The sequence below is a fragment of the Leptosomus discolor genome, chromosome 4 (assembly GCF_034619465.1).
Source record: "Leptosomus discolor isolate bLepDis1 chromosome 4, bLepDis1.hap2, whole genome shotgun sequence".
Taxonomy (NCBI): Eukaryota; Metazoa; Chordata; class Aves; order Leptosomiformes; family Leptosomidae; genus Leptosomus; species Leptosomus discolor.
The window spans coordinates 12225350-12368608 of NC_141394.1; the positions used below are offsets into that span (position 1 = coordinate 12225350).

At 43.1% G+C, this 143259-nt stretch overlaps 2 protein-coding genes across 3 annotated transcripts; one reads left to right on the forward strand and one right to left on the reverse strand.

Moving 5' to 3' along the window:
• The first annotated feature begins 19735 nt into the window (after window positions 1-19735).
• Window positions 19736-80273, forward strand: BMP2K (BMP2 inducible kinase). 2 transcript variants are annotated; one of them, XM_086463752.1, is made up of 16 exons: window positions 19736-19901; window positions 44012-44130; window positions 45475-45580; window positions 47253-47395; window positions 47690-47811; window positions 48836-48917; window positions 49555-49687; window positions 52163-52266; window positions 54392-54471; window positions 56129-56289; window positions 57628-57853; window positions 58781-58919; window positions 59646-59833; window positions 61850-62007; window positions 68046-68159; window positions 78838-80273. In XM_086463752.1, exons 1-16 carry the CDS (start codon window positions 19736-19738, stop codon window positions 80271-80273), a joined length of 3477 nt encoding a protein of 1158 aa, XP_086319878.1. The 2 variants fall into 2 exon arrangements, with proteins under 2 accessions (XP_086319878.1, XP_086319879.1); XM_086463753.1 differs by having other exon boundaries at window positions 57628-57809; window positions 58824-58919.
• Window positions 80274-85881: 5608 nt separating this feature from the next.
• On the reverse strand, window positions 85882-93238 carry PAQR3 (progestin and adipoQ receptor family member 3). The gene is made up of 7 exons (XM_086464153.1): window positions 93054-93238; window positions 92811-92973; window positions 91655-91810; window positions 90731-90928; window positions 89189-89279; window positions 88725-88873; window positions 85882-88263 (listed from the first exon to the last, which is right to left on the reverse strand). The coding sequence occupies exons 1-6, from the start codon at window positions 93236-93238 to the stop codon at window positions 88731-88733; spliced, it is 936 nt and encodes a 311-aa protein (XP_086320279.1). The 3' UTR covers window positions 85882-88263; window positions 88725-88730.
• Between the last annotated feature and the right edge of the window lie 50021 nt (window positions 93239-143259).

The following is a 143259-nucleotide window of genomic DNA, read 5'->3' on the forward strand; positions in this document are numbered from 1 at the left end:
TACTTATACTGTGCGCCTTGCAGTTCTGAGATAAGACAATAGACATGCTGAGAATTAAAAAAAGAGTAAGAAAAAAGATCATGTGCTTTAGACCTTAGTTTTCAGACTAAGCACATGTATATGAGTTGATGTGTATTTACTGAAGTGAGTAAATGTCTACTGTTCTTGGCTTTTGGGGAGGGGAGGAGCGGATGCTTTTCCCCTGAGGAACTGTCTGTGGCTTTTTGCATTTTTCAGTCTTATTTACCATATAAAAATAACTAAGCTGCACATTTTTCATTTTGACATGCGAAGGCAAAAATACGTTACATTAGTAGGCCAAGATGGTAATACGCTTCTATTGTCCGGGTTCATTTTAAGTTCAGGTTAAAGAAATTCCTTTGCACTGTGCTGGGTGGGTTGAAAAGCTATATTACGGACTTATCTCTGTTCCCATAACAGTGTCAGCGAAGGCTGAGAGTAATTTTGGCCACGTCTAGACAGTGGCGTAAGACATAGTGTTGGCATGTGCCATGACAACCTTCCATTTGAAAACAAGGTCACTGAGTGCTTCTGGCATTGCTACAGATAATTATCTATCTCAAAGTTGGTAGCAATATCAACAGACAAAACTTTTTTAGATGAAGTGTATTCAATATGAAGATGTAATTTAACAAGTTATTTGCTTTACTTAGTATCTTTTCCAGGGGAAAAAAAATCAAAAATTGTTTTCTCTTACTCTGCAATGTGACTAGAATGTAATTTCCATGGCAGTCGGGCAAATGAGTGATATCACAGACAAGAGAAAATAGACTGTGTTTTCTTTAAGAAATATTTGGCATACAAAACAGGAAAAGCTCTGTTTGAAAATCTGGCAGCTCACCTTAAGGCATCTTAAAACACACGAGCAAGCACATCAGCAACTTCCTGCTGCTGGCAGTGCTGTTGAAGTGTACCCTAACAGTATGGAGAGATAATGCAAAGCCCATCTGGAAAGCATGCAACAGCCTCTTCAGAAAGCACTTTGCCTTGGAACAAATCACATCCTATTGCTCTGAAAGAGCAGAGGACTATGAGAGCAAATTGTCTTCAGAGATTCTGTTCCTGTAGCAAGAGATGGGAGATCATTTCCTCTGACTAGAAACACATGACACTTCTTTAGATTTGCAGATTTCGTGGTGCAGTAAATTGATGTGTAAAATTTTTATTTTTTTTTTTAGCGTAGGCAGCTGGATCACAGACTTGTTAGTCTCATGTCACTGCAGGTTTTCTGCAGAAGCAGGGAGAGTGCCTGGGTCTTCTCACTGTGGGACCCATGTGTGGTCTGCTACACCAGGCACTTCTCTACCTTAAATTTCTTGTGTACTGCAAAGTAGGGTGAATACATAAGTCTTGTTTCTGCAGCCTGTATCTTTCACAGAGTAGAAGTCTAGTGATCATGAGCCTGAAGAGAGTAGAGCCTGAAAAAAGCTTGCAAATAACAATTTTTTTCCCAATGCGGTTCTGTCAGAAAACTTGTGATCAAGGGAGGAACTGAAAGCAGCACTCACTGCAGGGACAGAAATGCTGTGACATCTGAAAGATCCTTTTAGGAACAGTTACCGCATCGTAGATGTGCAGAGCAGCACTCCCTACATTTGACAGCTACTCTGCATTTCCAGCCCCACCAAAAGACTATTTTTTTTTTTTAACTTCATCATCAGAATAAAAGGTTATAGGCACGACTCCTGCTTCTTTGGTGCTTCTCGTTGAGACCAAATTCTGAGTTACTTTCAGGGAAGCAAGGAGTAATGAAGTGCTGAGCCTCAGTCAAGCTTCCTTTTTGAGGTCTGTAGTGCTGCTGCAGTTCTGCAAGACAGTGTTAATGCTGATTTGAACCTCATGGGATAATCGTAATTGGCCTGGGGAGTCATCAACTGATGGCACATAAAAAAGGCAGGGTGCTCGACCAACCCCTGTTAACAGATGAAATCTTTGTAGGATCCGTCTTAGCACTGCTGTGGAATCTGATTCCGTGGCAAATCATTGTCCAAGCCCTGTGGCTTAGGCTTCTAAGGTGCATCTCAATTTGCTTTTGCTGCTGCCACCTACAACATGAATCTCTCAGGAGAGAGGAATTATGAGGGGTTAAAGGGGAACTGCAGATTAGGACCAGGGAAGCAAAAGGGTGAAGGAGTGGAAGTGGAAGGCAAAGCATAAAATCTGAGAGTACTAAGGGAGGAGAGTAACATGCACAGAACTGAAGAGGAGGATGAAGAGAAGTGTTGGATGAAGTATTATACCGTTCAAGAAGGTACAGCTGAGAAAAAGCAATGGAGCAGGAGGGAGTGATAATAGATGGGTTTTTCTCCTTGGAATGCTTCTGTGATGAGTTACCATAAATATTCTCTTAAGGGAGACTGGAAGGGAACAGGAGGAAGTGGTTTCCCTAGGAAGATGGGAGGTTCGCCTCGCTGTCCCCTTTATGCACTTCTGACTTCTCATCTCTTCCCCACTCTCCACTGTAAGCGTCCTAATTATTACCAAACTGATTGCCCTACCCACGAGAGATTTCACCCCTCCTCCTTAATGCTACGAGGCATTTTCCCCTGCTAGGCAAAACCATCCTGTCTGTGCTTGTAATTGTGTCTGTGTTGTTATGGACAAGGGTCTTTTCATCCCAAGATACGGAGAGCTATTTTGGCCAAGCACACTGAATGAAGCATTTATTGCTTTCCCTCTAATGCAGTTGCCTTTTACAGGACACTCCATTTTTAAAAAGCTGAGATTAAATAGCCCAGGAAATGTTGGACCAAAATATTACAGAAGAGATCGCTTGTTACAGCATATAGAATATTCCATGATGCTATCCCACTAGGGACACTGATGCTTGCTGAGTGTGAGGTGGATGAGCTTCAAGAGACATACACATTAAAGCACACCACTTAAAATAAATTGCATTAAGATGAAAATGCGGCATGGAAGGAATCCAGTTCTGGAAAGGACTTCAGAGTGCACAGAATGGTTTGGTTCATCTCTTTGGGAATAAACAACTTCTATGTGTGCTTTTTTTTTTTAAGCCTTTGAAATCAGGTTATTTTGGGAAGTACCTATTTAGAGAGGTCTGTGTAGGCTAAGTAAACTCACTTCTTAATTTGTAATAACTTCACTGGGACTCGATCTTGTGGCCTTGTGGAGGAAGGCAGAATACATGCCTTCCTCGTGGTAAGTTTCTAAAGAAACAGGGGCACCAGAAATTAGCGGGGCAACATAACTTGCTGGAAGTTGCAGATTAACCTGGAGAGATTTGGTCTTCTGTCTCCTCCTGGCTTGCATTGTGTCCAGTTGGAGAAACTCATCTGTATAAGGAGTGACTCAGTTAGGGGCTCTGTCCCTTTTTATGTGCCCTGCTGAAAGCTTGCTGCATTTCAGAGCTTTAGGGTCTTCCAGAGGCAACCGCACCAGCGTGCTTTTGGGCACAGTGGGCGGCCGAAGGCTCACATGGAGTTCGTTTGAAACCTGCTACTGCTGTACAGTCAACTTATTTAAGAAAATTGTGGTACGTGAAAATCAACATACTTCAAGAATGTATCTCAGGGTGTGTTTTGAAACGTGGTTGCTCCCTCTTTGCCCAACCTGTGTCTAGGGAATCGTGTTCAGGCTTGCATCAGCATGCAGAGCGTCTCAGAACTACAGCTACAGTGTTGCTTTCCCAGATGGAGTTCACTGACAAGTCAAGCAGAAAGATGTGCCTCTAGTCAGAACTGGAAGCAGGATTTGTATCTTAATGTCAAATTTGGAAATTACCAGGTAGATATACTGATGCTGCAAACATAATAGCTGTATTCTATAGCTTCATGCTGGTCTATGGTGCTGTGTGGATTTAATTAGCTTCAGTAGAGATAGGTGAGAAATGCCTGTGAAACCCATGCCAGTTGTGTTTGGAGGTCTGCAGTAACTGTGTGCCATCACTGGGATGGAAGAGACCCACTGCAGGAAAGGTACTCAGGCTTTATCTCTGGATATCTTAATGCAGTTCTCCCAGGAGGTCAACAGGATTTGTCACCTGTGTCAAAAAGCAGAAGCAACCCTAAAGCAGATCTAGGCCTCAGGCTCACATAGCAGCATGCTTTGGCTAGGAGATGGCTTCTCTGCCTTTGTCACTTCCAGCACCCTCAAATGCATAGGGACTGCTCCTCCCCATCTTCCCCCGACTGCTGGTTTCCTGAAAGTACTGCAAAGCCAGACAGCAGCTATTGCCCCTCAGAGTGCAGCATGAGCACACTTCCCCCTTGTTTCCTTATTTTATCCCACTTTTTTAGCATGAGTAACTGGGACTGAATTCTTAGAAGAACTGAGATGAAGTTGTGGAACTACTAGTTCTGATAACCCTATGATCTTCTTCAATTTCAACTTCAGGGCTGCTGTCTTCACACATTGATTTACAGAATGACCAAGGAGCTACGTGCTTTCCCAGTACAAGAAATTATGCTCCTTGTTCAAAAGAGTTCACCAAACAAGGGCAAAGGCACGATGGAAGTGGGAGGAGAGGGAAAACTAAACAGACTATGTTGGACAAGTTGATGGCAAACTGGATTCTGCCCCTAAGACAGATTCGAATATGGAAAGGGTACAGTTCTTACAGATGGAGTATTTCATTCCCCTTGATTTGTTCAAGGAACTCCTCCTATTTGAATGACTTAGAGCTAACGTAGTGTTTGTGGAAACTTCAGTATTTTGTATTTCCTATATTTGGGGAATGAGAAGAGAAAGGGCATCTAATTTTTTTAACCTAAATGTTTCTTTTATGGATTCTGATACTCTTGTTGCCAGTTACATTATGGGGAAAAACTGGTTTTGAAGATACCAAGAATCCTTAAGTCTGCAAGTAGTAGTGAGTCTCCATATGTATAGTGTCTGTATAAAATTAATTTCTGCAAATTGAAAGCATGACCTTACATAAACACAAACTTCACAGTAGTGTAAAAGGCAAAAAAAGCCTTATCTTTTAAACGGGAAAACAAAGGAAGAAAATCTTTGCCAACTTTATCTGGCTTTGTCCCACTGGTAGGCACTAACAAAGGTTTACTTTTCTGTTTGGAAGAGATGCTTGCTGGGGAATGAAGAAAACACTGTGCTGTGGGAAGGATAAACCAAGACAGCTGTTTAAATTGCTTACTGTAGTATTAAGCTGTTCTTTGTACTTTTGTTTTATTGTTTGTGCATTTTTTTCTGTAGTTGCCTAACATTGACTGGTGTATAAGGATACAAAGCAAATGGCTGGAATTGTATTTGTGAACATGGCTTAATTCTCCACTTGATCAGGCAGCGAAGGAAGAGAAGTTTGAGATGCACTGCCTGGTTTAATCACTGTAAGCTTGGCTGGGCAAAGGGAGCTTTGCTTGTTACCAGTATAGGGATCACTGAAACAAAAAACAGTGTAACACAAGTGAGCTTGTGCATTGATACTTGCCGAGACATCAGTCTTTATTGTTCAAAGTATAAATGGTTCACAGGAGGTCAAGTAGTAACTTCGGTCTTAAAATAATGCTGCACATTTGCCTGCCTTATGCAGACGTGAAACTTTCTTTTAACTTTCTATCAATTAAAACCAGACACTTAGGGTATTGTTGAGCTAAATGATAGAATAAAGGTCATTGAGCTTCAGGGTAAGGATGACTTAAGCTCAACCTCTCCTGAAAAACAACGACAAAAAAATCAATTCATTAGACATATTTACTCCAGGAATTACGATAGTCAACAGTGAAATTCCCACTGGGTCCTGCAGCAATAATACAATAATATATGCTACCTGCGGAGGGAAAGCCTAAGAAATGATAATGCCAAGTTGAGTCTGCCACCTTAAGCCTGTTCTCTTGTGCATTGATGTGTCTTTAATAATGTGACATACTGTTTCTCGTCTAGAATATATTGGGAAATTTATTCTGCACTCTTAGATATGCTGTGTGTTCTGTACTTCAAAGAACATCACACCATTCTTTATCTACTTCATCAATGACAGGCGAGCTTGTAGCCTACTTTTAATGATATCGCACATTCATTTTTCCAGAGATAAAGCATGTTTGGGGAAGAACTGTAGAGCGCAGCTCAGCAGAAGATTCATGCTCTCATCAGATTAAGGTACTGTGGTGGTTGTTTATCAGGCCAGTACTCTTTGTAGCGTGATTTTTTACCTTCTCATAGGCTTTAGCTGTCAGATGCTAATATAAAGACTATTTTCTGCTAACTTTCTCTGTTAGATGCTGAGTCCTCTTTTGTCCCAGGGACGCAGGAAGGGTGGGATGACCAGAGGCCATCTGTCTCACTGGAATGGACGGGTGTTGTAAGTGCTCTGGCCCTCGGGTTGGGGAGGGCCTTGACCATAGCATTTTGTTTCTCAGTCATCACTGTGGTTCTGTTTCTTTGGTGCTTTCCAGAATGCTCCGGCTTAGCATTTATGTATCGGAGTATTGCAATACCTGCAGATGTATGTGACCATTAGAGCTGATGAGACACATGGGAGGATAAGCTGCACCCCAGAAGGGGTACAAGCTGATGCTGAAGGATACACTTGCTCTCCTTTCTGTGCTTAAATGATGCTGGTGAATACAAACACCAGTCTGGTGCTGTGGTAAGAGCCTATGTTGAAACTTGTGGGCAAATGCTTCTTTCTGTGCTTTTGCAGAAAACACCTCAACCTCTCTCGGTCTTCTGTTACTGCTTAGCAGCATTAGTGTTTCTGAACAGCAAACACATTTATGGGTTTGTTTGTCTCCAAGTTATGCAACTTACCTCATTGCAGATAAGCAATGATCTCATTTGATAATAGAATGTAGCTTTGAACCTCAGATGTAGTTGCTGAGAGAAAGAAAACCTGTGCTGCAGTTAACTGTCCTCAATTGTTCTAGGTCATGTGGGTTTTAGGTGTATGCTGGTATTGACTTCTGTCCTAAACATGTACACATGTTCACCGTGGATAGAGAAATGTTGAAGGTGATGACTTGTATCGTGTTCTTCTCTTTCTCAAAAAGATGAGTTCATGTCATTGCACAAATGGCAAGTTACCTCTCCAGACCTAACTTTATGTTATACAGGAGTTACATAGTACTAAAAGAAAGATACTTTTTTCTTCTTCTCTGGAAAAGAAGGCAACTTGCAAATCTCTGTATCAACATCTAAAATGTGCAAAACATCCCACTTTATTCTTTTAGACTTCATGAATGGGTTCTGTAGGAGTAAAGGCCTGGATCCCATTTTTGTAGACTACTCAGAAGGCACATCATGAAGCTGTGACTTGGGCCGCACAGTTGTTAAAAAAAGTGCGTCATAATGTGCTTTTCTGGTAGACACAAGTACCTTCAGTAGCAAGCCTATGCTAACACAACCTAGGCTGTGTGTTCTTCCATGTCCTAAAGCATAGTGCTCACAAATGGAAACAGGAGTCATCTTCTCATCACCAGCTAAGGTTGACAGAAGCCCAACTAGAGATTTCCATACCTTATCTAAGGAATAATATATTTCCAGCTTAATATAGATCAGTAAAAGGGAACTTTAGCAATGTCCCACACGCTACATTGGAGTGTCTAGTGCTACTCCTTGTCCACACAATTAATTGAAGAAGTGAAGATGACCATAGCAATAATGATTCCCTATGCTGGTGCCTGCACTTGCAAGCCATGTGATTGCACGTGTTCCCTGCAAAAAGACCATTACAGCTGGACCATGTTAGCAGATGCAAAAAGAATCATAATTAAGGCAGAAAAGTTGTTCATATCTGTCCCGGTTTGACAATATCTTAGTGCTGTACAGTTGTCCATTTTAATAAAGGAGGTGTCAAAGGCACAGGTGGGAAAAAAAGCTCAACTGTCCTTTGCACTTTAGCAAGGTCTCCCTTATGACATTTAACTACTAAACTTGTCCCAGCTTCTGAGTGCTCAGAGAGCTGAGCATTTTCTCGAGCTGTTCGGTAGATCTAGACCACAACAGGCAGCATTAACAGAGACTGTAGCCATAAGCTTCTCGCAGCGCACATAGTAAACAAGCCCAGATTTGGTCACGTGCAAGGCTGGTGTTGCCTTCTTTTGTGAAGTTACTTCACCATAGATACCTTAAGCATAGATGCAACTGTCAGTGAACACCTCTTGGAGAAAAGCAGAAGCATATGTAGGAAGGTTCTGCTTTCCTAGGTCACGGCTTGTGTTTTTCACTTGCAGATAACCCAGAACTGTTAATGGAAAAGTGTCTGGCTTCATAAGGACGGTGGGGCTTGAAAATGCTCTTGGAAATGACACTTTGAGTCAATGAGTCCAAACTAAATGAAGCATGACTGTGACATTTTTTATCATTTCTCCAACTGTATCTAGTATAAGAAAACTAAGAAAACAATAACACTGTTTCCCTCAATGGAAGATAAATCCCCCCAACATCCTTTTAAAGAAACGGACCATTTTTTGGAAACAAGTTTACATCTTAGTCCTGTTTAAAAATTCTAGCACACACAGTTCTGCAGATAGATGAGCTGTTTAGGTAATTATTAATATTGTTGTATGAAGCATAATTCAGTAACTGACACTGATTTATCTAGATTTTGAAAGTGAACTGCACCAGATGCTAAAATGGAGAAAGTAAACAATATACATGAAATAATGAAGACTCTTTTCCCATTACCTGGAAGGAAGCACTAAAGTTAATAGTGCTCATTAATGATGGAATAACTTATCAAGCTGCTTGAGGTAATTGTGACTCTTTTTGTTATCAAAATCGATGTTTCCTTTGCACATACCTAAGCTTTTAATCTCCATAACCTTAGTGGCAAAGAGTTCTACACGTTAGTCCAGTATTACAGACATATAATCTTAGTTGTACGTATATTTATGTATATCTGCTGTTGTATATTTCTATCTTTTTTCCAGAAGCAGTTTAAACTGTTTGCTTTTGGGTTTAATTGCCTACCTCATTTTTGGAATACAAATACAGAGCATGCTAAATAAATATTCTTCTATTATTTGTTGTTTTATGTATCAATACCAGGGTCTTAGCCTTATCAACATTGCCCAGTCCAATCTTCACTAACTTTCCTCACATAGTCTTTTCCTGGAGTTTCTTATAGTAATGCTAACAGATACTAGCTACGGACATAGTTGCCTCAGATTTGGACGTGACACTTTGGCGACAAATTTTCCAGACATTTCAATTCACGTAGGGCAGGGTAGCAACAAATAAACATGAATGCTGTGCTAATCTTTGCGTGTACACACTGCTCACAGGGAACAGGGGGAAAAGATCTCTTTGATCGTAGCTGAAGCACTTGAGCAAGAGTTTGAATAAAGACTTTGCCTTGGCTGATTTAATTAAATCAGTTGAGAAACTGCTTGAGCAGTGGGCATGCTGCAGTGATTTAATTAAGTTCACATCTAAACCAGTGCTGCTACACTAGAGACAATGTGAGCCCCCGGAAGTCAGTCACTATAAGCAGTAGCAAATGTTTGCACCATCAGCTAATGTGTAGCACATATTTATCATTGCTGGATGTTACTATCAAACCTGGACTCAGCACAGTGCATAGCTGGGCTGTCCCTAAAATCAGAATGAAAGACCCAGTAGAGGTCAAGAGTTTCCCCTTGCTCCCACAGGATAAACAGCTGTGCCAAGCCTCGAGCCTTTTTCTCCTAATAGGCCCTCTGGGTTGATGCTTCTCTGACAGTGCAAGCGCATAGGAGGAGGACAGGTGACACTGAATCAGATCCATTTTTCTGTGCACCAGCTCCCCATTCATGTTGATGATAAGAGTCATAGCCCAAGGGAAGATACTTTTGCCGTCGGGATTACTAAACTCCCAACATGGGGAAGATACAGCATTGCCTTGATGTCCTAGCTGGAGCATGAAATTACAGATGATAATTGTGACTAACATCCTGGGCTAGCTGGCATCTTGTCTGATCCCACATTTTCGTGGACCATCAGAAGTTCACAGCCTTTTAACTGTGGACAAAACGAACTAGAGATGATGCAGTATCTTCAGGAGGCAGGAGGTCTGGAATAGAGATATCACAGAAACAGCCATAATGCTAAGCAGCTTTGGACAATTGTGCCTGTAAGTTCTAGGGGACAAAAATGTGTAGAATTGAAATGCTAAAAAACCACACCTGGTGTGTTTGAAGGTCTAGAGGTGAGTAGGAATCGCTCATGCACGATGAATCACTTGCTCCCTGAGAGCCAGGCTGTGGTGGTTGAAGTCTAAAGTGCTCAGGCTTTTTTCTTTCTGTTCTTGTCAGCAATAACCATGTTTACGTGGGCAGTGCCCAGTTTTTGTTCATGGCTCATTGGGTTGCTTTTACTCATCTCTTCTCAAGGACACTGCAAGTCTTAATTCATCACCCTTTGTAAAGACTAAAAGCGTTACTATTGTTGGGTGACACTCCAATTAAACAATAATGACTAGGTGTAGGCATTTCCTAGAGACTAATAAAAGGGTGGAAGGAAGTGATGGGCCAAGATCCTGCAGAGAAGTTGTTATTGCAGTTGTGAGCTGAGAAAAAACAAGCGAAAAACTGCAGAAAGGATTTCTTTAACAGATTACACAATTTTATTGGCATTGGAAAGCCAATGCATGCTCTGAAAGGAATGTATGTCCTGAAAGCTTGTCAGATTGTTTCAATCATCTTTCAACTTCCTAGCCAGCTTAAAAAGTGAACTTGAGAAAGCATTTTATGCTTTTGCTGGGTTTAGCTCACAGTCCCTCCTCCCAAAAATATCCTGTCACAAATCTGCATTTATGGGCCTATGTTGGTATTTCTGCCACACGAGTCCATTTTCCTTCTACTGTTTAAGCTAGCTTTCACGTGTTTTGAAAGCTAACCTGCATTAGTTAATGACTTTTCAATAAAACTTGGAATAATTTCCTCATTAAAGTCAACAGTACAGCACTTTGAAGGCGTGTTCCAACCGAGCATAGAGGACCATGAGAGTAAATGAAAGCAGCTGGCACATCGCAGACTGGAACCATTGATTCCGAAGTTCTGTGACATCTTTGTTACATGTCACACAAAACTGGATTGAGTTAGCGTTTCCTTGGCCTGAATGCATATGTAGAAATACAGAGTTGAGAAAAACCTACTCAACTCTCTGTTACCATGCACTAAGGAATATCTTGTGTATCTACAACTCAACTTTAATCTTTTCTGAATGGATACTTGTCGATTTACCCTTTAAAAAAAAAATGCAAATGAAACATTGAAAAGTTTAAAGCTTCTACAATCTTTTTGATAGGGGTACTGGGTTTAATGAGCTTTCTTCTATTGCTTCCTTACCCTAATTGTAGCAGAGGTTTTCCCACTGTCTAGTTTAAATATTCTCTCCTGTAAATTGAGACAAAATATTCTTGTCTTCCTAGTAGTAAATATTGAGAAACATTGGTCAAGGACTTGTAATTAATAACCTTTACATTGCAGAAAATTAACTCACTATTTTCTTCTCTGCTCTTCTCCTGAAGAGTATCAGTTGTTGAACATTTCTTCAGAGGACACCTTTTCTAAACTTCTTGTATTTGCTGCATTTCTCTGAACCAAGTGATGTCAAATAACTTGTCTTAATGTGGGATACCCAAAATGGGTTGTGGTACTTCAGATGAAGCCTCAGCAGGTTAATTATCTTCTTGTCCTACAGATGTAATTTCTTCCAGTATGTGCTTGGTTGAATTTTGCCTTTGTTTCTCTGCTGCAGATTTCTGTGAGCTGCCGTAACCCTCAGACCCTTTTTGACAGACCTGCTCCTTTGTCAGATACTTCTAATTTTGTACTTAAGATTTTTTTTCCCTCTTGCCTCTTAGCTATTGGATTTGTATTTGTTGAATCCTATCACACTATTTTCAGACCATTTCTCCATTTCTAAAGATCCCTCTGATTCTGGATTCTCCTCTTCAAGTTACTTTCAGCTCCTCTCAGGTATTGCGTCATCAAACCAATTTGGAAGTGTACATTCTTGTGCCACCCAGGCTATCCAGCAATCTTGAATAAAATGCATTCCAGCGGAGACTAGTGCAGTACCCCAGTTCACAAACAGGCAATGGTAGCCCTAATGTCAGTTCTTCCACCTATTTGTGTAAGCCTTTAAAATGTTTCCATCTCAGATTTTTAGATCGTTTCCTTACTAAGATGCCCATCTTTCCACTGCATCAGAAAATTTTGTCGCTAAGTCTGTCGTGTATCTTTCAGAATCCATCGGGTGTCCTGCACTCCTCTATTCCTTGACTTACTATCCCAAGGTCACATCTGTAAGTACCCTAATACTTAATGAAGTTTTCTGAAGTCACTCACCTGTGCTTTGCCACCACTACTCCTTTCTTTACATGGTTAACTTAATTGTTTTGTGATCACTTTCACTCAATACACTTCATTCCTCTAGATTTACAACTACTTTCAACATATTATCCAAAACCAGATCCAACACAGTTCTTCCCCTAATAATCTTCTCTGTGTTCCAGAACAGAAAGTTATCCCCATCTCATGCCAAAGACTTCTCTATCCTATTTAACATGCACTTAGGCTGCAGAGCATGAAATGACAGTCACTAGGACATGCAGTAGCTCTCTGTCTTTTTGCAGAGTGGAACAATACACAGTCTATTTCAGGAAAGGCTATTGCGAAATTAAGAACAATTACTACAACATTTCTGTACCTACTTAGATCTGGCATCAATTTGCAGCAATTCTCTTTTCTCCATCTTTCCTGCCACTTCTGTTGTGGCATGGAACTTCAACTATGCTAGAGGCAGCTAAAATTCTGCCCTTTCTGTAGCCTGGATGCAAATGCTGTTGGCTAAACAACTTGCACAGGCTTAACAATTTTTCTAACCAAAGCAAACTAAAACCAGAGTTCATACCTCCACAGTATTGAAATGCACTTTCAGCTAACAGCTCCCAAGTGGAAGTACACTGTTGGCAAAATTAAACAATTTATGAGCCGCATAACTGCATATATGTGGGCTTTTAAAGGTATGGGTCAGCCAGCAATGATATCTGTAGCCATTGTAGTTAAACCTTATCGGTGTTTCAATGTGCATTGCACAAAGACCATTCAGTTGTGATCGAAAAGACATTCTTCCCAGGCTTGCGGTTTCAAGGATTTTTTCCCTTCGAGTTTATAAGACTATATAAAGAACTAAGTATTTTTAGCATAAGGACTGATGATCAGAGTTATTTTTGCAGTTTTCTAAGACTCAAAAAATACATGGGGGGAAAAAGGTCCATTGCTCATTTTATACAAGAACTTTAACAGTAAAACTTATCTTGGTAAATAGGGTAAAAAGAAAAAGATTTGAAATAAAATTATTTCTTGAACCTCAATGGCTGTGGCTTTTCCATGACTTTTTACCGCTACAAGTAACTTTGGGGCATACCAATGCCTCTGGGGGCTTTTGGTGGCACTTGGATATATATTTTTTTTGTGCTATAAAATAATGTATTTACACCTCGAAGGTACTTAACAGGAGGATGCCATATTCTCATTTGTATGCTGCTGAGATGAAGATACCGTTCAGACTTGCCATTTGCGCTTGACCTTCACCTCTTGTCCCGCTGTTTAGCTCAACAGCAGATGTAGGAGGAGAGCAGTATTAGTGTCAGAATTTCAGCATTTTAGTTTTCTTGTAGCAAGTTTAGCTTTCAGGGAGGGGAATGTTGTGCCACCACCCTGACCTCTGTGGAGTGTCAGCAGGCGCTTTATAAACCGTGTAGTGTGGTGCTGAGAAAGGCCACATGTTTTAGTCACATGCATAACCTTTTGCAAGGAAGAAAGTCACTTTCTAACACTTAATCATTAAATAAGTTAGGATGGTGGCCTTGCTTCAAAAGGCTGCACAGAGCAAGCTTCATTCCTGTAACAGAAACTTCTTAGATACCTTTAGGACTGCAAAAGTTAGTTGTTAAAGCAAGGGTGAAATCGGGTTTTGATTATAAGAGAGAATGAAACCACCTAGACTGCTGGTGAGCTGGGACTAACCAGAATCCCAGACAACAGGAGGCAGGGAAGAGTTCAACTTGCAGAGGTCAAACAGGGTCTAAGAAGGCTCTTAGAGCGGGCAGGAACATGTTACCCTATCAAACGAAGCAAGAGTCCTGGCCATTAGGACACACACAGGAGACTGTTCTTCTCCAGAAAGGAAACAGATTGTTTTTAAATGTCAAGCAATTTACTGGGTCAAGATGCAAACAGTTCTGAGCCCGCTAAAGTCTCTTTCCTGTTCCTTCCTCTAGGATTTCTACCTAGGACTCTCACAAACACATCTGCCTTTAGGTTTTCCCCACTTTCCACTGCTATTTTGAGCTGGCCAAGAGTTGTCGCATCAACAAGCGCTTCATACTTTGTCTGGTCCCAACGTCGCCTGTAGTACAAATGGCTGAATCTCGCCTTGCAGTAAAAGACTCTTGACCTCAGTGTCAATGAGAGTTGCGCTGGGTGTTACCAACGCTGATGTCAGCTATTTGTACCTTCAATATTTTCACCAGCTCGCTGCTCAGTTTGTTTCCATTTTAATGTCAGAAATCAGTGACTTAGTTGTTTTCCACAGCTCCTTTTGTTTCTCTTCTGATTAGAATAGCTGATAGAAACAGAAATGGATGAAAACACGTCTCTGTTCACAGGGTCAGTGCAAAGCCTCTACCACTGCTCAGATCTTCAAAACTGGAGGAAACATCAGAGAAGGCACTTGCTTTCTAGCTGATTTTTCCCATCCCTCTGCACAAAGTGATTTTAGTCTTTTGGGTTTTGGGTTTCTTTTCCCCAAGTCAACATATTTTCCATGCCAAGGTGTTTCACAACATACCCAAATCTTTCTGCTATTTTGTATATATAATTAAGCAAACAAAAAAAGCCTTTCATTACTACTGCTGCCTTTGAGATAGAGAGTGGGGGTATGACTCGATGCTATAAAAAAGCAAAAGCAAAACCAAACCAGTGATCTCCTGGGGTTTTCTTAGCTTTTAGCTCATCATAAACATTTTGTCTGGTTTTAGTAACCATGTCTAAAACAGACTCCATCAGGGTCAGCAGTATAAAACTAAGACACAGCATTTCCTAAGATAGGAAGATTGTATAGCTACTTCTCTATGTAAAATGATGTTTCTCACGGCTCCCAGGGGACCAGAAGGAAAACAAACATGCAACAATGAGGTGATAAGAGGGGGGAAAAGAATTAATAGTGTTTATTGGGAAAACCTTCTCTCTGGCAGGGCTTTGTTCATGCTGACTGAATTATTGCAAAATAGAAAATAACCCTCACATACTCGAACAAGGACAAACAAATTTTCCTGCAGTAATTGCTGAACGCTTGAGAATCTGTATTACAAAGACACAGATCTGTGTGTTTTAAATGAAGGTGAAGAATAATAAAGTGACACTTCAAAAAAAAAAAAGTTTTAATACGTAAAAAATGTGTTTCTAGAAAATCAGAATCTTTTGTCTTTCATGTTTAGCACTTCACTTGGGTAACTGGGTTGAAAAGAGCTTGTCCAGAAACAGAAAAAGACATTTCCAAAACAACGCTCACGTGAAGAAAGTTTTCTATTTTGCCTTAATAACTACCTTTGGTAAGGGATATCTAACATTTTTGCAGGAAGCTGTTTTATTCTCAAAGGATTGATTTAAAACCAGTTTATGTTTTGTACAGAGGAAGGAGTTATGAATAGGGAGAGATGTAAGGAGAGAAACGCTTAAGAAACAGTAATAAACGCATTTGTACTATTCAGGAGTTTAAAGAGGATTAAATCATCATGTTTCAAGCTCCAAGCACAGGCGAAAAGTCTGATGTTTCATTTTCACATAGTGTTCTCACCTAGAGCTTTCCTCCGTAAATCCTCTTTATGTATTTTACAATGGAGTAAATAATGACTATGTTAATTTTATAGATGGGAAAATTCTTCATATATGGAGGTGAAGCAGTATACTTAAAGCTACCTTATCCTGATTTTATAGATGGGGAAACTTCTTCGTACACTGAGGTGAAGCAGCATGCTCAAGGCTGTCTAGCAGTCAAGAGTCAGGAGGGGGATCCAGATTTCAAGCACTCTGAAATAAAGTCATGGATCCGTTATCTGACACAAGCTATGACTCTTGCTGTCTTGACACTGAGAATATAGTTACTGGTGTATGGAAAAAAAAAACTCCAGAGGTTTGCTTTTGTGAAATTAACTGTAAAAGAAGTTTCAAGATGCACATTATGTGCTGAATAAAGACAGTAAGTGGAATCATTTAGATGCCATTATAGACCTGCCATTGCACAATTATTAAAAAAGGAGGAATGTATCAGCATTTTAGTCCCCAGGCAATAAAAAAGGGAAGAAGCAAGATGTACCACTATTGTGATGGAGACATACACAGCATGTGATCGGGACTTTTTGTTTTCTCTCCTGTATTCATGCAATGAAAGTTCACTGTTGACTCCACAGTCATGAAAAGCAGAAGCTGAGCTTTATTGCTTTAGTTTTTTGATAATGAAAGCTGAATGTCTCCTATGATTTCATGATTCATTGAGTTGAAAGTTTAAGACAAAAACATTATATGGGAACTGCGCCCCCCCCCCCCAAAAAAAAAAACAAAACTGATATCCCAGCTTCAGTGCAGCCCCCGCGTTAAGAACCCCCACCTTGTCCAGCTTTGTGGTTGACCACTCCTCATTACAGGATTTGTACTGCTGATTTTCTGTTGTTTGCCACTGGATTTTTATTCAGACCACCTTCTGCTTCACATCAACCAGAAAATCTGTGCTTGTGGGTACTTTCAAGGTTTCAAAATTTGTTTTCTGGGGTTTTTTTCTTTTTGTTTTGAAGTTGTGCAAAGCCTTTCTGATCTGTTTGTCACACTGTCAAGCATGTGTTCCATTAAGTAAGTTGGTTTTACTGCACTCATTCCAGATGCGGAAGACTGAACCATCCCTGCTCTGCCTGAACCGATGGTGAGGTTTCATTTCAGTAAGGGAGAGCAAAGTTTACTTTGGGTTTCATACCCTGAGTGAAAGAAGTCTCACAATTCTTCCTCTCTGGAAATTAATCTATCTTCTAGAAATGTCAAATGTCGTTCTGCTCAAGTGAGGAATTAAATCAGTCAGCGGGCCTTACTCACACGTTCAAAATTATCACTCATTTACCTGCTTGCAGGATTGAGCCCGTATTTTTTACGAGATCTGTCAAAATTGTCTCTATTATTCAACTTCATTGGCCTATACTTAATGAAAGGGAATCCTTAACACAACATCTCCTCACAATGCGCTGGCATCTTACCATTTAGGTGCCAAGTTTGGGCTGTGGAACCTCGTGAGGTAGCTGTGGCGTGGCTCTTTGAAATTACTCACCAGAGCCTAGCCAGTTCTGCAGCCATCTGCGTGTTTGTGACCACCACTCGGTGTGCAATGCTGACAGGCTGATTTGCTGGCGATGCCTAGTAGTTGACCTTTATGTCCTCCAGTATGTCAAGACAGAGATTAGTAGCGTTAATCCCAGTATAACAAGAGTGCTCACCTTGTCCAGCCTATAAATAACTCCAGCAATAACTCAATCTCTTACTTTAAAAACAATAAAAATACAGGGTGGGGGTAGGGGCCCCCAAATAAATAAAAACTAACCAGCTAACCTAAAAGCCAATCCTACCCTCTTGCAGTGACTTTTAAAAATACATTATTTTTACTGAGGACAAGCAAAATTGTGTTATTCAATGGCACTAGGGTTACGTGCTTTTAACCTAGCTGCGTTATTTCTCAAAGACATAATTAAAAGCATATATTTAAGGAGTGCAGGCACCTATCACCGTAAGAATGCCCTCATTAACGAAATGCTGCTGATCATGCCATTCCTGTCACAGCACTCTGTTCCTTTCATCTACAGTCAAAATAACTCACTTCTAAGGGAAACTGTGAATTGGTCTCCACATGCTGATGAAAAATTGATCTCCCGTTACTGAAAGGAGAGCAATGACTACAGAAAGGGGACTACTAACGCAAATAGCTGTCTCAGTGCTTCCAATGTATGACAAGTGGTTCCTTCAACAGAGGAATATTGTTATTTTTTTACTGACTGAGAGTAGGCCAGTATGACCAAGTCAAAACTAATTTGAGTATTGAAACGTTATCCCAAAGATTTAAGCTTCTGACTTCTCCAGAGGTTTTACTGAACCACTGGCTGCAACCAATATCCATCCAAAACCTAGGTGTTCGGTGTGGAAGGCTGTGTTGTAAAACTCTCACCATAGATGCTAAAACAGGTTAACTCATTCATGTGAGAGATGGACAGGAGATTCCTTATCAATTCTGGTTTTACTGCATGATTTAATTCAGTAAGAGAAATAAAAATGTATAAATACCTCATTTGTATTTGCACAGCGGGGACTACCCAAGAACAGGCCTGGAATGAAGTTACCTTTTCAATGACTCTAATCTCTCGCCATTTTTGGATGATTAGAATCACTGTTTCAGTGCAAACCCCGGTTGTCATTGGAATTTTGGAGTCTGAAATTTGGTTTCAATCTGATTGTGAATTTGAATTGGAAATTTAAGAGAAATTATTTGGAAGTGTAGGGTGTTTCCCAAGTGGTGTTTTTAAGGAACTGTGACAAGTATTGCCTTAATAACCACGTTTGCCACCTAGCAGCACGGTGCTAACAACATACCTTACAGCTGCTGGCTCCCTGGCTGCTGTGGCTCTGTGTCTTTCCTGTCAGGCTGACAAACTGAAGCAAGGGGCTGCGGGACACAGGGCTTCTTGTGGTTCAGAAACCAATTTTAAAATACACTTCTTATTGTCCTGAAAATTTCACATGTGAAATGAACTTTGTGTTGGAAAATTCCCAGAGTTGCTTTGTCAATGTCTGTAGGGAAGATGTCTATGGATGGTACACTTCACGTCAGGAAATTTACAGCTGGTGTTTTCCTGTCCAGATCCATCCTTTTAATGCTTCTTTTCAGTCAGTTGCCTCCTCACCTCTGCTAAGCCCACGCTTGGAGACCCACCACCGGGAACTCACACTTGGCCTCAATGCTCTTCACAGCGATTTCCCCTACTGGAAGCACCCGACAGATCCCAGAGGGCCTACAGCCAACCGCAGCGCCATTTTTACGCCCGCGGTGCTTCGCAGCGCCATCCCAGGGGTCCGTCCCGCTGAGGCCCCGCCTGCCCCCCGCGCGCTTCCCGCGCCGGGCCCTAACGGCCGCCACGCGCGCAGGGGCGCGAGGGAGGGCGCGAGGCGGAGCGGGGGGCGGGGCAGGGGGTCGCGGTGTGAGTGCTCTATGCTGCGCCTCGCTCCCGCCCGCTCCCGCTCCACGTGCTCGCCCGAGGCTGACAACCTCACTTCCGGCCAGGCGGCGGGCGGGCGTGTAACGCGTGTGTCTCGGGGTGGGCTAGGGCCGCGCATGCGCCGTGGCGCCGCACACGGGCGAGGCGGCTTCTGCCGTGTTCGCCGCCCGCCTCCCCCGTCCCGGCCGCCGCCGGGCAGTGGCGGGGCTGTGCCCGCCCCCTTCCTCGCTCTTCCTACTCCTCGTAGCGGAGCGGGCGTCGCTGCGAGCGCGGGGAGGCGGCGGTGGCGGGCGAACGGGTGAGGAGAAGCGGGGCGGGGGCCGCGGCCGGCATGCGAACCGGGGCAGCCCGCTCCGGCAGCGGTTGAGGAACGGCCGCTCCTCGCCTCAGGCTCGCCCGCCCGCCCGGCCGTTTCTTCCTCGGCCTCCCTGCGCCGCGCGGGGTCGGGCAGCCCTCTGCGGCCGGCGCCCTTCCCGCGGGCCCGGCGGGGCCCCGCTCGCCATGAAGAAGTTTTCTCGGATGCCCAAGTCCGAGGGGAGCGGCGGCGGCGGCGGAACGACGTGTGTCGGCTCCGGCGGTGGGGGCGGCGGGGGCAGCGGCGTCGCCCTGGGCAAGGTGTTCGCCGTCGGACGCTACCAGGTCATCCCCGAGGAGCTGCTGGCAGAAGGTAACGGCGGGGTGGGGGGTGAGGGACGGCGACACGGCGCACCCCGGGCCGTGCGCGGTGCCCGTGGGACGGGGAGTGTGCGGCGGAGGCCGAGCGCGGCCGCGGGGCGAGGCGGGGGCCCCTGCCCCGCTTCTCGCCGGGACGGGCTCCCCCCGCCGCCCCTGGCTCGCTGTCTCTGGCCCTGGAGAGCTGCTTACCCGCTGTAAGCCGGTTAAGGGGGTTTGGGGTATTTTTTTGTTGTTCGTTTCGGCGTCTGGCTGGTGCCTGGGGCTCGTTAGATGGCTGAGGGTTTCCTCGCGTGTTGTCGTGAGTGCAGCGATCTGAGATGCCGCTGCCGGTGGGGCTGACGATTCACTGGGGCGGGAGGCGGTGTGGCCGGCAACCGGCGCCTCCGAATAAGGCGGTTTAATCCTGGAGTAGGCTTTGCCAACTAATCTGAAAAAAAAACCCCAACCCCCCAAAAAATAAAACCATGATCTTCCTTGCTGGAATGCAGTAGATTTCTGGCAGGGTCGTGAGTGAAGTTGCAGTGCTGGCAACTTCTGCAGTCGGCAACTGCTGTCCGCCCCTTGTTGCAGGGTGCTTGACTTCGAATTCTTGTCAATAACTTGAACTTTATGACGTTGGACCTTCGTTGGGTTTTAAAGCAGAGTTGTGTGAATTCAGATAGCCATAGAATTGGCTAGACTTTGTTAGTTGTACGACGTTGATAGACGCTGGTATGGGCCATCTTCTAAAGCAGCCATATGTGGGGTTTACTCTGGGGGGGCGAGCAATGCAGTGCTGATCTCTCGTAGTTGGTGGCAGCCGATGTTGTAATGTATAAAGTATAATTCACTTCCTAGGTCACCAAGCACAGGGCTGGTCTTGTGTGCTTCATAGTTACTGAGTTTTGCAGCACTATAACATACTGCTATGGATGTTGTGAGTAAAATAGTTTATCTTTGTCATTTTTATGTCTGTGTATTGCTTAGACTAGTTTATGCATAAATGTGCGAGTAAACTTTCATTGCTTCTGTGCTTTTCTTGGTGAAGATTTAAGATGCAGTTTTAACAAGTACATGCAGATAATATTACTATGTAAAATAGAACCTATAGGTGGTACTTAAATTTTCATTGCTGTCCGTGAAGAGTTTTAGTAGAATAGCGGAGTTGGTACTTAACATTTAGAACACAATATTTTTTCTTTGGCTTATGAAAATGAGGAGAGGGCTTAGCTAATTGTATACCTGGTTGCCTAAAATATGAGTGGTCCTTGCTGAGAGCTCCTTCAAAGTCATTGTAGTCTGACAGGAGGTAGTTTCTCTGCAGGGCTGGTTGCAGGATAGAAAGTTCTTAAAAACGTTCTGGAAATAGGTTCCTGAACAAATTGAGGAGATTACACAAAAACCACGTATGTAGTGGAAAGGAGAAAAATTGTGTGGTACTTTGTTGGGTTTGAGAAAAATTGCATGGTGTGATGTTCAGTTGAGCATAATATTAAAAGATTTCTCATAATGTGTTCTTATCTGAGACTCACTATAGATCGCTATTTCGTTTTTCTTCTTTCTGTACTTTGCAGAAACAAATTCCTAGCCTTTAAGGGTGTAGGGGCAGGGGGAGTACGAATTTTAACAGGTGAGTGTTGCACAAATTTGCTTTTTTTACTCTTGAGTCTGAAAGACAAAGTTTTCCACAGCTTGCATGTGTTCTCTTCAATATGGATGCCTAGGACTAGAACTGGTAAGAGTCAGGGCAGTGTAAATCTGCTGCATCTTGGGGAAAAGTCTTCAAAGCTGACACAGGAGCTCATCAGGAGGGAGGACCCGAAAAGGCTTAGAGGAGGAGAAAATTACAGGTGGCATACAGCAGGGATGTGTGGGAGCTGGGGAGCGGTACTGTTGGAGCTCCTCTGAGTGTCGGGAGGCAGCTGGGCTACTGCGTGTGGGGGGAGCAGATGTGTGCCTCATGGGGACTGGGGGAGAGGTCGCTGGGACGAAGTGCTCACGTGGCGCTCCGGTACTCTGGACTGACCATAGGAGTTGATGAATGAAAAAGCTCCTTTTCATCTAGGAATTACTTCTTGACAGTCAAGTTTTCCCTTGACTTAGTAGTATTAATTGTTGTTATTGATGTTATATTAGTCATATTGCAATCTGTTAATAATCCTTAACGCTTTATAAATCTTTTGCTTAATAATCCTCCTTCTTGGGGGACAGGAGGAACAAACATACTTATTTTTTTTCCTAGTCCTTTTGCATAAGGCATTTTTTTCCTTTCATTTTCTGAAGCCCAGTTTTACTGTGAATGTCTTAGGCTTGTCAGGTAGTTCCTGTTATTCAGTGCTGATGAAATATCATGTACAAGTTATATGAGGAGGCTCATATCAGAGATTTAGGTTGTGTCACAAAGTGTTAACAGGGTGAACATAACAAGCCTATTTCAGAATGTACACATGATACTCTGTTAGCAGTGGTGTGGTATGTATAGGCTTTTTTACTAGCTGTTAAAATTAAGTTTTCTATGTCTGTCAGATGGGAAGTGTTTAACCCAGTCCCCCTTTCAAATTCTGCATCTGAGCTGTCTTAGGAAGCTAGCTCTTAGGTTTGCAAAGGACTTTGGCTCCCAGTAACTGCGGTGAGTGGCAGTAACAATGCCAAAAGGCTCGAGCTGTAACTACCTTGTGAGGCTGCAGTAATGACACTTGGGTAGACTTCCTGGGTTGATACAGATGTTGCTCTCAAAATGCTTTTCTCTGGTCTCTGACCGTATTGGTTTATTTTTTAAAGGCAGAACTATGTAGTGTTATAATCTAGTTCGTTTGCATAAGTGTGTATAATGCTATCTAAAGCAACTGTGTCCTTTTTTAGTACAGTAGGTATGAAGGTTAAAGTGCTGTAGTTATTGGGCTGTTCGATGGTTTCTTTTGTTTTAAATACACCTCTCGTCTGGTGACTTGTTAGATTTTTGTAACCCTGTGGCCAGTATTTTGTTGGATAGAGTTACTAGTTTTTAAGGTTTACTTCTCGGAGATGGGGGGAAAATCAATTGATTTGGGTTCATGTTTGATGTAGAAAATGAGTTCCTACCCATTTTGAAGGGATGGTAGATGTCAGTGGAATAAATGACTGATAGAGGCAGGGTGAAGACCTTCTCTTTCTATCTTTTTTTTTAACAAGAGTATGTGCAATGCAGCTGAAGTTTGCAAAATTGAATCTGACAAAAATACGGAGAATTCTCTGTTCAAAGTCGCAGATGATGTGTGGGGAACTGTAGTTATGGTGACTCCAATATCGAAAAGAACTTTATAGCTGAGTAATTGCAGCTAACTGGACTGACGAAGTATAAAGCTTCCTTTTAAATTGCTCTCAAATGTCAATACAAAACAGGTAATGTTGTAAAGAGTGAAAAGGAAAGTAAAACTTAGCAACTTCCCAAGACTTTTTGTTTTATATAAGGAGGAGGTAGACAGTTGTGGCTTGGCATGGGGATAATACTACTTCATTGTTGTCTTGGACTTAAACAGGAAGGAGTTATTGAACTGTAAGAGATGCAGTAAAAGTAATTTTTCTGCAGACTACAAAGGTAGGCATTGGAAGATGCTCAGTTGTCTTAATGCCTTGGTTGTTTGGCAGGACTTGGGGGTGTTTAAACTGAGTAAATAGTTCTCAAGGTTTGAAGTTGCCTTTGTACCATGAGCAGACTAAAGTGAGCATGCTAATGCTGCGTGTTGTGTTGAGATTTAGTATGTGGGTATGTTTTTTAATAAGTGTTGGTAAAGCAAGCAAAGACGGTGACAGTTACGGATCTTTTAAAAAGAAAAAAAAAAGACTCTGCATAAGTGCAGTGGACTCTCAGGCTTCACTCTTGAACCTGATTGGATTGGTTTGGAAGCTGATTTGTGAGCATGGAAATGCGATCATCATACAGCTTTCGTTGTTTCCTATGCAAATTGGTTAATGGAATCATGGGACATATGCTGTTGCATATTGATAAAACAAAATAGTACTGTGAAGTGTTTTGGTGTTTGTTTGGGTTTTTTTCCCCCCATGTGGTACAGCTAATAAACTATCATCCAGTGTCCTGCATGTCTTTCTCTGGTGTATAAAGTACCGCGGTTTCAAGGAGTTTTTCAGGCTGGTTGTTATCTCATTGCCCAGGACCATTAGTACCATATCTGGATGCTTCCTGATTTCTTAATGAGACTGTATTTAGTCCAGCAGGGAAATGGGGTAACTCCATGTCAGGCAGTAGTCCCCTGTTCTTTGTTCCCATCCTGACCCCCCCCCTCACCTCTTTTCAAGGGAACAGCCTATAGAGACACTAAACACTTGTCCTGTTGGAAGCCCTGCACCAAAGAGGCAGAAATCTGTACCTCTCCTTGTTTATCAAGCTAGAAATGCTTGAAAAAAATGAGCCAGGACTTGGTCCCCCTAGTATAAATAAGGGCATGGTGGAACATAAAGCTTAGACTATCTGGAGTTTATACTTTTTCGAGAAGGTAGGAGGGTTGGAGCTTGCCTGTTCTGATGGTATCCTCCTATACTTCACGATGAAAGCATTGTCTGGCTAGCAGGTAGTTGTAAACTTCCATACTGGGCCGGTGCTACTCTACTTGGAGTTATCTTCAGCAAAGAACCTTGAAGTAAAAGTAGTGTCCTAGAAACAAGCATGAGGGTTTTCGTTTAGTTTTGGTTTTTTTGGTTTGTTACGGGTTTTTTGTTACATACTGGGAGTGCTAATCTGGCTGTGAGTGAGCTTTACTGAACTGCATTTCACAGGATTATCCAATAATTACTGTTTGCCTGTGATACAGATGTTAATTAACCCTAGTTACAGATGAGGGATCTCCTCGTGTGCTGTGAAAGTAGCACAACAGAGTGATGATCTTGCCCCTGAAAACCTCGTTTTTTTGTGAAGGACTAGGCTGACTGTGTTTGGAGGAAGTAAAACTCTCCCTTAATTAATTCAGCACAGTCTTTACCATTTTAACCCTCCCACCAGCCAATGCATTGCTTACGAAAGTGGAGGTGAGATTCTAGTGACTTAGGTGGAGGAAAGTGGGTAATACCCTGTGCAACTTGCTCCTGGAAGTACCCAAACTGGATGTAAGGTAGGTAGTGTCGCTGTGTTTAGAAAAGGCAATAGGCACCTTTCTATCTTTTCTGGGTCTTGAAACTTTGGCTGGGAGGGGTTGAACATGACACATGACTGCTTTCGTGCTGTACCTTTCTCTGTTTCCTGTGCCTTAGTATTTATGGAATTTTTGTTGAGGTTGGTTGTGTGGTTTGGTTTTTTTTGTTTTGTTTTGTGTTTGGTTTTTTTTTTTTTTTTGTTCTGGATGATAAAATAATGGGTTTGAAGCTGTGTGGTGTTGACCCTCCTGGTGCTGTATCTTAGGAAGCTGTTGTTTTACTAAGTGACCTTGAATCTAGGACTAGAGGCCCAGGGGAAAAAGACACTCAGTAGTGATTGCTTTTAAGTTACTTAGTTAATGTTTGTATAACAGAGAACGTTTGTGTCACTTATTTAATAGAATGGTTAAAACTCAGTTTTCTGTGAAAAGGTACCCCTCAATATGGGGTGAAAACCTTAAACCTTCCCTTTATAAAATTGGAAATTAATTTTCATTTCTTTTATAATTAATCTCACACTGCAACCTGGCAAACTAGTGAAGGAATGAGCTTCTTGCAGGCTCTACTGTCCTACTTAAATTGAGTCTTTGCAACTACTTGTTGACGTTTATGATTCAGTTGGTCCTTTATTTTGATACTGTTCCAATTGAGGCCTAAGAAGACTAGCATCTTAGTGGAGAAGAATCCAAGTCCTGTTTTGTGAATTTGGGTGCTATGTGTTTGTAGAATGCCATGCTGTTAAAGTTTTAGCCCAAGTGTCTTTTCCTGGAGGCTTTTGTTAAATTAGTTGTCCAAGGGAAGAAGTGGAGTCTTAAAATTTAATCAACAAAGCTGTGGTAAAGCTTGAATTGCTTCTTGTCCAGAAAGCAGGTGTAGTAAGCTTTCCAAAATTACTAATAGTCCTAAAATTAGAATAGTCATGGAAGTTTTGTTGTGGGTGTTTGTTTTTTTGACATTATGGGTCTTAGCAGTAGCAGTTCAATTAGTAATCCAAATAGACGACGAACTTTCTGATGTGCGTAAGGTTGTTCTTGCCCCTTTAGGATGCTTTGTTAAGCCCCATTTCAATTAACCTTTCGTACTCTGATTTTTAGGTCTTCAGAGTAAGTGATCTTGGGGATTTGCAACTCCAGCAGCTGCTGTAAATTCTTAAGTGTGCTGCTGTAAAGCATATGCTGCTTTGTCTCCCGTGAAGATGTGGCTGATTTGTTGTGCTTTTTTCTGAAGAGGCAAATAGAGAGAAATGCCACTGTAATGACTGTTAACTTCAGTGCTTCAAAGTGTTTAAATGTGGTATGGACTGACTTCGTAACCCTGAGATTCTGACTGTACAGTGGGAGAGGTTATTTTTGTGGCAGGTGTTACAAATATAGTTGGTGCAGGGTCACTTCTGTCATGACCATGTAGCATGGCAGTCTCCCTGCTGACATGTTCATTATGTATTTTCCTTAGTAGTTTAGTGGTTATGTAGTGTGTGCATTCACAGTAGCTACTGTTTTATTTTCAGTTGGAACCTGGCTCGGTTGTTCAGGTGGATTATGAGCTGGAAGGTTGTCTGGAAAGGTAACTTGTGGAATTTGAGTTGGGGTTGGTTGTGTTGATTTTTTTCAGACTGTAACATTACTGAATCTGTGTTCACACGTGACTGTAAAGGTCAAGCCTGTTATTCTGTCTCAAACAGTTGTGCTAATATTTGAGTAGCAGAAATAGTTTGTTCGAGTTCGAGATAAAGGGGGGAAAAAAGCAGCACGAGTGCTTGAAAATTTCCGATTGTCATTTTGGCAAAGAGTATTGTGTGATGGATGTGAAGCTCTTCTGCAGTCCCAGTGATAGGCATGGCAGCCTTAATTCAGGTGTAGCTTCAGAGTGGCAGGTGGTGAGATGCTGCACCAAGTTTCTGTCTCTGGGTGATGAAAGATAGGCAACCTATGCTGCAGCACTTTTCAAGCCGAATGAAGGCAGCTAACACCTTGAAACAAGAGCATGGTTTTGCCCAGTACAGGATGTAGCTGTATTCTGTGTAATGAAAAAGAAAACAAACCAAGAAGCAGTTTGGGTATTTGTATGTCATCCTAGTCTTAAATCAGTATGCATAAAAATAACTTTTTATGTAACGTAGTGCAAAAAATGGTAAGTTCAGTTTTGTTGGGTAACTAACATATTGGGTGAACTTTGGTGGTACTTCGGGAGAACAGCCTTTCTCATTGTACTCTCCAGTGCTGTCATGTGCCTCTTCTACATTGATGGAGAAGTTAACAGGTTAGGAAACATTTGTAGGCTGACAAAGGGATCTGTTGTACAGCAAAGACCAAGTTCAGCTGTTATGGACAGGAGGTCTAATGCTCTTGGATTGTCAAGTTATTAGTCTTTGCATCCCCTAAGGACGCTTCTTTCTGCATTGCAATGCACACAAACAGGTAATATTATGCCTCTGTTAACTGCACATAGTTTTTCTGTTCTTTTCAGGAGCGTTATCAACTTAACTTTTGTGTGTCCAGAAGTAGTTCAATACTGAGCAAGGACTTGGAATCTACTGATTCTGAGCTGAGTTTTTGGGATAGTGGCCAGGATGATTATATAGGAAAAACAAGTTGATTTGCAGCAGAGTCCTGTTAATATGGTACACAAACCCAAGCCTTCTTTCCTTTGCCAAATTTTGACGAAAGGCAGATGTAACAAATGTACATGCCATCTACTTTTCTTCTTGCAGATGTGTTTTGGTAAAGTCTGCTAATGTTATAGCAGTCATAAAAGGGAGTGTACATGTGCAGGTGTTCTTACTGTGAAACTCCTGGACACCCTCAAAGGGTAAGGCAGTGTGCGATAATAGAGGATATATTAGATTTGACTGTGAAAGGCTTTTCTTTTAGAAAGTCCTTAAAGCCAGGCCAGGCTTTAAAAGAAACTGCAGGATTTTATTTTGGGGGTGTGTGTTTTGGTGATTCAGCTGAAAGTTGGGAGCTTTTCTCTTTTTTTATTAGATCTCAGTATTTTGCATGTCAAAATAGAAAGGAAGACCTTTGTTATCTAATAATTCATTTTCAGTCAGATGTTAACTAGAAACCAGTGATTCTGGGAAGAGTGTGTTTATTTCTCTGGGCTTTTGTTAGCATACTATCAGAGCTGTCAGTCATTAACTAGTATGTTACCCATATGGAAGTATTTGTGCAGTTCTGTGCATGTAGAACTGAAGTTAATGCCAGAGATGGGGCTCAGTCTCTATGGAGAGCAGCATAATTATAAGCTTACATCCCTTTCACATCTGGGAAGAATGAACGTGATTTAATATATACACGTTAACTGTGTGAACTTGAACATCTTTCTAGCTGTAGGTGTTTGTTTTAGCTGTAAATGTGTGCACATGTGCTGTCTGAATGGCTCTCTCCTTGCTAAATAGATTTCACCTCTGGTTCAGAGGAAGAGTGTTTGAGGTAATTGGGTTGTGTCTCTGGCACTGTTTTTGTTTACAGTGTTCTTAAGTCTTCATTCTCGAAACTGTTTAGTTTCTTAACCTTGGGCTGTATTTCACTTGTTGTGGCTATTTTTTGCCTCCATAAGTAGGTTACCAGAGTCAGAGGAGTTGCTCTTGGTAAGCAGAGCTGTGTTAACTGACACTATGAATGCTCTGTGCCTGCCAAAATGCGGAGTGTAAGCGAGTCAGATAACAGGTGGTTCTAGTAAACAAATTTGATTTTGTGTTGGGGGACTAACCAGGAACGCAGACCTGATCAGTTGCCTGATGGTAACTTGATGGCTTGGGATGCTGTCCTTTTCCTAAGAAATTGTTAAATTTGCAGGGATCTGTTTTGGAATGGAAGTTTTTCCTGTGTATTTTTATAGGTTTACCTAAAAGCTGTTAATACACTGGATGAACAGCTCCTTCCTGAAACGTTGGAAATAATTGCCTGTTTCTATTACCTTCAACTGAAAGCAGTGGTACACAAATGCAGGTCACATCATCTCTAGTCTGTCGTTCTGCTGCAGTAGAGATGGCTTGTCCTGTATTTTTCCTCTCCTGCTTAAGAAGTTAGGCAGTGAATGTGAAACCCGTTCTCTTGAAAGGCTAGGTTTTATTTTTTTTTCTTAATCCTTGTCTAGCTGCCAACAAGGAAGGAAGATGAATTCATCTTCTCCTGCTTCACTGGTTGTCTTGGGAATGGATTTCAGTCTCTTGAATGTTTGTCTGCTGGTTGAGAAGGTAGGAATCTTTCCCTTCCTCTCCTCTGATTCATGTGTTCCTTGCTCACGCTTGTCTAGGTTAGTTACTTTTTACTAGTAGCAGTGAGTTGTCTTGGATAAGGGTGGGGTCAGTTGTGAAACTGGGTCTCTGAACAGAAGTAGAGTGGAGGAAAATGCACATGAAAGTACAGGTTAATAACTGGAAATAAAAAACTTGCTCGATCCTAGGGGTCTTATTTTAATTAAGTGGGGAATATTTCTTTTGGTTTGGGTGGCAAAAGACATGCTGCTTTGTTCTTGAGCAACTTGAATGCAGGTGTTACAAAACACTAAGTCTGTGTTGTGGAACTGAAACCTGGTTAACTTGCAGTGTTCTCCCTGTAAAGGTATGATAGTCTTTCCTTTGCCTTGATTCTTGTTACATCTACCTTCTGATGCAAGTGGTAAAAATACTGAAGAAATGATTATGTAGATTCATGTGAGATTGAACACATCTTAGGATTTTTTTGTCTTGCTCTTCAAGGGATGTCAAAGCTGGTATTGATCTGAAGAACATCACATCCCCTTAGGGAAAGTCATTATTCTGCAGATGGAGAAACAAAGGAAGATTAAGGGTTTTGCCCCAAGTCATAAAACAAGTCTGTACAAGAGCTGTGGGTAGAGTTTGGAACATCCCAGCTCTGTGATGGTTTCTTCCTTGTCAATTCTGTAATACGCTACGCCTTGATAGCCATATGCAAAACGATGAAAGGAATTCTGATATTCCAGCACTTGAGGAGATTTTATTTGGAGTAATGTATACATTTGGCTTCCTTCCAAACTTGCACATTATTTTAATGGATGAATTTGTTCCTGTGGTGCCTTGAAATCTAAATGCACAGGTCTCCAAGAGGTATGTACTAATATACAGCAACGGTCTAGTTCTTGGTTTAATTTCTGTTCTGTTCTACTGAATCATTTTAGTTCTCATTTTTAAAAATTTGTTACTTGGACTGTGAGTTCTATATGTGCATCTTGTGTTACAGTAGCGGTTCTAATGAGTTGTTATTGCAGCATTTTGCCACTCTTCTTATAAAACAAAAAATAGTTTTAAAAGCCAGTGATTAATATGATGTTATGTTATTTTGCAATTCCTGTAGGTTGAGAAACAGAATGTGCTCTTCTTTAGAGAAATTGTTTCTAAACAATTTTTTCTTTTTTTTTTTGATTAATTGCTAAATTATGTGAAACTATAAGAAAGTGATGTTTCTTTGGAAAGACAAGCTATGGAGGAACAAAACTTGGAGCTAATCTTCGTCTAACTGCTAAATGTGCGTGGGCTTGTTTTGTGCTGTTCAAGAACTGTGACAGAGCCAAGTGCTCTTGTGGATTGCAGCGGTGTAAACACAGGAGAGGTTGATTCCTCTTAGTACAGTGGTTTTGAACTTGATGTCTCTGATACAGAGCAGATAGATGATGAAAGAATGTCAGGCACTTGGTTACTCTGCTGACACACCTGACTTGAATATAGTATGTCTTCTATCAGACAAGAATAGGAAGTGTGAATGAGATTGTGTCAGAGTTAGACATAGGATCACTTCAGTTTTGTGCATGACGTGCAGGAAAACAAATTTATTGAAAAAAAGTGAAGTAATTCCATCCTTCAAGCCCTGCTGTCTTTCCATAGAGCTCAGTAGTACGGTGTGTGTCTGTGGAGTTGAGACTTTCACCTTGAGTTCAGTTTAGATGGGTTACCACTTACGTAGATCACTTGGCCTTACTTAATTGTAAAAAACCTTACTGGTCCCCTGCTGTTCATATGACTGATAGCTCTTGTATCTGCTCCTTCGGTATGCTTGGAGTTTAAACATACGTGAGTATTTGCAGACAGCTAAAGGCGAGGAGGTGAGATAAGAAAATCCTTATACCGATCACTTCAAGTATTCGTATCAGATATTCTTAACAACTAATTCCAGACAGTTAATCCCATTTTCATCATGTTCATGTATGCAAAATAGTCAGTGAGTTCACTGGTGATTACACTGGCATGCGAGGGAGGCTATGTAGACTCTTTCTAGCAGTGAAGAGACAGGCATTGCATCTTGCTAATTTAGTGAGTGTATGATGTCTTAGAAAAATAGTAAACCAGAGAATCTTCCTATGACATCTGCCTTAGTTTGAAATGCTTCTAGCATTAGGAATTGCTTGGTTTGTCTCTGCTTGGCCTGCTGACTCTTTTGTTTCTGTTGGCAGCAGAAGGTGGCACTTCTCCAAGACTCGGTAGAACTAGGCATTTTGCTGAAGCGGGGCACCTTATGCTTTGCCTGGTTTCTGTACCATGGTAGCTTTGTGGTATTCAGTGGGCAAGTTATTAATGTGTGAGGTTATAGATCCATTCTCTGCCTTTCTCTGATTTGGTTTCATATGCTTGCATATTTAAATCACAATTAAACAGTGATTTCAAGGAAGGTGGAAGACAAACTGCAGGGCAAGTAAGAGTTAGTGAAAGAAAAGGTGTGTGTGATGTGGTGTTTTTTTTAATTGGGTGGTAAGAATTCAGTATGACAATGGAGTTTAGTTCCAAAAAAGTTGGGTCGTTGCATATTAGGTATATAATGTATCTGTACTCACTGCTTTAACCATTCTGTAACTCTGTTTTATTTCAATACTTGTTTCTTATATTGGAGTTAAAATTAAGTTGTTTTAAAAAATACTGTAGTGTGCATTAAAAATGCCTAGCAAATTGTGTTTGATATCAGTCTATAAAATGAATTGACTTTGTGGATTCTATTGATCTTGACCTCAGTGTTGTACAATGAGTAACTTCATTTTTGAGTCTCGTCTGTATTCACAGATAATGTCACGGTCTTGCTTTTCAAACTCTGTTTTCAGTTCAGAGTAAACTACAGGTGGAGTTGGATTCAGTGATCAAACTATGTCAGGAGAGATGGGGAAAAAAACCTTTCCACATATTGAGGAAAGATCTGCTGTTCCAAGGCTTTTTTGGGTGTATTTTTTTTCTTAACTGTGCTAGCAAATGCTTGTTATAGGTGTCTTATCAATGTCGTGGACAAGTTGAGAAACCTTCTCTTGAAAAGTTGGGCAGGAAGCACATCCTGCCTAGAGGCATCACCTTGGTTACATCTTGAGTAACACGGTGTGTTGAGTGTACTAAAGTTGGAGACACTAGAGGTTTAATGCACAATGAAATGGAATTAACTGTTCTGGCCTAGATTATGCAGCATAATCCCTTATGTAAATGTTTAGTCAACAGTCTTGACCTTGACAAAAAAAAATACAGTGTTCAGGTTGGTTGGTGGGGTTCTGTTGTGTGAGTTTCTATTTGTTCTTGAATCTCATTGTTTGGAAAAGGAAGCATTGGTGATGTGAAGTTCTGGCTCTTAGAGAAAAATCTCACCTGCTCCTGCAAACAGCTGTCACTCTTGACAAGTGTTTCTTGGCTTCGGAAATGGGAGTTGTGTTTCTTGAACTTCTGTTTTGTGGTGTTGGTTGTGTGTGGTTTTGTTGGGGTTTTTTGTTTGTTTGTTTGTTTTTTAATTCCAGAAGTGGTTTCTGCCAGCTAGGGAAATTCTTTAGAATACCAAGGTAGGGCTGCAATTATGAGTATTGTAATGCAGTGTGGATGGGAACCCCAACAGCAATACTCGATGGAACTTTGTAGGCCTGCACAAAGGAAATGTGCTTTAAAAGTGCTGAACTACTCTGTAAAGAGAAAGCGTGTGTGTTTTAAGTATCCTGAGGTGCCCAAGAAGTGCATTTGCAAAGGAAGAAAGAATTTGAAGAAAATAAATGGATTGGTTGCATTACTGTACATCTCAAAAGTGTAAATCACTTGAAGATCCCTGCATTGTTGGAAGATAGTGTTGTTCCTAGGCTGGAAGATGGTTCCATGAGCACTGAACTAGAAGATGTGGAACGGAATACTGCTTTGCTTTTGTTACTGATGTGCCTGTAAACAAATTGTTGTGCTACCTTTGTACACTAAACTGCACAAGGGAACTCTGACAACTCTGCACTGTGCTGAGGTGTTTCCTGGTCCCCACCAGTGCTGGGAGCAGACTGGTTTAGTCTCTTCAAACGTAAATACCCGTACTGTTTCTATGAGAAGAAAGCGCTTGTTCTTTTTGTTAGAAAAAAATACGGTACCCTTGCCTCAGTGTTACATTTAACTTCTGTTTTTCAGTAACTTAAGTAGCAAGTGTCTACATGACAGCATAGCCCTAGAACTTCAAGAGCTGACCTTGAATGAAGCCCAGTAAATTGTGACTTGTTTCTCAAACTTGGTGTAATTGCCTGCTTTCAGGTTCTGTTAGTATAAATGATGGAGCTGTTTAATTCTCTCCAGTAATTTCTGTTACAACGTGATTTCAGAATCTGGGAGTGAGAAGACATCAATTAATTGAACTGCTGGTGGTGTAGTTATGTGTTCTCTTCCTTATTGAGAGATGGTAAATATTAATTGACTTGAATACAAATATCTGTTAAATAGAGTTGTAGAGGTAAATGTGTTAGATTTGTTTTCAGTGACTAGCAAGAGGAGGGGATAACATATGAAAGTAGTACAGTGTGATGTAATTCTCAGGTGGCTTGATTTGGAAATGACACAGAGAGGTTTCTCATGTTTCTTCTAACAAGAGTATGGGGGAAAGAAGGGGTCAGTTTTACTGTAAGAAATATAATGTTTTGTCTTGGGTGTGTAAGATGTATTACTTAGAAGGCATATGAAATACTTGCCATTTTTTAGAGCATGCATTAAATCAGCTATTAGTCAATGTGATATCATCTTCCTTAAACTTGTCAGAATATTGCAGGAATTACAAGAGCATCTATTTTAGTAGCTGTGTTCAAGTAGTTTGCAAATTTATCTGCATTAGGAAATTGGGGTGGTTTTTTTGTTTGTCTAGAAGCAAAAGAGCTGAGGCACACAGTCAGAAGATGGCACAGAAGCAGTGTTGTCATTATAGTAGTCAGCTGTGTGTAGCAAGTCACCTGCATACTCTGAGGAGCATGTAAGGGTAAGTGGCACAGTTGTCTGCAATGCAGGTTCCTGAGCTTTGTTCCTTTTGCTGTTGGCTAGGTGAAACCTTGAGCATCTTAATCGGCCAGCTGTCAGACAAATCTTGCTTAAATCTAAAACTACAATGTCAGCACTTAGATTGGGACGTTGTCAGTTAGTTGACAATCCAGCATGGTGCTGTAGGGCTCTAGCTGACTAGAGCAGGTTTGCTCTGTGCAGAAGAATGATGTTCTGAAGTCTGTATCACCTCATTAGATGGTAATTTTTTACAATGCGCTTAATACTGGGTTGACAGAATAGATGTCTGTAGAAAGCCTTGCGTGCATGAGAGGACTTGATCCAAGGTTTTCTCTGGGTTATTCTTACAAAGAAGTCACACTGCCAAGTGCAGCAAGAAAAATGAAGTCTTTTGGACTCTGTGGAGGCTTGCCTATTTAAAGGCCAATTAAGAGTATCTTTGTTTGTTGCTCTCGCGCAATCGCACACACACGCTTGCCTTACTCTTGTTTTTGTTAAAATATTTTTTCCTTGAGAGAAGGGGATGTTACCTGATGGAAGAGAGGAGGGTGGAGGCTTTACAGAGGACAGGGTTTTCAGAATTTTAGAGAATGTCACCCAGATGGCTGAAGTGTCTATCCACTGACTATTCCAGGCTTACTGGCTGGTCCTGACAGGCCAGGGGGGATTGACAGCATTATCAGAGGTAATGGCTAAAAATCCTGTTAAGGCTTTTTGATGAATAGTGACTTCATCGCTGTGAGGAAAAAATGTTGAGGTCAGTGCCATAGGGGATACTTCTTGGGGTTTAAAAGAAGAATAAGATGCCAGTTTGAGACTGATAATTCTCATGTTCCTCTGTATGCCACCCCCTTGTCAGTCACCTATTGCCTGTCTTGATGTGAAGGGTTTTCCTGTGATTTCTGAGCAGTTCCTTGTAGCATGTTATGTAGCACTTAAATTTGCATAGAGGTAATTTTTTTTGTACTGTAGCAAGCTTTTGGGATCTTATGTGTTAAGAGAAAGTATAGTTGTGTTGAAGTCTTTAAGAATGTGAACTTGGCTGAGGTTAAAGCTTTACTACTTCATGATAAAAATACTATTACCTGTTCGTGTCACTGGCATCTGTGGGTTTTGTTATGACTGCACACTGTATCAGTTGGTCTAATTATTTTTAAATGGCTGAAAAAAATGAAGTGATTTGGCATTTGTATGCTCTCCTTTGCAACATCACTGCTTCTGTCTTTCCTGGTAAGAATGCCAGATTTTATTTTTTTTTCCAGTTTGGCACTTGGGCATGTCTGAGGCGTAGGTGCTTCTAAATAAGAAAACTTTTCACAAAAGTCTATAGCATCACTTAATTAATCTTTGCCAGAGCACTGTGGTAACTTGAAGTGTCTTGGATACCCTAAGTAGTGTTGCATGCTTATGTCAAAGCTTTTGCAAAGTTGGACTGCAGTTGGTGCTAGGAGAGCTACAAGGTGAGAGTGCCTGCTCATCAGCAGGCTGACAGTCCAGTTATCAGAGAGAGGTATGTGTAGCAGACCTGCTTTATATGGGCTGCACTGCTGTGTCCTGCTGGAATGCAATTCCCAGCTGCTGTTTTCACAGTGCTGCCTTAAGAGCGGATGCTGATTTGAAGGAAGCGGTGTGTCTTGTCTAAACTAGCCCTGATACTCAGATCGTTATACAGTGGGAATTCGTGTGGGCAGTGGGAAAAGGAGGAGCGGTATGTCCCTTGGAATGCATTGTGTGCAAACTTAAAATAAAGCGGAGAAATACTGAACTCCGAAATGCATGAGTGTAGAAATGGGTTATTTTAAAAGTAGGGAGCTGTTTCTGCTCTTGGCTGTGGGAATGCTGAGCTCTTGAGCCTGCAGGCAGCATCTCTCAACTGCTCTTCCGAATGGAGCTGTCTCTCGAAGCCTTGTGTTTGTGACTGAGACTTGTGGAATATGCTTTACCAAAAATATATACACACGTGTGTACACACACAAGGCTATATAAATATATAAAAATGTAAATGTTATATATATTGTTGGTGTCACGTAACACTGCCTCTATTCAGCAGGAAGGCCACTTGGCAGTGCTTTCTGGCCAGTGAGTTTGCAGCAGTGTTACAGCTTCGGTTGGCAGCTGCCCAACCAGAGTGCTGGGACAGCTGATGTGCCACACCTTCCCGGGAGCTGGTACGCTCTGGCTGAGCTCGGGGCTAGCAGCGACTGGTGCGGTGAAGCAGCAGTGTAGGAGCGACTAGAGCGGTGGCAGCACGCTGGGATGATAACTGGATAACCTTCAACCCACGTTGTGAAAGCCTAGCATACGACGTGAGGTATATACTAGCTGTTGCAGGAATGCTTGTCCCATTGCTGGGAAACTGATACCTTTATTAATGGGATGTCCCATCGTCATCTCATGCAGAGGTGCTTCAGGAATGGAAAGGCAGAATTGTGGTCAGCAGCTTCCTTCCCCTGTGGAGGTTTTGATGAAAACTGAGTGCTTGAGCAAAATTCTTTCATAAGGCTTGGAAACTGCATTATCAGTTTCTGTTAATATGTTCTTTCTCCACAATCACACGTTGTTTGGAGTCTGATTAAAATTTTTCAAATATTTGAGTTCTGTGCATTTTTAAAGGTTTCACTGTCACAAATAGCTATAAATTTTGTTAACTTGAAGAACTAAATAGTGTTCTCTACATAAATCAAGTATTTCTCATGAGTGCTTTTGGTCTGTCACTCCCGTAAATGTGCCTACAGTACAAGGGCTGTACTGACTAACAGTCCTGCCTCTGTGGAAGGACTTCTTTTGTTGTGGGAAGGAGGAAGTTGCTGATAATTTGAAGAAGTGCCCTGTAACTATCCTAATGGGGTGCCAATCAATGTATGGAGTTATAGGCATTGTAGCAGCACACCGAGAGAGAGGAAATGGAGCAGCAGGATGGAAGAGGGGGCTGTGTAGCATGATAGCAGTCTGTCAGGATCACAGAAGTATGCTGAGCACCAAGAGTGCACTGTTTTTCTTACATACTGTGTGAAGCTGTGATCAAAACTGAGCTGCAGGAGTTAGCTCTTGACATGGGTTCATCTGCAACTGTGGCAGAAAGGAGTTTACTTAAAATTCGTGGTAAAACAGCACATTGGTGCGGTGCTTAACACTGAAAAAGAGCCTTTCCCAGTGCTCTATACAGAAGTGCATGTGGGTATTAAGAGCTGTTTTTTCTTGAGGTCATGCTTTTCTTGTGCAGAAGGACTACTTCATTCCCGATTTTCTTGACAGGTGTCCAGTTCTTTTGAACACTGGCTTCTTTGGTGTCTTGGCACCTCATAAAGTTATAGAGGTCAGATTTGTTTGTTGTGTGGTTTGGTTTTTTCTTTTTTTTTTTTTTTTTCCCCTGGCAAAGAGCATGTGCTGGAAACATTTAATGAGGCCTTACTGCTGTCCTTCATTATGGGCTTGCAAGGTGTTTTTTATTTCTTCATATTGCTTGGAGCCTATTTACAGGACATTCGTGCTACTATTCTGAGAGGGACTGGTCTTAAGTCTGTGTTTTGAATGGATTCGTAGTCCATAAAATGGTTCAGTCTTGTTCATTGGGCTTGGAAACAGTAGTGCTCAGAAGGCTATGCAATTTCAGGAGGGATGTAACTTCTGAGGGAGGGTGTCTCTGGCTCCAGGTCAGCCTGAACTTTGGAAGATAATTGAGACATCTGGATGACTTCAGGCTCCAGAATTAACAGACGTGGACAAAGTGATCCAGGCATCAAGGAATGCAGAGCAAGATTGCAGTGAAACTGTTGCTAAAGGCAGCAGTTTATTCAGGGCGCACATAAATACACCGAAATTATTGTATGTTAGATTATCTGAAATGCAAAAAAGCCAGATCTGATATTTTTAACAATATTGCTGTGTGGCTGGATAGTGGTCTTGTTGCAAAGGGAGGAAAAAAAGGTTAGCAGCATATGTGTGGGTAGATGGGTCACTGGAAAATAATTTGTACCTCAACTTGGTTATCCAGCTTTGCAGAGGGACACGAGGCCATCTTGCTGGCCAAAGTCAGGTGAAGCTGAGAGCCCAACTTGCAAATTGGCTTCAAGTTTGAAGTAAGCTATCCTTTAGGTTACTCAGCTTTATTAGGAACAACTTCACCTAATGACTGTAAAGCCTGTTCTGGAACTCTGCCCTAATGGAGACAGTCATGTTGGCCTTGCAACCCCTTTTAGGGCTGACAACTCTTAAGAGTTTGTGTTTTCGAAAACTGCCTTTTTTTTTTTTTTTTTTTTTTAACTTGAGATAATATTTAGTTGTTGAGGAAGTTACTAAGTAGCTAACTGTCCAGATTGTGTAGGTGCATAAGAACAAGTAGGGTCTGTTGCTTTCCAGATCTATTTCTTCATTCATTTCAGGTTTCTGAAATGTACAGGAAAACTGGATGTAAATACTGTATCTGAAAATAGACTTTAATGTAATGATTAGCTTTATGAAAATTGAGTATTTATTTGGGTCTAAATGGAAATGGATGTTAAAACTCTACCACCTCTCCATAACAGCCGGGTTTTAATGCATTTGTAGGGAAGCTTTTATACCTTGCTGGTGTTGAGAGTGACTGTAGTAGCTACTGTTCCTGGTTGAGCATTTACAGGTGTGGGTAGCGGTTGTTGCATATATATATAGTTAATACAGATAAAATCCTTCCATTCATAAAGTTCTGTTCTGTTTGTCTGAGCTTAGAGTGTAGTTGAGTAGTTTACCAGTTGGAGGAACAACATTTGGTGCTTCTATATGTTTTAATGGTATATTGAAAAAAAATCTTACTGTCTGTATATCTAACTTTGTTCAGGGTATCTTTGTGGTATTCTTCTAGACTGTCTTGACGGAACAGTTGTCAGCAGTCTGAAAGATGCTAAAGGTACAGAACTGAAAACACCCTATTAGCTTACTCAGGTAAGCAAAGGTACCTGGGTAAGGCAATAGCCTGTTTTCAGTTCTGACAGCTACTCTCTTTCCTGGTTGGAGTTTCAGAAATGTAACATGGTAAAGCATAAATAGAAGGTTGAGGCCCATGAAACTTTACAAGGTTGTCCTTAAATATGCGTAGGAAAATCTGTGAATTTCAACTTTCTGAGCTTTGTACTGAGTTTATCTGTCAAAGCTTCAGAGTTTTAATTCTGCAATGCATCTACTGACTTATGTAACCATCAATGTTAGAGAAAGGCTTTTTAACAAGTATTTCAAGGAAAAGTGACTTGTGGTATGTGACTGTCCGGTGTAACTTTTGAGTATTTAAGTCTTGGATGAGTTTGGTGGGAATACAAGACTATAAGAGATTCAGCTCCTACAAGTCTTCTGTGGTTGAAACCCAGATGGCGAGTCAGCTCCACATGGCCACTCTGTCACTTGCCCTCAGTAGGGTGGAGGAGAGAATGGAAAGGGTGAAAGTGAGAACTCGTGGGTTGAGATAAAGACAGTTTAACAGCTGAAGCAGAAGCCGTGCATGCCAGCAAAGCAGGGGGTTCCTTCATTGCTTCCCATTGGCAGGCAGGTGTTCAGCCCCAGGAAAGCAGGGCTCTGTCATGCATCACGGTGACTTGGGAAGACAAACGCTGTCGCTCGAAGTGTCCCCCACTTCCTCCTCCTTCCCCCAGCTTTATATGCTGAGTATGACATCATATATGGTCTGGGACATCCCTTGGGTCAGTTGGGGTCTGCTGTCCCAGCTTTGTGTACTTGTCCAACGCTGGCAGGGGGTGTGAGGAGCAGTAAAGGCCTTGACTGCCTAAGTCCTGCTAAGTAGTAATTAACCCATCCCAGATTGTCAGTGCTGTTTACGGCACAAATCCAAAACATAGCCCCGTACAACTACTATTAATCTGTTCAACTCTGTCCCTACCAAAGCCAGTACAAAGTCTCAAATCTGGGAAAGGAAATAGAGATAATTTGATTCTAACAATACAGCACACAATGAAAAGGACATGTGTATTTTCAGGGGAAAATAGTGGCCTTCGGGTCTTCGTGGCAAGGTCTGAGAGTAATAGAGATGAGTTGTGGTTGTGAGGCCCCCAGATGTGGTGCCTCATTGATTCACACTTAGCAGCAAGGCTGTGGGGTGTTGTTGAAAAGTTCGTGTGGGCCAGTACAGGCAGGCTAAATGCAGTGCTATTCTCGTTGTGCATAATGATACTTCTTTGTGCTTTTGCTTTGTCTATGAGTCTCTTTGGAACTGCAGTTAGTCCTGTATTTGGGTCTTGACTGTGGACTGTGTTACTGGCCCTGTGGTTTCCTTAGTTGCTTTTTCTGTGGCCTCTCAACTTAGGTTTGAGTTGTTCTTGAGAAAATAGGATGAGGAGGTATTTGTGGGATGCTGTGGGGGTATTGTGACTTGACTATATCAGGAATTTAAGAAGGCAACCAGAATTGTCATCATGGGTCGTAAAGAACGGAAGTGTGTAGAAGAGGTGATGACTTTACGTTGGGAACTTTCTTGTCATCTTCTTATGTGCCGTAGCCTATGACAGTTATGTTTTAAGCTTTTTTGGATGTATTATGGAAAACAGTATATTTTCTGTCTTCAGTGATATCTGATAATAGTAATTTTTTTTTCAGCTTCTGTAAATGGTTGTGAAATGCCAGCTCCTATGCTGATGGACACGTGGAAGTGTAGTTCTGTTCAGTCTACAATCTCGAGTCTGGGCAAAACAACTACTCATTATCTGTGGTTGTGTTTCTGCATAGGACAAGGCCATGTACGTACTTACCTTCTTCCCTCCAGATAGAGGGCAATGTTTAGTGAGAGTTTTCATGAGTGTTTACAGCACTGATTATTGCTTGCTTTGGTCCTTTCAGTGAGAAGTTTAACATCAGAAATTACTAGAAAAGGTTTAAAGTTTAATGGTTCAGGGTTTTGCTGGATGAAGATTTCCAGAACATTGATGACTATTAATTTTCCTGTAGATATTAATATACTTACTCAAGTTTTGTTCAGAGTTATGCTCTCGTCTTTCTGATGAAAGGGTATTTATAGCGGTGATATTTACTAATGGAAAACCATACAAGGTCACATACCTACTTCTTGACAAAATGGGGAATAGGTCTTCTTTTATGGCCACTTCACGGTTCGAGTATTGGTTCATATTGCCACCTAATGGCAAGAAGAGCAGTTGTCTGAGTTAAGCTTTTTTTTTTTTCCCCACTACTTTCTACTGATTGTTTTTATCCAGTCATGTCTGCTCTGGTTACATAAAAACGATTGTCAATCCGCCATTCTGTTCTTGTCCTCCTGCCAGTCGGAGAGAATTTTAAGGCTGTAAAACTGGTTAAAAATACAAGAAGTAATTTTTGTCTTCTAATTATTAGACTTTAGTCCCTTACCTGAGTACTGCTTTGTATTTTTGGTGCTTAAAAAAAGAGGCTTCTCTTTGAGAGGATAGTACAAAAAGTCTTCCACTAACAAAGGTCTGCCCATGTTTCTTACCATAATCCCCCAGGCTGGTGTTAGTGGAGCCCTATAGGATAGTTCCAGCCCCAGATGGAGTTTGGCATTAGAACCTTAGTAACATGAGGCTTACAGGCTGGATCACTGAACTGAGGCCAATTGTATGAGCTTCAACAAGTCCAAGTGCCGGGTCCTGCACTTGGGTCACAACAGCCCCATGCAACGCTACAGGCTTGGGGAAGTGTGGCTGGAAAGCTGCCTGGCAGAAAAGGACCTGGGGGTGCTGGTCGACAGCTGGCTGAGCATGAGCCGGCAGCATGCCCAGGTGGCCCAGAAGGCCAACAACATCCTGGCCTGTATCAGCAACAGTGTGGCCAGCAGGAGCAGGGGAGCGGTTGTGCCCCTGTACTCAGCACTGGTGAGACCTCACCTTGAGTACTGTGTGCAGTTTTGGGTGCCACAGTATAGGAAAGACGTTGAGGTCCTGGAGCAGGTCCAGAGAACAGCAACGAAGCTGGTGAGGGATCTAGAAAACATGTCTTATGAGGAGTGCCTGAGGGAACTGGGATTGTTTAGCCAAGAGAAGAGGAGGCCGAGAGGGGACCTTATGGCTCTCTACAACTACCTAAAAGGAAGTTGGTAGTGAGGCTGGTGTTGGTCTCTTCTCCCAAGTAACTAATGACAGGACAAGAGGTAATGGCCTCAAGCTGCGCCACAGGAAATTTAGATTGGATAGTAGGAAAAATTTCTTTACTGAAAGAGAGGTTAGGCATTGAAACAGCCTGCCCAGGGAGGTGGTCGAGTCACCATCCCTGGAGGTGTTCAAAAGACGTATAGATGTGGTGCTTAGGGACATGGTTTAGTGGTGGTCTTGGCAGTGTTAGGATGATGGTTGGACTTGATGATCTTAAAGGTCTTTTCCAACCAAAATGATTCTATGATTCTTTGAGAGGGTATCCTGTTAATGTTTTGTGAAGGCCCTACATAAACAAGTTAAGTATAATAATTTTGCAGAATTTAGGCTGTTGTATTAAAATTGGCAGTAGTTCTGTTTTGATAGCGTAGCATCTCGTTTGGCTAAATGTGCAATTAAGCTAAAAAATAATAGATACTTAATCTTCAAGAAAATTTTGTAATAAAACTTAGCTTCTATTGTAAATTACATGCATATTTGCTCAAGCACAAGAGACTTGGCTCAAATGAAGTACGTTATACTTAATAAAGGCTGCTTGCAGATCATATCAGGAAACATGAAATGCATGTATTTCAATTGGCTGGCTGATTATCAGGGTAGTTAATCATTTTAATTTACATATTTGTCCTGATTGTATACCTGAGGTTTTGCACTAGTTGAAACTTCCCATGGTGGTAGTTGGCTTACCATCAGACAGCAGTCAATTAAGGAACGTATGGGTTTACGTGAGCTCTTCTGTGAGGCAGATTCCCTAAAACTGTGGGAAAGCTGAGTGTGTGAACCTCGAGGTGATGCTAACGTCATCTGCTTGAGGCCTGGAGCCGGTAGTTAAGACTAGCAGAAGACAGTTAAACAGGAGAGTGTTGTTTTTCCCTTTGGTTTGCCTGAGCATTTGGAAGTACTTTCTGTGTAGGCTGTGTCACTTGGCTTCTGTGTGTCAGTCTTGTCTGTGTGATGCTTCTCTGCCAGTGAAGAGAAAAAGAAAAACCTCATACTGGGAAGCTGGGGGATGGGCTAGAGTATGTGGCTCGCTCTTGGACTAAGAATGCTTCTGCTGGGGCTAGTTGTGGGAAAATGTTTAATTCTTAACTGCATATTTAGTATGGGTTTTAATAAAAACATTGCTGCAGAGCTGATTGCTTGTACCATCTGTGATTTCAGGGAGGTTCTACCAGTCTTTAGGCTATGCTGAAAAGTTGCATGACTACTTTAGTATCTCTCAAGACTCTCTTTTCTTAGTATTTTAATTTTTATATTTTAAAGTGTAGGTTTAGGGAATTAACGTTAACCTTTATCAAGTATGGAGTGATTTAGAAGTTGTGAAGACCTGTAGAATACCTTCACTTTGTTCGGGTTTCTGGGTGACTGTGCAAGTCCTTCAGGGTTGATAACTGAATACATAGTTTGCACTAGGCTTTGTAAATTTATTTGAATGTGAAAATGCTTTTCAAATATTTTCATTCAATGTTGTAACAAAATAGTAAGATCCTTACGTTTTTGTCAAGAATACTTTATGTGAAATGGATTGAGCTAGCAAATCTTTATAACTTGTTAACTGTTTGTTACTCCTTGCTCAATGACTGACATAGACTGACTTACTCATTTTGTGGCAAGTAGCGGTGTTGGCTAGAGGAGTAACAGGAACTTGAGTAGCTTTATTTGTTTGTAACTTTTTTCCAGGTGGCTTCTCAACGGTGTTTCTGGTACGTACCCATGGTGGAATACGTTGTGCACTGAAACGAATGTATGTTAATAATGTGCCGGATCTCAACATATGCAAGAGAGAAATTACAATTATGGTAAGAAGCCCATTATTTGTAACTGATGAATGTATTAATATGTAATATATGTACACCAAAAGCCTCTTCAATGTTTTGTTGATCTAAACCACCTTTTCTTTTGACCTTGCGGTCCTGATTTTGCACTGTTAGTTTCAGAAACTAATGCTGAGTTTAGGGTTGGTGCATGATTAACTTCTAAAGCAATTATAAAAAATTTATTTGATACATGGTCGATTTGGTCAGTACATCTGGTTCCCAAGCAAAAGTGATTTCTTCCAGTTCTGCAGTGGTAACTTAAATTCTCAAGGCCTCTGTGGCCACAGCTGTGCTAGCTGAATGATGCTGCCAGTGGCTTCCATGAGTATTGTCCTCTTGAGTAGGTGTAAGCACGTTTTTGAAGTTGCAGCCAGTGTTGGGGTAGCTGATAGGTGTGTAGCCAAAATCCCCCACATCACCAGAGTTTCTGTTGGTTTTCAGCACATGGCTAGCAAATAAGGAGAAACTAGAAGGTTTAGTCAGGCACGCTTGGGTTTATGATTACTGGACAGGTAAAAAAAAAAAAAAAAAAGAAATTTAAGGGGGAGAAAAAAGTCTGTGGCTCATTGGGCAAGAGAAAATCTGTTGTATTGCCTTCCAGCAGACACGATGAATACAATTTATCTCTATCTCCATACACTTCCAGTTTCCATGTGTTCTGATCATAGCAGCACCTATTTAATAATCTGATGTAAGAGGTACTTTTATGTTAACCTTAAGTTACATAAAACTTAACAGGCAGAAACTCTGTAGTACAGATGACAACACTTGTATAGTCAGATGTGAAATAAGCATTGCTTAATTACGCGTTTAAAATGGCTCTTAAGTTGTTTTTCATTGGGGACACCTTCAGTTGCTTGTGTGTAATAACTTTGTAAAACTTGGTGATAGGTCAGGGTACAACAGCTGTGGCTTTTTTCGAGCTACCTTTTTTAATAACAGAGAGACTTTTTCAGTTTAGCTTAGGATGGACATGAGTACCGTATTTCTTCCGCATCTCCTAAATATCAAGGCTGTAGCTATGACTACTTCACAACATTGTTTTAGAAAGCAGCCATATGGATGTGTTTGCACTCTTCAACAAGAAGTGTGTAAAAGTTCTTTTCTGAGTAGTAACTGTGTTGTGTTTGATACATAGCAGTCACTCTGACGTTGCTGGTAGCAATCAGCTTATGTTCTGTGTTTGCGGTACTTTCTCAAGAGTAGTGGATGTGGGTCAGGGGCTAACTTAACTTGACATCATAAATGGTTGTCTGAAAACATGTACTGTCTTTTACTTGTTTAAATTCTTCTATGCTGAAGCGTAATGTCCATTTTCTTTTTCAGAAAGAGTTATCTGGGCACAAGAATATTGTGAGCTATTTAGATTGCGCTGTTAACTCTATAAGTGATAATGTTTGGGAGGTGCTCATTCTCATGGAGTACTGTCGAGGTAAGAATCAACTCGTAGGTTTTCAGAGTAAGTGCAGGGAATATGTTAGTATTGATCACCTGGGATTTTTACTTGGAATTGTTCCCATAATATGAAAGGTTAACATACAATCTATCTCACAGCTGGAATCCCATTAGCACTTTTTGCTTTTCTGTTTGCATTGTTACTTAAGCATGTGGCTTTGTAATGAAGTATGATTAGAAAATTATTTGGTAAGTATCGAGGGAAATAGTTCTGTTCTGCTGTTTATGCTAATTGACGTGTAGCTAGAACACTATTCACAGGAAAGTTTGGCAAGCTTTTCACTGCTTTTTGCCCTCTGCTATTTTTGTTTCAGATAGCAATAATCAAGATGCTTTACTTTTGTCTGGCAGGTGACTTGTTATAAATGAGCATAGCATAGTTAGTGTTGATAATGCTGGCCAAAAAAAAAATTAGTCCCATGGTCCTGCTCTATAATGTAACTTTGTTTCAAACAGTATGTAAAACCAGATAGTTACTGAATTATTTTTTCCCCCCACCTCACATATGCAGTGGAATAAACTTGCTATTGTGTTTAACTTCTCAGGTTTATCTAAAATTCAGGGTAACTGGGAACTGCCCTCATAGTACAAGATGGTAGTTAACCCAAATAGGTGATGATATTTAAAACAAATGCTACAAGTACAAAGTGAGTATTTCTATAGACTAGAAAGAAAACCCACCCCATTGCCTGTAATGCTGGAAGAATACTTTCAGATGAGCTTTGCGGTGGTTCTATTTGCAGTGGAAGCAGTGAACGTTACAGCTTGTGCAATCTGTACCGTAAGGAGTCGAAGACAGTCTTGATGTACATTTTGGGGAAGGGAGTAGGGAGATAAATTTAAAACTAATGGCCATGATTTAGGCCTTCTACCCTGCCTGCGTGTGTGAACTTCTGTACCCTTGTGGGAGCTCACTTCTGACTCCCAGTTGGTAGCACTCTTCCCTTGATTATAGTGGTAGATAGCTATGTGGATGTCAGATGACTTGACAGCGTTAGGCTTTTCTTCTTCAAGGCATCCTTGTTTTGACAGAATGCTTGCTAAGGTCCTGCAGATACTGCGTCTTCCTTCATCTCTTAGTGTTAAGTGAGCGTGGTGCTAGAAAGAGCCCGGTATTATCTGATAAAATTACTTTAAGAAACAGGGAAATAATGATTCCCAATCTTAGAAAGAAACCTATGAGGAGGTTAAGCGAGGTCTCTCTCAAAGGATGGATTTGGGACTCTCCCCTCTGCCCCCCCATCTTTTTTTTTTTCCCGTTTTTCTTCCAGAAAGACAGAAAGAGAAGGTGTCTAGAATATGAATTAAACTGAACTTAGTTGGCTGGCAGGGTTTTGGCTATGAACCTAAAAGCAAGAGATACTTTTGAGGCAACATCTCAGTGTGATGGATGCTTCTTTGAGTTTATGACAATTTGTCTCAAATGGGTTTCAGTTACAGGAACTTCTTTTTTCATTCGAGACAGTAATTTTTTTATCTAGGATAATACAAGAGTGTGCATTTGGAAAACCAGGTTTGTTTTATTTAAATACAGTGACTGTGGAAAACTTTCTTGCATCATATTTGTGGACTGTGTGCCTATAAATAAGTCTACTTCTGTACATAATGGGAAATGCTAAAAAACAGTAATTACTTTGTTGTTTCTTTAGCTGGGCAAGTTGTCAATCAGATGAATCAGCGTCTGCAGACAGGCTTTACTGAGTCAGAAGTAATGAGAATATTTTGTGATACTTGCGAAGCCGTTGCCCGGTTGCATCAGTGCAAAACACCTATAGTTCACCGGGATCTGAAGGTATGAACTTAAGAAAATGGAACATCTTGGATAAAATCAATGATCTACTTAAAAAGGATTGAGAATATAGAAGGCATTTCACTAAGGCTGATTTCTAGTTAGGGAAGAACTTGCTTTTGGTGCAGCTGTAAACAGAGACACTAAACAATAATACATGTCTTACTACTAATGCCAAGTGTATCGATTTATTTTTGTGAAAACTTTCCTGTTGGTGAGAATTCGTTGTAACAGTTAACTTGGAAATTAATGCCGTTATTTTCGTCTAATGTTTCTGTGTGTCAATTTCGTTTCAAGGTGGAGAATATATTGTTAAACGATAGTGGGAACTATGTTCTCTGTGATTTCGGCAGCGCCACTAACAAATATCTTAATCCTCAAAAAGATGGTGTTAATGTGGTTGAAGAAGAGATTAAAAAGTAAGTTCACTTTTCAGTGGCCTGTCATAAGCAATGATTGTGCTGGTAGGAAACTCCGTGGCTTATTGCGCAGTGTGCATATGTAGTATTAATGTGTTGAACTTCATGGTTGAATTTGAACTAATGTTGACATAAATACAGTAAAACAGTGGAACTATTTGGTAACATAGATTTCTTCTACTTACTCACAGACTGTTTTTGCAAAACTGAGACTTCCAAGGAAAAAACTGTTGGAAAAAAGTGTGCTGTTTTGAGATTAAATGGTTCAAAAATATGTGTCTGGCTACTAGCCATTTTAGGAGCCTGATATTTTAAATTTATGCAATTTTAATATAGCTAGTGGTATGAGAGAAAAAGAGTTGATGTAAATAAGCATTGGAATGGATTTACACAGTCTTATTTATAGAGTAAGGTCCGTGTTCATTCTCCTAAGACTGACCAGAAAAATACACTAGCTTTTATTACAGGAGTGCCCTTGAAAACGTGTATTAGCTCCATTTTGCCCCTTTGGGTTAACTGCTCCAGAGGAATAAGTACAGGCTACTTGTTTTCAAGTTATAAAGTGATACAGTTTGGGTTTTTTCCAGCTCTGAAAAATACTTTGACTACCACTTGAGTAATTATTTTGAGATGTTAGCTTTTTGAAGTCGGTGTTCTGTATGTTTCAATGTGTAGTAGGGAATACTCTTGTGTGACTCCTATATTACACCTTTCAAATGAGTGGCTATTGCAGTAGTTAAGCAACATGACTCTTGCAAAAGTACTTGTGCTGTGGAAATAATGTTAAAAGCAAATGTTAACTGACTTAATCTTTATTCTTGTGTGTGATAATTTTATATTGCTACTCCAAATAGTCTCCGTGATGCTGCAAATGCAGTAAATGACTTGCATTGCATAAGGCAATTCTACGCGCATATCTGAAACTTGGGTGTGAATGGTGTGTGCCTGGCAGATGCAGGAAAACACGCTTTCAGTTCCGAGGCACGCTTTTCACCTGTGTTCTCTTTTAATTATATACTTCTAGGTATACAACACTATCGTACAGAGCTCCCGAAATGATCAATCTTTATGGAGGAAAACCAATTACTACCAAGGCAGATATCTGGGTAAGCAAATAATCAGTTACTATGAAATATGGAACTAAGAGGTGTGCGTGGGAAGTGAAAAGCATTGTTGACTAACTGAAAAACTGACTCCTGGAAAGTGACGTATATCATGCAGCTATACCATGTAGAATGTAGCAGAGGTATCTTTGGTAGTTATGGCTTCTGTAAATGAATGCCATGTGTTATGATCTTTGAGTTAAGGGGGACATGATGTAGGATTTTTTTCCTTTTTGTTGGCTCAAGTTGCTGCTTGATAGTCACCAGTGACTTCTCATGGAAACCTGTTGGCAGCATGATAGGGAAAGGTGTTTTTATTAGGTGATGTGCAGTGAAGTAAGTAAAGGTAAATTCAGCAGGAACACTGGTGGTATCTCTGGGTGATGTGACAATGTGAACGCAGCTCTTGGTTTGCTCTAGTTTTGGTAGTTTGTTGTCTAACATAGGAGTCCATGGGAAAGAAGGCCTTTTTGGAGCTGCTTTATGTGTCAGCTTGTCACATCAACAGTGTTTTATAATGCAGCTTGTACGTTTGTAAGCATCAGCTGTAGCTAGGATGCGATTTGTTTCTTGTTGGTGCTGCTTTACTGGGTAAAAGGCTTCTTTTCGTCCCTTTACAGTGACTATTTGTTTTTTACAGGCACTTGGCTGCTTGCTGTATAAAATTTGTTTCTTTTCACTTCCTTTTGGAGAAAGTCAAGTTGCTATTTGCGATGGAAGCTTTACCATTCCAGACAATTCCCGATACTCTCATAGTATACACTGTTTGATAAGTAAGTATCTGGGTAGCGTGGCCAGTTTTTTGCCTCGTAAATCAGTTAAAACACGGAAGATCTCGCGGATGTCGGCAGGTGACTTGGATGGGTGGCGCAGACTGGCTGAGTTGAGTGAACAGTGGGAGTTGTTCCTGGCTACCATCTGTCTTGCAACTCCTGCTCTTGCCCTTGAAAGGAGGCTTGCTTATCTGTTTGCTCAGCAGAGGGCTGTGCCACAGGGTGCAGAACTGAGGTGCCATCCTAGAGAGGAATCTCAGAAACCTAAAGGAAACCTCTTGGAAATGGTGCTAAAAGTGAGCCTGGTGAATGAAGTACGAACAAGTCTTCCTCTGGGACAGCTGATGTTAAAATTGGCTACTGTATTCTGGGCATTCAGTGGATGAGTTGATAACTTCATAGTTGAGACAGAATAAAACAGTGCAAAGACCTGCCAGATTAAATTATACTGCTCAAGTCAGAAGAGCTTTGTTGAAGTTAGAAGGGCTTTTTGGTTTCTTTGGGAGGCATGGATGATTTTTTTTTTTCCTTAGGTGGCCATAAACCACAAAGGGTTAGTTTATTCATAGTTCCTTTTTGCTCTTAAGTGTGTGTTTTCTGTGGAGTGTCAGACTGGTAATAGTATTTGAAGTGCGAGTTCATAACAAAAAAAAAACTGATAAAGTTTGTACCACACAAAGTGTCAGAAACAAACTCTAGCAAAAGTTTGAAAGTCGAAAGAGGGAGAATGAAGGAGAATTTTGGACAAGAAGCAGCTCTGAGGCTAGCGATTAGTCTGTTATCCAAGTGCAGAGATACAGGATCTTATTTACAGTAATAATGAGTGTTTTCAGTTGTCTTTGTTTTCAGCTTCGAGCAGGTTAACTTGAAAGAGTGTAACTGACAGAATATGGAAAATTCAGGAAGTTTGAATAGGAGCTTGTATGATTGATTTCTAAATTAAGAATGTGTTGTCCAAATAGTTTATGCTTTCATATAATAGGAAATAGCAAATCCAAACAGTGTCTTTTGAGCACACATTCATAACTGAGAAATAGCAGTTAGCATGGTAAACACTTAGCCTCTGCAAATACTTAATTGCCAAAATGAGATGAATTTTCAAGTGATTAAATACTTATCTCTGGGTTAGAGTGCTACTTTTAGAAGAGCATAGGTTTTAATCCTGTCGTCTTGTAAGTATGAGTGCTTGTTTATTAAGATTCAATGAACTGCTGTGCCAAGATGAGCGTTAGTGGCATGGGATATATGTGGGTGGGGAATAGTCTCATAATACAAGCTTCCCTTCTTTCCGTTTTGAATGGAAGCTGAAAAAAAAGCTGCACTTGGTCATAAAAGTTATGTCAGGGACTTCTCTGCTCTTTTACAAGGCAGGGGATGGGGAGCAAGAAGCTGAATGTACTTCACCTCATAGATCTAATATGTCAGAATCAAGTGGCAGGAGTCATTTCACGATCAGTGTTCTGTTTCCGTTGAATGGTACTGTCACTGCAAGTTTAAATCCACTTTATTTTGTAAAACCCACTAAAAATAAAGCTTGCTGTGAACTATATTTGCTGTGAAATGATGGCTTTAAGTAAAATTGTAAGATCTGTCTCTAGATATGATATTAGGGCTTTGGATATGATCCTAAGGTTTAGTAAAAAAGTTCCTTCAGTACTTCTTACAAAATCTTATGTAAGGATAGCTGTACTACTGAACAGTTTTAGAAATGTAGCTCAGTTTTCTTATCAAAACTGAGAACTTAAATGTTCATTTTCTTTGTAGCTGAACATATTTTTAGAGGCTTAGCTCGTTTAGAAAGTATCCTTCACTGTTTAGGTTCTCGGTAATTTAGGCAGGATTTGCTGACTATGTACTCTGTATCGTTTTGTTAACAACATCAATAACTTATTTGCTTGAAAACCCCTAAACCTTCTGATTTCGGAAGCTAATGTTGGAGAGGGACAGCAGAAATTCTGTGACTGGTCAGGAAAAAGTCCTTTTATCCATGGAACTATTTTTTTTTTTAATTCAATATACAAAAGCATGCATACTCTACTAAACCTGCAGGACAAAAGATGTAGAACCTTAGCTGATGCAGTTAGATATATCTGTGTATCTTCTGTTAGCTACATTAAATTTTGTAGTAGCACTAGAAAATACTAGTACTATGAGTTGGTTTTATGTTGTTTCTCTTTGAAGTTATTAATTACTACTTGAGTTTAGCTATGCTTTCAAGTACTGAGTGTCCAAATATCAAACAGTATATGTCTTCTCCAATTGTGTTTGACCCTAGAAACTGTATGACTTGACAAAAAGTATTTAAAAAAACCCAAACAAAACAAAACAGACAAAGAGCAACATAATGATTAAAATGACTCTTTGTGGGGTAAGCTCATTTGGTGGAACTGCTGAATTTCTTCTTGCTGGTAGCATGCTGTCTCAACAGGCTTTTTGATATCCACTAGTCATAGTTTGGTCTTACAATTTTTGCAGGATATATGCTTGAACCAGATCAAGAGCAGAGACCTGATATCTTTCAAGTATCTTTCTTTGCCTTTAAACTTGCCAAAAAGGATAATCCAGTGTCTAATATTAATGTAAGTAGTCTTTAATTTTTTCTGTATTTTCGGTATATTTTGTAGGTAGCATTGAGAAAATTCTCTCAAGTCAGCCGAGAGAGATTATTTCAGTTTATTCATAAACTTTGTTCCTAAATTTAAAACATAGAGCAGAGTAAATGTCAAGCTGCTATTGTGTACAGACAGTATTAGCTCTCAAAACAAAATATTTTGAGGGCATAGCTTCTTGAGTTATATTGATACTGCACCAATACTTGACTTAAAACTTTAACCTTTACTTGTCTCTTGAGTCAAAAACAATTAATATGAAATATACTACAGAACTTAAACTTCTTGAGAATAGAAGGTTTAGTGTTGTAACAGTAGTGTCAAGAGCATTTATGTTTTTTCTTGGTAAACCCTTTTTCTTAATCATCCTTAGCCATTATGTTAATCCATTGGAGGGGCTACAGTGAACTGGAAGGCAACAGAGTAGTGCCTCGGTTAGTCTGCATTCCTAACCTTACTTTCCGTGTGAGTTCGAACTTTGAAAGTCTGAACTTTCTATCAAAGATCACATCATTCGCAGCTGCATTGGATGCACCTCATGACTGTGCGATGGAATTTGAGTGCACATGGATGATGTTCAGTATTATAAAGTGATTCTCAAGATAGGCATCAGGAAAAATCCATCTCAAAAGGGATTTTGGAACAGATGACAGTTGTAATAAACTCTGCCTTCAGAGGCAGATGAGTGAACTTACTCAGAACCTTCTAAATTCCTTTATCAATGGTCCTTGTAGAAGAAGGTGCTCAGTAAGTGTGAGTGGCGCTATTTGGAAACTTAGGTTAGAAAAATCAGAAAACCTTGAAGTGCTTACTGTTTGTAGGTAAAGGCTAAATTTGAAGTGGTTTGAATGGTTTGGCATTAACCGTACTTTCCCTTGAGTATTTTATCCTGAAATATGAACAAATCTTGACATAACTTAATTTGGGAATTTACTACGTTACTCATCAGAGGAATAGTATCACCTCACTCAGGTGACTTGAATAGGTCTGTTTCTTGGATCTTTTTCTCCTGCAGATAGGAGTTGCCTGCTTATGTGGCCCTTTGGCCTGTAGCAGACATAGAAAAGTAAAAGTGCCTGGAGTATTTCTACGAAGCGAAGCTGTTTGGGGGGTGTGTATGTGTGTGTTTTCCACTGGAGTGTTAAAACAGTGGTAGGAGCAGCAGTCCATGCTCTGTCTTCTGTTGCTGTTGATTTCCTCTGGTAGTGCTTGCCCCTCTAGCTTTCACAGCTGCCTTAAAAGAGAAGCAGCACAGAAATGCGCATATGCACATGAACCCTCCCCCTCGAACTTTTGTGAGAATATAAGAATGACTGTTATAGGTCAGAAGAGGGCTTGGATGAGTGTGGTGTATTGTGTTTGACAGCAGCTTATTATTTTTTCAGGGGAAAGTCAGAAGTATGCCTGTCTGTCTCTTTCCTAGACCCTTGGCTAATTCCAGAACTGATGGTAGTCTACAGAAGCAGTATTTGATATTAACTCTGTCTCTACTGTTTGTGACCAGATTGAGATTTGTGTCTTTTTACGTAAGGGGTTAGTGCATGTGTAATTAGAGGTAATCTTCCTCCTCCCTCCCACAAAATTGCCATTTTCCATGGTAAAACGTGGTTTAGATGCAATGAATTCATTTAGGAACTTGACTGAGATGGCGATAAGTTAAAGGACCGTAGAAGCTTAGATGCTGTGCGGTTTTCTGGAATTTGTGTTGCAGTGGAAGAGCTGAGTGTGCTAAAAAAACCTACTGTTTTATCCAAAGCTTAGGCTTAGTTCTTAAACTTAAGGCTAAAATGATTTTGTGCAGTTACAGGAAAACATTTGGAGGAAATGTTTTCCTTCATTGTTGATAGTGAGTAAATTGAAGTAGTTGACAAAACAGTCAGATCAGTAATGTTTTGTTATACTTTTGCACCTGATAAGAGAACACAGAGATACTCTTAAATTAAAACACTTTTAATCTACAGCTGTGTGGGTGAGTTCTGCATGAAACCTTGTGACCTGAAAAACTTGAACCCAAGTATTCCTTTTCAATATGTAATGATTTTTTCTTTCAGGATTTCATTTTTTAAAAAATTTATTCAAATTTATTTTTCCCAAGAATTCTCCTGTCCCTTCAACTCTTCCTGAACCCGTGACAGCTAGTGAGGCAGCTGCTAGAAAAAGCCAAATAAAAGCAAGGTGAGCAGCGGATCTGGCTTTACTTTTTGTTTTGTAATATTGTTAAGCTGCATGTTTGTCTGAAACCTGTTTTCATATGCTTGTTAATGAACAAAGAATTACCTTAGTAGCAGAGGTCATTAGAATAGATAACTGCAATTCTAAGAGCTTCAAGTCTCTCTTTGGATTTAACTCCATCGCTTTTTTCATTGTGTTGAGAATCCACAGAGAGAACCCGAGAGAGAGCCTGTTTCATAGTGGAATAAGTAAGTGCTAGGAGTCTGTTGCTGATCTGCTTTATTTTCTCCTAGTGTGATAAGTGAATTTTGAAACAAGTTATTTAATGACAGGTGAGGATGGTATGGTACAGGTAAACTTTTCTTAGGAGTTTTATTTAAATGTGCAAATCCAATCTGATTGCTGAAGGTAAGTGGGTTTTGTTCTTTCAGAAATTCTGAGGTTTGTACCAAAATACTCTTTTTGTTATACTTCTAATAAAACCAAAGCCTTGGGAATTCCTAATCATGCTTTTTATTTCTGACATAGTATATTGTATATGCTTAATGCTCATGCTGGAAGAATCCTTTACGCTTTCATTCCTTGTTCATAGAAGTTGTTAGGGTGGTGCATCTACCAGCATGTGACTTGGGTACTTCAGTATTCAGCTATAATTATCAGCTCTGTTTCAACTCTGACTTCATTAGTTTGTTGTGAATGAGAAGCAAATTAATGGACTCATCTAAGCTGTGTTTGAGCTATGTAGATGTGTCTGTGGCATTTTAAGGTAATGTCATAGTCTGGGCATGGTTGATTTTGCTGGCTTTGATGTCAGTTGGTAACGTAAAGCAGGGGGCAGGCATAAAGTATCTATGGAATAAAGTTGTAAACTCCAACTAAATCTCCTAGATGATAGTAGGAAGATTCATAGTTCTCCCTAAATATTGTTTTCCTGGCGGTCCTGGGTTGCAGCAGGTGAAGGCAGATGGTGTCTGGAAATAATATGGTAGGAACCAATATGAGGAGTTAGGTACTAGAGCTTAGATGGTAAATTACTGGTTTTAAGCAGTTGGACAGTTTTACAAAATTAGTATACTGTAACCTGAAAATGGGATTAAAGCTGAGAAGTACTTGGGTTCTGAACATCTTAATTGCCCTGTCAGATTATTATACAGTTCTGAAGTACTGCAGGGAAGATGCAAATATTTTGAGCAGTTTATGGGTGTTATAACTGCTAGAGGCTAAATCTCTAAAAAGGTAGAAATGAGTTGTCTTAACAGATAAGATTTTTCTTAATCTTATTTCTTGTACGGATGAAGAGTAATTGTATCTCTAGTCACAGAATTGCTGACTCAGTCGCTGCACATAACTTTGCACTCACTACTGTGAACTGAGGAAAGCTTATGCAGAGAAACTTCATCTAGTGTCATGGCCTCCTCGGGGAATAAGGCTGTTGCATAGCTCCTTAATGGTGTTCTGCAGCAGTCGTATAGCCTATGGCTGCAATGGGTGATGAGGGGAATTTTAGGAAGCAAATGTTAAGGTATTAAAATCCAAATCAAAAGTAGAGCAGTACCTGGCTAAGACATAACGGAGTTATTAAACTATGTACTGTGTCTAATTTGGAGAAGAAAGTCTTTTGTTTATCAGGTCTTTCCTGTGGGAAAACTTGCCATTTCAGAATAACGGATACTGTTGGACCAACAGAAACCTCAATAGCACCGCGACAAAGACCAAAGGCCAATTCAAGCACTGCCACTTCTAGTGTGCTGACAATCCAGAGCTCAGCAACTCCAGTCAAAGTACAAGTTCCTGGTGAATTTGGTAATCGTGGGCAAAAAGGTAACTTAACAACATCTAATGACAGACCAAAATAAATGGAGAATTAATTTTGTATTGCTTTTCCTTATTTCTCTAGTAGGGACAAGTTTAGAACTGAAATTCATCTGCTTTTTTATATGCCAAAACCCAGATCTTCAGCTTTCTGAAAGACTCTGAACGTGCAAGTAATAAGTTTGACCAGGTGCCATAAAAACTAAATGCAAATTGTTGTGAAGTGAAGGTGCGTTTTTCGTTGTGCTAAACACTGATTTTGAACTGACTTTCCCACTGCAGACTGTGAGAGATGTTCATGCTCAGTTTTGACTTGAAAAATCATTCACAAAAAGCAGATCTCTTCTGTAACAAACTGCCTTCGTTGTAGTAGGAAAAAGACTTTCCCTGTGCCTCAATAAGTCATACCAGCAATATGTTGGTATTATTAGTAGGCTGGAACCATTTAAAAACTTCTCTAGTGGTTGACAGATGCACCCACAGCACCATGTGAAATGTAATAGAGGGGCAACAGAGGAGTAATTGAGGGAGACTTGAGTGAAATGGATTTTCAGTAGAGCCTTTTGAGTTTTTCTTTATTTCATTCATAAAGAGTTATGGCTCCCATATAAATGGAAAATGTTTACGTGAATGTTTATCTTTAATAGTTTCTGGTTGCTCTCTGTGATGTTATGTGTCTGTTAGAGTACAGGAAGAGTTGCTTCAGGGATGATGTTGGGAAAGCCTCCAGTCAGAAGGCCACTGACAATGTTTGTGTCCCAGATGTAAACAACTTTTATTAGACAGGGTCCAAGTAATGTCCAACTTGGAAAGCTTTTTCTGTTATGACAAGGAATAGATCATTCCTGGGCACTTCAGAGTAGAAATACAGCATGTGAGAGAGATGGATTTATGTTAGTAGCTGCTTACTTAAAAGGCTGCAAAAACAATTGAATGGTGAAAATAGCCAAGTGTTCTGTTTAAGGGAGTCTGACAAGTGAGCCAATAGTTCCCTTAAAAACCAAACAAACTGTATCCGTGAAAATGGTATGCTTTCAGGGTTAGGGTTTGAGATACTAGAAGGTACAACTTGAATGTTAGTAAAGCAGAAGTCTTGAACCCAGCTTCCTCTGTCGTGAGACCGAAGGAAGCTTCCTGCATCTTTTAAGTAGAAATCGTTCATTGATGGGCCTAGAATTTTCGGAGCCTCGATCTTGGTATCTACCAGCTGTACTTGTCATCAGACTGGGAAGGGAAGTTCATAAACTGTTTCACCTTGAAGTGTTAAATAAAGAGGTTAACTGCCAGGGAGCTCTTTAGCTCAGCTTCAGAGATCAGTATGTCAATAGTGTTGTTTGAATATCGCAGGAACCATGCGACCAGGGAATGGACAAGAAATCTTACAGTCCCAAGGGACCAACCAGCACCCACCACAGCAGAACCGAGTTCTCCAGCAGCTGCAGCAGGGCGACTGGAGACTACAGCAGCTACACCATTTACATCACCAGCAACAGCAGCAGCCTACGATTCAGGATGCTTACATTCAGCAGGTACAAGTCAGATCTGTTAGACAAGTTTCAAAGAGACACATTACGTTTGTTAATAACACTTGGAATCGTGTGCTAGTTAAATATTTCTGCTGTTGTGGCCTATTTTTTTTTCCTGCTAGAAGAGAGAAGGGGATCATGGCTCCTGCCCCTTCTTTTTAGCTTTGATTTGTCCCTTCATAGGCATTGTAATGCTTATCCTAGAAAGTTTCTTTCTTTGTGCTGTCTTGTGTTATTCAGTTTGACCCTGAATCCCAGCTTGCTTGGAATCACCACTGTGTGGCCCAAAAAAAGGTTTTGTGTGTGTAAACATGCTTGAGATAAATGTTAGGAGTTAGCTAGGTGACGATGCTATGCGTGCAGTAGATGGTTGTACAAACACTGAGTAGGGGTTTTGCAGTTTTTGCTTTCTTGAATTTTTCTTGTTGGTGAAGAGCTTCTTCCTTTCCGTGATTCTTCTGTCCGCCCAGATTTTTCATGGATACCATGTAATCTAACACTGTCCAGCTTGCGCACAGTCAAGTATAATCGCTTATGTTGCATAGCATACATAACTGTAAACGTAACAGAAGAGTAGCTAGGTCAGACAAGAACTTTCAGATCCTGTCCAGGACACCTGTTGCTATGCCTTCCCCTCCCCCCCCCCAAATGATGAGACATATTATCCTTTGAAGCACCGTTGAATTATTGTCCAAAGGGGCTCAGCACTGCTGAAAATGGCAAAAGTTGGGATGTTAATTGGCCTGCCTTAGAAAAGGCAGTGCTGAACATGTAGTCTTAATTTTTTTTGTTTAGCAGGCTGGTATTAATGGGGGCAGGGCGTGGGCTGGGGGAGCTTCCAAAGAGACTCATTAAAATGCAGTGGCTGAGGTGCTGATTCTTGGTTATGCGATGTCTTAAATGAAAAATGCTGTTGAGTCTCAGAAGTGATATTTTAACTGATGCTTCTTCTAAATATCTGGATATATCGAAAGGGGGGATCATGACCTCTTAAAGCTGTTTTCTTTTCAACTACAGTATCAACAAGCAATGCACCAGCAGATGGTCCAACAGCAGCTGTTGATGCAGTCTGTGTACCAGCAGCAACCTTCCCAATCTCAGTATCCTGCTATGGTATGTCAAGAATGGAATGTAGATGGGACAATCTTAAAATACGTGCCTGTAAGTCTGTTGTGAAGATGCAGTGAGAGAAGTTTGTGAGTAGTTGTAGTGAGCTGTGGACACGGTAAATAGTGTGAAGATGAGCATCTAGAATAATATTCAGTTGGGGGGAAAAAAGTTAATCCGAAGTTGTTTGCAAAAGCTTGTCTGGAGTTTGACTTCTGTATTAATCAGACGGGTTATATCTGAAATTTCATTAAGTAGGCATCTATTAACTTGAAACATACTTGATGTTTAAGGTTACCAGTAGCGACCACAGCAATGAATGTATGTTGTGCTACAGAGTGATAGAAGACATGGTGGCATCAAATTCCTATGTTAAAAGTGAGAAAGCTAACTGGCATTATCCGCTCTTTAGAAGTCAGGAGAAATTGTCCTAAAATTTTGATGATTAATATTTAAGAATAGGGTTCCATAAGAACTAATTTACATGCAGTAGCATGTACTTAGGTTGCAATAATGACAAAAAGTTAAATGGTATCACTGACCTGTTAGGGCAGTTTCTTTTCATCCATGTAGTGGGTAGGTCTGGCTTCTTGCTTCTGCTGAAGCTACCAAGCTCTTCTGCAGCATGGTGGTTGTTAGTGCGTTTGGCTGCAAGGCTGGTACTGTTGCTTAGCAGAAGAGATTCACACTGGCCCAGGTGAATTTTGGTAACATGGTGATTATCTTACTTAGGTGCAGCAGTATCAGCAGGCTCTCCTACAGCAGCAGATGCTTGCTCAGCAGCAGCAGCGGTCACAACAGGTGCAGTCTCCTGAATATATCACTTCTCCACAAGACTTCTCACCAGCCTTAATCTCCTACCCTGGGTCACTTCCAGTGCATGCTGGAACAGTCGTAGATTCTCCCTGCCCTGCAAGCAGGCAAGTATTCTGACACAGATGAACCCAAAGGTTAGTTAGTGCTTATATTCCTAATTACGATGAGCCCTACCGAATCCTTGCTTCAATAGTAAGGTATTACTTAAAGCAGTTGGATAGTTGCTGTTTAGTGGTAAAGGATATTTTTGGGAGGAGGGTGGGACACTTAACTTGTTAATGGATGAGCCTGATGCAACTTCTTAAAGAACCTGTTTTCCACTTTTTCTTACTCATGGACTTATTCCAGGAACTGACTGCTAATCCTTTGCTTAGGATGGTCAGTAGACAATCTTGAATGAGGTTATGAGCATGTGAAAGTCACCTCTAACACCCTGTTAAGAGATGCCTTATAATTGGTATTTATTTGTTAGGGCTTCTGACTCTTGTGTCTGTTGATCAGTGGTCTGACTTAAGGATTTTACATGATGAAGTACCCCTTATGAGCAATATGGTCCCTTTGCAGGGGCCTGCAGATTTACTCTTGCTTAATAAGGTATAATAAAAAATGTCTTACCCATGAATTCTTACAAAAACCAGTGTGTGGAATAAGAAAAACTTCCTTTTCTCATTTAAAAATAAGAAAGTCACAGACTTGTCCAGTTTCACTAATATTATGAACTATGTTACGTATTTATATTGGCTCCTCTTAGACTAAATCGAGAGAGAAGCCCTTTGCTGTCATGGGAATGCAGCAGTCTGATGTGCAGTCAGTCTTGACACAGGCTTTCGGTTAACAGCATGACTTAAATGTGCTGCTGTTCTTAATCTCTTCTAGGTTACAGTGTGTTGAAAGAGTAAAAGGCAAAATATTTTCCTGCTGTAGGCTGGATTGATATAATGCCATGTATCGCTGCGACCAGTTTGGCTTCATCTTGCCAATTATGTGGTCTAATCCCTAGCAGAGAGCGCTGTCCTGCACTTCTGTGCCCATATCTGAGACTTGCCAGCTGTACTTTGATCAAGTCTATTGCCAGAGTGCTTTTGTCACACATAACTTCTGAAAGGAATCTTTCCAATCTGGATGGATTTACAGATATTTCCAGTTTCTCTTCTGTGTGTTTGGCTGCAGATTTTGATCCTGCTGTTTAGCTTAAAGCCAATGGCTACAGGTTAGCAATGGTTTGCAATGCATAAGGTTGATCTTGTAATTAAAATATACAACGTCTTATATTAAAGGAAGGAGCAATGAGTTTCTTCTTCACTTGACGTACTAAATGAATTATTGTGTGTTGTCCTTCTCTCAGTAGAAAAAGCCAGTAGTGTTGTGCAATGGCAGCACCCAAGTTGACAGGAGCGAGCCCCTTCCCCTTACTTTTGTCTTGAAGAGGTGGTTCCATGTGGAGCTGGGCTGCAGGTGTGGCCTGCGGAGCCTGGCTAGGCCTAGAGAAAGCACCAGTTAGCATGCAGTAACTTGCTGATTGTGGCTTTTCCTGCTTCAGACAAGCAGGGAAGTGTTAGGCGTAACTTGCTAAAACGTGTGTGAAAGGTTTCCTTATCTGTGTGGATAAGTCTTATAGAAGCAGAAGCTGTGATGTCAACTGGTTAATTCTATTAGTTGAGTGGATGTAGGATTCAAAGACACTTAACTGTGTCTGCCAAGAAAAAAAAAACAATTTGAAAATAATGAGAACTCATGAAAATGCCAAACATATTTAGTTGGTAGGGTTTTTTTTTTTTTTGAGAAAAACAAGACAGTCTCCTATGGCAGTATGGGTACGACCACAGGTGAAATACAGTTTTTGCCCTTGTGTGTTACTTGTTAAAAGGTTCTGTGCTTTGGCTACAGTTCGTAAATTGAAAAATAAAAGTCCAAGGATCGCATACAGAAATGATGTGATCAAACCACATATTTCAAGTGATCTGTTTTCCCTTAAGTTAGCTTTCAGATGCTTTTGGGATAAGCTGTTAATGCACATGTGTTACTTGTATGTAGTGTTTTGGCATAATGTCGTAGATGTTCATCCTGATAAAAATCCTGTAATATTTCTCTTTATTTGCTTCCATGAACTGACTTTACAGGTCAGGTATTCGTGATGCTGAAGCAATTGCCAGTTACCCAAAGCAGAGCATCAATAACCCACCTGATATGTCAGGCTGGAACCCATTTGGAGAGGACAATTTTTCCAAGTTGACAGAGGAGGAGCTGCTGGACAGAGAATTTGACCTGCTAAGATCAAGTAAGGGACGCTTGAAGGCTTAATTTTGCTTCAGAGTAGCTAAGGGCTCTGTAGTTGCTCTGTGGTTCCAACAGCTGTCTGTGGAAAGGCTGTGCAGTCTGGGTACAGAAAATTCTTTCTGAGCATTTGAGGGCGGAGTTGGGCCTGTCGTCTTTCTTTCCTTTCCTTTTTGAAAATGTGTGCAATAGGAACTCACTGTTTAAAATTCATAGTTAGTGGCTGAAATAGTGCAGAAATGGTAATATCTTAGCTCTGAAGTACTGCTTGTCACCTTGGTAGTCAAGAAGCTCTCAACAGCAGAGGTATGTTGTCAGATAGGAAGACAAGTTTGGCTGCTTGCTTAATTCCTTTCCAGCTTTTTTCTTGCATACCAGAGCAGAAGATTCTGTGGGTCTGATATGTCCTTTGAAAATGCCTGAAAGAAAATTGATCTCTTACATTATGTTAATGTTTTGTAATGTCCTTTTTGATGAGTGGCTACATGTAAGGGCTGCTTTATTGTTCTGGTATGGCAATAGTTGAATAAACTTTTTCTTCTTGAAGTCAGTTATCTCAATGGTTTTTACTTGGAATTACTTCCTTTCCTTAATGGCTTAACACATGCTTGTTAGATGCTCTTCCTAAAACTGTTTCGTCAAGATCAGCTTTATTAGTGAGACTTGTAAGATGTGCCAGTGTCAAAAGACAGATTGTATATACTTGGCTGACTATCAGCAAGTTTCTTGGAATTAAAAATGCAGTAAACTTGAATCTCAAGTAATAGGAAAAAAACCCTACCGCACTACATCTTCAATTGACTCTTCGTCTTCTTGGATTTCTGTCCTTTAATGTAGCTGAACAAGGTGTGTGTATTATCTTTTAATCCTTAATGAAAGTGATGGGGTTTTTTGGGGTGGCTTTGGATTTCTTGGTGTAACTCACTTGATGGTTTCAACTTATATCCTGTGTTGATCAAATAAGACTCCTATTTTTGAGATGTGGATGTAGCCTGTGCATATTTTACAGTAAAATGACTTGCTGCTAGCTGGGGGAAACTGATAATGTACCAGCTGAAAAATAAGCATTGTTTCTGAATCCAAGTATAGAATTTGAAATTACTTAGTAGAATGGAATATCTTTAGGCATGTTGCTTCCAGCTGAAGCTTTAGAGGTCTTTTGAAATAATACAGTCTTGAATCTGGAGAAGGTTAGCTTGAACCAAAAAGATGGCACAATGTTACCCATTTCCAGAATCTTAACTGACTGTTGGACTGCTGACTGTAGATATGGTAAGTTTTATGAGACTTATTTGGGTAAGCCACATATTTTGAACAAATATAAGTACAGAAGAAGATATTCACCAAGGACATCTTTCAAGTGGCTTTACATAAAAACTGGAAAATGCTATACAAGAAATAAACTTGCCTGGAGTAGCTCAATAGGCTGGTTATAGTGAGAAGGGGAAATAGAAGATCATTGAATCGTTTAGGTTGGAAAAAACCTTTGAAATCATTGAGTCCAACTTAACCCAGCACTGCCAAGTCTGCCACTAAAACGTGTCCCCAAGTGCAATGTCTGCATGCCATTTAAGTACCTCCAGGGATGGTGACTCCATTTTCCTGGGCAGCCCATTCCAGTGCTTGATAACCCTTTCGGTGAAAATGCTGAATTGTATTCAGACAGTTGGACTTAAAGGACAGAATAACTTGGAGCTGAGTGCGGCTAACTGCTGTCTCTAAATCTCCAGCAGAAAGAACAGCTAACTAGTACTGTAACTGTTATCCAGTTCTTGTACTACTGCATGTGTGAAAATAGTCTGAAGTTTTGAAGGACTAAATCTATTTTGGCATGTTTTTGGCTCACCCCTTAGTGGAGATAAATCAATTCACAGAAGAGCTGGATGTGATAATAAACTTCTTGTGCTGTATCAGAAAAATAAACCTAACAGCATAGTTTTGCTCAGTGATAATAAGCATTAGAGGCTTATTAGTCAGTTGAATACAGAAAACGTAAAAATAAAACGCAAACAAAAAACCCACGTCTGGCTTGGCCAGTAGCACACTAGATGGCAGGCTTGGTTATACGGAACCTGAGATGCAGTTACAGCTTTGCTTGGCCTCGTGGCTTGGTTTCTGTTAGAGGTCTGGGGAGAGGGAGCACTGCCAGCTTCAGTCTCAGTGCATGTGTGTTGGTATGTACACAGAGATGCATAGTTCAAAGAATTCAAAGACCTTCTAACTGTGTTTTTTGGTATGAAGGATGTTGTGCCAAAGATCCTGTGAACTTACCTTGCAGTGTTCATGCCTTTACTCAGTCAAAGCAGAAATATTTATACCTAATTTTGCCTACTAGTACTTTCTCAAACTTAGGTAGGTTAATGAAAAATTGGGAGATTTATTGTACAATTAAGGCTTATAGCCACAGAATTGTCTTCAACTGTATAATACTTTCTGGAATGCCTTCAGATGCATCTTAAAGATAAGGTTTAATTCTTTTTAGATGTAGGTTATCTCTGATGAGAGAAAATGGCTGTTGACTACTAAGTAATTTTTTTGCCCAATCTTTGGGTTTACTGTGAATCATTTTGGCATCTAGAGAAAGGAGAATTGAAGATACAGGTTTGATAAATTGTTCTATTTGCTGTTAGTAAGCCCAATTGCTGTCATGTACAGTGTTATATAAGTCTGTCTTTCTGTGATTTTATGTGGTGCTCAGTAGCATTCAAAACATGAATGCTTTCTTTCCACTTTTAAAAGCCTGGTTTGTGTTTTTAGGCTGGTGCATTACACATAAATTAAAAATATTTTTAAATCTGTCAGATATCTTTAAAGCTGTTGTATTCATGACAGTAGTAGACAATTGATTAAATATACACAGCCTTTGTTAGAGGATTCGGACAGCATCATAATTTCGGGCTAGCGTTACCTTTCGATTTTGGGCATTTAGTAGCTGAATGTCATAGTGTGTGTAGTGATGGGTATTGCTGTGATGATTAATCACTTTTCCTTTAAAAACGAAGCGAACTCATAGAACGAAATACCTTCTTATACTTTGTGAAAGTTTCCATAGTAAAAAGGTGACAGTTGCAGTAAAAAGTAATGTGCAACTGAATGAAAATTCCTGAACTGAGCACCCTTCTGGAGAACTTGGATATGGAGTTAGAGGGTGGAGTTCCTGGTTTTTGTTGTACATCGCTGTTTCTCTGTTGTTATCATCAGTATTAATGATGGCCCAGAAGCAACATGTCATGCTGAGATGCTGACAAGGTTGTGAAGAAAGGGTTTTCTTACAAAGAACACCTGTAACCACTTAATCTGTGCAGAATTGGGAGCCAAGAAAAGGAGCCTGCTTTCTCACCGGGAGAAAAAAGTACTAACGCAGCCTTCATGCTGAATTGCACAAATATTCTTGTTAGGCCCAGAATCATGTTGGTGCTTTGACAGAGGCACCTGTGGGTGCGAAGCCTACAAAGCTATCTGCCCTTCTCCTTTGCAGTACGTACGGTATGAAAGAACTACCTGGGCCATCTGTGCAGGAAAGAGCTGTGGTTCTTGCCAGGCTGTCTGCTTCTCATACTTGGGAAAGCACGGAGACAGCTGTCTCCTGAGGACTCGGGCTGCAACTTACATGGAAACAGCTAGATTCCTTGTTCGTGGTTTTCAATAACTGCGCCGCTCGATGGAAGGGTCTGCAGTGCCATGTGGCACATGATTGTGTGTCTGGCAGCAGTCTGGGCTGCATTCGTACGATTATTCATTCAGGGAAAAAAATTGGGTCTTCATTCAAAGAAAGTTGTGTCTGAAGCACAGTAATGTCTAATACTGACAATCCCTCTGTATGTACTTCTGCCTGTGCAAAGCTGGAGAAACCATCACTGTCTCTTCTCTCTCAAACACTGATAAAGAGAAGTGGATCTTGTTATGAGGAGGAAATGATACTTATGCCTCAGAAGACTGGAGGAATGGCTTGTTCTCTTCCAATAGCCTTAGATTTGATGAACTGACAAATTTTAAACTTGATTTTCCAGGGAAATGCGTGTATATGCCTAGGTGCCACGGAGAAGTTGAAACCTTGTATTTACTCCCTTGCCCTAATTTTTCTTGCATGCTTAGCATTTCAGTGCATTTTGTTTTCCACTGTCCCTAGCCTTGCTGCTCAAGTGGAAGATGCAATCATCTAGAGGCTTGAACTTGTGTAGTCTTGCATGCTGGCGTTGGCAGGGGCTCTCCAAAGGGTGGTTCGAGTTGTTGCCCCCTTAAAAGTTACTCTAGAGTTTGGATGCAAACTGTGCAGCAGTCAACTGACTTTCCTCTGGAGGTGAGAGGACAATAGAACAAAAGTGTTCCACATTCTGCATTTGTAAAGATGCAAGTTGAAGGTTGCTTATGTTTCCTCTAAAACAAAACTGAAAAAAACCCAGGTCCCAAAGCAAAACACTGGGCACACACCCCCTTAGCGCCCCGCTCCCCCCCCCCTCCCCCCCCAACCCAAAACCCAAACAAACTGAAACACCACTCAATCAAAAACCCCAAACCAAATCCTTCCTCCCTGAGGAGAGAAAGCAAGGTTGGTACAACCGTACAGAATTGGGAGTAAGTAGTGCTGTTGGATGTGATGCTTGGTGGTTGGTTGTTTTCAAGGCTTAAAGCCGATGGTATAAAACATACAGCTGCTAGTCTTCTGTGCACTTCGGCTAGTACTTTTTTCTGTGTGGCTGTGTCACTGCAGGATAAATTTGTTTGGGTTGGTTAGTCTCTGCCTACTTCAATATGTATATGTTGAGGTGAAAGCAACTACTTAATCTCCTTCACTAGGAGCCCCCGTCTGGGATGATATTTTAAGTAGGAGTTGCTTGTAATGGAACAACTCCCACTTGTGTTTCTTTTGGAGAGTCTAACAGTGGGTAAGAGTAAGACAATTCACATTATCGACAATTCTATAGGAACAGAACACTTGTCCGTTAAAACCAGGAGGTAATTTCAAACCCCCTGGTCTTTGTACACAGTTTTGATAGGCATCTGTCTGATGGAGATTAGCTCTCTGTCTAGTCCCTGGTGGTTGTCTTAGTAAAGTTTCCTGGTTGCTGCGTTGAAGGACTGCATAGAAAATGTGCAGGTAGCTTGATGTGTAATTAGGGCACAGTTCAGCTGTGTCTCTACAGTGGCAATTTGTCAGGAAGGTCGTGCTGCAAATTGTGTGCAAGAGCAGCTGCTTTGTGTGAAAAAGGGCGAGCAAGATGCCGTGTCTTCTGCATAGAGCATGTGAGGTGTTAGCTGAAGGTGGGACACCCTGTCACAGGGGTATTGTGAGGTGGCTGATGGGCCTTGCTGGACCCTCCCAAGTTGCAATGTGATAGTTGGGCTGCGTGGTCTGGATCTTAAGTTGGCAGCAATGTTAGAGTAAGAGCTTAGGCAGAAAAACTTTTATTGATTATGCCTAGTGCTTTGAATTTTTGACTGTGTTAAAAATCTTTTGTATGTGTCTTTTAAAAAGGGAAAATAAAAAAGTAAAAATCAGTCTTGTAAAAGTTGAAGACCATAAAAAAAGCAGCATTTGTCTATGACACTCAAATTCGTTTTAGTTACTAACAAATGCTAGATTTTTAATAAAAAGTACTCCCAGCTATTTTACTGTGATTGTCAACTCTTCTCTTTTTGTGGCAAAGGCTGGCCAAATCTTGGATAAAAAGAATGATTCTGTGTTTTAGGTAAGCATAATGAATCTGACTTAACCTCAAGCATGTAAAGGACTAGTAGATTCAATTACAGAGTGCATAGGCTGCATTTAACATACAAGAGAGATCCTAAAGTAAGGCATCCCATCACCAGATCCTCCTTGGTGGGACAGGGGGATTAACAATAGGTTTGTGCAGGTTGACTTTCCTGAATTATCAAGAAGTATGAACTCCAGATGTAGGATATCTTTAAAATATCAAAATGCCCCTAATTGAGAGTATATTCCACCCTCACCCCGTACAGTAGATATCTTTGTATAGGCGTAAGTCTTGCCATTTTTATTTTATTTTATTTTTTGTTCTGTTTCATTTTGTTTTTTTACAGACAGGCTGGTGGACAGGAGAGCATCTTCAGATAAGAATGTGGAGCCACATTCTGCTCCACAGAAAAATCCTCCTGAAGATCCCTTTGGTTCTGTTCCTTTCATTTCTCACCCAGGCAAGTTACATGTGTAACATCACTACCTCATATATACATATATATGTACACACATATATATATGTATGGGTATGTATATATGTGCATGTGTATATGTATATATGTGTATGTATACATATGTACATATATGTATATCTGTGTATCTGTTAAGTATGTACATCTGGTTAAATGACCAAAGAATGATAAAGGTGTTGGCTGCCTCATGACATTAGACGGGTCGAAGAGTTTTTCTTAGTATGTCGATTACCTCTGATTAAAAAATACTTCTGCATCCAGTTCTCGGTCCTTGTGCAGTGTGCAGACTGTGTATTTTTTGCAGTGCAAATACATTGGACCAGTGCATATGAATCGCTTGCGTAGAACCAGAAGCGCTTTTGCTAAAGGCAGATAACTTGCTAAGACCAAAGTTTACTTCCCTGCAGTCTGCTTCCAACTCGTGCTGTCGCTGTAGTTCAGTTTTCCATCCAAGTTAAGACTGCAAGCTTCTGCTGCATTTCATGCATAGTTTTGGTGCAGATTGAGTCAAAACAAACCAAATACCTTATGTTATCTGTACATGTGGAGGGGAAGGGGCTTTCATTATTGTGCTTCAGTTCAGCTTTGGCTATTTTTAGCTGGGATGGAAGTAAAAATAACACTGTATGTGAACATTAGTTGTGAATGTGAAACTACATCATTCTGCAACTTAATCACCAGTTTCAACATTTGCTTGATCAGCACTTTTAATTTTTTTTTGGAACCTGTGCCAAAGTAAAGTCTATGTGACAGTTAAATGGTAAAAACACTTCAGTTACTTATGGAGCCTACCTAAGGTTTGTTGAGAGTGCTTGTGTGATAGAAGTGCCTTAATATGACTTTTAAAAACTATTCTTGTAGGAGTTCAAAGGCTTGGATAACATGCCTTAAAATAAACCACTTGGGGTCAACCTAAGTTAGCATCCGTGTTTCCTTTCGCTTTTGTCTTGCGTTCCTGAAGATGGTCTGCTAGGGCTGCTTAATGCTCACAAGTGCTGTGGGACTAGGGGTGGTGAAGAGTGACCAGGATAAGGCTGTTGTGTTCTGCGAGGCAATTTCTAAAAATAAGTCTGCATCTGTGTCTGCTGTTAGAAAGGCTGAATGAACTCGGCTTGGTCTGTTACTGTTTCTCTCTTTGTTCTGCTCGCTCAGAAAGAACAAGTTTGCCTTCTGTCATCCTGTTAATATTTGGTAGATCAGTACAGTGTGAAAGCAATTCTTCAGTGAAGAACCTCTGCTCTGTAGGTGCAGTCTATAGGTGGCATTTTAGAAGGATTTACCCTAGAGTCTTCATTAAAGAGGTCACTTTGTTTCATGGGTGAGCCTAAATTCACATGCAAAATAAACAGTAATAGCTATACTTAATCTGAGATGGTGACTATCAGGTGCTTAGTCTCCTGTCTTGGGTATTCATAGCCACGTGTCTAGGGATTACTTTATTTCTTTCCTCATCTTAGGTCTTAAAACCGTGTTTGCTCATTGCTGTTTTTCAGATAGTTATCTTACAGCTTAGATTGTAATGATTGGCCTCGCTGTATTATGTCCTATGTTTTGGTTTTGTTGCTTAGAATCTAAGCTTTAATTCTTGACAAACTAAAAAACAAAGGGAGATGCCTTCTCTTAAGGAAAGAAAAAAAAAACCAACAAAAAAAAAAACAAACAAAAAATTCAGTCACGGCTAAAAAAGCAGAGAAAAGTTGAGTTGGTTGTGAACTGTTACCTGTTTCACTGGGGAAAAAAAAAAGTCATACATTTTTCAATAGCCTTTTTTCTGCTGACTGATAACTGGAGTTTAAACAAGTGTACATACTGGCTTGGTTTCCAGGAAGGTATTTTTAATTCTGTGTTGACAGTGACTTACACTTGGCAAACAAACCTGCTACGATCGATCTTTAAATCTGAAGATAGGTCTTTGAAAAGCTGCTTTGTTTTCCCCACGGAATTGTTCTTGTAAATGTCTTGACATGAGGCGTTTGTTGTAAGACAACTAAGAAAAGGAGAATAGTGTTGACTTAGACATATTTTATTTCTAGGTGAGGGCTCTCTAGAGCAAACTTGACAAATGTCCCTAATATTTTGATTTCCCATTGTACTTAACGTGTCTGTATAATATGTTCCTTCTGATGTGCTCCTTGTGATTGTAAAAGATTTAACTGAAAAATAAACCGCATGTATACCTTACTTGGGGCATCAAAGGGAAGATGACTGAATAGCAAGTGGAACAGAGGTTTAATACCTTGAGTGCAAGTCCAGTGTTTGGGTGAGACTGTCTTGATCTAGTTAGAGCAGGAGTTTCACTTCCTTATTGTAATGTATCTACAGTGCAAATACCGTGGTATCGCTGTTCATCCAGGTTTCTGACTACTGGATTTTGACTTCTTGAATTATGATGAGGTGAAATACTGATGTTAACAACACAGGCTATTTAAAATAAATGAAGAAAATCTTCCTTTTTTACAAAGCAACAGTTTGTATTGAAGATGTGTTCTTCTGTATTAACAACCTTTGAGTTGGAACTGTGGTGTCTTTCTGTGGTGGGTTTTTGTTTTGTGTTTTGCTGTGTGTCATAGGTCTCAGGGTCATAAATGTTCTGTATGGACTGTAGCTGATCAGAGTCACACAGTATTTCTTTTGTTTTGGAGGCTTAAGGGTTCTCTGCTGAAAGCAGCACTTGACTAAATACTTCACTAATTCCTATCATCTGATGTGAGATATCAGCAAGAAGCTGAAGATCAGGCACCATCTTTTGACTGAACAGCATAACATCAAGTGACGGAAGTCCAGCAAAATAAGTGCTATCAGGTGCATTTACATGTGTCCAGGAAGGTAATGAAAGGGAGATGCAGACGTTGCAATCAGAAATCTTCTGTCGTCGCTGGAAAGGACCATGGCATGCTATGAATTATGAGTTCTTGGGATTTTTCCTGAGGAGCTCAGGGAGCTTTCGAGGCAGCTGCTGTTGCAAGGATCACCAGGAAGGAGAACCTGGACCTGGATGGACTAAGGCTGCTTATCTGTCAGAGCTGCTGTGCTTGTTCTTCTTGGGTGGGAATGGAGAGCCAGCAGCGACATGTGTGTCACTTGACATGCCATGCAGAGGACATATAGCAGTGTGAAATGAACCAACAATTTACTGGCTTCCTTGTATTATAGTTGATAGGAAAACAGTGAAGCAGCACTTACTGTTACTCACACTTGGTGTATATCCTATTAAAAGTGTTCTCACAAGTTCTACTTGTAAACTTGCTATACATGCTATTTTATGTCTATAATGTTTGTGGGAAATAGTAATGGCTTAGAACTTGGGATGGCTGGAAAAGAAAATTGGCTTGAGAAACAATTCCAGTGCTCAATCTAATAGAAACAAAACTAACTTCTTATGAAAAAGAGAGAAGAAAGCACAGGTGAATAACCAGTAATGGGGCATTTAGGACAGGCACCTCATGTGGAAAACAGATTCTGGTTCTGGAATGCCTGAAATGCTGGATAGTGGCAGTGGAACATTGGCTCCTGTGGTCAGCGTTTTGGAATGGAAGCTTGTAATTCCAGTGTGTGTTAACGAGCCTGTGTCATAACATCCTTTAATGTCAACGTTTCGGAAACTCAGGGAAGACACACGTTTTCTGCTATCTTCAAATTATAAGAAGAAAATGTCGTGAATATTGCAGTTTGCTGTTGAGTTGTACTCTGGCATTTTGCTGTTTTATGTATTCTGATTCTTGCTGGGATTAAACTGGGCTAGATTGCCTTTTGCTTCCCTCAGCTTAATACTGCAATTCAGAGAAGTAATAAAAGATTTGAGGTAACTCTCAAAAAGATGCAGATGGACTGTGTGAGAAATGGAGATGTTGGGAAACCTTGACTGGAATTTCTTCGCAAGTGCTGACCTCAAGCTGTCCACTAGGCGTTTTGCTGCTGTGGAGAATCTCGGTGAGCTGTTTTCTGGCTTGTCTCATGGGATAAGGCTCTAGATCAGGTTATCTATTAAACTGTTCTACTGAATGCTTGTAAAGCTATGGTGCTTCTTGATCAATTCACTTGTTCTTTGTAACGTAGGTAACCCCTTCCCAGTCACTGCATGCATGTTCACTTTGTCAGCTGGGGGTAAAAGTCTGTACCAGCTTCCTCTTGATTTCCAGGCTTCCTGCACTCAAAGACTTGGTAGTGTCTTTAAATTACCAGTATAGGTCTCTGCGAATAAGAGTGATTTTGTGGTGTGAATGTGACTTGCTAGTCACGGCTGTGTAGAGCTGGGAGAAAACCAGCCAGCTGCATGGCACATAGCCGCACATGGAAACCGTCTGGAGGCTTGGACTGGGTATGTCCTGGAAGGGACTCTGCTGCCACAGCTGATTGTTAGCATTCACTGTGTTACAGCAGAAAAGTGCATTCTTCTGACATGAAGAAATGTGTGAGAGACTGTTCATTTGGTTACTTTCTGTATGCTGCTTCTACCACGATTTCAAACCACTGCAAGTTCTGTACAATGGCTTTGAAGCCTTTGGACTGCCGTGCAGACTAGAGCTTTAAGTGTAACACAACTCACTACCCTCTAGGAAGAAATTGCAAACATGAGAACAGGAGAAACAAAAAGACTTGAGCCAACTTGCTCTACAACACTAAAACAGTTCCTGCCATCAGTTCATGTTTCTTTGGCCATTAATGTTCTTGAATTGTTTGTTAAAAAGTGCGTAGACCTAAAACTTGATATGGCTGTTGCACAGTGTTCCAGATTTAGGTAACCTCACAATTAGAGTAAGTTCATATCAATATTCGTGCTCACTGACAATACTGCTTGGCTTGCTCTATAACCCTTCCTTGGCTCTGGTTTCAAGATCTCTCACTGGGTGAAGATAATCTTTAGATTTCAACTTCTATAGTTTACACTTCCAAAGTAACTTGAACTTATTCACACATCACAAGAATAAATGATATGTGTGGGCTGTGCCAGTGGTGTGCTTTCTCTCTCCAAAACGATTCGGGGATCGTTGGGGTTATGGTTTGGGGGTTTTTTTGTCAAATTTTAGAGCAGTCAGGGTCACCTTTCACCTTTTTTTTTTATATATAACATGCTTCAACCCGTAGACTAATTACTTGAAAGAAATCTAAGCAATAGATGCCAGGCAGAAGTGCTTTGTTCTCCCACTTTTGTTGTTCTTGAAAATAAAGGTGGTAAGCAGTGTAAATCTCCATTACAATATTCAGCAGCTGCTGCTCTGCCTGTTGTCAAAGAAATAGTGCAGATTTAGTTGCAGCATGCCGGTAATCCTCGGGCCTGACATGTGGCAAACTGTTCTGAAATGATGGTGGCAGTATGTTACCAATTCAAAGGAAGCTTAAAGCCCTTATGCCCCACTGTTGCACCACCCCCGCAATACACTAAAATGATAAACCAGCAGAAGGCATGTAATTACTGCAGTTGTTAGAGGGAATTCATCCTCTTATAATCGGATGTCTCGAAAAAGAACATCAGACCAGAAAATTTCCTCCAAGATTGGGATCTTCTTATACGATTAAAGATGTTCCACCTGGCTTGCATTTGAGCGAAGAACAATTGTCTCCTACAGGATGCAAACCTGATTAGAAATGTAGTAATCTGAACAGTACGTTACAAACAGATGTTACTCAACATTTTGTATCATTTTTTTTCATAAATAAATATCTGAACAGTCTCTGCAGCAGTTTAGGTTGAGAAGATGGCGTGAAATCAACATGACAGAACACTTCATTTTTTAAATCTGTTGGGCCAGAGCACTAAATGGTCATTAACCAGGGAATTTTCCCTTTTGGGATGTTATATTTCTATTCGCAGTGCTCTTTGTATTTATTTCTTTTGCTACGAAACAGTGTGTAGAAAAAATATTCCTGTCATGGGTTTAGATCTGATAGCTCTCCGGGGGGTATTTCTGGTTTTTTTGGTTTGGTTTTAACACCAACCTATTGCAATTTTGTTCTTACTGAGGCTGAAACAAGGACCCTGCTTGGAGCAGGTGGCTCTGTTTGGTTACAGCATCTTGACACAGACTGAAGAGTAAAGCAAAATGCTTGCACTTCCCTCAAAGATACCAGTGTGGGGAGCAGTGAGCTCGTCACTCTTGAAACACCTTGGAAATAAAAGTACGTTCTTCAAAACTGTGTAGCAGGAGCAGTGGCTGCTCCCAGTGTCATCTGATGTTTGCCACTTGCTTTCCTGTTGAAGTTGTGCACGTAGGGTAACACCTCCTGGGTCTGAAATTTGAATAATATTGAGCTGTTACTGTAGCTTGTGAGTTTCTCTCTCTGAAAAATTCATAGCCTTTTTGACAGTTTTGGATCTGCAAAATACAGGAACATAAATTTCCTGCTGTGATCACGAAGTAATATTCGTAACTCTGGCAAGGAGATGTTGGGTAAGGAGGAAGCTCAGGGCTAAAGAGCTAGAAATTCAGAAGCCCTGTTCAGAAATCACTTGGAGTGAAATGAGGGGTTTGAAGCTGAGGAGCTAATAGGCAGTTAATTGCCTGGTGCTGTGATGATGTGACAGCTAGAAAAATAAATCCATCTTTGAGTGGCCTGAGAACAGAGATATTTCAGTGAACGTTTTTCTGCATGCAGGGATGGACAATTACAAAATACACCGGCTCAGGCTTTTTCCTGTGTGCTGCTTTGTTCTTGCCATGGTTCAGAAAGGGTGTTGCGTGCTAGATTCAGCCCCATTGCCCTTAGAACAAGAGGTGGCAAAACTGACTAATGCCAAGAGAGATTGTTTTGTGGAAAATTCATTTTTTGTAAAAATGAATAAGTACTTCAAATCTTTAATACTCTTGCTAGCTGTTCAGATACCTTCCATGCCTCTGCCTCTGTCAATGAGTAATGTGCTCAGCGTTTCCTTTAAGAGTGGTTCAGAGCTCCAGGTGCGTGAGCAAAACGTGCCTTCATGCATCACGGGCAGGCAGTCTGTGTTTGCTGTAGAACACAGACCTCTTGCGAGTGGGATTGCTCGGTGAATTGGGCCTGAATTGAGAAAGGAGATTTAGGATGCTAATAGAGATTCCTTAAAAACTAGGTTGTCTAGGTGACTGATTCCCAGAAATCAATTGCTGCGTATTGTCAGCAGGAATAGTGGTTACAGGTGGGTCTGTTAAGAGACGCTGGAAGGGCTGGTGTTGGGAAACCGCTCCAAGTGTTTTGCTGTGTATTGTCAAGCTCGGTTTGATGTGTGTTCTGGCCAGAGAGGTCTGCTGCCGAGAGCTAAGCATCGTGTGGCTGCAATCACTTGTTGAGCAAGTCAGCGGCTGTTGGTAGAGGTTGTCTTGTCGGTGTCCTCTGCGGTTTGTTTTCTGGTGAGTGTCACTGTGGCAGCAGTTAACAAATAATATTTAAACCTTTGGGGAAGTCAGGTATGTTAGATACACTGGGGTTCAGGTTTTGTCTTTAAACAAAAAAAGCTTTATAAATTGTTTTCTGCATATGGACATTATGTGCTAAGATGTAATCATTCCTTGGCAGTGTAAACTCATGAAAGATTGGGGGGTTTTGTTGTGTAAGTGGTGTTAACATCTAACTCAGAAATATTTCCTTGTTCTTCTCCTTTTAAATCTAATTGCATTTATGTTAACATAAGTGTTTCAGTAAATATTGGAAACAGCAGGATTTGGAAGATAGACAGTTATGGAGTGCAATGTGAAGGCTGTACCTTTGGGAAATCTAAAGCAAGCAGCCAAATAATCCAGATTCTAATTCAGTGGGTAAAGCAAATATGTAGTATTTAAAATTACAGTAGATAAGAAGCAATCTGACACCAGAAGGAAAGAAGAAACAGCTCAAAGCCCTAATCACCTGATGTTTTTAGTCATTCTGGTTGTCTTGTTTTTAAATCCATACATAAAATACATTGCTGCAGAATTTTCATTGTTATTTTAAGTGTAATTACAGGAAAGCAAAATGGCTACTGCCCAAGGAAATCTGCTATTAATTCCTTTTAAAAAAGGAAGAAACTGTTCTTGTTAAAATTAATATTCCGGTCTAAACTGGAGTATAGATGGAAAAAAATCTGACTTGGCCTGGAGGTTGCATACTGGTTTCTCTGTGAAAGAAGAAACTACTGAGAAAATATTTTGTGTTTTGTAAGAGCAAGAGAGTTACGAGCTAGATTCTGGCTGATGATTTTTTTCAGAGCAAAAACTGGTGCATACATCCATCCCCAGCTTGTTCAATCCTGTAAACGCGTTGAATCCCTTGAATGTCAGGGGTTGTTTAACAAAACCGTAAATGGAAGGTGTTATTAATTTTGGTGAGGGGAGAGGGTCAGCAATCTAGCTGCTTTAAAGGGACCAACCCCTGTCCCAGGTTTGTGTCAGGTACTAGAGATGTAGGAAAGTGGTACCCGGTGCTCAGGCTGTGCTGCATGTGTTGCACAGGATCTCGCTAGTGAAGGTGGGTGCCCAAAGGTTCGTAGCCAGGTGGAAGTGAACTCAGTGTGGCCGTTAGGCAAGTGTAACCTGGCCGTCAGTCCAGGTCCTTGCAGGCGAAGTGTAAACGCAGTGGGTTTTGCTGTTATTCCGGTCCCCATCTGAAGGTTGTAATACAGCCTCACTGTGAAGTCTTGCACGTGAATTTGCGGTAGTTGCTCTATGTCTGCTCAGAGGTGGATTATCCTTGCTGTGACTAGCCTTACGTGTCCGATTCTACTGTCTTAAAGCAGCATCGCTGCTGTGCAGTCTGCGTCGTAGAGAAAAGAAGTCTCAAGAGCAAACGTGCTTTCCCCAGCTGGGACCATGTGTTTTGCTTTTCCTCCTACTCATTCCTTTCAAACAGCAATCTGACAGTCAGTTGCACTCCTGAAAGCATCTCTGCGCAGCAGCAGGGCTCCGGCATAGGGAGAAACTTGTTTTGCAGAAGTCTGAGTGCCTCAGCAATGGCACTACGCAGGCTTACCTGGTCTGCGTGCTCTTGTCGTCCACTTCGGTTATGGTTGCAAAGCTTTTCCTGCTCCCAGCATTTCTAAGCAAGCCACCCCAGTGAATTGTTCTCTTAGCTCTAGTCGTCAGAAGGTGTCGGAGCAGAAGGAATACACAAATTTCCTTCCCATAGAGAAACTGAGCTGACAGATCCTAGTTAGAAACAAACAAGAAAACACTTCTCTCAAACTTAAGTTAAAGCAGTAGCTTTTTTTGCCTGAGTTGCTATACTGGGAAGTTAGAAGGGGCTGAATGTGGAGCTTCAGCGTCACTAGAGAAAAAGACGTTGTCCAAGCATAGGCAAGCGTTGCTTTCAGAAACAACAAAGAAGTAACAGCTCTGCTGAGTTGCCATCCGGTGTGTGCTTTGTTGGCCTTAGTCATGGGGAAGGCCCTGATGGAGAGAGGCTGTTTCTGCTGAAACGAGGGGAGAGCCCTGGGGGAGACCTTCAAATGCCCAATGGCAGTGACAGTCGAGCTTAATTCTCAGTGGGGTTTATGAGTCCAAATTATGGTTTGGGCCCTGCCAGACGGGAGGGAGGGAGGATTTCAAACCAAGACGCTGTTGGAAAGCACCCTTGTCCCTGTGTCTCTGTTCCCATATGGTTATGTTAGCCGATTGCCTCACAAGCTCCCTGTAGGCACTGTTGTCTCTTTCCCTTTGGATGCCTCAAAATGCACCAGTGAGGCAACCCCCCCCGCCCCCAAACCTGTATCCGTGTTGTGGCTGCTGCCAGGCTCCAAGTTCCACTTCTTCAGCTCATGTAAAGAGTAGGTGCCCTCGAGGACAGAGATCGTCACCTCACGTCATCTTCCTGCAGCTTGGACGGGAACTCATTTATTCTCTCTTGCCCGGTCCCTGATTTTTATAGACCTTAGAGGTACCCAGTTATCTTGGAGATACTGTGTGGGAATATCTCGTGCTATGAAAGCTTGGGAGAGGAAAGACTGGGGACTAACAGGGTGTCATGCACTCATTTCTCTTTTGAAACTACACCAAGTATTGCGGGATTGCCACCCATATCTGACTGTATGGTAAAAGCCTTAGAACAGTGGGTCAGTCTTGGAGAACCTCTTCGAAAGGCGCCTTAAGGGATGTGTTTGTCAACAAGGTGCTTTTCCTTTCTGGTGTACAGAAGCATCACAGCAGACGGGTTGGTAGGCAGGAGAGCGGGCCCTGAGGTCTGTTTTTGCTGTAAAGTGGCACCCGAGATCTGAAGCAAATTAATCTGACATTACTAGATACTTTTCTTTTGCCTATGCCAACTGTTGTCATGACTAGAGCAATGAGTTTGTCAGAGCAGACTATCAAAGCAGAAGCACTTCCAGAAATAGGTAGTCTACTTTTTATTAAAAAATAATTAAAAAAAAAATAAAATCTTTTAAGTTCATGTTTCCCTGGAGAGGAGCGACTGCATAATGAGAGTGTTTGAAAAGCTGGCTGTAGAGATCACCTGTGTCCGTTGGCCCTTCCTCCATGCCCCCAAAATACTAGTACTGTATTTCGAGACATCTTGTGCTTGAGGAGTAAAGCTAGATGGTCTGACTGAATTTCCTAAGCGTTGTTTGAAATATTAGGTCTGATTGTAGCTCATTTCCCTTACTAAGTACAGAATGTATGTTTGCATCAACTCTTGGTATGTGTCACTATGGCATGTGTGGGGTAAGTGTTGACTTCAAGCATGTATCTCAAGTTTTGTTTTGCATTTTTCTTCGGACCTACAGGTTCCCCTGGAAAACGAGCGGATAACTCAGCCAGCAATCAAGGAAATAATTTAGGGACCCCAACCAAGGCTGGAAGACTGAGCCATGCTTTTAGGGATCCCCGGCCAGGGAGGAAGACTGCAGAGGGCCAAGTGACAAAAGGTGGAGATGAGTCAGAGAGTGATTTTGAATCTGATCCTCCGTCTCCCAAGAGCAGTGAGGAAGAAGAAGAGCAGGAAGATGAAGAAGTCTTGCAAGGGGAGAATGGAGACTTCAATGATGACAATGATACGGAACCAGAGAATTTAGGCCACCGACCTCTCCTCATGGACTCTGAGGAAGAGGTGGAGGAAGAGGAGGAAGAGAAGCAAAGTTCTGACTCCGATTCTGATCGTACCAAGCAAAAATCCGTAGAAGGGCTCCTGAGCAGTAGATTCAGAGATGGTGTGGGCAGCGGTGAAATCAAAGAACCTAGTTCAATGCATACATCCTTCTCTGAGGTGCCAAGTACTGTAATCAAGGTGAACCCTGGCCAAGAAGTTGATGTGTTTGGGGCAGTGCCCTTTTTTACTCTACAGCCTCAGGCAAGTGAGAAGATGGACAAAGATGTCTCTTCACAGACGGCTTTTCCCAGCCTGAGCCAAGAGCAGGATGACTTTGACGTTTTCACAAAAGCCCCCTTTAGCAAAAAGGTGTCTCAGCAAGATGGCCAGGTAGCAGGAACTGAGTCTCTGCTCTCTCCCGCCTCTCCACGGAGCGTCGATATTTTTGGCTGCACCCCGTTTCAGCCTTCCCTTCTCCCCAAGACCGGTGGGAGTAAAGAGGACCTGTTTGGGCTGGTTCCTTTTGAAGAGATCACAGGCAGTCAGCAGCAGCAGAAGGTGAAGCAGCAGCGTAACCTGCAGAAACTTTCTTCCCGCCAGAGGCGCATGAAACAGGAGGTCTCGAAGAACAATGGTAAGCGCCACCACGGCACCCCAACCACCACAAAGAAGGCATTGAAACCGAGCTACCGCACCCCTGAGCGAGCCCGCAGGCACAAGAAAGCAGGCCGCAGGGACTCGCAGAGCAGCAACGAGTTCCTGACTATCTCGGACTCCAAAGAGAACATAAGCGTCGCGCTGACTGACAGCAAAGATCGAAGCAACTCTCTGCAGACAGATGACAGTCTGCTGGACCCATTTGGAGCCAAACCCTTCCACCCGCCGGACTTGATGCGGCATCCCCAGCATCAAGGGTTTGGTGACAGCCGCGGGGATCACAGCACGGTGGTGGTGGCTGGTAGACCTAGGCAGAGCTCCTTGCACGGAGCCATTCATGGTGGTGACGGGCTGAAAACAGATGACTTTGGTGCAGTACCCTTCACAGAACTGGTTGTTCAGAGCGCACAGGGCCAGCAGCAACAGGCGCTAGAGTTAGATCCCTTTGGAGCAGCTCCGTTTCCTTCCAAACAGTAAATGCTTCCAATGGGTTCCCCCCTCCACCTCTCCGAGTTACTTAATAGAGGTTGTAATTAGTGGAGTAACTTCTCTGGTTGAATTGACAGGGACCTGGGTTGTACTGTACAGTTTGTTCAAGTTCAAGAAGGCATGGCCAGCTTGCACGCTGAAATTGAGAATGATGGCAGATTTTTATGGGTGTTTTTTGGAGAGAAGTAGAAAAAACAAACCAGGAGCATTGCTTTGTTATGGCAGATGGCTCCCAGAATGAAAAGAGAAATCAGATTTGAGTTATTATCTGTCACTGACTTTGGGCCCTGCAACATACTGTTGTTCTGCACTTTTGCGTTGCCTTTTCAGCCCTCTGTGATGTGCTGAGATGGAGGGAGGGGGACGGGCAGAGACGTTTTCCATACGTACAGGTAGGCAGTGGAACTGCGGTGGTTCTTCATGTCTTGGTTGCGGAAGACTTGAGAACCAAAATGTACTAATACCTGGATTGATCTGCTGGAAATAGTCAAGTCTTTGCTTCCTAGGTGAAAACTACCTTTATTAATCATAAAAACAAAGAAGCTAAGTCCTCAAGGGGCTGTGGCCCAGAATTCCAGAGCACAGCTGTGGCTTGGGACCTGGTAGACATCTATGCAGCTGCAGAGATGAAAGGTGGATTTTTTTGTGTGTGTGTGCCTAAACGTTCAATTACTTATTTTTTTTTTTTTTTTACAGTAAGTGCCATTAATGTAAAGTAGCAAACTGGAAGGTGAGAGTTAAAACTAAAGATAAAGAATGTAATGGTTTGTAAGATGAAAAGCCTGAATGTAGGAGAGTAAACCAGCAGGGATGCAGCCAGTGTTTGCAGCACTTTGAAGACTACTCAGTATGCTGGGAAGAGAGGCTGGTTTACACCAGGAAATCGTTTGGCACATATGGAGTATTTCAGATGACTCCTACAGTTGACTGTGAGATGCAGCCGTCAGATTTAGTTGATTATAGATTGGGATTTGTGTCTGCAAATACCTTTCCTTGTCCTCTTGGATTTTATTGCAGGGAAAACGTGTGTTCTTTCAAACCTGTTGTTTTTTAAAACAATAATAATTTTATGAAATTACTGTAACCTATTGTTCTTCTAAGTTCTGATGAATCTATTATTGTACTTTAGTGTATTTGATAAGAAAGTTTTGCTAAATGCACTGAGCTTTGAAGAAACTTCTCTGAACCCGGATTTGTTCTGGAACAGGAGCAGTAAGCAGCAGGTAGCCTGCAGGTGCTCATGGCTCCTGTGCCAGTAATCTGCATTTCACACCACGAAGCCTTACGGGCAGGACTCCTGTCCCGCTGCACAGTACCTCTGAGACAGTAGGTGCCCGAGACGTGGCGAAGAGCTTGGGAGCGTGCGGTGCCAGTAGGTGATGGGAAGGTGATGTGAACAGACTGGTGAGGACAAGATTTCATTCCCGTGCTGTAGAAGTACGTGCTGTGTGTAGGCGGGACGGCTTCTCTGCTGCCTTGCCACTTGTGCCAAGCCATGTACCCCATCTGCAGAGCAAGCACGGCTCAGGACGGCCCGTTTGCTCTGCTCGTTTTCCATGGCGGTTCAAAAGAGGGAGTGGAAGGAGGCAGCTCCTCTGCTTGTCTCAGCTTTCTGTCCTGCTCTGCTGAATGCTTATGAGTAGATAATTGGATGTTTATATATGGGGGACGGAAGCGTTGGTGGTGTTGTGTGTGTGTGTCCCCTTTCCCAGGAGGTAAAGTGAAATACTTTTTTTCCCAGGTCTCCTGCTGGTTATACAGTTGTCCTGATACCTGTGAAGGTGGGGCATGGATCCCTCACAGCATTTCTTGAAAACACCACGTTAAAAGCAAGTCACTTGCCTCCTTTGGGGGTTGGTTTGGTAGAGCGCTCCCTCAGATATATGTGAAATTGCTTTCCCTAGCCCTGGAATTTGCAAGTAGCTCCTACGTATCTGTACGCCTTCATTCCCTTTACCTTCCTCGTTTTCATTTTTCTCAGAGGGTGAGAGTGGAATAGTACAGCTGTGCATGGTTAAGGATACCTTTTTCAGGCTTAGAAATGAAGCTCTTAGGAGGTTAGAAGTAGAAATGTTTCAACTCTGTTTGCACAGGAGTTTCCTGGGCTTTATTACCACTGTTCTCACCTGGTTTCTTGTGCCAAAGGCTGTAAGAAGCACACACCAAGTTTTGTAGCATTTTCCGATCCTCAGGTTAACTGGGGTGGTTTGGGGCTTTTTTGCACCTCGCGGCGTGCTTATGAGCTGCCTTGCTCCAGTTTCCTGCTGACCTGTTAATCACTTGCCTAAGGAGCTGTTGGAACAGAATGGTAGGACACATGGGGCAGGTGGGTAGAAACCGAGACTAAAACAACAGGCAGCTGCCCCATGGCCTTAAACACGGCTAGTCCTTGCCGAAACCACGCAGCTGCTGCTTTCCCCGGTGGAAAAGCAACTTTGGGGGTTGCTTGGCCATTTGGAGCCAGAGGAGAGGGTTCACAACGTGCGTGGGACTGGGGCTTGGCTTGGCTGCCCGAGAGGAGAGGGAAAAGGCTGTGCATCCCAGGCTTGGCCTGAGCCTAAATATTGAGGTAAATGAAGAGTAAAAGGGAGTCTGTTTGGTTTTTGTCCGCTGACCCCGAGCCTTCAGGCTGAGGAGCGCTACAGGCTTCCCTTGTGTGGCAGGCGCGTTGGGTTTTGGGCAGAGGGTCTGTAAGCAGTTATATCACAGTGCAGGGGAGCTGAAGTGAGGTTGTACACAAACTGAGAGACAAGAGGAATGCGAACCGTAAACCCAGGTTACTCTAGAACTGGCGTAGTGCCTCTGGCTGCACATGAGTTATGGCTGATGATGTTTGCTTTCTACCTGCCTTAATGGACCTTATTCCTTCTGTTCTAGTTATGGCAGGTTAACAGGGCATAAACGTAACTTCTCTTTCTAGAGCTACAGTCATTTTACCCTTTTCAGTAGCTGAGAGGAGATCAGTATGCCTCGCTAAGATGACTTGGCGGGGTATGTATCGTTTATACACAACTACTCCCAACTTTGGGTTTCATTTCAGCCAAGATCCACTATTCAGCAGAGGCGAAATGTGGTACCGTTGGGGAACATGATACCCTTTTGCCTGTATTTGATGTGTGTGTGTGCTCATGTGCGTGCTTGCTGCGGAGCGTATCGTGACCTTACCTGAAATGCGGGAAAGACTTTGCTGCACTAGATGTGTGCCATGCTGTTTGCCAGGACGCTAATGGCACGGTAAGGAGCTGACTCTTCCCTTCCAACCGTAAACATAGATTGATTTTTACAGCTTTTCTTTCAGCACGTTGAGTGGCTGAACCACAGGCCTTTTAGGACCAGCTGCTTGAGAGATTCTTGAGAAGGTGCTAAGAAGCCCTTAGTGGTTGCAGTCGTTGAAGAAAAATAAGATAGTCATGTTTCTCTGCAGACTCTCAGACAGCCTTGAGGTGCATGCAGTTGCTTTGGCTGACCCGCGTAACGTGGGACCCGTGAACACCAGCTGTGGAGGACATAACTTTTAATCATTCTGGGTGTCCCAGTTAGTAAAACCAAGTACTGTGAAAATAAGTTGATATATTTGCTACTGTGAGAATAAGAGTTTATCTGGAGTTTTTTATACTATATCGTGTATTTTTATATATGAAAAGTATATATAAAAGATACACATGCTCGCACACATCATGTATCTCTTGGAGTTGCTGTGTCTTGGGTAACATAGCAGCCACAATCGTTTTCGTGTGACTTGAGGGAGTGAGTATGAGTGAAGGCTGCAAAAGAAAAAACATGCGGAGGGTGGCTGCTGTGTTACTTTGCTGTAGTGGTTATTTCACAAGGAAAATCAAGGCAGTTGTGTGTATAGCTAAATTTGTGACTAAGCATCACCTAATTAAAGAGCATAAAAACTATTTTAAATTTGCTGGCATTCAGCTTTTAAGTGCACTTTCCTGAACTACACTTCCATTTCTTGTTAGACTTCAAATTTCTAAAGCTTTTTTGTGTACCACTAAACAGAGAACTTTAACTTTTTTTGTGAAACTGATGTATGTCATAAAATACTTGCAGTTGTTAAATAAACAAACGTGATAACAGTGACTTTGCAGGTCTCCTTAAACCGCATTATTAAGTACTCACATTTAGGTTTTCATTTACTCACTAGAAGCGAAGCGGCTCCTGCCGCTTGCTTTTTGTGGCTGTAGGCTCCTGTCACACTTAAAAAATGTTTTACAATACTTGTATTTGCTGCCCAGTCATCATTCTGTGCCCAACTTGTTAAAACCTATTGATGCTGCACTATTTTTAATTCCTCCTTTTAGTACTCATCCAAGCCTTCCTGCAGAAGGGCATGGAGAGGATCCGTTATGACTCCTAGGTGGTAGTATCTGAAGCTTGCACCCTTTTCTATAGCCAGAGCGTTGCATGCAGCACCCAACGCTACCACCCCAGACTTAGTTCTGCACCTCATCTTCTAGATGTGATTTTATCGTGATTTGACCCCTTCTAGCAGTTGTTTACCAGAGCAGTTTTTTTGAATGCTGCTTATACTGATTTCCCTCTTCTGTAACCTGAAGAAAGAATGAAAACTGTCATAAAAAGATGGGAGTGGCAGCGGGACTCGGTTACTAAAGAGTAGCTCGTGTCCTGGCTGTTCTGTCTTCTGCCGACTGCCTGTTCCAGTCTAACTTGGTTACAAGCAAATCCACAGGAAAAGTGTCAAACTGGAGGCTTCAGCTTGAACAAAATTGAACAATTGCAGCTGTTAAATTCTTGCTTGAAACAGGTTTTTCATGGGCAACGAGGCCTTTCAGTCTGCATGCTGCCTGCAGGGTAAAGGCCTGGCAGAGTGCAAGAGGGCTGGCAGCAGTCCTGAGGGTTACGGCTAACAACTGTTGGGCGAGTGCTGGCCGTGCGCTGCGTGATAGGAGGAGCACGGGTGCTTGTACAGGAGGGTACCGAGTCACCCCTGCCATGGTGCAGCTGCCGGCTGCGTGTGTGGGCAGGACGTGCCTGCGGCCGGAGCGGTTCTGCCCCTGCCCTCTCTGATGGAGGGCTGCTCCGTTTTCAGCCCCTGTAGTTACAAAAGCCGTTAAAAGGGGATGGCTACGTTTTTCTGTTTTGTTTTCGCAGCGTTAACTGCTAACGCTTGATTGCTCATCACAGGCTGTGGTGGGCAGCTGAACTACTTCCGTTAGAGCGAAAGCGCTTTTACCAAGTTGAGGAAGGGAAGGGGTCTGTTGTGGCAGTAGAAGCAGACGTGGGATTTTCCTTTTCCTTACCACACAGCACTGGCCACAGCTCTTCAGCTGCGACCGAGGCCCTGCTTGGAAACTGCCTAAAGGCAGCGGGTGGCAAAGCTGAGTTCAGCAGCAGGTTCAGCTGGAGATGCTTCTCCAAAAACACACACAGAACACTAAATACCGCTAGTGAACATCCTACATGCAATACGAGAATAGTGCAGTTCCAGCCCCTACCCTGCCCATCGGTGCTGGGCCATGATCACACACAAGACCATCTTCCTGTATATTTAAAGTGCAGGGGAAGAGTTGAGCAATTCGCCTGTGTCACTTCACCTTGTGAGACTCAAGAATGATGTTACTCCAAGTAAACATCCAATGAACTGAAATTTATTTACAGGTTCAGTATGTACAGAAAAAGACCATGATGCAGCTTCATAAATTTTGTTGGGGTAATAAAAATGTACAGCTGTGCAGTCAGTTCCCCTACTCAGTGAAAATTGCTGGAATAGTTCAGAGCTTACATAAAAAAAAAATACATTAGCAAACTATCAAGGCAGTATGCTTTCAATACACAAACACACATTCTTCAAATATTATTCACATAACACTGGACACAGGATTTCATACTTGCAGGTTCCTTGTCAGGCTTCAGTAGTAGTAATAGTAATTAGTGCACTTGAAACTTACTTGGCTGTCAAGTTTAAAAAAAAAAAAAATTTAAAAAAATCAGTGTTTGCACTGAAAGGCTCCAAGGTCTGGGAGTTGAATCTTAAAGGCAAAGTCAGCTCTTGCCACTACTTCTTTCTGGACTTGAAAAAAACCACCTCAAAACAACCCACTGGACAGAGAGTTCACATCCCTCCCCAGCCTGCCAGCAGGTAAGCTAGGATCCTGCCTTCTCCATCCCCGATGTGTGTTCAGGAACTGCCCAACAGTCAGTTCCCATCGACATTCCGTGTGGCCTGGGCACAGCCCTGATGAGAAGGGCTGAGGGAGTCGGGCTAAAGCAGCCGGGGGAGGAGGCAGCTTTGGGGGGACCAAAGGAGGGCACTGCAAGAAGCCAGCCCCCACCCCCTCAGGGTAAGCTAAATCCCATCATGAGAAAACCCTCCCCGAGAGGAAAGAGGCAATGGCGTAGCACGGGCAGGGCCAGCAGTTCATTAAGGGGCTCTCATGTTCCCCAGCTTTCAGCGAGGCTGCCTGAGGCTGCCCGACCTGTGGCTGGGCTGTGCCTTGGCCTCGGGTGCAAGACAACTGGTTTCAGATCTTAGAAGGCCCCTGTCAGTGTGCACTAAGCTGCCTGTTGTCAGATGATCACAAAACATGAGAGAAGATGCTGGGACTACCGTAGGCCACGCTGCAGGTACCAAGGGGAGTCATAGTGAGGTCAGCTCGGGCAGTTTATAATCCCAGAACAGAACGTTTCTGCTGGCAGTCGAAGCAGAGAGTTGGGGTTTTTCCTGCTTTCTAACATGAGCCATGCCAATGCAGTCACATACTTCCACAGCTCTGGTCCCAAACTTGAACCGCTTGGGTTAAGTCGTAACAGCATCTCACGGCACGCAAAGCAGTCTCCAAGTGGCTAATGCTGACTAACGCTTGAGTGTGTGAAGCAGCAGCATTTGCTGCCACTGCTCAACTGAACTGCTAACGCACACGGAGCTGCTATACAGAAGCCACTTAAAAATGTTGATTCTAACCAAAGATGCAAAGAATAATCCTGTTTAAAAAACTGGCACCTGCTGAGCTTAATCATACTGAGCTATAGAGATCTAATAACCTGCACATTCCACGTCTCCCTAGTGCTGAGTTTGCAGGGGGCGGTTTCACGACAGATTCTAAAACCCAAGGCACCCTCTTTAAAGTGGGAAGCTGATGGCAGCAAGTCACGTTCAGTAACAACAGCATCACCTGTTACAGGCCAAAGTTCAGTGGCTTCACTCCCCGGCAGGTTCACTGCTTGCAGTATGTTTCTTTGTCCTTGTTAAATGTAACTTTAAAAAATTCTTAGCAACTCCACTGATCGCAAGATAGTAATGAACATGAACACCCAGGCTTAGTGCTACTCCCAAAATATTTTAGAGCACTAACTCCAAACCACCAAAGGGGTCTAGAGACCGTACTGGGGGAGGCAGTTTTTAAGATCTGAAATGAAGACGTAGCTACAGTGGATGACATGTGATCTTATCTTCCAGAAAAAGGAAAAGAGCTTGTCCAGAAAAGTACAAGAGCCCACTCTGAATTCCATTTTATACATTACTGTACCGATGCTGAAGCATAAGCACGTCATTCAGACAAAGACTGAAGGACGCAACTCACTGTCCTGCTGCAATTTAGATGCAAGACCAGGTCCTATGTTTCCATGGTTTTACACACGGTGTCTGGAGCAGTTTCTTAGTTATGCACTTGAACACCACTTGAAAACCTGGTATACAGGCCTGTTAGCTCAGCAAGGGTAATACTTCTGTAGTTCGTGTCTACCAGTCGAAAAAATACTGCTGTGATCGGAGTGCCAAGTTTTACAGACCCGCTCCAGGAAGACCTGTTTTGATTGCAGAACAGCAAACGAAAGTTGGATCCTGGGCAATGCTGTTGGTTTTTTCCAAAACTACTAACAATAATACTGTCCCAGCAAGCGGGTAACATTCCAGAAGTCAGCAAAGGAACTGCCTCAGTGCTTAACTTCATAGCTCAGCTCACAAGCTCAGGTCTAGACCCTCAAAGTCAGAAATTTCACTGCAGTGCCTCTGAAATACAACGGGGAAACGAGTTTCGTTACTTACTCAGCATATGAAATTATCAGCTCTTACCTGATTTCCAAAAAAATCCAGATCTATGCTCAGTAGGCTGAAAACCTCACAAAAGCCTGAGGAAAAGGCTACTTGGGAACAAACCCCTATGGCAGCTTGAGGCTATTAAATGGTGAAACGGAGCTGAAGGGGATCTGGCAGACCTCTGTCCAGCCTGCTCTAAAACTCTGCTCAAGGGTACTGCAGCCTGGCGCAGCCTCCTGCGACTCTGCAGCAGGCATAAGTAGAGTGCCCGGCCCCCAGCACTTGTATTTACAGCAGGTATGACACCCATCAATGTTTTCTTTGGGGAAGCTAATTAGGGTGGTGAGTCAAACTTGCGACAAGTTAAAACCAGGATTACTTAACCCCCTTCTTGTTAGAATTTCCTATTCCCACCAGCATGAGAACTGCTATACCTTCACTCATAAGTCGACGCTATACTCAGGGCAGGGCTTGCTGTGCCGATATTGCATGATGTACACTGTGGACTGATGCCACCAGTACAGCATCACCACCGCAAGGACATGCCATACTTGGTGACTTGAGCCGAGGTAGTTCAACTGTCCTGTGGGGAAGACAGAGGGCAAGCGGTTAAGTGGTTAAGTTTGGCACCAACTAACTCGCGCAATGCAATTAGCAATCAGTCTCCTCCAAAGCTCAACTATGCCCTCCACTTGCTGGGAGGCAGTTCGAGTTCTTTATTGAACTCCATCAGAAGTTCTCTGCCTTCTTGTGATGCAAAGTTTTGCTCTACTTTAGAATACTTTGCGTGGAACATGGTCAACCTGTTCTCTCACAGGAAGTTCAGGACTCACAGCAAGGACTGTGACACTACAGGAACCTCAACTGCAGAAAAACCACCCAGAAGAGAATGTCCTACCTGGGAAGTATCTTTCTGGAACTTTGGAAATATAGAAGAGAAAAGCTACAGCAGCGATGAAGTACATGACAACTACACGCGGAGCAAACTCCTGCAAAAGAAAAGGAAGCTCTCCTATTCTGTTAGAAGGTTAAAATAGAAAAGAAAAAAAAAAGTCCCTAAAGATAAAAAAGGCATGACAAAACAGAACCTTACTTCACTGCCTACATTATCTGTGGACGAAATCCAACAGGGAAGCAAATGCCAAAGTTGGCGAAAATCTGAATGGGAAAAAACCTTGTTTTATCATGACCTCTCTGTGTCAGCACACGAGCTACTTCAGTGTTTCTGTGCAGCCTGCAGCAGGCATGGAATCTGTCACTAACAGGACACCTTCCCATACACTGGGGTCACGCAGCATGGCCAGCGTTAAGTGCAACTTGAGTGCAGAATCTCATTTCCTGGTGGGGACAGCAGTTGCTAGAAGCCAAGGCCAAGGAGTACCACTGTACATTATCAAACCACCCATTCACGAGTTGCTCTTTGTCTTCCTTAACAAAGTTTTGTTACCAGAAGTGGAGCTTTCTTCTGTAGCATGGAAACAAAACGTTTACCATAGGTACCGTTCTGCTGTACCAAGACAAGCCAAATGGGGGAAGATGTAGGGGAACAACTGCTTTTATCTGATTTTTAGAAGGCCAGTGCTAAGTGCTCTGTCTAAAGACTACACATAGTCATAAATGGTGCTCTTCCACATTGCACAGCAGCTCTGGACTGGGCTAAACCATCCCCCAGCACGCCCAGTCTAAGAATGTGCACAGTTACTGCTCACTATGAAAAGGAAATGTTTCGTTCAGCACAAGTAGGTCCCTGGGTAACTGCAATGATTTCTGGGGTTTTCATATCAGGGCATACTTTACTGTCTTCATCTGTACTGTGCTGCTTGGTTTGTAGAGCAGAATTCTAAGTGGTAAAACAAGAACAGGAAAATAGTTCAGTAACTTCACAGTGATGTTAAATGAGGGTTGCGTAAGAGTCAGAGGGCTGAGTAGGCAAACGCTGATTTTTGCTGCCAACCCAGGGAACAGAAGAGGAAGCAAATCATCATCTCATCAGTGTCTTCTGGTTCCCTCTCTCCTCTTGAGCTGTGGGGGCGAACAGCTCAGAGCACTCCTGCATCCTGACAGACTGCTTCCCACGCAGGAGCCGACTCTTTGCTCCCATCCCTTGCCCTGGGGTGAGCTGGGGTGTGGCCCACCTACACGGGCTGCTCTGTCCCACAGGCAGACACGCTCAGTCGCTCAGTCGCGCTTGGGCCCTGTTTTCCTCCTCACAGTGCAGTTTTACATCAGTAAAGCAGGTTTAATCTACTGAATCTGTTTACTGCTGCTCAATAAATTGCTAAGTGTTTGCATTTGTATTGTACTGTCTGCAGGAATTCTGTGCTTAAAGAAATGTTAATTCCTGCTGCTTCCCCCTCATTTCCCCAAGGGTAAGAGGGCTGAAGAAAGAAAGCAAGTGAAAAGCAAAAGGGAATCTTATTTCCTTCATTTTTTCTTGTACCTGTACAATAGATGCACCAATGCCGCCGTTGAGCCACACCCAGTGGATGGTGGGAATGATTCCATATCCAGACACTGAGCAAAAGATGATGGAGCGCAGCCTGTGCCACTGTTGCGTGAGGTAACTGGGATGAATCTGAGCAAAAAATACTGCCAAGATCATTGCCAGCACAGTGATTAAATACACCTGACGCCAGTACTGGGAAAAAAAGAAACAAAAGCAAGTCGGTGGGGTTTCTCATCACGTGCAAAAGTAAACGCTGGGTAGGAAGCCGACGTGACTAAATGTGGTGATATATCAAATCTCCCATCACTGCTGCGAGCACAAACGATGGGCTTGGAATGAATCACCTGACGGCGAGGGGCAGGGACTCTATTGCTGGGGCACACCTGGTAGAACACCATTTATTCCAAGCAGTGCCTTCACCAAAACATTGTAAATACACCTCTGCCCAGGAGACAGTCAACTACCTGATCGCTGCGCCCATCGCCAGCACAGATGTAACCGAGGCCTTTGAAGGGGACTAATTTTACTTGTCCTCTATTAGATGAAGAGAAAGTAAGTTTGTTTCTGCCTCATATAAGCTACCTAGTGGGAAATGACATTTGAATTACTTGGGATGGGAACACATGCCATAATCGGTCTCATGCATTTGACAAAGACAGGACCTGTAAAGTTTGCCCTGCCTCCATATAAATTTAAATATTTCCTTGAGGCTTGTGTGACCGACAGCTGGAAAGGGAAACCTCAGCTTGCTTATCACTTCAACAAGTGAAGTTCAGCTGGCGTCAGAAGGAACTCGTTTCAGTTTCCATCTCTGTCTCCCCACTAAGGTTCTCTCTAGACACCCTACGATGAACCCCCTTCCTACGACAACAGAGCGACGGGAACTAAACGTTACATCAACAAGTGCTTCAAACTTACGTTATTGCAATAAAACGCATAAAACACGCCCGACACATAGCAGCCCAGGATACCAATGGAAATTCCTGCATAATCTAATGCCATCCATCGTCGGCTGGTCTTCTCTGAGCGGTGACAACAGAAAAGATGATATCCTACCGAGCAAAGCATGCAGACCTACACAAATGTGCAAACAAGGAGGCATTAATTCCTTCACAATTAACAGGGACTATAGCAAGCTTAAACTCCGAAGTGCACGTGATTGACCTGTTAGATGTTTTGCAGCACAACTTGGCACAGGCAGTTATGATTCCTGCCAGTAATCAACAGAAACTAACGTAAGCTTCCGTGGCAGCTGGAAGAGGGAACAGAAAACTTTGCAAGATGTGACAGCCTCACACTGCACAGCTAAGAAAACTGGGCTGCTGAGGCCTGGACTGTGGGGCCAAGTGAGGAGCCAGCAGGTCAGGGAGCAGGGCCATGTCTGCATGGGTATGGTGAGACGGTGGATTCTGCTTGGCCACACTACCACAAGCAGAAACCAAAGCCCAAATCTGCCCTGACTGCCTGGCACTCAGGCAACACGCAAGAAATTTAACTCCTACGCACAGGCCACTTATTTGCTCCTAAGCTAGCATCAAATTTTTTCCCTAAGAAACGTTTGTGTTTCTCTGCAGCCCTCAAGAGTAGGGAAAATCACCACAGCAGTGCTTTCCAAGCCAGCAAGGGAGTTTTCCCCGCTTCTAGCTATGCAAAGCATCCTGCACTCTCCAGGGCGTACGAACAGCACGCTTCAGCTCTCCGAACTTTTTTTAGGGAGAGCATACTTCACAGCGGTGAAATGATGACACACTTGAAGGCTTGAAGGCTGCGTTGAGAACAGGCTTCATCTGACAGAGAAGCTCTTGTTTGGAGGAGGTAAAACGTTAGAAGACGAGCCCTGCTCCCATTCCCGACCAGCACCAGGCCATGGCTGACTTCCATGCTCTGCTGGGTGACCCTTTCCAGCAGCTGCAACGCAACTGAAAGCAAGGCAATTTAAAACATGTAAAACATGCTTTCCCCGCCCTGCCCGTACCCCCGCTTGCCCTGCTGTCGCCCTACTCGCAGGACCCGGGCGGGCTTCCGCGCCCCCGCCCCGGGCGAGCCCCCCGCCGCGCCTGGGTCCGGCCCCGACCTGGAAGCAGAAGAGGCAGACGGCGCAGATGACGAAGTCCTCCCGGGAGGCGCCGGCGGCCGGCAGCACGGCCGTCAGGTCGTAGATGCCCAGCGTGAAGAAGAGGACGAAGCCGAGCAAGTGGCTCCAGATGTTGACGGTCTCGTTGGAGAGGATGAAGAGGCTGCGGGGAGACACGACGGGGGGGAGGGGGGTGAGCCTGGGATCGTCCCGCCGGGGCGGGGCGGCGGGGGCTGCCCTCACCTCTTGAGGCAGAGGCGGGAGGGCAGGTAGGCCCGGTAGCCGTCGGTGATGTAGGGGTTGTCCTTCAGGAAGAGGGGGATCTGCTCGTAGGTGTAGAGGCGGATGCCGCGGGGCACCAGCACCGGCCAGTACTGGTAGCTCCCCAGCTCGATGTAGTGCGCGCTCCGCAGCAGCTTCTGGTGCATCCTGCCCGCCCCGCCGCCGCCGCATCGGACCGGGCCGGGCCGTCACGGCCCCGCTGCCGCCCGGGGCCCGGCCCTCAGGGGGAGCCGGCGCGTCGCGGGCCGATGGCGTCACAGCGCGGCCGCTCCTCCCGCTGCGCCTGCGCCCTGTCGGGTGGGGCGCGGGGCGGGCTGCGGGCGCGCGGGGGCGCTCTTCACCCGCCGCGCGGGCGGCGGCTGGCCGGGCTCCCCCTCAGGCGGGAAGGCGGTGCCGCCGCCGCCTCTCCCCGCCCCCCCCCCCCCCCCCCCGCGCTGCTATGGCCTCCGGCGGGGCCTTCCCACCGCCCCCAGCCGCAGAGGTGCAGTGGAAGGGGTCGGGCGGCTGCGGCTGAGCTACCAGCGGGTGAGGTGTTGGCGGGTTTCTTCCTTTCGAAGGAAACCGGTCTCAAAAAGTGGACGTTTCAACCTGGGGCGAAAGGCGGGTGCGCGGGGGGGTGTCCCTAAGTGCCCCGGAGCGGTGGAAGGGGCGCGACGTGCAGTCGGCAGGGCGGGGCTGGCTCGTCCCCCAGCCCCAGCTGTCCCAGCGTGAGACACACGGTACAATGTTACCTTGCTGTCGGGGCAGAGGATTTTGTTCAAAAGGAAGCAGCCCACGTCTCTGAGAAAGTTGTTTCTTTGGGAAAATTGGCCGTTTCTTTCAGGCAGACCTGACCTTTGCAAACCTTTCTGAAATAGAGCCTAGGAACAGGCGTGGGAAGTTAAAAAGTGCTGAGGATTGTTGTCGCTTGTGGGAATTGTGCTTGCACCTTGCAAGAGCAGTCCCTGGTTAATTGAGATCATGATTATCAACCTTATTTTCTTCTGGGTACTCCTTGAAGTACCAAAAAAAAAAATGTTAGTAGTGAAGAAGATTTTTCCAAATGATTTGCTTTGCCTAAATAAGAACAGTTGTGAGTTGTTTGCCAGTTGATTTTAAATGTTTTTTCCTAATTAAAAAAAACAAACCGAAGTAATTCACTAGGTATCATCTGGTTCCTGTTTTCAAAGTATGGTAATGGTAATCCTCATTCACCTGCCCCCCTCTCCAGTAATGTGCTATGCAGAATTCTTCGAAGGTCTTTTGTCTCATTAAACAGAATGTGAGAGCATTTCTCCAAGATGGGGTGACAAGTAGGAAAGATTTTCCCATGGCAGAGAGATTTGTGTTGTAACAGTAAAAGATTCAGGGTGACAGGCATTTAAAATCAAGAGTGGCAGTAAAGGCCAGGTGTTCAGTGTAACCAGCTGTGCTACATCACCCCCAAATTTCCATGTCACACCGTTTGGTTACCCAAATTAAGTTAGTTTTGGTCAACAGCAGCTCTTGAATATTTCCACTAATCAGTTATTCACTGAGATTTCTTACTGCTCTGAAAACTGTATTCCTCCTGCCTCTGCAGACCTGCTGATGGTTTTTCATGCCTCCTCCCTCCTTCTCGGCTGTTCTGCGTGCGGGGGACGTTTCTCTCCTGCATGTACCATGGGACTTTGGAGAGTTACCCAGAGGAGTCGTGTTCATATTAGTAATTCAGCAGGCTTAGCTTGAAGAAACTTCCCGGTATCCTCACCTTCCCGGGATGTATCTGAAGCACGCCTCTGAACGGTTCACTACTGTTTTACTTAGTTTCTGTCTCCCTTTCCATATGGCTTCTCTGTTTTTATTTTTCTCGCTTTACCTGAGCTTGCTATTAATGACATTAATAAGAATAATTTAGCAAGTATACACAGGGAAAATGCATTCTGAAAGGTCTGTGGGCATAACCCTTGTGACGGGGAGGGGAGAGGCTTGGATCAAGCACAGGATATCCCCTCTGCCGGCAGCCATTGCTTTGGGCAGGCAGGGAGGCTCGGTGTAGTAAAACACCTTGTGGAGCAATGCAGTGCTGAGAAGAGCGAAGTTGCTGATGCTCGGGAGATGGCCTGGCAAGTCTCACATCTAACAGGGTCACGGGAAGGCCGAGTTGCCCATAAAGAAAATCTTAGGAGGCTACAGAGGTGTTACCTGGTAGCTTGCTCAAAAGGGCAGTAATTCATAGCCTGCCCACGTTTCTGTTTTGCGGTGGAAGAACAGTTCAGTTTTTCAGCTGACATGTTTCAGGCTGCGCTACAAATAGGAAACCGTCAGGTTTTGATCAGCCTAGTGCCCTTGGAAGCTAATATCTCTGAACCCAGACTAGTGGGACCAAGCTAAAAAGAACACTGTCTACATGGCGGCAATCCTTTTTCCTAACAAGTGTCCCGCTGGCTATTCTCTTTGTGATGCTCGTTTGGAGAATGAGGGAGGCAACACACGTTTGTGCAGGCACGTGCATTCAGAGGAATAAGAATCTAGCTGCCACGTTAATTCAAGTGAGCGAGCTGCGGCTGTCCCGAGGAGCCTCTCGCTGCTGCCGTGAAACTCAGCCGGGGAAGTCGTGTCCCTGCCAGCTCCTGCTGATAAATGAGGAGATTCATTGTTCGCTCGAGTGGTGACTCACTTTCATCAAGCCAAATACTGCTTGGAAAGTTGCTACCAAGTTAAAACCTTAATTAGCCTTAATTGTCAATTGAATCATTAGCTCACTGAGAACATTATACCTGGAAAAACTGCTTTGTTTCTGAGCCCTGTGCAGTTTAAATGAAATCCCAAATGCTTCAAAGAGTTCAGTCAGAACGAATGGGAGCTGACAGCACTTTTTTATATAAAAGAAGCTTAATTGGCTGCTAAGTTAAAGCTTTGAGGCTTTGATAAGAGAAGTGTTATAGGTTAAATTAATAGGGAAAATTGAGAAACAATTAGGGCAGCTTTAAATTAATTACACTGTTTATTTTGAGCGTATTGAACAATTGTGTTGTACGCATAAGTGATTGAAATTAGCCATCTGTGCAAGATAGCTTTGACCTAAATTGACCTTCTTGGTAAGTAAGTAGCTTGCCCTAATTCCTGTACTGTATCCCTAATTTTACTGGCAGATAAACTTAAATGGAAGTACAGATGAACGTGCCCAAGAGGTCCCATACTTTTCTGTGGAAGGCCACCCTGTGCAGGCGAAGTCGGGGAAGGCTTTCGGAGAGACGGCTGAGGTCATGAATGAGCCAAACCGTTTCTTGCTAACCCGATCTGCGCTCTGCTGATGTCCCTTCGCCCCTTGCCAGCCGCGTACAGGTACAGGGCCCTGGTCGGGTGCGTGAACCACTGCCCTGTAGCTGCTGTTTAGTCTGCAAATTGGGGAAAGAACTGCCAGTTTATCTGAACTAATTGGTACCGGCTGTGTAAGACTGACAGGGGCCCTTTTATGCCCTGCTCGTTCTGCTGTGGTTTTTTCAGGGCGCAAATGACTTGGAAGAAGAACTAGAATAAAATATCTCAAATGCTCGTAACAAAATGGGAGGGGAAAAAAATGTTTACAAATTTTGAAACGGAAAGGGTGAAAACGTTCTTGGTGATGATTTTTGAGGCATTGGGACATATTCCCCCTGCCCCCCCCTCCCCGCTTTCCGTATTTCTCGCAGGCCCGTCCCAAGGCGGCCCCGGAGGAGGCCGGCTGCCCGGGGCGCCGGGCGGTGCGAGGCTCCCGGGGGCAGGGCCGGCCCCCCGGCCGTGCGGGGCTCTCCCTCCAGGTGTCAGTCTGGCGCTGCGCTGCCGCCGGCCTCCGCGGGAGCGGGGCCGGGCCTGGGCCGCTGGGGCCCGGGCCTACCGGGCCGGCGGCGCCGGCTCTGGCAGACCCGCACCCCCGGTCGGTGCCTGAAGTAGCCGTGGCTTGGGGTTTGATCCTCCTCTTCTGAAGTGCCCGGCAAAACTTCAAAAATCCTTCTGAGGATTGTTCGTGGGGGTCTGGCTTTGGGGTGTTTGTTGCAAGCCAAGAAACGGGAGGTTCGCCGGGACTCGTCCGCGCTTGGAATCTGCTGCTGCCGTGGAAGGATGCGGCTTACTCTGAGTTTTCCTTTCAAGTACTTGAGTGCCCAGGGATGAAATCTGTTATCAGAGTGACCTTAGCTGAGAGAATATATCTGGGAATGTTGGTCGTGTCTTCCTTTGCATGGTGCCGGTGTATAGCTCGGTTTTAATTTGCCTGTGTTTAAAAACAGTCGTGTTTTCCCTGGGGCCGGGACGAAGGATGTGCGTTTCAGACTGCTGTGTTCAAGAGTATGTTGCAATGCAAAGCCTGTGAATAAAATGCAGGCACTGGTTTATGACCACAGAGACCATGTATTTATTTACGTGCATAAAGCACTTTTGGTTCTGTGTCGATGTGCAAAGAAAGCTTGCCAAAGGCTACGTATGGAATAGATGTTTACTGACAGTTACATCAGGGCATGGAGATACTTAAAGCCCCTTGTCATGTAAAACCAATTCGTCCTGTATCATCCTTTCTTGGAAGTAGGCAAAGCATCTGTGAAATTAACTACTGGATGTTGATTTGTGGTGGAGTTGCATATAAGAAAATAAGGTTCATGGCTTTGTGGAAGCCAAAGAGTCTTTGGAAGAGTGTGTGTGAGTAAGAATAGAAATCCCAGGACACCCCTGATCCACAAACTCCCTTCATGAGAGAGCATCAGGAACGCAAGTACCTTGCGTTTGATAACGAGAGTGCCTTTAATGCTACAAAAGCTTGATTTCAAGGCCCTTTTCCCTGAAGATAGTTCTTTCTTCCTCATACTCTCCCTGCTAGCATTTCTGTGCCGAGTTCTCTGTGGTTTCCTGTCGTGTGCTCCTCAGTATGGAGCCTGAGCGGCTTCCAGGAGCACCCGAAACAGAACGCCTGACATCTGCCGCGGGGGGGTCAGGCTCTCTTTCCTCTCCCCGTGGAGAGAGGCATGTGCGACGTGTGCAGTGAAGTGACTTATTTTGGTAGGGCTCTTCCTTTTTTTTTTTTTTTTTTTTTTTGCGTTTTTGTTTTCTGATTCAATCCCTTTGGCTTCCAGCTCCAGCTTCTGAATCTCAGCATCTGTCAGTGGTGCGATAAATTCTCTTTGGTGATAAGAGAACAGCTGCCAATAGCAAGAGCAAGGATGGCATTTGGGCTTTTTCCTGCCATGCAAGAGCTTACAGTCAGCAAAAATGCACTGTACACACAATGGAAGAAAGCACCTCTTCTGCCTAGCCTACTACTTTTTTTTCCCAATTTAGCAGCATCTTTTCCCTCCGTATTAAGCAGACACACATGAACAATTGTGCAGCATAATAGAGTCCTGAGCCTAAAGAACTGGAATTAATTGACAAATGGCTTTTTTTCTGGGTAGGTTCTGAAGGTGAAAGGGGTGAGGTGCCAATAAAGGAATTTTTTTGAGAAATTAGGGGATTTTCAGGGAAAGAAAGAAGCTGTTTGGAAAGCTGCTTAATCATATGGGATCGTGTTTCCTAGCACAGCGACCTACTCCTGGTGAAATTGGTAGGGAAAACATGAACTCCTTTCTGTGGAGTCCTGAATTTTCGGAGCATGGATTTTGTTTTTTTGTTTTAGTTGGTTTTTTTTTTATTTATTTAAAGGTCTCTCAAACTCCAGCTTACCAATAAAATTTTATCACGGCTGGAATTCATGCCATGACAGAAGGCATTTCAAACTATTTTCACGACAGAGGTTTTGTCTCTCTAGTTGTGGTGAGTTTAGCTGATTTATTTGTGATAAGGGTGAAACTCCAGGAATGGTGGACAGGTTTGGCCGATATGGTAATTTCACCCTTGGACAACCATGTGGGTTTCTGAGAACCAGACCATTCCTGTGAAAGTCTGAGTCTCCCCTCACCTGGTCAAAGTCTGACAGCAAATTTACCCAAATGGGATCATGTTTCTAAGACAACGTTAGAAATCAAAATAGCCTTTTTTGTGAAGTAGTCCTACCGTTGTGGTTTACGTGATTGTAATTTCCTGAGTAGCTTCTCAATAGAGCATGAGAGAAGAGAGGCTGGATTTTCAGTGATGTTTAAGCATGTTTTGAGCTATGCGGACACTCAGAATGATTTCTCAGTGTCTGGGGCATTAGGTGCCCTTTCCAACACTTTTGTTGTAAATCCATACCATTGCCAATTGACCTCTGTAGGTATTTGCATGTCATTGTAAATGTGACAGGAGACACATGTTCTCATCTGGTTCTGCTGAGGATTTGTATGCCTACATCGATTTGACCTTTTTCAAAATCCCTTCCAAACTTTTACTGTGCTCTTAAATCTGATCTGTGAAGCACCGCTTTCATCCCAAACAAGGCCTGGGTACTTGGCATTTGGGATCATCTCACTGCACTTACTTTTGTCTTGTTTTTCCTTCATCTGCCAAGACCAACACATGCAAAACATGATTTTTTTTCCTGACTGTGTTGCTAAATGCCAAAATCTCTGCTAAGGAGCAGTGGTATAGTTTGAGAACTGGAGATGTCAAAATAAAGGTTTGCCTTGCTTTCAAAAATGCTTTGGGACGGAAAGATGTGGGAAAGGGGGAGGAAACGATGGTATCATTTTGCTGACAGCACTGTGCATATTGGTGCCTATCTACCAGGACTGGGTTCTTCTCCTTACTAGTTAGTTTGTCTGATGAGATTTTAGGTTTTCCTCAGTTACCTTGATTACTAAAATTTGAATCCCGTGGTCTCCTGGAGATACACAGTTCATCTTCCCTCTCTCATCCTTGTTGTCTGTCTAGCTTCTTTAAGTCATCGAGACATTTAAGTGCAGAGATATATGGAGGAGACAACGTATGAGGAAGTGCTGCGAAGAGTGAAGGATGAAGTACATTATAAGTAGCAAAATCCTGCAGTTGTTTTTAATATCTTATTTTGTAATATCTTTTGTCTACTTTTTATGCTAGTAGGTGCCCCAGAACCATCTCGATGTGAGGCTGAGAGCCCTAGAATGCTTCTTCGCAGCAATTACTTGGACCAAAAATTCTCTGTGGAGGAGAGAGGGAAGGGGGTCATTAGTCTGCTTTCCTGCCTAATTTTGCCCTTTTTTCGTGAAATTATTTGACCATTTCATCTGTTAATTCCACATATTTAAGCTAATGTATTGATTTTTTTTTAAATTTTTTTTTAGTTATCAAACATTGAGCAAGGTCCATACAGGATCATTTCACAATCTTAGAAGCATTTGTTAGAATTTTTCTCTGTTTTTCTGCAGTTGCGTCTTCCTTGCCATTTCCTTTGGTTCACAAACCATACTTTGTATCGTATCTTGTCAATCATACAAGACTCATCAACATATCCCAGAAGCAGCTGCAGAGACGTTGAGCTTGACCAGCCTTGAGAATTCTGTTGTCCTTCTGCTCCTCCTTCTGTAACCTCAAGATAAGGGTAATCTTGCGATGCTGAACTTGGGTAAAATGAGGTGGTGATTTAACTCCCTATTTGTGCTGTACACATGAAGCCATAAGGAGCTAAAATTGTGTTGCTCTTGCCCAAAGCCCATGTTTATTCTGCATCGTGTTTTCCTACAGTCTGCAAAACTGATGGATGCCTTCTGACTGCGTTCCTGCCTTCTGAGTGACTGGTGGATTGAAAGCTTTTTACTCGGCAACAGACATATCACTGGAGCTACTGGTTTGTCAGCTTCTGCTGTGTCACTAGGAAGTGATCATACAAACATTTGAAGTGTGCCCCTTCTAACAGCTTTTGATTCTTGTAGACATGCTGAATGGCATGAGTGAGCTATGAAAGCCTGCAGCTAACCCGCTGGTCTGCGTGGCCGGGGAGGGGTTTTGAGTGGTAGTTGGAGTGCAGCCTGGCTATTGTGGAGCGATAGGAAGCGAGCAGAGCTCAACAGCTCTCTTGCTTGTCCTACGGCCATGTGTCACAGAGAACAATCAGGCTTGGCTATTACGGGCATTTCTGTCAAACTAGGATTTTTTTCGGCAGCCTTGCAAGGAGTTGAATAGCCACAGATGCTTTCTCCTGACTGGAGCTGGAAGTTTGAAGGGCAGCTGAATTTGCTAATGTTCATGCTTTGATACAGAGTGTGAGAAATGTTGATGAGGCATGAGGCAGAACAGCTTGCTCTATTGCTGCTGTATTGACTCTGCAGTGCTGACAGTAGTTAAAAAAATGGCTTTTGTACATAAGCTTAGTTAATATATAGAACTTGGAAGACAGCTAGGAACAGCTATGGGCAATGGCCACAGTCTCTGTCTCTTTTTAATAGAGTCGCTTTCCTGCCCAGAACTGCACTTCAATTTTCAGTCACTTTAGTGTCATTAGGAAAGGCTGACATTTTGGGAACATTTGTACAGCGTAAGTGTGAATAACACTATCCATGCTTTGTCATACAAGGGGATGTGCAATGAGGTCAGGGTTATTTTCCTGGGTGTTAGCAATGGTGACGTTTTTGTTTCAAGTATAAAACATGGTGTTCTTTTCACTGAAGAGTTAGTCCAAAGCAAAGGCTCAGCTGGGGTCTTTTAAAAACCAAGACCTACTGGATGTGCTGTGCTTTTTTGGGTCCCGAGGACATATTTGTGTGCATCCCCCCTTGGACTTCCCCAAGGAAACCTCTGATGCGGCAGGAAAGCCATTTTAACAGCTGTTGAGTGAGTTCTGCCTGTTCTGTGCTTGGCCCTCTCCTGCATATCGAGTGGGAAGAGCTGCTAATTCTGCCAATGGTGCGAAGTCTGGCTGGGCGTGACAGGGCAATGACCAAACAGAACACGGTTACCACCTCTGATCTGGGAACCTGCCGTCCTGCTTCTGTTCAGGTAGTCCAGTCTGCACTCAACTCCCACCCTCAAGCTGCCCTTCGGTATCCAGAAGCTGTGTCAGTGGTTCAGGGAGTGAGACCCCTTAGTTCCTGCCTGGCCTCGTTGGCGGTGCTGCTGCAGCAGGGAAAAGCCTGACAGAAACGCTGCCTGCCCGCAGCTCTGAACGGCTGGGGTGTTTCTCAGCTTGACCTGCCGCTTCCAGCCGGTAGGAGACGGAGTTGCAGGCTGAGCGGCAAATAACTTGGGAGAATAGATGACTCTCACTGCATGTCCATCTCTCTGTATCCAAGTCATCTCAACTTTATGTTAGAGTTTTTCAGATAATTTTCTCAAATAATGATTGCAGACATGCTGGCTGTTTCTGAGGTGGGATCAGATGGTGAACTCGGTCACTCACATCAGTGGTCAGTCATTCCCTTGGTAATCTCGCTGACTTCAGTGGCAGCACTTGTTTAAGAGAGGGAGTTTCACCCCTGAGAACTGAGATCCTTCCTGTGGAGTACCAAGAGCTGTCCTTACACAGTGCAGAGGGCGAATGGAAGAAGAAACAGTGATTTTGATTTTTTTTTTTTTTTTAACATCATAGTATTCATCCTTGCGTTCTCCAAGTTAAGACATACATCAGCTTATGGAAGCGGATGCCAAGTACCTGTGGAATCACTGAAAGAGTATGTATCAGCATTTCTCTCTCCACCACATTTCCAAAAAAAAAAAAAAAAAAAAAAAGACCTGCAGCCTTGTTATTATTTCAGTGTAACTTCTGACATGAGGAGATCAAGCAATTACCTCCTTTTTGAATGTCATTCTCTGACTGCCAGCGTGAAGAGACCAACTGTGGCTGTATGTGAGAGCAAGTTTCTGGGCATGCTACGTGAGGGACACTGGTGAGTGTCTTTCAGGCTGCTGGAATGCTTTTTTCACTTTTTTTTTTTTTTGGTGGACTAGTAAATTATTAGGATGTGGACTTGTCAGACAGGCTTGCCAGGTTTTCAGCAGTTGTCCCAAATGGACTGCCTAAAAAAGGGCTGGCACTGCATCACATGGAATGACTGATGATATGCCATATATTTTTAATGGGCAAAATGTTTTAATAAACATTCTCCCTCCTAAAACACTGGATTTTAAAATAGGTTTTAGCCTTGAGCCATGTAGCTACCCAGCTGTGAATTTTATAAGGCAACAATCTCCACATCATTAGATGTTATGACTGATACACCAGCGATTGCAACAGTAAGTATTTCTACACATTAAAAAAGTTTCCGATAACAGTTAAAGGAAGTACGGCCCTACTTGGAAGATTTTCTCAGCTCAAAATTAAAGCAATTTTCTAAAATTATGAAGACAGGCATGTACCATCTTGTAGCGAACTACAAGTATCTTTGTTCAAGCTATGCTGATTTTTGTGCCTGACAGCTTAAAGCTTAAATCACATTGCCTGATGCTTTTGAAAATCAAAATTACTTTTCTTTTCATGTGATTTCTACATCTTTGGCCGATCAAAATTCAGCTGAAATGTTGCACAATGAGGCAAATTAGATGCTACCTTCATCTACCGCAGTTGCATTGGTTCATAGGAAAAGCCTGCCTGGCATTTTTTTTCTGGGTTACAACAGTTACTTCATTTTATTTAGTGGAGTGTGGAACCAAATCTCGAGTTAAAAGATGATCCAGTGACTCCTCTTTGGGCAATGCAAATCCCTCCTTTACAATGACTTCTGCACAGTGGTCAGTAAATCGTGTAGCTTTTTTGTGATTCTCCTCAGCCTAAACCTAAACACTGTCCCTCTCAAAACTGGCATACTTCTTGTCATGTCTTAGGTGTTGCTGAACTGCAGAGAATGAAATCCCAGTGTCTTTACGGCCAAGAGACAGAGTTGGTAGAGGTGAGGTTCTGCTTTGTCTCATGCTTTCTTGCATCCTCTGTGAACTGTAATGATCCTTACATGTGGGCTAAAAGAGTAAGAAGTTGAAAAGAAGTGGGGTTGTTTCTGGAGTTTTTTGCTCTTTGTGGTGGGATAGAACAGATGTATTTTCTGTGGTCATTTTTAATTATTTAAGTTCACTGCTGGGACATTTATTTACTTTACAGACCTTCGAACAGAAGGCATTCTGTTACAATTCCAGTAGTCATTCAGAAATTCTGCAGAAAGTGATTCTTTTAATAGTTTACAAGTAGTTTCAAGTTGTAGAAGGCAACAACAGGCTTTCTGTTCTCTTTCTATGGGACAGAAAGAGATGTACAAAGTACAAAAGGAGTTCAAGTTGCTTGAAAAATCTGACTGGAATTAATTTCAGAGCAGTGTTAGTCTTTTACAGCATGCATAGTTTCATTCAACACCAGTGCTGTCAGATAACTGGTGAACGGGATATATAGATATATCGAACAGTATAATTGTTAGGTGGCTTGTCAGGTGTTTTGTCTGGTGTCAGTAAAAGCTACTTCTGTTTATAGCAATGCAGGAAGAAACTTTTCATTACTGTTCACGCAGTGATTTCTTTTACAGCAATTAGGTATTCCACATAGTTAGATTTTTCTTTTCAGATTTGGTATGTCTCTGGTTTTGGTGGTAGACTGAGTAAAGAGATTTATTTTCACAAGTACAAATGTTTGCTCTGTGAGTCTCAGTTCTTACAGTACAAGTTAGCTGTCATGAAGACTCAGTGCTCCGGCTTTCTCCCTATGAATGGCACAACTTCAGATGACACATGGCTTTCTATCCAAGTGGTTCAAATACACAAACACTGAATAAAAGCTTTGGGGAATGGGGTCCTAGGGGGAATGCGGTGAGCAGTCTCTGTTATGGAAGTTGCTTGATACCATCATGGTCATGTGAAGACACTGACCTTCAGGTCAATGTCTCAAAAAAATTTTGAAAGAAACTAAACCAGAAGAGCCTTGAAGAGAAGTCTGAAAATTTATTGTGCATGTTCACATCTTCCTTTCATCTGGACGGATGATGGCCTCCCTCCCAGAGGTGAATGAGTTACTGTTACTCCATAGTTTTGGCATTTTCTATTGTGGTGATGACCAGACAGAAAAGAAACCAGGGATCCTGAGTGCTAGCTGCTTTAAGGGCAAACAGCAGCCTCTGTTCCACTGGGCTTTCAGCCCAAAAGACTAACTGCAACAAGAGCATTAAAAGAATTCCATTAAAAGGCATGAGAGACAAAGTGGCTGCATCGGGTCCAAGCTCAGGAGAAGACTGTTGCATTCACCCAATGGTCTTGTGCTGTGCTTAGCCAAGGAGTGAAAATAACTTTGCCTTACACTGTGGTACAGGGGAAGACTTTGGAAAAGCGTGTCTAGGTGTGCCTGCTGGTTTGTTTCTTTTCCAGGACATTCCTGTTTCTCATATTTCAGAGCTAGTGATAGCACATCCACAGACCTAAAGCACAGTGATCTCTAAAGCTCTCCCAAGGATTCATGGAGCTCTTACACCTGAAATCATGAGAATGCTCAGCGCTCTGTAAGACTGGATTTGGCGCTGACCAGTGTAAAGCCTTCCTGCAGGTTATCTCCTGTGATGGGGTCTTATTTCTTGCCACTAGCCAGGTTTAAGTCAGTCCCGTATCATCCCTCTTGGCATTCTTCACATGGTGTCTGTATGGAGCAGTCAGTTAAATGGTAAATAAATCTGATTCCTTTTAGCTGAAAAATCGAGTTGGGTAAGTTACTGCTTGTTTTTGCTTTGATGGCTGTGTCTATTAGGCAGTGATTTCTAGCAGTTTCTCCTTGCTGCTGTCACCCCTCATAAACTCCCTTCCCAGGGGCCTGACAAACTTATGTGGCACTGGAGAGCAGTGGGGCCTCTCTGCTGCAGGAGGGTATTTGTGCCCCGGCTGCCTGGCCTCGCCATGTTCCCCCTCTGGAGCTTTGGGCCAGGGGAAGAGCTGAGGAGCTGGTCACTGTGCTCTGGTGCTGCACCGAGGGCTGCGGTGGCTGGTGGGGGAGCACAGGATCCCAGCGGTGGGGAGCGAGCGGGCGGCGATGGGGAGCTGAGGCCGTGCTTTTGCTTCTGCTGCGTCATAAATGCCGAAACCAGCTTGGGGGTGGAGGTGGAGAGGGAAGGGACAACGCACTGGGCAAGATGGACAGTGACATCCCCGCCTGTTTCTTTTCATGGTCAAATGTCCCGATGGATTGAGGAGAGCCATTTAGTCTCGAAGACTCTGGGGTTTGGTAGGTATTGGTAAGCGACCGTCTCTTCCTCCCTAGCACATGAAGTAGGGATGGCGAATTCACTTCCTCCAGGGAGGAAGGAGAGCTGTGTGAGCGCCTCCTTTACCTTCCGTTTCATGGCATGCGAATACTTGATTTCCAGGGTGAACCCGGGGTGGCATATGCTTCCTAGCACGCTGCTTTGATACCAGGAGGGGAGCACTGCACACTGTAGCACAATGTTTGCACAGCCTGCACGTGGATTCAGTTAAGTCTTGAAAGACTTTGTGGGTTATGACATTCCCCTAAATGTGCTGAGCTTTCTTTAACCTTTCATAAAACATTGTGATCTTTATGGACTGTATCATATTGTGCAGTAATGTGCTTTATTGTCCACAGAATAAGCTTTTCTTAAAGATAATTGGAAAGCTGGAAATGGCTGCTATCGGCTGATTTTTTTTTTTAATACATTATTTCTGAAATGGGCCTGGTGTAATAATGACCCTATCTGTTCAAGATTTAAGATTTGTCTTGGCAGAGAAAATTGATCCATTTCACCTTTGTCTAATGGAAATTTTTATCTGGGATTATCTGTTTATGTAAATGAATGTTCCTCTGAAAAGAGAACTTGAGGGGGCTGTAAATCTCAGTGACACTTTAGTTTCATGGGGGGAAAATTGGAAAGGATTCTAGTATTTATCTGACTGAAATTGGTTATAAAAACAAAATTATCTTCATGTACCTGCTGCATCTGATGTTTCCTGGAATTTCATTACCTTTTTTGAATAATGCAATGTTACACTATATACAGGATTCTCTGTGATTAGCCCCGAAACTGTTGGGGGGTTGCTTCCTAGCATTATGATTGTCAGGAAGAGGCAGCCTGTTTGGTGCAGGGGGATTCTCATTCGGTGCCCTAATGGGTACCAATTAGCACAGCACATTATTCATAGCGCTCTGTGTAGAGCAGTGAAAATACACCAGTACACCACATGACTTTTTTTTTCCTTAGGAGATTTTTCTTTTTTAAACTGAGGAGTGAATCTAATTACAGGGGAAAATGGCTAATCAGCTTTTGTTTACAGTTTGCAGAGTAGGACTGTGAATGTAGCATTTAAACTAATATTTTAAACATCATCTTTAAAAGCAGTTTCACTGTTAAAGAGGCAGGCTGGGGTTTTTGCCAAGTTTCCTTTCGACATCTAGATGACACGGAACAGACCAGGCTAGATCCTTGCTGGAGTAGCCATGCTGAAACACAAAATTTGGCTTGTGTGTGCTAGCAGCGAACACGGTTGTCCAATGTAGCTGCTGTAAATACTCTGTCTTTTCTGGCACTTGGTGTGACTGACAAAAAGTAGAGAGCTGAGTTGATTTTGTATCTATTATTATATTTAAAAAGGCGCTATATGGGAAGGTGCAACTTTTGTATTATTTTTTAAATTAAACAAGATGAAAACCCCGTGTATTTTCACATGAAGCAATGCTACTTTGTAGATATCTAATCCTTGCCATCTTTGGTAAACCAAAAAGGATTTTGGTGGTATAATGACATGATAGTGTCAGTTGTATGTGCCCAGAGGGAGCTGAAGAACACACACTAGACATAAACATGCACTTAACATGTGAAACTCCTGGTTGCTATCACTTGTGATTAAATTGCTGCTTTCCTGGAGCAGAGGGAAAGCAGTTTGTATCTTCAAACCATGAAAGAAATGACATGTACTTCAGAGTATACTTCAAGGTATAAAATAGTCCCCCGTATTTTTACATCTAATTATGTGGCCTAATTTTCAAGTGTCTTTCAGAGCTGGTGGTAGCTCAGAGCCTTCAAAAATCAACCCCCTTGCCTAGCTGCCCAAGTGAAAGACAGCAGCCTAACTTTGGAGACTCGTCACCTCAGTCGTCCTGGGCTGGTTTCAACAGGACTTGGGCCAAAGAGGGGATTTCCCTTCTGCTATTAGAAACCATAGCTGAAAGTGATGCTGTACAGAGGCGCACCGAGACTTCATTGGAACTAAAAAAAAAATAAATTAAAAAAGGAAAATCTGCACTTAACCATGGCTTTCACTCTGTGATATCTGGCAGATTTCTCTTGAGTATTCCATGTCTTTATGTTTAATTTTATTTCCTTAGAACTTCAGGCAGCAATGTTCCCTCCCCAAGTTCTTTACTGTTGTGACTTGCTGCTCCACATTTCAGGCAGCCATTTCAGCTGGAAATATACATTATTACCAGCTCATTAAATCCAAAATAAATGAAGTGGAAAATTACAGAACTCCATGGATTACAGTGCACCCAACTCAAAATAGAAGTGTGTGATTAAAAACAAAATGGTCTGCATTTTAAAAATGGATTAATAGTTTTAGGCCCAGCTGGCAAAATGTCATGTGAAATGTGTTTTCAGAGTTGGACTGATGTAAATTAAATCCTGCTAAGGGTGCTCAAGGTGGGCCTCTACAAGACTTGCCAGTATACATGCTCAAAAAAAAAAAAAAAAAAAGAAGGAAAAGATGTATTTGTAGAGTAAAGGAATGTAATATCTGAGAGCTGCTTGACAAACATAGCTCAGCAATGTCAGTGACACCCTGCCATAAGAAGTGTGCCCAGAGATCATGGCAAATTCCAACTGCTCCAGAGCGAAAGAGGAGCAAGCATGTTGCAAGGCAGGGCTGGTCCTGGAAAATGTGTTGTTGAAACCAAACTGCTGGGAAACAAAGTATGTGGCACAGCCTTACCTGCTGAGCTGGGAAGCGTTGTGTGTCTGCGTAAGTGAGAAGGTCTGCCGACGGCTCTTGTGGACCCCTATGTCTAGGAGGGGTCAGGGCTGCAGGGGGTACTTCTGTCCTGAAGCGTGACTCTCCACAGGGCTAGGTGCCTCTGAGCAGAGGCACAGGACGTGCAAGTAGTTTGTAAAGAATAAAAAAAAGCACCTATGCCATGCCTGGTGCTACTTCCCTGATGCTGAAGCATTGAGGTACTGCAGTCCTAGGTATTGAAGAAAAAGCTTAGCAAGTCCAGAGGTTGTCTTCCCCTGTATATCTGCTCACGTGCTCGGCTTCACGCAGCGAGGAGCATTTGAAGCCAATAGAGGAGCACAGCTCAAAACTGAGGGAGGACAATCCTTTCCTTTGGCTCCCTTAAAATGTAAATGCATGTCCAGTTCTTTGCAGAACTGGAGCGTGGTTAGGCTCTGAATCCTTATTTCCTTTCTTTGAACATAATAATAACAATCAAAAATAACAAGAAATAAATTCCTAGGCAAAAGCCCTGGGTGTTGAGAGTAGTTCGGTTGACAGCAGTAACAGCCCAGCATTAAATACTAACACCTAGGTAAACTAACTCCTCCTTTCAGAAGAAGCAGTTTGAAAGAAGCAGTGTATGTGTGAGCATGTGTGTCTGCAGAAAAGGTTTCTTTAGCCTTCTCTATTTATCTTGCTTCCCCTGGTTTTGGTCCAGTTTCACTAGCGCTTAAGCAAAATGAAGCTGGATGGGTGATGAAACGGGTCTTTTCCATCTTCGGTGTGTCATTATTTAGTAGCAAACAAGAAAATAGAGAGTTAGGAATGAGGAAATGTGAAAAGATAGGTATGCAGTGCTGACAAAACTGTAGCTCGATTTCCCTGTGGCATTTCACCAGATCTTCCAGGCTTTGTACAGTCATAAGATGCAGAAAAAGAATATTTTACAAAGTCTGGAATAAAATATATTAAACACTAAAATAAAAATAAAGATTGTATAGTTAAAAACTCTGCAGGATGTTTTTTTTCTGGCTTGTCCTACAACAAATGTATGTCTAAATGCTACTGTTAGGTTGTGCTTTGTGTGCTAGTTCGAACTGGAGAAACAGGTTTTTGACAGCAGAGAGTAGACAGTGTGGCAGGTTCAGAATTCGAGTTTTCCTTACCTCTGTTGAATTGAGTGTCTACCTGGCTTCTGTAGCAGAGCACAGTAAACCCGCATCTCTGCCTCTCTTTTCTGCAACCTCAAAGAGTTGTGACACACGATGGAGAAAGGAAGGGGAAAAAAAAAGTGGACCATCTGTAGATGCAGATGGGGATTTGTGAATGGTGTACAAGTTGCAGTCACTGGGTAAGGAGAGATGCCCAAAATATGTCATCCAAATTGACCAATCAGGCTGGTAAGGGGAACATTAGCCTGTTTGGATGTGTGTTCTTGCAGGCCCACCCCAGCAACTGTGCAGCTCGTGCAGGCAGGCAGGCGCTCCGTCAGCTTCTCTTCCCTGCTGCTGCTCAGCAGCCGGAAATCGGAGCTGCTTTTACCTGTCAGCTTAGCTCAAACCTCCCAAGACTAGCAAGCTTCATTCTGTTTTTTCAGAACGTGTTGCAAGAAATCTATTCCTTTTTATTTGTGTTGTTTTTTTTTTTAAGGGATGATGGAAGATCTCTTACGATATTTGTGAGCTCTGAGATGTAGTTTGATTTTACTGAGTGTTGCAATGCTGCAGTTGGTGAATGGATTGTGGGGTTTTTTGGCCAAGTGACAGCTAGATTTGCTTCAGTTACTTAGATTTCTTTTCTGATCTAAAAGATGACAGAACCCCCACAACCCTGCATTTGCTGGTGATATTCATTCTGCGGGGGAAAGGATGCTCAGTTTCTGTCCTGTTTTTGGGGAAAGACTGTTTTAAGTTGGAAGATGTAAGCGTTCCTGTACACCAAATCAGTGGAATAATCTGACCTTAGATGCCAGTTAACCTTGTTTTGCTTTCACTTCAAAAAAAAGCTCATCAAACCCAGTCTGTTTTCCCTAGAAAGTTTTTTATTTCTATTGAGTATTCTACATGTTGCCCTTCTTCAGGAGAGGGAAGAGCCTTATGCAGCCCTGCAGTGCTGGGAGGTGGTGGTTTGGCAATGCTTTCTCTCAAAATGGGCTTGACCAGCACTGAAGGGGCAGGTCGCTTTCCTGCACAGTGATGGGCTAGTATGGGTAGATAGAAATGGGGTAAGAGGAAGAGTTAACTGCTGGAGTATGAGTTCCCTCTATGAGGAGAACCTCAGTGAGGGTGATGAGCTATGCAGTGGTCTCTCAGGTGGAAATTTGGCTACCAGGATCTTTTAAAACCTGGGCAGTACTCCAGGAACTTCCCACGAGGATCAGAACCAGGCTGGCAAGAGGATGGACGTTCATCCCTTAGCACGTCTTTCATGCTCATATGCTTGCAACGGCTTATGCTCATATAAAAAAAAGACAACCTGCGTTCACTTGTAGGGTATTCTGTGGAAGCCATTGAGCGTCAAATGCGCAGGACAGAAGGTGGGACAAGGCTTGTACTATGCAAAAAGCTGTGTCCAGGGTTGTTACTCACTGTGTCAAAGTATGCGTCAGCTTGTCAACTATAGCCTGACCTGATCGCAGACCTGTCAGCTCTGCAGCGGGGTATCTAAATCTGCTTGAGTGGTTTGGCTCTAGACTTACATCAGCATAAATGAGATCATGGTTTTTCTAAGCAGGCCATAAAACGCAGCGAGTTTACAGCTAGTCCAATACGTTGTTCATTGCACGTCCCCAAGAGGTTTTTAGGGTGTCTGAGTATCTGAGTATCTTTCTAGTGAAATCCCATGTCAGTAAAAGAAATAGTGTGGAGAGGAGGGTGGAAGGGCAGGAGAGGGGAGAGCAGTGGAACTGCTTTTGCTGTTTTTCCTCCGAAACGGAGGGGAGATGCTTGCCAAGTGCACCTGTAAAGAAGCAGCAAGCAGAGGTTTGGCCACAGGCTCGGGTTCCCTCAGAACAACTTTTCTTTAGATGGGGATTGAAATTCAAACACCTGTGACTGCTGTCGAAGGTCTTTACTAACAGAAGTCACAGCTCAGGTGCCTATATGGCGTGCCTACATGGCATGCCAAGACTACCGTACTTAGGCATACTGCATTTGTTTGCCCAAGTATCCAAAGCCAGTTTTTATTTCAGAGAGGGCAGTTGTGACTGTGGCAGTTCAGCCTTGCAAGCATTTTCTCTGTTTGTATTTCATGCCACTTTTTCTTTTAAATGGGCCTGGTGTTTTGTGAGCTGTAAAGAGTCTCCGAGCCTGCTTATGCAGGACTGCAGAGCAACAAGCCTCCTTGTAATGCCTTTCAGGATGGCTCCATTTATATTAATTGGGTCACTAAAAATATTCCTTTTACTCAAGGGAGCATAGTCTGCCTCACAAATCATCCGGATAAGAAGAACTGTATGCACAGCAGATAGTGTTTTCTTTAAGGTATGGAATTTTTCTCTGGCGGCTTTAAAATAACACCCACTCTTCACTGTCTTCCAGGAGCTGGTACAGAAAGCTGGTGTGTGTTACTGGCTGGCTCCCGTGTTTGACAGCAGAAGTGGCTGCGTTTCTGTGATTGGAAACAAAACTGTGAGTGTGGCGCAGAGAAACTAAAAACTTTATCCTTAAGTAATATAATAGCAGTGCAAAGAGAAACTCGAGTACCACTGTGCTTGGCGAAATACGTGAGGATGATAGTGTGTTTTGTTATGTTTGTGTTACTGTCAGTTAACGAAGAACACTGAAAATCCAAGGACCATGACTGAACTGTGTATCAGGGTTGTCAGGCAGCTTTTGGCTCAGCCTAGCGAGTGTTCCGTGTGTCAGACATCAGTGGCTGATAACCACAGGGAGGTGCTGTCTGGATCGGCGACACTCCTGACGGCCCAGCCTGCTAGTGGAGAAATGGAGGCAGCGAGGTGAGGGGACTGACGGCGGGTGCACAGTGAGAGCTGGCAGCAGAGCTGTAGTCGACCCCTGGGGCTGCTGGTTCATGGCAGCAGATTTTTGCTTCCCTGGAGATTTTTCTGTGTTCACGGGTCCTGTGATTCCCAAGAGAGCTGGTGCACAGCCACCAAGCTGTCTGCTTGGCCCCCCCGATGGCACTTGGATCGCCCAGCTGTGCCTTGGCCCTGCCATCCTTTGTTCATCCGCTGACTCAAAGTGAAGGTTCTTCCTCCCAGCCTTGCTGTGATTCAAGCTCCCCGCAGTCAGTATGCGTCTTCACCGCTCCCTCCAGCCTTTGGCTTTGGGCCCTGTTCTGTGTTTGGCGAAAGCCTGTAGAGCAGTGCTGATGCCAACAGGCTGCATCACCTTCTGGGTGTTGCTCTCACCTCCCATTCTTTCCTTCTTCCTTGCTACTCACTCCACCTTCCCTGACTCTGTGCTTTCCCTGTGCCTCCTCCAAATCCCTCCTTCCCCCACCCCTCCCTTACCCAACAAAGTCTTAGGTTCTTCCTGCTTGTAATTTGTCGCTAATCAGCTGTCAGTGTTGGAGCAATGATGAGAGGTTCATCTCTTGCTGAGGGTAATGGCCTTAAAAGTCACAGAGTCAATGTCAATGGGATCGCTCCAATTCAATCAGAGACCTGAATGAGAAATGGCCCCCGCTGACATTAGCACTCATTTTGAGCCCAAGCATCTGGGCCCTAGTAAATAACCATCAGTGGGTGGGTCCGGGGGACAGGTCATTAGCCCCACGAAAAATAAATATCGTTTCCCTTGATGGCTGCGAGTAATTTAGCTCAGACGAGGAAATTTCACCCTAGATTAAGTATGATGAGCCAATATCAGTCAGAGGAGGCCAAACAGTGAGAGCTTGATGAGATTGAGGGAAATTTATATGCAGCTGGCTGAATGCAAGATGAGCTTAAAGAAATGATGTTCTCTTCCAGTCTTTAGCCATGTGCAATGCCAGGCACTGTGTTTCCTGCAACTGACACCCCCTCCCCACACTCTTGGTGGCTCCCCCAGCCCCTGGGCACCCTTTGTGCACTGCACAGCCCATCCACTGCCATCCCCACTGCCTCCACCAGCACCCGCCGCTGCTTTCAAACAACTGGCTCTCGCGCTGACTGCTTTTGCCTGCGATGCCTCTGAGTCAGAGCAGTGGCAGCAGCAGCAAGCAGCTTCCGGAGAGGAGCTTGCCATGTCCTGGCCGGCTTGCACAGAGTCACAGCCGCGATCAGCCCTGCCTATCCGAAAACAGCGAGGGGCCTTAATTGCTATGGAGGCCCTCAAGGCCCATCGCCTGCTCCCTTTCTCTTGGGCAAGTAATGTAATAAGCCTCCCCCTGTATGTTTGCTCTGCATGCTTTTGGGGTTTTTTGGTTACTTATTTAGTCCATCAATCTAGTACACGATATGCTCAATGGCTATTAATTCCACCCCCCAGCCTCTCTTTATTGGGAGCACACACTGGGAATCATGTTTTATGTCTGCTAGAAACAGTAAGCAGGCAGTTTCTCTCTCCTTCATTGGCCCAGCTTTATATCCTAAAGCTGTGGCTGGAGGCTGGGGTCTGTCCCCCAGTTGTGCTCTGAATACAAATCAGGCACACTGCTGAAACGGTTCAGCTCTCCCTCTTTGTCAGGTCTTTCAGATGGACCCCATGAGTGACTGGGACAGGAGCCTGGGATGAACCCAATGAGCTGAGATGCCAGAGGAAAACTGAAGCGGGTCAAGAGCAGACAGAAGTCAACAGAAACCACGTGGAGAAGTAGATTATTTTAGCATAGGCATGAAGGAGGGAACAGCAAATGGAAGGAAGAAAGAGGCCTTGCTAGAGCTAGTGCATACTTTGGCTGCTTCTTAGGAGGCCAGCTTCTTGGTGTTAGAGCTCATTAACTGTGCTAAGAGCAGAAGTCTGACTAGTTATGTGGGAGAGCCAGGTGTCTCTGTCCTTTATTTCTACCTATCTGGTCCATTTCCTTGTGCCTGAATATTTGTCTCGCTTTGCTTACGTTCTGTGTTGCCCCAGTAAAATATGTCAGCCACGAAAGACTAAACAGTTAGCAGGCTTGACAGAGGTTAAAAAAAAGGTGGAAATCCGCTGGGAATGCAGTTGTTCTTTTGCAGGCTGTTCCTATTGGAAGCTAGTGATTTCTTTCGACCAGCTCACCCATTTGCACACTGTACTCCCAGCTAATGACAAAGCAAAGCATGGTTATCCCCTATCTCTGTGAACCTATTCTGTCATTGTGCTGGAGTTCACCACAAGCAGCTCCTGGTGGGCTACCTGGTGATCAGCAGCAGATGTGTATCAATTATGGCAATTATTTATTTTTTTTATAGAAACAGTGCTAACAGTTCATATATGTCAGCTTTTTTTTTTTTTAATTCCCAACTGAACTGAAGCAAAAATATCTTTGTAAATATTCTGCCTTCCCTTGCAAAACCTCTGTTGAAGGCTAGGTCTTGCCATTGTGCTGAAGCTCTAACCAAACGGTGCAGAGCAAGTCATGGAAGTGTCAGAATAACTACGTTAGGCATTTAACATTTCCCCTGGCCTGATAAACTCTGATCAGCATCTCAGAAGTATTTCTTCTTTGAAGTAAATCCTGTGCAGGGATGGTCAGTGGGATTATGACAGTTTCTTCAAAATGAAGGTCTGGCCAGGACAGAGGGGCTGAACCCAAGAAAAGAGTGAAAGGCAAAGCTTGTGCACAGATGCACCCCATTTCTAGCCACTCTGGTTTTGAATGGTTTTTGGATTACATCCCCAATGCCCAGGAGCTGTGGCAAGCATAGCCAAATTATGGGGCTGCTGAGTCCCTTGGGACCAGCTGCTTTCTCAGCTTTCCTGTGAAACAGCAGTGTTTGGCAGGAGCTGACAATACCTCCCACTTTGGAGTGGTCCCCTCCTGAGCTCACCTCTCCCCTTGACTTCCAGCGTCACAAGTTAGGCTTGTCGTGGCACCCGAAGGTCTCGTTGCAATTTGCAGGGGGAGAGGAGGCTAGTTCCCCTCCTCCAGGGTGACGGTGAGAGAGTGCGTACTTACTCTTTCTGACCTCTGAGTTAGGGGTGGAATTACTGAGGCCGTACCAGAAAGCTGTGTAAAAGGAGGGAGGATGTATTTGACTTTTGTCTGGTTTTATAAGTGAGAACCTTTTGGCTGGTGTATGGTTTAAAATGTCCCAGCGCCTTGGAGGATGCTCAGCAGAAATAGGAGCTGAACTGGGAATCCGCAGGACTTCTCTTGTGTCATTTACGTCTCACGGGGTTCCAGCGCTCAATGTCTGAGGTTGAAAAACCCCATATATGACTGTCAGACATTTATATAACTCACTTCATGCAGAGGAGTGTCAAAGCAAGTTTTATCGTAGCTGGCTCTATCTCCCAGCCTTATCTCTTCTGCTTCCCCCAGGCTGCTCTTGTAGAGGAACATCCCAGCTCACACAGTGGAGCTGTTGTGGATTTTTAAGGTTGTTTAGATGTGCACACCATCTTGTTAAGGCTGGCTTAAATTCACATTCTTAATGGTGGAAGGAGTCTCTGTCTGACTCATGGCAACTTCAGTGGGGAGCAAGTGAAGTATTTTTGGTTTGCTAGTTTATTACGTGGTTTACAACATGTTACTTTTTGATAAAAAATGGAATCAAGTATTTCATTCTGGAAAACGTTTTGAGACCTTAGCTTTTTATTCAAATAAATCAAGGTAAAAAATCTATTGATCTGTCTGTCTATACATCTATCTAGCTATCTGTATTTTTTTTTTAATATTGAAAATTCCTGAGGCATGAAAATTCTGAATTTTCACTTTGTCTGCTTCTTTCCTGGTGATATGATATTGTTAGCTGAAGAGAGAGGCTGCTTATAGTGAAGCGAGTGGAGCTGATTTTTTCCGCAAGGTGCGGCAGTAGAGCCAACAGACATAAATGCGGTGACTGACCTGGGACCTGTTTTTAAAGGTGTGGAAGTCTTTGTATCCTTCTAGTGGCAAATGGAGCTGACAAGTGAGCCCCAGAAGACAGGGGATGTGATTTTAATGTGCGGAGATTCTTGGTGATGAAGCGAACATGAGCCTCTCTTCTCTCTAATGCTTGTTTTGCACGTTCTTTGCATCCAGTCTCTTGAACTTGTCTAGGTCTTAATGTAGCAGAGCTGCAGGTTCTGTTGCCATCACAGTAAAACAACAAAACCAAACACCCCCCCCCCAAAAAAAACCCCACAAACCAAACAACCCCCTAAATTACATGTAGTTTATATGCAATAGCTTTTCCCCTCTCTCCTCCCTCTTTTGAACAAATCAGTTGACAGGACTTCTTGGACCTGAGCATAGATCCTTTTGGAGGGTGATGGTCTGTGTTTGGAACTACTGACCCAACTGTGTTTGTCTCTGAGTGTCAGTGCCTGGGATGGGTTGTAGTTACGTGGCCTGTCCAGCAGTCAGGAGCCACGCAGTAGAGGTGGAGAGATGTGTCTGTCTGCTCTTAACCAGGGCAAAATTGTACTTTCTGTGAGGTAGGATACAGCAGAATTTGGAGTTCTTTGCTTCATTTTCCTACAACAAATGGGCTTATTATTGCCTTTTGCTGGGGTGTTCCAGTCTTACTTTATTTTTTTCTTGTGCATTAAGCTACAGCGTATGCTGGTGGGTAGTATGGACTAAATTCTGGCCTAACATAAGCAGATGTGAAGTTAGCAGAGTTAAAGACACTTAGGCTAAACCTGACTTTGGCCTTGTGCCTGCCCCGCTCCCTTGCCAAAGCAGAAATTACCATTCCTGTTTTTTTCCTTTTTTTTTCTTCTCCTGATCTGTGTTCATTCTCTATGATGCAGTATCTGTCTCCTGATCTCTTGTGTTGGTACACAAGAAAATTGATGAACAAACCATTGACAAAGTCCTGATGGTAGAGGAGGTGATGATGAATTGGGGGCCATTATAGCTGGTATTGTGCATGTTCTACCAGCTGACACCGAACTTCCCTTCTAATGCCAGTTGCCTTCTATCATCTGGTAAACGGATTGGATGCAGGCTTCTCCCAATTAAAGCCAGTGAGGTCATATACTTCCTAATTACAGGCTAGTCCATTGTGTCTAAATGTGACAGACATGTGCTTGGAAAATTGCTTTTAATGCCTAAATAAACATGATGAACTAATGGCAGATTTGAATCGTAATGGCAAGTGCTCAGCCTCTCTGCGCTGACTTGCTGATAGCCACTTGTACTGCCGACCACCCCCGTTTGGGGATGCTTTGTTCTTGGCATAGCAAGGCTATTGTTTTGCATGTGGGCCCTCGCCCTTTCCCTTTCTCTGGGACATTAGCGTTTTACAAACATATGCAGCAGGATCACACAATGGAGAGCAATACAGGCCTCCTAGAAGAGGTGGAAAGGATTGCAGAAAGAGAGACAAATTGAGTTTACACCATCAGCATGAGCTGGTGAGCGAGCAGATCTAGGATGATGCAAGTACAACGCAGGATGTTAAATAGAGAAACTCTAAGTGTTCCTAAGAAATCAAAGTGACTGCTGTCATCCTCCAGGCTGGGAGATGTCTCCGCATGGGCAAATTCTGCTTCCAGGTACTTAGGGAGAAAGCAGGACTGTTTCCAGACAAGCAAAAACGTCGCTCTTAGTTCAGACCACAAGGATAACATTGCCCTCCTGTGCTAAAACTTTGAATGAGAGAGGGTCAGATCTGTGTAGATATTCAGGAGCAGTCTTTCGAGGGTATGTGTATGTTAAATAACATACTTAATGCTGGACCAAAGGCAATTTAAGTGTTGCATTTTATCTGACACCGAAGGCAAAATGCTCTGTTTCCCAGGCAGCTTGCTATTTCTTTGCATATGTATTAGTTTCTGTTGGTAGTATTCCCTGCAGGATTATCTAAACTGGCTAAAGCCTTGCTTGCTATTTTCCTGTGTTTTATAATGGTTGGCAATATTCAGTGCTCACAGTCACAATGCCTGCTGTGCCTGGCTCTGCTCTACTTCTGCTCCGTTTGTTCCCTAGGGCTACGTGTGTCCGAAGGTTTGCATCTGAGTAAGGCCACTGGGATTGTCTATGAAGATCAATAACGCTCCCAATGGCATCCAGAATAGATGGTGCCATTGCAGAATGCATATGGAGAAGCTGTGACCAGCTCGTTCTCCAGTGCTTGTGATCTCAGGTCATGATTCAGCCAGCTGCTTAGATGCATGCCAGGCTTTAGCATGATGCCTAACGTGCTTGAGGCTGGCCCTGTGATGATGAGCTCTGCTAACGTACAACCTGAATTCCTTGAACTACCTTAGACTGACATCCCTCAAAGCTCTGAAGCTTTAACTTGAAGAAGGCATGCGGCCTTGTAGGGTCCCTCTGAACCCAGGGATCCTGAAGTCCTTCCTGTCTCCCAGACACATCAAGTGCTCTGCGTGAGTACATCCACCAGCATTTCTTGCTCAGCGTACAAATGCCACCAGCGGTGTGAACAGAATCATGCAGGTACCTTGAGTTAAACCTGAGCAGGAGGATTTTATCACAGCAGGGCAGGGGAAAAGTTTTGGGGTTTTAAAGTGAGGAATAGCTGAAAGGTAAGGGTTTCTGTCAGGTCAAAGCCCCATAAAAAAAATCAGGACTTGATATAAGGAGGGACTGACTTCCCTTCCAAGCAATGCTAAGATCAGAAAAGGCTTGGATCAGGAGAGCAGGTATTGACTATTACTTGTATCGCTCATTTTCAGTGTCTGATTGTCACATGAGCCTTCAGTATTGTACCCTATTTGATGGGTGCACATATTTGCTTCAAAATAATATATGCTCTAATCAAGCCTTCTGTTGTTCAGAAGTAAGAAGCCTTCTCATCAGGAGTGGGGAGGTGATGTTTTTAAGCCAGTGGAGTTGGTAATGGGCATGGTGAAGCAAAGACTGGGTCCCAGGCTGGCTCAGGCAAGGAGTAACATTTAGTCTGAAATGCTGTGGCGAGGTAGCTTCTGCTAGATCCCGTTTTAGCACGCCCTAGTATATGGATACAGTGTAAGTATGTGCATAACATTAAGATGGCGAGCAGCTCTCTTCAAATCGGTGCTTGAGGTTATATGCCAGCATAAGCATCCAGCTGGACTGAGACTTGTCGTGACCGTTACTTTCCTGTAGAACAGATCAGCATATTTGCCTCGTGCTTCATTGCCTGAATCCTTTAATGCTGCTTGAACAGAGAGTACTTTCTTCCTGCCCCGTTGTAGGGACGAGCACTCTGATGCAGGGCCAAAACAATTCCCTTTGCAAGCTGTATTTTATGTTTTGAACTGATGGGTGTCCAACTTATGATGGTGTCAAGACAGATGTGAAGTGCTTGGGGCTCATGGTAATATATTGTGCCCTGTTGTTTTATGTGGATAGCTTGCTGGTACAATTTACATCAGCTATTCTGTCTTACCTTGAACTGTAAGGTATGGCAGCTGTTTATATTTACAGCACTGTAAGTATTTAGGCTATGCTTTTGACAAGCACACACATATTTCATGGTGCTCTGCATCCTCTTGGGCTCTGATAGACCATCACATGGACCGATGATGAGACACTCGGCAAGAAACAGCTAGCTTGACAGAGTCAGAGGAAGGGTCAACTCTGAAGATGTACTATAAATTGCTGTTGAAGTAAAATGTTTGTTCTCTTCAGCCAGCCACCTGTTTTCATGAGACTTGCAGGAACTTAACTGTCTCAGAGTGTCAGTGCTCTTTCAGATTTGGTTACAGTAGACTAGTATGCGCAAAAGGTACCAGGGAAGTGGAAGGTACAGAGTTTGAACGTTTGTTGTTTTTTTTTTTTCTTTTTCCCGTTGGAAACTGAGTTAAAAGTTAAAAATGTGAATAAAATATGGGGGCATTCATAGCGAAGCTAGGTGGGAGCTGTTGTTGAATCTGTTGCTGAATCCGAGCCTTAGATCAGGTGTGATGAAGCATGAAATGAAGGCTTTATTACCGCAAGATGCGTGCTACATACTGCCATGGGAGAAGGGCTGTTTGTTGCAGCTCTGCAGAGGATTTCTGTCCTTTGCAAATGAAGTGACATCAACACTGTTTATTTGGCACGAGGTAAGGACATTAGAGGAAAAAGAGGTCTTGCCAGTAAGGGCTTCGCTCCTACAGCGTAGATTTAATAGCATCAACCAATCCATTTTAAATGACCTGGCTGCTGCAGGCATGAGGCTTTCTGGGAGACGAAGAATGTTCAGGCAGCCAAAATAACAGCTTTGATGGCTCTAACTTTTTGTAAGCCTAGGTGAATGCCATGCAAATGCAGGATGCTCCTGTCCATGGTGGGTGTATTTGTCTTAGCAGGAGTGAAAGTAAGATTTCGCTGAGAACATTGGAAGTAAGTCTGCTCTACTGCAGACTCCTTGTGTGAGCCTGGGTTAGTCACTTAGGTCAAAATCCAGAGATGTATTTGCACACTGATTTCCAAGTGACTTTCTGTGGGATATGGAGGCTGAGTGTCTTTAACAGTCTAGGTCCTACTCTCCTTGGCTTCACCAGCACTATTTTCACTTGCATACCAGGGCAAACATGGTATTGCTGCCGTCTGTGAGAACTGTGTTTTCCTCCTTCATCAGGGTGTTGTGACGATAAACACAGGAAAGATTGCAAAGTGCGTACTTGATAATAGGAGCCATATAACTACCTGACACGGATAAGCTGCTCTTTTGTGCCTGTGTCTGGTAAGGAAAAGTGTTATTTATCCTTGCAGCATCCTCTGAGAATCGAGAGCTCCCTCTGGGCTTCACCCGATGCCTTTAGGCTGATTACAGCCAGCCTGCAGTCATCCTCTACTTTACTCCCACACGCTATAACACACCAATTAGCTCTTTTCCTCACTAGAATTTACTTACAGTGGCCACCACCTCCTCTGCTGCATCGTGGGTAGGACCCTTCTTTCTGTCTCTGGAGAAACCCATTATACAAAATCAAGTTTTTGACTGGAATTTGCTGTTTCTTTTCTGTCCAGATGGTCACTCTGAGCCCCACTTGACCTCTCAGGCACAGGCTCTGGACTCAAAAGCAGGAATTAGCAGGCTTCATCTTCTCCTTTGCAACAAACTGTGAAGAGCTTCAGCAGGAGGTTGGCTTCAGGGAGAGGCAATGTATCGGAACACATTGCAAAAGACCCTTCATGCAAGAAAACATGGCTAAGTAAATGAATTATTCTTTTTTGCCTGTAGCTGGAACTGGCTTTCCAGCAGGGTTGGAGGGCCCGAAGACCCCTGCTGAAAAAGAGAACTCCTTCGCATGTCTCATGCAAATTCACAGGGGTTCCTTTCTCCTTAAGTGGGGCGAGGTGGCATTCTTCAGTCCTTTTCACTCTGCCCTGCCTGCCCCGTTTGAGTCTGCAAGTACCACTTGTCGTGGCTCTCTTGTTAGTGCCAACAGTGAGTGTAGGTGATGGACATGGTGGTGATGAAGTGCTGATGCAAAGGGCAGTGATTGCACCTCTGGACTAAACAACTGAAAGCAAGTGGCTACAGTTTTAGCAACAGAGGCAAAACTTGGCCTGTGTGTAACAGCAGACTCCTGTGCAGGGAGCTGAAGTGAGTTGTCTGTAAATTCTCCTAGCACTGTATGAGTTTGAGACTGGACTCAATGGCTTGGAACTTACCCACACAGTGGGAGATAAAAGTCCTTATCAACACCACCATCAGTGTGTGAATGCTGGAAGAGGGTATGTCTGATATTAATTCTACCTAGTTAGTGTAAAGCTACATATATGGTTTGGTACTCATCTATTTTGTTTCTGTATTTTCTCCTATAATGGATCTTTCTTTTCTAAATGCTTTCACATACAGGAGTAAATAAATTTGTCTTTTATTTATTACCCCGTGCACACGTGCATGTGTGTGGTTTATTCTGTTACCTGTTTTGGGCTCCCTACAAAACATGCTCTCTCCTTCCAGAGAAGTGATTTCGAAGAGCCAGTGCAAAGTTAAAGAACATGCTCTTGAGTATCAGAAACATTTTTGGCATCTGGAAAACTAGACAAAGTTGACAAGCATAAGAAATCTTCAAGTAGGCTAAGAATACGTGGCCACTTCATATTCCTTCTTGCTTCTTGTTCTCTTTGACTCCTTTAAAGTCACAACTTTTTTTTGGTGGTTTTTTTTTGGTGCAGAAGGTAGGGGTTGAACAAGATGATCTGTTTTTATAAAAATATTCTTTCTGGTCACCATTATATATTTCAGCCCTGGTTCTCTGCTGGTGGAAGCAGTTGGGAGTCAGTTTCTGTTTGTTTATCTTCTGTCATCCTAGCACAGTTTTGGACCCTGAAATATCTGCTTTTCCTCCTCTTGCTTAATGATAGTGTTGAAGCAACTATTCACCTCAGCAAATCTTAATCAGCTCAAAGTTTTTAAAGTAATGGGTCAGAGCTTGCTGTCAGATTGAGGGCATATCGTTCCAGTGACAACTTTATGGCTTGTCGCTGGAAGCAGAAAAGGTTTCCAGTAGGTGTGGTTGTAAACCCCAGATTTGACCTTTTTCCCTCTAAACCTGCAGGCTGAATTCTGGAATCTGATACAAACCTTTCAGTAAAACTGTACCTGCCATTGTCCCCAGGCCGAGGTTTTACCTTAAGCAAGTGCTACGTAACATCTAAGAGTTTCAGCGCTTAGCCCTACAGCAGGCAGCTTTCTCAAAATGCGGGTTATCAAACATAGAAGCCAGCATCCAGTAGAGAGGAAAGCATACTGCGGAAGTCAAAAGGTCTCCTGTAGGGCATTCTTAAATTTAAAGTGTCACTATCGGCCAGATTGTATGGCAGTGCTGTCTGTGTGTGTCAACTTTAGAAAAGAATGCCTGTCTCCTGAATCGCCCTCCAATGTAACAGCAAGATCATCCTGTTTTTGAAATTATGGCATTTTTATCAATTGGAAAAAGCAGCCTGAGCTGGCAAAGAGTCTCTTCTTTCTCTCCTTTCTAGCACTCATTCAATGCAGCTAAACTGTGGCCAGAAAGATTTTGCAGAAAGCAGTTCCAACAATATTCTCTCCAGAACCGAGACACTCGCCGCTCCTTATTTCTGCCAGCAGCACATTTTTAGGAGTGATTTATAAAGTCCCAGGCCTGGGGGCTTTGTAATGGAAATGCTGACAGACCCTTAACTGTAGCGTTGTGAAATGCAATGCTGTAATACAATGAATAATATTCATGAATCTGCCATAATGCTGGATATTATCACTCATTACCATTGTAAGAAAGGGGTGATTAAACTAATAGTTACTGAGAGACATTTCTGGTGACAGGAGGCAATGATTAGAATGAACTGACTTCAATATACATTTAGAACTGGGAATAATGGGATGTGGCAGGAAGCCAATAAGTGAACATGGCCCGCAGCTCTGATCAATGAATTACTTTTTTTCCGCTTTACAGCAGTACATGGTGTTTAATGAAAAATCAATAGCCCCCTGTAATTCAAAACCGTAATCAATCGTTTGACCTGAAGCTTTCCGTTTTTTCTTTTTTTCCCTTCCCTGCCTCCCCTACCAGGGAAGATGTCTTTGGCTGACAACACAGTTCAGTTGCAAGGCGCAGTACTTCATGAGGCTCACAGAAGGGACCTGACACAGGTCTGCTGCAATTTATACCAGCTGCAACACATATATTTATATGGGATATCTGGGGATTGACTCGGTCAGATGTTGCTGCAGCCTCGCCATCCTTCTGCCATGGCTGAGATCAGAAGGTGAAATGGGAACTCTTTGCTCCTGCTTTACCCTCTCATCACTAGCCACAAGGAGTTTTATGGCAGTCATTGAGATCAGGCACGAAGGCATCTGTGGCCCAAGGCAAGCTGAGAATCCTTGGACTCTTTCTTCAGGCTGCAGCCACTCATGCAACCCAGAGTCAAGAAGCACTTTTGGTGCCCCAGGCAGCTGCTTCCCCTGCCTTCCACTGCAGCTGGTCGGAAGAGCTCTTTAGGTAGTAAAGCAGCCCTCTGCAGAGCTCTGTTGGGATGTCCCCCAAGCCCTTTCAAAAGTGCAGATGATGGTTCATAGGTGTCCAGTGATGCTGCAAGCTTTGTCCTGTTTCTCAAAGGGAAGATCTTCCCGCCAGGAAATATTTGGGTGCAGTAGGCCCTTCAGTTCAGCAGAGCTCTGCCACTTGACACCATTGGATCTGACCTGTTAAACCTCTGCTTTATGTAGGTGTGGATTAATTCAGCCTTATTGTGAGCGCAGCGACAGAGGCACAAATGAGAGAAAAATAATGCAATTGAGTGTCTTTCTCTCAGAAAAGTCAGAGCCATGCTTTTGGCAGGTAGGTAGGTCATGTCGCCAGTGCCTTAGGCCTCCTGTGCCTGGCAAGGCTGTCAGAGGGGTTTATTTTAAACAACAGGGGAGGGGAGGAACTCAGTGCTGGAAATAGGTGGGAAATCCACCTGGCCATTAGTGCCTGTTGACTTAGGAAGAAGGATACTTAACTCAGGGTGTTGAGGCAAGTTTTGTTACGTATTACAGGAAAAAGTTTTCTATCTGAATTTTGCTGTGAAGTTGAAGAGGTGTTGCTGCTAATGCTATCTATCCAGGGTCTTACTGGGCTGAACTGATAGCAGATGTGACGTTTGGCTTCTGTGCAATTGCTCCTGATTTGCATCAGCGAGAACAGGAAGAAAAACAAGTCTGGCATGTCTCAGCAGCACCTTGTTAAAAAGGACAGTGAGGCTGATGAGCAGCATTTCCATCCCAAGGATAATCCCTTTCTATGAACCAGTAATAAAACCTCACTCTCAGCAAGTCACCAGAAAGGATAGATTTTGGAAAACTAAGGTTTTATTTGAGAGCTACTTGAGTGGGTTTTTTACTTCTTTTTTGTGTGTATGTGTCTTTCCTCCTTGCTGGCTTCTTGCTCTAGTCTTGTCACCAATTACCAGAATCAAACAGCATCTGCAAGGGAAGAAAATGAAGCATCGACAATGGCAAAGACTTGCCTACTGCAGGATTGTTCCTAGCAGCCTGTTCCTGACTGTTTTACTCAGGCTACTTCTAAATGATTCAGTGACAAAATGTCACCATTTTCCATTCCAAGACAGCTCATAAATGGGAAGGTTTTTGTGCATAACCTAGGGTCTAAGATATCGTCTCAGTATGTTGGTTTTGGTCCCTCTTTAACCACTGACTAAGCAGGTTTTTTCCTTGATGCATTAGAAAGATAAATGGGTTAAGCTAAAATTTACAGCATTTCTATGGTTCTTCACTCCCCACATGCACCCCTGCCCCCCTGCTATTTGTTGTAGCGCATGAGGAGAAGAGAGCAAGCATGTCTCTTGGGTTTGACGGCTCCCTTCTGCTTCTCCGTCTTCTGTGGCCGCTGCTTTGCCTGTTAGCTGAATGGCTGATTTCCTGGCACAGGGACAACGCTGGTTCCTTGGCGGGAAGCTGAGCACACGCAGTATTGCCAAGCAACACTTTCCCATGGATTGTGTGTGCCACAACTCTTGCTTGGTGTCATGTGCTGCAGTCTCCTGATTTTGCTTTCCATCCAGCAAAAATGCATATGCCTCGAGATGTGGGAGTGAGTGGGTGGAAGTGGGATCTTAGTGGGTTGGAGGAAGGACTAGGGGGGAGCGGCTAGGTTTCCTTAGAGACACAGATTTAGTCAGGAAAGCATATATATTTTAGTCTGTTTCAGAGCTTTCGGTGGAAGCTGGACTGTAAAGAATACTCCATGTCATAGCTGTACATGTGCCTGTGTGCTTCTCTCCTGAGTGGGTCGATTGCTTCCCTGTCCACTGGCATGCTGGGCTGGCATCTGTCATTGCACTCTACAAACCTCGACTGGACACGGCAGGCAGGCTAACCTCAGGTGAAAAGCAAGTGCTTTGAGCAGGCCTTCCACTGCTGATTTAGGTTCCCACTCTTTCTCCTTCATTCTCTCGACAGTGCTTTACCTTAAATGACTGATATTTGTGTGTAACATCTTACTGACCTCTCTGCTTTGAAAACACAAGTCTTGGTTTGAGGAAAAGCTTATATTTGGAGACTGCTCATGAGAGGTATGGGTGGGGGAAAAGGAGTTGGTTGGAAGGTGGAGAAAATTGAGGCAGTCCTTGCAGGACTACACAGCAAACGAGCTGTATGAGGAAATCCAGAAGATCCCCTTTGAGCTATTGAGACTTGGAATGAGGGGAGTGGATTTCACCCAGAAAGAACATCTTCTGGGATAGCTGAGCAGCAGCAATTTCGGGGTTGTTCCTGAAAGTGTTCCCGAATTGGGAGAGAGAACTGATGCAGCACTCAGAACATGCACACTAGTGTGTCCTGTTTGGCTCTGAAAACACACTGAAAACACAGGCTTTAATTCCTCTTCGATTCCAGTGGCCTGAGTAGTGACACTGTTGTGGCGCTATGTGTGCAAGCCGAGCGGTCTCTGCTTGGCTCGTTTTCTGTCCCGTAGTTCCTAGACCTTCACTGCTGTTTAGTCTCAAAGAGGACTGGACAAGGGCTTTGGGATTTTGCTTCAGGAGAGATGATCCCTTAAATGCAAGGAAAATGGAAAGAGTGAAACCACCTTTCCTTGAGAGCTCACTCCTCACAGCCGAGCCTGCCACCAGAGCCACATCTGTAGCTCTGAACTGTCCTCCCAGTGACTGGAACGGTGGGTACCAGGTACACCTCAGATACAGCAGGGAAGTGATAATGCTGTTAATAACAAGTTGTGAGTCAGAGAGGCAACGAAACTCTCAATCTGAATGTTGCAAACCTCATCCCGCCAATGACTTGAGTGAATTTGCAATAACACCGCAATTGCTGCAATGGCAGCTTGTCAGGCGGCTACTAGAGCAGCGAGAAGCTCTCAAGCTGCGGTAAATAGACTCTGCATCGCAATTATGTAACAGACCAGTCCTGTCCCTAGCTCGTTTGCTAAACAAAAAGGGCCAGCTCCTCCACTGGTGTAAACCGGGGTAGCGCCGCTGACTTGGGTAGATGAGGGCTTAACCCTGGGGTGATTCTCGGAAGTCTTGCTATCAATCTCTTCATCTAATCTCATGCCATTGAGAAACGAACCTGTATTTTTACCTTCTGCCACATGACTCAATTGATTTCCGTTTTTTTTTAAATACTGTTTGTTAATTCACATTGTGTATTTGGCTGGCCAATTATATGCATGGCCATATTGTGTGACTGCAGCAGTCTGGTGCAGTGCAAGGAATGCCACATCATGTGAGACGTTTCATCTCCATGAGTAACCTAGTCACTGTGGTAAATGAATACATGAATACAGTACATCCAGGAGAGATTAAACGTATTGACCAGTGCCTCTAGTCACCATACAAATGTCATTGTTTTTTAATCCTATCCCCCCCTTTTCTTGTTTTCCCGACACATTTTGGTCCCCTTTTCGCTTCTCCCCTTTTCCCTTAAGTAGAGATGACACAGATCAATACCTTTGATGGAAAGTAATAATCAGGCCTATTAAGTGACAAAGGTTTACTCTGTAACAGCTGTGCTGGCGGGAGAGGAGAGCTTGTCTGACTAATGAATCATGAAACAATCAGGCAGTAGCCATTTGTGTTTAGATCTGTAAATATGGTGTGGTTCAAGTGCCAGACCATCTCCAGCACTCCAGCTGGGGGCACAGATGGTCCACATTCAGAACAGCACAAGTGTAAAGAAAAGCTTCCCCCCCGCTTCCCCCTCTCCTTCTCTGTCCCATACTGCCCCTCTCAAAGGAACAGATCAGCTAGCTTCAGGATGAACTTGTGTTGCGGGCAGGAGTCCGAACACTGGCCTTTCAGCCTGAGCAGCTCCCAGCAAAATGCGTGCTCCCTTGCTTGTCCAAGGGGGAAAAAAAGCCAGGAAACCCCTCAAATGTTACATGCTCTATGAGTCTTATGTTTTGGACTAAAAATTGGGGTTTGTTCCTTGCTTTCTACTCCTGTGATTTCTTCTCCATGCTTAGCTGACAGATTTCCTTCTGAAAGGCATCATGATGTCAACTTGTTAGCTCCTAAAGGGCAAGTGCATGGCACGTGAGGAATTCAAAGCTAAAGCGTGGGAGCACAGGCCCCATGAGAGAGGGAGAGAAATAAAGTTGTCAGGGAGTCCAAGCTCTTTCCGCTCTTTTGACTTCAGCTGAGAGTGCTGCCTCCAGTTGTTGGTGCAGGTTTTCCTTTCGCTTTCTACCAGAGGCTGGGGTTCCCAGCTGACACTGAAGATGCTTCTGATTATTTTTTTAATTTTTTCTCCCCAAGAGCTGGTACCATGATAATGAATGTGTGTTGCATGCTTTCTCACCTGCAAGGAAAACAGCAAATCAGGTAGCCCTGTTTATGCAAAATATAAGTAGTAAAATTTTGACAAGTTTCACTGTTCTAAATATGGACTTTAATGTAGTGAATTGGAGACCTGCTTTTCTGCTGTCTTTTACACTGATGGAACTCCAGAGAATCCAAACAACAGGAGAAGGTGCAAACAGAAATAATAACCATTTCAGGCCACAAAGATCTCCCTTTAATCGGTGTGTGCCATTGGATGCTTAATTGCCCATTGCAAGTAAGCTTACTACTCTAGATCATTTATTTTCTTTCACAGCATGTGGACGTGTTTGTATGTATGTGTACGCATGTGCGTTGATAAATATATGCAATACATTTTCTTTCTGTGAGCTTAATCCGGGCACTTTGGAGCTGTACCTAAGTTTGGCTTAGCAAAAGAGGCTATTGCTGCAGTGAGGCAGTTGCTATTGCAAATATGTATTCTTCGGACATGCTTCTGATTTCTTTTGCTGCAAATGGGTAATTTAGCACAAGATGAAACAAAGAAATAGCTGTGGCACACCAAAAATCGCTTGCTGGCCGAAGCACAGAAGTGGCCAAGGCAGAAACAGGTGAGTGTGCAGGTAAGCGATTGCTTGGGATTAGCACTTTTTGGAGTAGCGAGGCTACTAAACGTATGTCTATCTCTACCCTGCTAGAATTATCGAGTGTACTTGAAAGCATTTTAAAAATGTTTTTGTTGTCCTTTGGTTGTCTTCTAACAGGGGAGGTTGTGGTGGGGTACCATTGTTCGGATCAGTCAGTGGGAGGAAAGGGTGGATTGTTAGCACCATGCAAACCTCTCTGAAGAAAGCGGTGCTGGCAGAAGTGAGGGTATGGCTTGCCATTGTTATTTTAGGATTTATTTATCTTGGGAGTATCAAGTTAGCTAACATCTCTGCTCGTTGTTGTTGATTTCTTTTACAGATTGTTGCTCCCTCAGCACCTTCCGTCGAGGAAATGTCTTTCCAGTGGCTCTTACCGGAGGCTCCAGCTCTGCCTAGGCAATCCTGTATGCTTTTGCTCTTGTTCTGTGCTGCATCTTCTGTGATCATTCCTGCTCGGACAGCAATGCACTGCAACCGTGAGTCAGTGAAGGCATGTCACCTGTTGGTCATTTATTCTCATTTTGCTCTTGCTGTATAAATAACTCCACAGGGGACAAGCCAGTGAAAAGACACATCTCCATTTTCATGTGAAAACCAGATAGATTTCTGTGCCTGCGTTGTAGCTGCTTCTGACTCTCTGGAAGGCTATAAAGGCCAGAAACATCAAATCCATGTGGTGTCCAAAACCTCCTGGATAAGTCACCCCATCAGCTTCTTGAAGGCTGAATCATGTGCAAAGAATGGAGCAGACTATGGACGCTCATCCTGTAAAGTCTGCTTTCTGCGATACAGTAGGAAAAACATCTGAGGGGGCTTAGTGAATGGATCTCTGCTGGCAGGCTCTTCCCTACAAAGGGTCAGAATACAGATCTCATCATGAGTGCTTCCTGCTCAGTACAAATGACCTAAAATCTCATGGGATTCAATCACCTGCGTTTCGGACTGTATGAAGTGCGCTCTGTGAATTGCTGAAGAACTATACAGACCTGTTTGAATCACAGAAATGGTGGGACAGTCAACAAGAGAGGGTGCCGGTTGGCTTGGCTTGGCTTGAGATGGTTTTCCATCACTCAGTGCCCTAGTGGAAGGCTGTTTTGGACTCTGATCCTCTTTCCCTCTGTTGGGTGAAAAGGGCTTTGGGGCTGAGGTTACTACAGACCAGCGCATCTCAGTGCAATCCATTCACAGAAAAAGAGTTCCTGAACTCAGAAGAAAGTATCTTAATTTCTATGTCTCAGCTGAATTGGAGAAGAGTGTATGGCACTGGGAAGAATACTGTAATTCAGACGACTTAAAAAAGAAAGGTATATAAAGTGTAAAACGATGCCAAAGTGAGTAAAAAGCACTGAAGAGACGCATGAAGATGGCCTAACGTTAGCCACAGCACAGTCCTTCAGCTGCCGTAGGTTGCTGGATAGCCCTCCTGACGTCCAGGGAAGAGGTTTGGCTTCTTGTCTGACGAGGGCTCAGCCCACGACCTTTACCCTTGCAGGGCTCTTTCACGAGTGTTTAAAAGTCCCTCAGCCTTGATAATGCAGGATGGCATAGTCTGAAATACGGATAAAGGGCAAAAGGGAAGAGGGAGCGGACTTTTTTCTTTTTCCTTTCTTTTTTTAAGCCATTATTTTGCATGGACAAAGGAGCAAGTTTGCCAAAACCCTAAGAAATACAGATTTTGTAGACTTCAACAATAGTACCATTCTTTCCAAAAATCACATTATGTCCCACCTCATTTGAGCTGTTGAATGGTTATGTCATGCAAAACGGTGGATGAGGGAGAAAAGCCCCCAAACTCTTTCAGCTAGATCAGTGCAATCAATAAAGCTCACAAAGGTAATTATTCTCTGATTTAAGACCTGCTCTTCTGTTTGCAGTATTATTTGCTTGTGCTGGCCAAAATGCTTTTGGGAACAAAAAGAAGTTTAAACTCATGTAAAAATAATTTCTCCAGGAAGTGGTTTTCATCCTTCTCTTGTCCTATAACCCTTCTTTCCTTTCTTCTGCTTCTTTTGGGGAGAGGAATAATTTCTTTTTTTTTCCTTTTTTTTCCTCATGAGCAAGGCTTCAATTTTGCTTTTTGAAGGCATCTTCTTAGAAAAAGCGACTGGGGCTGTGCACAGCTGGCTTTTGAAAATTGAGTTTCTACTGAAACTTCCCTGCTATTATCTTGACAATCTTATTATTATCAAAGCATGCAAATATTAGATATGACAATGAATGCTCACGGCAGGGAGGAACATAGCTTGGCCATCAGAGGAAGGGGGCCACTAACAATTGTGCTCCCTGTTGCAAAAGCCGTAATAATTTAATATTCTCATACCGAGAGTCTCTATCTTCTTTGGCCTGCATAGAGCTGCTCAGTGCGCTGTTTCTTTTTGGCCAAATCACAAGGGCCATTCCTTGAACATTTTGCAAGACTTCAAATAGAGGATCATGCTGATAATGACTTCAGGGCAGGATTTTTTTTATTTTTATTTTTTTGTAGCCTAGAAATAAATGATTTAACTATTAAACTGAGTCAGGCTTCTAGCTTTTGAATGTAATTTATTTCAAGGTTGTGTTAAGCTTGTTAGTAGATCAACCATTTTTCTTCTTTTGCCAACCTGCTTAGCAAAAAATAGGGAAGACAAATCAGCTAAATGTCATTGACTCGATATATTTGAAGTGTCACATATTGTAATCATTAACTACCAGCTGCATTATCTGGATATGGATTTTATTTTTTAGGACTGTGTTTATTCTCCGCTACTAAAATTCATCAGCATACAGGAGGACATATTAAATGTCTCATTTTAAAGACAAATAACTTGGCAAATTGGTCAATTAGGTGATTTTAATGGATGTTCTCGCTTCTTTGCATAAATCTACTAGCTCATACAGAAGCCAGATGTCAGGACTTCCATCTTCCTGGAAGTCCAGCCATTGAAAACCAGTTTGTTCCATATCCCCTTTAAGTCCTGTTCTGGTTTGTAGAGGAGGAACTGTACAGAGAGTGAGCTAAGCCTGGCAGAGCTGGCTACTTAAGATGTATTGCCTGTAGCACGTGAATCAGCATTCAGTCGCTCCCCCCCATCAGAAACCACTTTGCTGTTTTTTCGCAGAATACTGAAGAAATGGAGCCCCAGGTCAAGACTGTTGTCTTCAACAGGGCATAGATGTACCTGTTTATAGTATGAGAAGGCTCAGTAGCAAGTTTTTATTTATCAACTGAACTAAAGGAGCAGGGGCGATACATTAAAAAGTGCAGGCAGTAGCTGCCACTAATTGGTCATTTAAAAGCTGTTACGAGGAGTTATCTCTTCCTCTCCCTCACCTTATGCTTGTGCGTATGTCTGCACGTTATGCAGAGTACATAAAATTCTGCAAGTAGATATGCACCTGAAAAATGTTAAAGATCGCTTGGGCAAAATTCACCAATAAATATAGTGTTATAGTTTTAAACACATGCTGGAGATTCCCATGACCACAGGGGTCCTGCCTCTTGTTTAACAGCCTGGTGGTCTGAAACATCAAGGTCAGAGTGCATCTATTGGTCTGTGTGTCTATTGTCTGCACTTCTAACTTAGGCTGGTGAAAAGGATAATCATGTCTGAGCCAACCTCCACTTCCAAGCCTGCACCATTTGAAGCCTGTTCATGAATTATTATGGGGAGATACTTATGCTGGGTGGCCATTTAGAGACAAGGAAAAGAGGCCTCTTTCTCCCAATGTGGGTACCAAGAACGAGGTTTGGGTTAAGTTAGCTGGGGCATTGGGGTTAACACCCTTGATCTTCCTTTGTTGAAAGTTGTGGGATTTTTGGCACACAGAAAGCCAGGGTAGGGAATTCCTGCATTTCCTTGGGGCTTACCAGTGTCCTGGCAGCCAAGACGCAAGCCTCTGTGTTTACAAGGTTGCCTTTCATTTTTATTGAGAAGGTAGGACCTCTCCTCTTGCTGCAGGTGTATGTCACACAGACCATGGTGAATGCGGACTTGCAGGGTACAGGGAGATGGAGAGCATATGGAGAACCGCTCTGAGAGATCTGTCTTTTTGATACGCCTGTTGTCGTGGAGACTAGGAAAACATTTTGCCTGTTGTTCTTGTGAAGTGCGACATTTGCCCATCCCTGTTTGCCTTTGGAAGTCAGTGAAGCTACAGCTAGGTACAACTGGAGAGAAGAGAAGAACAGAGCATGGGTTGTTGCTGCCAAATAAGGGGACACTTGAGGAATCTGGAAAACAGCATATTGCTTACAGGGAGGGATAATATGCCCTTTTATACCGCTGACCTCAAGCCCCTTGTTACAGTTTGTAACTGAAAATGGGGCTTCAGGCAGAAAGTAGATTTTTAGCTATGGATATTTGGATATTTAACATATCTCCTGTGAAATGACTGCAACTGTCTGCAGTATCCCCATATTGCCCAGTTCTGCAGTCAGTAGGGTGTTCTTCCCCACCACTTCCCACTGTGTGTAAGCTGTTCACAATTTAGTGGGGATAAGGAAGGTGTTCCTTCTGAGGACAGGTTTCCGCTGCAGTCCATGACAAGGGATACCTGTACCTTCTGAGCCTGTTGTTTCTGGCTACTGTGGTTGGCAGGATAGTAGGCCAAAAGTACCTCTGCTCAGCACCAGCTTACCAATTCCCAAATCCTCACAGCATGGAACAGCAGGTTAAACTTAGATTAAACTTCCCACGGAGATCGTGAGAGTTGCGTTGAAAATGAGACTTGCCCAGGTATGGTGGAGGTTAGTTGCATTCCCATGACTGCCTTTGCAGATCCTAGTTCTGTGAAAGCTCAGCAGCTCTGAACAGGGCAAGCTCTTTGATATTCCCCGTGGCTTTATGCTTGGCCAGTGTTGGAAGTCACCTTCAAGAACTGGAAGACCTCACTTTAGTGAATATCATTGCAAGAGACACCTAAATAACACTGGCAAAATCTCTGTAAGAGGGTGTAGGTCCTTACAGGATCTCTTATTTGAATACTCAGAGTTGCTAGTGCCATTTTTTCTTTTTAACCTTGAGGATATAGGCATCTCCAAGAGTGCCAGTGTCCTGGGATGACTTTAAGATGCCAAATTCTGCAAATGCCTGCTGTGATGTCTCAATTAAAACCGACATGATACGTATGTTTCTGTACTCCTAATGGAGTTATACTGGCTCCTTACTTTGGTTTTGGCTCATTTTCATAACTGATCTGAGGATCCATGGCCCAAGATCTGTGGATCATTTGAAAAGATAATGCTGGTCCTAAGCGCTGTCTTTAATTCAGAGTGTACTGGCATTGCCAGTGACAAACTGGACTAGGAAGAACTGCAAAGTGGAGAAATACTACCTTTACCTTGAAAAGAGAAAGCATTGAAAGAGGGCTGTAGAGCTCCTGAGGAGCCCAGGGAATCAGGGGGAGGCATTTACAGAGCAGCTCATCTGCAGGAGCATCGATGCATTTTTGTTTGTTTGTTGCAGAAATGTCATTTCCCAACTCGGAGTCATAGCAGTCTGAGCAGTGGAGATTGAGAGGGTCATTGTTGCTCTCTCCCCTGCCAGCAACATGCCACCAGCCTCCCCTCAGCTGGAGGAAGTAGTTTAATCACTTGCACTGCAGCAGGTCTGTGGATCCACCGCAGGGAGCTGGTTTGCTGCTGACAGGAGGTGGTCTCTGCTCACTCCCTGGAGCTTGCTGAGAAGGGTTTGGGGAAAGTGCTCTTGCATTTGCTGTCTGAGCAGCCTTTCCTGATGTCTGAGGGGAAAGCTGACCGGGTGGGCCAGAAGTTGGGTGTGCCCCATAGGTTGGGTTTGCCCCACAGTTGGCCTGTGGTTCAAGGCCCAGGTGATATATATGTATTGCTGCACAGGAAGGAGATCATGTGTCCACTTCAAATAAGCAGCACAGTATCATGGCATGATGGTATTTTACTAGCTGGTAAATACAGCTGCAATGACTGTATGCTGACAAAGGGCATGAGACCACGTTATACTGGTGCTTTGTACTGATCGCAGGATGCAAATCGGGGAACAATTTGCTCTTTTGGGTCAGGGAACCAATGGTTTGATCGCGTAGCAGTGAAAATTGTGATGGTTGATCTCTCTGCAGGGTGGTGGCCCTGTGGTGCATGGCAAGAGGAGCCCAAGAAGGGTTACAAAGGGCTTTCTGTTTGATTTATCTCCCTCCACCTCCCCCAAAGTAATGCTGGAAAACAGTGAGTTTGAAAAATATTTCATGCACTTAGACAGTATAGTGATGAATTTGGGGTAAGCATCAACAGAGAACAGTGGGCAGAGGATGGAGAAAGGCACCCTGGGCCTAGATGCAGCTGACTCACATTAAGCTGAAAGAAAGTCTGTCCTAGTGGTTGAAACATAGACCTGCGTGGAGGGAGATGAGAATTGCAACAAGACTGACATAGGTGCCTAACTCTGTGAGTATCTTCCAGTGCTTTGCTGAGTATTGCTGGGGTTTGGAATACATGCCGCTCTGCCACGAGCGTGCGAGAGTGAATGAAAATGCTTTAAATGCTTCCCAATCTGCAGATGGAGCCTGCTTTGTAAATCACGGGAATTGTTTAAAAATCTTGAGCAGATGCCTAACGTGCTGCTGGCGTGGCGGGGGTTAACCGGCACGTCACCTCCTGGTCTCGCTAATTGGGCTCATTTGCCATGGTGTGGCTTCCAACACCATTTCAGAAACTCAAGGATGTGAAAAAGATGGAGCGAAACCAATGCAAAGTAGGCTTAAAGTGGCTGCTCTAGTAGATGTCAACTGCACAACTAAATATAACCCCGAAAGTAGAATTTATGCTTTGCACTCCTTCGCTTTTTTATTGTGGTGAGAAAAAAGCCAGGAACTCAACGGGCTGTAACTTTAATAGGTCATTCCAGCCAGTGCTTACCTTTACAAAATCCTGATAATACTGAGAAGACAATACAGTGATCAAAAGCAGTGATGAGATTTTTTAGCAGCATTAACCGTCATGACCTAGCAAAATGAAAGAAAATGGTTTAACAGAACTGTCAGATCCAATATAGCTAATAAAGGCATGGATAAATGTTTATTACATACCGGAGACAGATCATTTCTGTACAGAAATTGAGGATGACCTTTACTGATAACTCTTATCTGCCTGATATCCTGAATAAGAAGAAGAGAGGGGGGGAGAGGGCTGCACTATTGCTGATGTTTATGAAAGGTAGAGAAAAATTACAATTTGCAGATGATTGTTTTTAGACGAGGGCTCTTGGGAAAATAAAGATATGGAACTGTTCGTTCTGCGCAAGAGATTCCAGGCTCTGACTTGCCTGCGTCACATGTAATGAGTGTGTCCAACCAGGGGGCTTTGTGGGAGACTTGACTTTCATTCATTGTATGTATGTATATATATTTGTGTGTTTGTGTCTATGTTCGGGGGAGTACCATTTGAATTCACCCTGATTTTCCCCTCTGTTTAGGAATTTCCAAAGTTACTCAAGTAATGCTGCCGTGAATCATCTTCCCGCCAGCCAGGTTTCTTTGCTGAGCACCCGTAGCTGAAAGCAGACTTCCAAGAGAAGCGAGCTCCCAAAAACTCCTGTCAAGACTTGATGGTCAGTCCTGCAGAAGAAAACTGGAAATTAAAGCCATTTATTTTGGACTGCAAATGTGATGTAAGGTTTTTGAGGAAATCTCTCTGCTCTGTTCCAGTTCCATGCAAAGCAGCACTCAAGTATTTGAAACACGGGTAATGCTGGTGCTGAACATGTCAAACAAGGCTGCAGCAGTCCCACGTGACCTGAGCCACATAAACCTGGGAGTAGACAGACAAGTCCCCAGGCTACCTGAAGCACCAGGGGCCGGGCATTGGCCCCGGGGGTGGACTAGTGGGGTTCTGCCAACAGGGAAATCGAAGAACAAGTTAAACACAGACTTTTTGCCACTCAGCCTAGAGTACAAGCACCGAAGACCTTACTTGCCTGATGTTCTCAGCGTGATGTAGAACTCCATATGGTGAAAACACAGCTGTAGCCATGAGGGCTGGCCTCTTCCAGAAGCTGGGCACACAGGAAACGTCACCACCTGCCTGTCAAAAAACTGACAGGAATGAGATGTGAGTGACATCAGAATCAGGCCCACTACATGCAGTTAATCATGAATAATGTTGTCTCAGTAATGGTTGCAATTAGTTCCGAACTTCAATTGTTTCTAACGTTTCCACGTTGGCCAGTTACGCTGCAGAAATGATCAAGTAACCCATAGCACATTAGCCTTCTGTAATGCCATTGTTTGGAGTGCTCAGGTCACCAGATCCTCGCCGGGATGAATTAGCATAGCGCTCCGAAGTACAATGGTGCTGTGCTGATTTACGTTGGCTGAAAAGCTGTCCCTTTGTCTGCCGGACTTGTAGCAGGAGCAAGTTTAAATTGCAGCTTTGCAGTAGAGCCTCTTACGACCCAGCCTTATAGCAATGATGGTAGGTGTGTTTTCTCTTGCTATGAAGATGACTTATTAGTTGCCATCAGTAATTCTTAGGTCTGGTGGCAGTTCAACAGTCAGCTGAAATCATACTTTAATGGTGCAGTTCGAAGCTGGGAAAAGGAAAACATAATGGGCTCGTCTGACCTCTTAAAAAGAGGTGCCTATCAGATAAGGAAATTTCTTAAACTAGTGCTGATGAGCAGCTTAAAACTTCCATATGCATTTACTCTGCAGCTTATGAAAATACCTTTTGTTTTGATTTTGCAGGACTGCAGAGGTGTGTTAGGACTGCTGTTTTCTGATGGCAGGTATGCTTATTTTACTGTGGAAGACTCACTTTGTTGTAAGCCTCAGCAAAATAAAGCAGTACAATTTGTTACTGTTGTTACAGTCCCGCCCTTGACTGCTCCGTGTCTGTTGCTTGATTCTTCAAAGAACAACTGACTTTTCTGTTTACGTGGACTACTGTTTGTCAAGTTACGTGGGAAATAATATACTTGAATGCTAAAAGGCATGTCTGCGTTGGAACTTCACAGTCCATGGAGGCTGAAGTGCTTGAATACTTTGAAGCTTCCAGACCAGGCCCATAGCACCGCATTATTTTGAGTGAGAACAGCGCTCTTAAAACACTTTGCCATGAGCTCTCAAGCCCTGTATTTGTTAATCTTCGTAAGGCAGTCAGAGTTCACATTTCCCTGATGATAAAATGAGTTGGCAGTCTCAGGGCTTTTGCCTTGCGCGCGGATCCCGAGCCTGTAGTTTGAAGATCTCGTAGCTGGTTCTGGGCTGTGTGGTTTCAGAGAGAATTACTTTAAAGCAGAAAATCTTAGGGAAATTAGTTGTAATTTTTAAAACAGAATATTTTGTCAAAATCAAATTTATTTCAATGAGGAACAATCACTCTAATGGCTGAGAAGAATGCAAAGATTAAATGAGGTATGAATAGCTGTAAGATGGTACAATTACCACCTCAGAAACAATATATTTGTAAAGTTAATTCCTCTTGAACATGAACAATCTCCTTACACTTGACCCCTCTCTATTGCCTCTTCCATGCTTGAACTCTCCTTGAACTTTGAAGATCCATCTTGAGAGTATGATATGGCCATCTCTTTTGCATCTGGTTATTTTAGCTCCAATTTGCAGCCCTAAAATGGCAATTATGGTGATATATTGCTCAAGTCACCCGACATGGATTAGTATCGGGATCAGCGCGTTTATGCACAGGAGTAGTGAATGGAGACTACAGCTATGATTTTAAATGACTTGATTAATTCTGAAACAACACTTCAGAGTCCATTACATCCAGCAGGTGTTGGGGTTCGGGCTGCACTTCCGTTGCATATTCAGGTTGCCTTCCCTTGAACAGCACGAGCATGTCATATTTATTGCTTTTTGTTTTTTTACATCCAGCATTCCTTTCCTCCCCCTTGCCACTTCTTTCTGTAAAAGTTCAGTGGCCTTTGGGGCCAACTTGGACAGTGCTCCCTTTTCATAAATCACACGGTGGGATTCAGATTGCCTAACTGTAATGCGTTCCTTTCAAAAAATCTCTGGGGATGCAGTCTGAGCAAGGACTATGAGCTGTTGGACAGCAGGGCTGTTTTTGGCTCAGGGTCAGTTAAATGATGTCGAGCCTGCATAAAATATCTGAGACCACATTAGTATAAATATCGCTGTCTTCCCAGAACTAACCTTGTTTGCTGGATATGGATTTCTTCTCTCTTACTTCAGTGGTATAGACGCTAGAACCCCTCTCTTGCCTTTCCTGTTACCTGCTGTGCTCCTTTGGGGGAAGCCCAATAGCTCTTATGAAAGTGGGGACTTGTCTGGGATATGGTTACATGTGGGGGGGCGGGGTTAGGTTTTCAGTTGCTGTGCGATGCTGTGGTTCCCACCTGGGACTGGGATTGATCTTGCAAGAGGATAAAATGATTGGCCTAATCAAGGGGTTTAATGTGCTTTTGATCTTTGAGCTATTACCACACTATTTGATACTGCAAACATCAGTGTCTACCTGTGTTTTTCACTGACTTTAAAGCAGGATGAGGAGAGGCAGGTTTAGTACAGAAGTGTTCCTCCTGAGGCTGCTGGGCGCCACGACTGGACTCTTTTATCAGTCTGCTACTTGTCCCGTGGTCAATACTGCAGAGAGAGCGAAAATGACAGGAAAACACAGAAATCATCTGAACTTGAGGGATGACTGGATTTGGATAAAGCAGGGAGTACCGTGGTGAAAGCTTTTGCAATACATCACTGATTGCCTTTTGTAATGATTGATATTCATATGGCTTTATTATGCGCTTGTTGCCTTTATTTATGCCTTTGTGGCCTGATCCTGCTGCTCTCTGTGTCTTGTTTCAGCTAGAATAATTCTTCCAGTTTGCCGGAGTTCAGCCAAACAGAGCCGCAGGCCAGGCAGGCACTGCACATGTAAATAAGGCACTATTCAACGAGGCGCCGCTGAAACGACTGCTTGATGGCCAAGGTACTCCTTCCCATGAATAAGGGGACAAAAGTTCGGGGCTAATGAGAAGCACAGCATTTGAGTGTTTGTTTTAAAGACAGTGGCTCATTCTGCACGCTGTGGTATGGAGGCAAGGGAAATTCTGCCTGGGGTCAGGAGTCTCCCAAAGGAAAGGGCTTCTGTTTGCACTGAATATGTAACTCCTCTTAGCAGAGGTGACAGTACGTGAGCCTGCTCTGAAGTCCATTGAAACCAGTGGGAGCCTGTCTGTGTACATGGAATATGCCTTAATAGGACAAGCACAACACTTGGCTGAAGTACGATGAGGGATCTACTCGGAGAAATTTACAGGGGAGCAAAAGGATGCAGAACTTGTCCGAAGGCTCTGCTGAAAGCATTGCCCATCTCAGACCCACTGAATGAGCGGAGGGATGATTTGCACAGTGCTCTGTAGGAAGTGTGCTTCTTGGGGATCAGATAAGAAGTAGTCACTCACTGTGAACAAGTTGTCAGGGAAATAGCTGGCGTGGCTTGGAAATGCAAAGGATTGGTTTTGGGTCGTTGTGGGTTTTGGGTTTCATTCCTGTGGGAAAATATCTAGTGAAAGGCTTGTTTTTTCCTCTAATGTTTTATCAGACTTCTGTTTAGTTTTTAGGTAGTTGGGAAATAGCACAGGCTGTTCATCTGTAAAACAGTGTGTTTCCTATGGGAAGCGTAACTGCAATGAGAAAGAAAACAGTTTTTAAAAAATGCGGTGCCTTATATCTTACATGTGTTTGAACCTTTTCTCTGGGTGAAGACAATGGTCTCTATTCTTGAGCAATGGTGGTATTTCTTTTAAGCTGAAGATGCAGTTTGATTGAAAACTGAAACCCAAATGTGCCTAAACATTTGGATTGGTTAAAATCTAACCCAAAAAGCTGTGAAGAGCTAGCAGCAAACCTGAGCTGGATCCCAGGAGCACAGAGCTCAGTTCTTGTCTAGTCTTGCGTATCTCTGTTAATATCATATTTTCTGTGTAATCATTTTACTTAGCCTAACTGTTAGGTCAGACACGGAGTTCCCTGACCAGCTCCCTGGGGCTGTGTGTACGGTAATGACATAGATCCTTCTCTTAACAGATCTTTCTGTTTCCAGCAAGTGTCCTGTTCTCGAACTGAGAACCCGCTGGGCAGCAGTGGATCAGTGCAAGATGATCTTTTACCTTAGGGCTTCACGGTAAATGTCCTGGTGCTCTTGGGACCACAGTCTGGCAGTTTGCCTACATTTTAAAAAGGGACTTTAAGGTCCGCCTTCTTCATGTTGAGGGACAACCTTGCAGAGTAGGGGCTCTCATCCCCTTATTTACCTCCATCAAAATGGAAGAGGGAGAAACTTCTATGTTCTTTATTATAATGGCACAGGTGGGGCTAGAGGGAGGCCTTTGCTAGCCCACAGAAGGCTTGGATGATCCTTTAGCTATGCAATATTCTATTCACGCATTTCAGACTACTCGTATCTTTGGTAGTTTCTCTTCCTGATGGGGGCAACCCCCTAGAGATGCTCTTAGTCTGTTAAAATATTATCCTTCATCTGTGGGCTAGCGGTGCTATAACTGCGGGGAAAGCCCTGGGCTGAAATCCAGGAGGCTCGAGTTGAATTTCTGTCCCTGCAGCTTCCAGTGGTTCACTTAACCTCTCTTTGATTGCACCTTCTGATTTCAGACATAAGAATGGGGAGAGAAAATAAACAGGTTTTGCCCAGTAGCCAGTACTGCACTACTGTGTACCTGTCCAGATTTCTTTTTCCTTTTTTACAGTAACATTTTCCTCTGTGTGTGTGGTTCGTCTGTCTCCCGTCCCCGTCCCGTCCCCGTCCCCCCCGTCCGTCCATCCCCCCCCCCCCCCCCGCTTTACAACACATGGAGTCAAACCCTCCAGCTGCTTCAGCAGCTTTTCTGATTCCTCTCAGAGCTCGCGCTGATGTTTTCTGGTGACAAGGGGCCCAGAGCTGAATTCTGATCGAGAGGTTTTCCTGTGGGGGCCCTTGACAGCCCACAGCAGAAGCTCAGCAAACCAGGGCCTAGGTGTTTCCTACCTGTGGCACCTAGGAGATGCCTGAAGGGCTCGAAGACATGTCAAGTGGGCGATACGTGCAGATGGAGGGCAGGGAATGGCCTGCAGGATAAGTGTCTGCGGTCCTGCAGAGTCCTAAACGCGTGGCTGCTCTTAGCAGTAGCCAGCAGGGCTGCAGGGCTCAGTCTGCTCCTGTGCTTTTGCCTCCCTGTTGACTGCCCTGGGAGCTTCTGTTCAGCTACCGCCTCGATTGCCAGATTTAGCCAGTAATAATTTCTGCCTGTAAAACAGCAGACAAAGCCTCTCAGAAGAGCCACGTCCTTCAGAGCAGGGTTTTTTCCTGAGCAAAGATGCCTGTGCTGTGTGACATGCAGCATGGCTTGCAAGCAGACACAGTAACATACCCAGAAAACAAACCTCTGGTACAGAAGTGTGGCAGCTGGCAGCAGAGGTGGTGATTGACATAGGTCTCTGTCTAGTGCCTGCTCCATTCGGGGGAAACCATTCCTTTTGAAGCTGTTCCTGACCTCAGGCGTCTTTCTGTGCAAACTACCTGTCAGGTGAAGCTCAGCCCAGCTTGCCTCTCCTTCCACCCTTGCCGAATGAGAAGACTT

Coding starts and splice junctions, on each gene's coding strand:
- PAQR3 (XM_086464153.1), bottom strand. CDS start 93,238: ATGCACCAGAAGCTGCTGCGGAGCGCGCACTACATCGAGCTGGGGAGC. Junction 91,811..92,810: donor TCTGCCTCTTCTGCTTCCAG/GTCGGGGCCGGA, acceptor ACATTTGTGTAG/GTCTGCATGCTTTGCTCGGT. Junction 88,874..89,188: donor TCCAGAAAGATACTTCCCAG/GTAGGACATTCT, acceptor TCTTCCCCACAG/GACAGTTGAACTACCTCGGC.
- BMP2K (XM_086463752.1), top strand. CDS start 19,736: ATGAAGAAGTTTTCTCGGATGCCCAAGTCCGAGGGGAGCGGCGGCGGC. Junction 19,902..44,011: donor CGAGGAGCTGCTGGCAGAAG/GTAACGGCGGGG, acceptor ACTTTTTTCCAG/GTGGCTTCTCAACGGTGTTT. Junction 45,581..47,252: donor TCTCATGGAGTACTGTCGAG/GTAAGAATCAAC, acceptor TTGTTTCTTTAG/CTGGGCAAGTTGTCAATCAG.